This window comes from Rana temporaria, chromosome 4 (genome assembly GCF_905171775.1).
Source record: "Rana temporaria chromosome 4, aRanTem1.1, whole genome shotgun sequence".
Lineage (NCBI taxonomy): Eukaryota > Metazoa > Chordata > Amphibia > Anura > Ranidae > Rana > Rana temporaria.
In genome coordinates this window covers 272982783-273117532 of record NC_053492.1, presented here as the reverse complement: position 1 = coordinate 273117532, position 134750 = coordinate 272982783, and the positions used below count along the sequence as shown (strand labels likewise).

The 134750-nt window shown below is 42.6% G+C and overlaps 1 protein-coding gene across 1 annotated transcript; it reads right to left on the bottom strand.

The window, feature by feature from the left end:
• Positions 1-32405: 32405 nt before the first annotated feature.
• Positions 32406-134131, bottom strand: DCBLD1 (discoidin, CUB and LCCL domain containing 1). The gene is made up of 15 exons (XM_040350300.1): positions 133698-134131; positions 91646-91864; positions 78125-78262; positions 72260-72311; positions 71321-71393; positions 59005-59138; positions 51350-51390; positions 45042-45248; positions 43947-44071; positions 42762-42909; positions 41232-41348; positions 41028-41112; positions 38883-38929; positions 38686-38805; positions 32406-33379 (listed from the first exon to the last, which is right to left on the bottom strand). Exons 1-15 carry the CDS (start codon positions 133786-133788, stop codon positions 32862-32864), a joined length of 2115 nt encoding a protein of 704 aa, XP_040206234.1. The 5' UTR covers positions 133789-134131; the 3' UTR covers positions 32406-32861.
• Positions 134132-134750: the final 619 nt, after the last annotated feature.

The following is a 134750-nucleotide window of genomic DNA, read 5'->3' as shown; positions in this document are numbered from 1 at the left end:
ACTGTATGCAGTAAACATATTTTTTTTTAATTTTTTTTATATGTACCCACATGCTGGTATATTCACCCTGGACATGGTGCTGTAAATAGGAGTTCAAATGGATTCAATCATACTGGTGACTTATCTAAGCACACATCCTCTATAATGAAGTTTAAAGCGGGAGTTCACCCCAAATTTTTCTTTTAAGATTACATCCAGCATACTAATGACATGTAAAGTATGCTGGTATATAGCACCGACTCGCATGTCGGCTATTTACGGAAAACTGGTGACGCGCGGTGTATGCGACATGGGAAGATTTTCACCAGACGTCAATCAGCTAAGCTTTCAATGGGAACGCCCAGTCCCGCAGTATCCAGAACTCGGAAACCCGGCAAAAATAACAATTACACGGTATGTACAGAAGAAAAAAAAAAAAAGCCAGCATACTTTACATGTCATTAGTATGCTGGATGTAATCTTAGACATTTTTTTTGGGTGAACCTCCACTTTAAGGGTTTAACCATCTGGCAAGTCTGCATCCTTATTTCCAAGGCGTACACGTTAGTCTGCATTTATGTGAAAGGTTTGATACAAGTGCTGCACAATTAAGATTCATGATTTGTTTTCCTTGGATGCCATCTGTATCTTTGTGTTGCTACTTAGTGACAGAGACCATGCATATGCTTATCTAGAGTCTTGACCTCTCATAGGAGATTAAAGTGATTGTAAAACCCTGTTTATTTTCTATATAAAATTAACAAACCCGTTTTACTTACCTGTCTGTTGCAGTGGACTTGCACAGAGCAGCCCAGATCCCCATCTTCTCAGGTCCCTCTTCTGTGCTCCTGGCTCCTCCCTCCTATTGTGTACCCGCAGCAAGCTGCTTGCTATGGGGGGAACCCAAGCCGAGATGGAGCTGGGGTTCGGCTTCTCCCCTTATTAGCTAACTGACTTTGACAGCAGCGGGAGCCAATGACGCCGCTGTTGTGTCTCAGCCATCAGGAAGGAGAGTCCCGAAGGGCCGAGAGACTCGTGGACAGCGCTGAATAGAGATGGGGCTCAGTTAAGTATTAGGTGGGCTTCTGCACACAGAAGGGTTTTTATCTTCATGCATAGAATGCATAAAGATAAAGGGGTTGTAAAGTCAGAAGGTTTTTTAACTACTTCCTGACTGTCCACTGTGGATATGTCCGTACCTTGACTTTAAATACTGTTATAACAACAGATGGCTGCCATAACCCCCGGTATTTTTCACCACAGCGAATAGTCTGCTTTAAGATAAAAGTGGTTTCTGCTGCGAATTTGCCGCAAGATTATTTTTATGGACAGCGGAAGAGGTGCCCCCTCCTGCCGATCCGGTGGACTTTCCAACCCTGTGGCTTGATGGGCAGGAAGTCTAGTAAGGGCATGATGGCCCCCACTAGACTCTATGCCCTTGGAGGACCAGAGCAACGTAAAAGGTCACTTCCACTCAACCGCCTTAAAGGGACAATTTTTTATTGCTTTTAAGTGTAAAAGGGAGATCTGAGGTCTTAACCCCAGATCTGACATTAAGAGGTCCTCTCATGCTTTTTTTTATTACAAGGGATGTTTACATTCCTTGTAATAGGAAAAAAAAGTGAAAAAAAAATAGTGTTCAAGCCACACATGTGAGGTATCGCTGCAAACTGTTTGAGTGAGAGCAATCATTCTAGCAAAAGACCTCCTCTAACCCAAAACTGGTAACCTGTAGACATTTTTAACCATCGGCTATTTTTTTAGGTGTGTTGCCATTCCACAAGCGGGCGTAATTTCGAAGCATGACATGTTGGGTGGGTATCAATTTACTCGGTGCAACATTATCTTTCACAATTTATTTCATTTATATATTATATTTTGTTTAGGGGTTCTAAGTAATTTTCTAGGGAAAAAAAATAAAAATATTTTAACTTTTAAACAAGTGTAAAAAATAGGCTTGGGGCCAGATCCAGAAAGAAATACATTGGCGCAGCGTATCAGAGATACACTATGCTGCCGTACCTTACCTGGCGCATTTTCGAATCCTCAGCGAGTTCGCGCCGTAAGTTACGGTGGCGTAGTGTATTTCTGGCGGTGTATTTCAAATTGGGCGGGTTGGGGGCGTGTTTCATTTAAATGAAGCGCGTCCCCGCGCCAAATGAAATGCGCATGCGTCGTTCCTAAATTTCCCGCCGTGCATTGCGCTAAATGACGTCGCAACAACGTAATTTTTTGAACTTAGACGTGAGTTACGTCCATCCCTATTCACGGACGACTTGCTCAAATTTTTTTTTTTAAATTTCGACGCGGGAACGACGGCCATACTTAACATGGCAATTCTATGTATACGCCGCAAAATACCAGCTATAACTATACGCCGGAAAAAGCCGACTACAGACGACGTTAGAAAATGCGGCGGCTGCGCGTACGTTCGTGGATCGTCGGAAATCGCTAATTTGCATACCCGACGCGGAAAACTCCACCCAGCGGACGCCGAAGTATTGCATCTTAGATCCGAAGGCATATACCTGTCGGATCTAACCCAGAAGCCGTTGTATCTTGTTTTGAGGATTCAAAACAAAGATACGACGTGGGAATTTTGAAATTACGCGGCGTATCAATAGATCCGCCGGCGTAATTTCTTTGTGGATCTAGCCCTTGGTCTAAATAAAGAGATGCCACACATCTAATTTGAAGCAAACTTGTAGTGTAAAAGTGATTTATGCATTTGAACGTATATCCTACAGCATAATGGTAACCAACCAAATGGTTGGTGCAATTCTAAGTCAGTTTGTGAAAAAATGTATAATACTCTTTTTCCCGAGGCGTCTTTCAGGACAGCACCTTGAGATATCATGATCCTCCCACTCCATCAGGAAACACCTTCTTTCATCCTTTTAAAAGGAGGCCCCTCCTTGCACTCCTCAGTTTTTGTGTTTCCTCCTCCGGAGGGAGCATCTTCTTGGGAAGGGTCTGATGTCTCAGGTGCTGCCTGAGAAACGGACTCTTTCCTCTTACCTTTTTTTCAGGGACTGTCCGCTCTCCCGTACCACCCGCGCGGCGGTGATGGTAGTCGGGCTCCTCTCTCTCCCGGTGCTCAGTGGAGCCAGCCTTCGGCGATCGTAAGGTGCCTCGTTTTTGCGGGGCGTCGCCATTTTGGCGTAGCCTGGTCGCCGGAGAGGCGCGTCATTTCCGGCGCGCCAGGAGGAGGGGTAGGGCGGACGCTGGAGCCTACTTCCGCTTCCTGGTCCGGCGCAGCGGCGCTATTGGAGTCCGGGAAGCGCCGTGGATGCCACAGAGAAACGCTGATTCCTGCGATGGAGACTGCAGATGCATCAGCGGTGGAGACAGGCACGGGCACCAGCAGGACCTCGGCGGGAAGCAGCAACGTGAGTCTGTTTTTTCCCCAGGGGTGAGGGTTCTCTCCTTTTTGGGATTTCTCTCTCGGTCTCTTCACTTTTTCCCTCCAGTGGCATGGGGGCCTGTCAGGGCACGGGTGGACACCTTTTGTTTCCTAAGTGCACCTAGGTGAGGGGGGGGGTCATGTTGGTTTATTGAGACCGGGTCTCATGCTGGATCCCCCTATATTTTTCTTCTCTCCCTGTTCCTTTTTTTAGGTCAAACCTGAGAAAAAGAGATGCCCTTCTTGTAAGGAGAAAATGGGGGAAAGTTGGAAGAAGCCTTGGTGTAAGGCATGTATAGCAGCCTTAGTACAGAAGGAGTCAGCCTCAGTTAGAGAGGAATTGATGGCTTCTGTCAAAGATGAGCTTTTGGCCACCTTTCAGACTATGAGAGAGTCGCTAGCTCCTGTCACCATTTCTCAGCCCTCCACATCACAGTCTTCTCAGGAGACAGGGTGGGCTCCTAGGCCCTCTGTTAACGAGGGGTCCAGGGATAGTCAGCCTCAGGCCCCCTCTAGTGAGGACTCAGAAAATGAGGAAGAAATAGAGCCTCCCTCAAAATTTAAGTTGTCCCTGGAGGATGTGGATGGCCTCCTCAGGGCTATTTATGCCACTTTAGGTCTCAGTGAGGAAAAGAGGGACTTAAGCCTGCACGATCGCATGTATGCCGGTCTCTGCGAGCCCAAGGGGCGTACATTTCCAGTTCACCCGGTCATCTCCGAAACAATCTTGCGGGAATGGCAGGACCCAGAAAAGAAACCATTTTTTTCTAAATCCCACAAAAGGAGGTTTCCCTTTGGAGAAGATCCATCAGTCGTGTGGAACAAAATTCCTAAACTCGACGCAGCTTTTTCCCAGGTGTCTAGGTCCACAGATTTATCCTTTGAGGATATGGGGATCCTGAAGGACCCGATGGATAAGCGAATGGATCTTCTCCTTAAAAAAGCCTGGCAGTCTATTATGGTTAACCTCAAGCCTGCCATGGCTACCACCTGTGTGGCACGCAACTTAGAGTTCTGGTTAGACAAGCTCAAAGCTCATATTGAGGCAGACTCCCCAAAACAGGACATTTTGGATTCTTTTTCTACCATTTCTGCAGCCGTAGCCTATATGGCAGATGCCTCGGCCGAGGCGATCAAAATGTCCGCTAGATCCGCTGCTTTAGCCAACTCAGCCAGAAGGGCTTTATGGCTCAAGACCTGGCCTGGTGACACAGCCTCCAAAAGCAAGCTGTGTGGAATCCCGTTTTCTGGGGATCTTCTCTTCGGTCCTGAACTGGATAGTATCCTGGACAGGACGGCCGACAAGAAGAAGGCCTTCCCGGTCAAAAATAAGCCCCCCCCGCCCAAGCGTTTTTTTCGGGCCTTTAAGCAGCAGGATAAGGGGAAAAGACCGCAAGGAAAAAGGAACTGGGCAGCGCAGAAGGGCAAAGGAAAGGGAGTCCTTTTCCATCCTCCTGCGCCGGCCAATAAGCCGCAATGACTCGACCCTGAGGGTAGGCGGGAGGTTACAGGGGTTCCTTCCGCAGTGGTCAGCTGTATCAAACAACCAGTACATACTGACCACTCTAGCTCAGGGATACGCTATAGAATTCTCAGAAACCCCGCCAAAGAGATTTCTGGTCACCCAGGCTCCAAGGGATCCAGTGAAGTACATAGCGCTAAAGTCCTCGTTGTTGGAACTTCAACAACAGGGGGTGTTGGTCAGGGTTCCCCTAGTAGAACAGGGCAGAGGGTTCTATTCCCATGTATTCCTAGTAAGGAAACCTACGGGGAAGTTCAGGCTGATATTAAACTTAAAGCCCTTAAACAGATGTGTCCTGTACAGGAGATTCAAAATGGATTCAATATTCTCAATCCGGAATCTACTGACGCCAGATTGCTACATGGCGTCGATAGACCTGAGGGATGCGTACCTTCACTTACCTATCTCCCCTCAGTCCCAGACGTTTCTCAGACTGGCGGTAGAGATGGGGGGTCAGGTTCAGCACTTCCAGTACAGGGCCCTCCCCTTCGGGCTGTCATCATCACCTCGGATTTTTACGAAGGTGCTGGCCGAAGCCATAGCCCCGCTGCGGCTACAAGGAATAGCAGTCATCCCTTACTTGGACGACCTCCTCTTCTTTGCTCCCTCAGAGGAAAAATTGTTGAGGGATCTTTCTCTGGCGCGAACCCATTTGGAATCCCTAGGATGGATTTTAAACCTTCAAAAATCCGCCCTGGTTCCTTCTCAGAAGATTCGTTTTCTGGGATACCAGGTGGATTCGCGGAACCAGAGAATTTTTCTCCCCCCAGAAAAAGCATCCAAGGTCTTGGACACTGTTAGGTTGCTTCAGTCCCATCAGTCTTTGACGGTCAGACAGGTAATGGCATCCCTAGGAATTTTGACCTCCACCATGCCGGCGGTCCAATGGGCGAGGTTACATTTCAGGCCCCTGCAGGCTTTTCTTTTAAAGACATGGGATCGGAAAACCAGTTCTCTGGACACCCGGGTAAAAATACCGGCCCGGGTAGTAAGATCCCTTTACTGGTGGAAAAACCAGCGAGTGCTTGCAGAGGGTCTGGAGTGGTCCTTCCCCGTGGGACTAAGGCTCACCACGGATGCCAGCGCCTGGGGATGGGGAGCGCACCTAGAGGAGAAATTTTCACAGGGGAGGTGGTCAAGGGAGGAAGCCCTGCGTTCCTCAAATTGGAGGGAACTAAAGACGGTGGCCCTGGCTCTAGTGGAGTTTGCTCCATTTCTCAGAGGCCATCATGTTCAGGTCCTATCGGACAACGCTACAACAGTAGCATACTTGAACAGGCAGGGGGGTACAAGAAGCCCTTCGCTTCTGTCCCTTGCCACAGAGATTCTCTCCTGGGTAGAGAGCAATTTGCTCTCCTTGACAGCCCTACACCTAAAGGGGTGTCAAGATTACGGTGGCGGATTTTTTAAGCAGACACCAGATTCGGGAGTCAGAGTGGTCCCTGAATGCGGAGGTCTTCTCAGAGATCACCAGCAGGTGGGGTCTCCCAGAGGTAGACTTATTTGCCTCGAGGGAGAACTCCCAGGTAGGAAGATACTTTTCTCTGAGTCGGTGTGATGGGTCCCTAGGGGTAGACGCTCTGTCGCATCCCTGGGATTTCCGCCTCTGCTTTGCCTTTCCCCCGTTTCAGCTAATTCCCCTAGTTCTGAGGAAAGTTCAGAGAGAAAGTGTGCCGGTCATTCTCATCGCCCCATTCTGGCCCAAGAGGGCATGGTTTGCAACGCTTCTAGCCTTGTCAACCAGGCCTTACTGGCACCTGCCCCTCAGGCAGGACCTCCTAGTTCAGGGTCCAATTTCTCACCCAGATGTGGCACAGCTGTCCTTAACCGCGTGGCTTCTGAAAGGGAAATCCTGAGTGGAAAGGGGTTCTCCGACCGCTTGGTTTCCACCTTACTCAACAGCAGGAAGAAAGTAACCCGAGCCATTTACACCAAGGTTTGGAAAGTTTTTTCCTCTTGGTGTAGCTCTTCGAGTCAGGACCCTAGGGAACTAAAATCTATCCTGGAATTTTTACAGGAGGGGGCTGATAAGGGCTTAGCTGTTAGCACCCTTAAGGTACAGGTATCCGCACTTACAGTTTTTTTGGAAAGATCTGTAGCCACAGAACCATTGGTGGTGAGGTTTTTTAGATCTCTTTTGAGGTCTAGACCACCAAAGTTAAAGGGTTTCCCGAAGTGGGAACTCTCAGTGGTCTTGAGATCTTTGGCAAGCAAGCCTTTTGAACCCTTAGGGGAAGCTTCAGTTAGGAACCTTACCTTTAAAACTTTATTTTTAATCGCTATTACCTCAGCGCGTAGGATCAGCGAGTTGCAGGCCCTGTCAGTGAAGGAGCCTTATTTATGTATATTTTCGGATAGGGTAGTGCTTAAAACTGACCCTAAGTTTTTGCCTAAAGTGGCTTCTAACAGTAATCGTGTACAGGACATTGTACTTCCCACTTTTTGTTCTAACCCTTCGGGTGAAAAAGAATTGTTTTTTCATATGTTGGATGTCAAACGGGTCTTATTATATTATTTAGAAATAACAAACCCGTTTAGGCGCTCGGATTCTTTATTTGTCCTTTTTGGGGGTAACAAAAGGGGTCAGCAGGCATCTAGGGGAACGCTAGCTAGATGGCTGAAGCTGGCTATCAGGGAGGCTTATTTACAGTCAGGCCTGACTCCACCAGAGGGTATCCGTGCCCATTCGACCAGAGCTCTCGCAACTTCCTGGGCAGAAAGAGCTGGTGCCACGCCGGAGCAAATCTGCAGGGCAGCGACGTGGTCAAGTTTCCACACGTTTGTGCGACACTATAGGTTGGACCTCGCCTCAGCTAGTGATCAGGCTTTTGGCAGGAAGGTCCTACAAGCTGTCGTCCCGCCCTAAGGTAGTAAGTCTCTGTTGTCCTCTCAAGGTGCTGTCCTGAAAGACGCCTCGGGAAAATTCAAGTTAGGCTTACCGGTAACTTGTTTTCCAGAAGTCTTTCAGGACAGCAACGACCCGCCCTATTGTTTGTGATGTACTATGCTGTGACTAACATATATGCTTGTGTGTTCCAGCCGGGGCCGGAGGTTTTCTCTATAACAACTGAGGAGTGCAAGGAGGGGCCTCCTTTTAAAAGGATGAAAGAAGGTGTTTCCTGATGGAGTGGGAGGATCATGATATCTCAAGGTGCTGTCCTGAAAGACTTCTGGAAAACAAGTTACCGGTAAGCCTAACTTGAATTTTTAATGGCTCTATTGTAAGTATTAACCAAACGGCCTGTGCTAGACTAGGACTAACTAAATTGGCAAAGAGGAAAAGTTGTACATTGCAATAGTAATAGATGGACACATGTTGGTGAAATTTCGAAATCGCTACAGGATTAAGGCCAAACTCCATGTTCACTTTAAATAGTTTTTTTAGGCCAAACTGGCCTAATTGAACTCTTTACGAAGTGATGGTCAGCACAGTATAAACTGTATGTATCAGCAGTACAAGGACTTCCTGTTTGCTGCTTTTCGACCATTCACAGGAATCCTTGTATTCATTGATAAAATACAAGTCTTCCTTTTGAATGGATAAAACGCATTTAGTATGACTAGTTTTGTTCCAGCAGCAGAAAGGAAATTCCTATATCACTGCTCGAACACAGCCTAGATTCCAAAAACATCTGGACACTGTATAAAATCTACATGCAGAATGCACTGGTTTGGAAATCTCATAAACCCATATTGTATTCACAATGGAAAACAGAAAACCTATCAAATGTTTAAACGGAGAAAATGTACTATTAAAAAATAAAAACTTGAACACAAAAGCTGGCAAAGTAAGTGGTTCTAACAGGGAAGAGCTGAAACAACATTTTGCACCTAAATTGGTTAATTGGCAACAGGTCAGTAACATGCAAGGGTACAACAAAGAGCATCTTTGAGGGTCGGAGTGTCTCAGAAGTACTGTAAAGGTGGGCAGAGGTTCAACAAAAAAATTAGAAATGCTTATCCGCAATTTAAAAATTGCAAAGACTTTATATCGTTACCTACAGTACATAATATTCAGAGAATCTGGAGCAATCTCTGCACATGGAACAAGGTTGAAATTGAATATTAGATACCTCTCATCCTGAGGTCCTCAGACAGCACTACATTAAAAACAGGCATGATTGTGTGATGATTTTCACTGCATGGGCTCAGGAATACTTCCAGAAATCGCTGTCTCTGAACACAGTTTACCGTGCCATCCAAAAATGCAATGTACAGTGCTATAATGCAAAGAAGCATGCCTGATCCATCAAAGCTGCCATCGTCTCTTGGCCTAAGCTCATTAAAAAAATGTTCTGTGGTCAGATGAATTGAAATTTGACATTCTTTTTGGCAACCATGGGCACCACCTCCTTGGGACTAAATAGGAGAGAGGGGGACAGAGACGAACGATGACAGTCTGGCTTTTTTTTATCATAGCTTGGCTCAAAAGCCTGCATCTCTGATGGTATAGGGGGTGCATTAGTGTGTTGGGCTCCATTCACACTAATGCGTTTTTTTGGTGCATTTTGCAGAAAAGCAGGGAATTTTTTTTAACATGGGTTCCTATGGAACATGTTCACATCAATGCTTTTTTGTGCCTCTGCGTTTTTGGAAAGGGTCGGGGACTTTTTTTTCCACAAAAAGCAGCGTTTCGCATGTAATAGAATTCAATGGACCCGCATACAAAATGCATGTACCGCGATTTTGCCGTGTTTTGTGTTTTTTTTTTAACCTGTTTATAGCTGGTTGTTAAAGGAAATGTAAAAAAATTAAAATTGATGGCTAAAAAAAAAAACGCGAAAAGCGGTAAAACGCACGTAAAAAAAAACGCAGCAAGTACTGCAAAAACTCTCAAAAGCAACATGCATAGGTGTGAATCGAGCCTAAGAATAGGCAGCTTGCACATCTGGAAAGACACCATCAATGTTTAATGATAGATCAAGGTTTTAGAGCAGCATATGTCCAGGCAAGAATGGGACAACAGTCCTCTGCCAAAACTCCAGCAACTGGTCTCAGTTACCAGATGTTTAAAGAATGTTGTTAAAAGAAGGGTCTACACCATGGTAAACCTGGCCCTGAACCAGACTGTCTCAACCTTAACACAGAGGAGCCCTTGAAACAGGGGCGGGCTGACAACTCATGCCCCCCTCCGGGCAATAGGAGATTATGGGGCCACACAGTATACACACAGAATACACATACACACACTGGAGGGGCGGGGTGGCTATAGTCTTGGGATTTTTAGACCAAAAGGATGTCGTTAAGGGACATTTCAGGGACAGATGTAAAAAAAAAACAGATTTTTACATACTGTCCCTGGTTTTACTGAGGTTGGTAACCCTTATGGGGCCCCCCTAGTGGCTTGGGGCCCTCGGGCCAGAATAGTCAGTCCGCCCCTGCCTTGAAATAACTTTCCGGTCTTGGGGAACCCTTCCTAAAATTTACTGTATCTACAACTCATGATACATTAGTGTGATGATCAGTGGGAAGAATGGTCCTTCCACCTGTGGTCATTGGGAAGAAGTACCCCCTTACAGATGGCTAAAAGGATCTATGGTGTCGGTGGGAACTTATCTGTGAGGCAAAAATTGCTAATGGAACCCTGGTTTAAACATATGCTATGTTTTCTATGAGAACATTAAAAAAATTCCCTTGTTGACACATTCTCAGAAAGTAGTCCTTTTGGTGGCTGTTATGTCAGTAAAGACGGGTTCTGAGCTGGCAGCCTCGTCATGAAAGGCTCCCTATCTGATATTCCAAAAAAATTATGTGGATTTTACACTATCTCAACTTTTTTTTCTTTAATTAGGGTTGTGCGTACAGTTTTTTTTTTTTTTTTAGTACTGACAGAGTGCCCTCATCAATTAATAAAGCAAAGAGTAACAATTTAAAGTAAAATAAACCTGGAGTTTTTGTCACAATGGCATTAGTTTAAAGCCAGTCTCGACAAAAGCTGCAGCAAAACCATTTGAAGCACAATTTTTCCAAAACAAAGACGTTACCTGGTGTAAGCTCTGCAAAACCCGGAGTCTAGAGTGATGGAAAAAGTGGTTTCAGAGTCATCTGTTGCTGTTTATTCATACATACAAAAAAACAAAACCTAAAGAATAGTTTCAAACCACACTATTTTTTGTGTGTCAACTTTAATTCAGCCAACCAAAGGGGGCCATTACGTTTAGAGTGTTTTTTGTTGTTAATTCTTTTTAACCATACAGTACAATAACAAGGAATGTGAGAGCTTTACAAGACTATGGCCAGCCATACACGATTCAAACTATTATAGGGCAGGCTAAATGTACAAAGTTGATTGATTAACTTGGGTATGACCAGCCTGCCAGATTCTCTTGCAATTATCACTGGCTTCCCCTGCCCACCCCAACTGGTAGCAGACAATTGCTTGGCGGGGGGATTATGTTGTCAGAACTGTATGTTGGTAGGGGAGTTGTGGCAATTTCTTTCCTGCAACTTTTTTTTTCATGGAGCATCTTGAGGCCTTCAAAAGAAAATGAGAGCTTGCTCTGCCATGTAGATAGTGGGTTTATAAGATTAATAGGACCAAAAATACACTTTTTCGGTCTGCAGACCGCTCGGGAGGAGCTGATGTACTAACCGTGCGATGTACTAGGCTTTAGACTATGTAGCCACGGCCCTTTGGATATGGGTTGCCAAGACTATTGTTATGTAGCATCTTTCACAGTTCTTGAAGACACTGGCCCAGATTTAAGTAGAATCGCGCAATATTTGCGTGGGCAAAGAGCAAATTTTTTTCTCTGCGCCCACGCAAATATTGCGCTTTGCCCGCGATTCACGGAGCAGTTGCTCCGTAAATTGCGCGGGCAATATGCTAAGCAGCCGGGCGCAAGGCTGCCTAATGTAAATGATCCCGCCGGGGGCGGGAATCATTTAAATTAGGCGCGCTCCCGCGCCGAGCGAACAGCGCATGCTCCGTCGGGAAACTTTCCCGACGTGCATTGCGGCAAATGACGTCGCAAGGACGTCATTTGCTTGTAAGTGAACGTGAATGGCGTCCAGCGCCATTCACGGTTCACTTACGTAAACGACGTTAAATTTGAACGTCGCGAGCGGGAGGCGCAGCTATACTTTAGCATTGGCTGCGCCTGCTATTAGCAGGAGCAACCTTATGCTAAAGGCGCCGGCCCGCGCAACTTTTGTGAATCGGTGGTAGTATGCAATTTGCATACTACACGCCGATCACAAAGGCCGCGCCCCCTAGCGGCCTACGCAAGAATGCAGCCTGGGATGTGAAGGCATAATGAGGCTTATGTTTGTCACATCCTAGGCTGCATTCGGTGTAACGAGGTTCCTGAATCAGGAGCACTCGTTACACCGGAGCAAGTAAGCACTTGCGCCGCGCAACTATGGTTGCGCGGGCGCAAGTGCTTCTTGAATCTGGGCCAGTAACTGAAAGCTCATCAACAATAAACACACTGCTATGGAATTAGCTTATGCACCTCAGTGTTTGCTCATTTGAAAAGAGAGCATTTTCTATGTGGAATGGCAACATGGGCTAGATAGGTGTTTGCTTTGTAAATATTGTCCGATCTCGTATCTCTGATAAATACTATGTTTTAACTGATACAGTGCAATGTACATTTTGCTCTATGGTGGTGGCACTTGTAGGTTTATATGGTGATAAAGAAAGCACAAGCTTGAGGTTTCCTGCTTATCTAACTGGTTCATCTCAGAATCAATGCTGGGAAAATGGATAGGAGGCAGCAAACAAAGCTGGTCTTCAACTAGCCTAGGAGATATGAGGAAACTAAATCTACTAGAAGGACCTATTTAGTCAGCTGTGTGCCAGCCCTCCATCACAAAGGACTAGAGATTAATCTTGTGGCAGCTCTGTCCATGTTTTCTAAAGCATGTATCTCTTCTTTTTTTTTGGGGGGGGGGGGGGGCATATTAAAGAAATGTGTAGGCTGCCACTGATGACCTAAAGATGTGATCTAATGGGCCATACACACAAGTATATAAAGAAAACCACTTCTCTGTACATTAGGGGTGTTGCATATATTCGGCACATTGCAAATCAGTCAGAGAAATCTCCCCAGTTGGAAGCAGAAGATTTCTTTAAGTACTAGGATACAGTCTTTGGAGCAGTGCGCTGCAGGCTGTCAGGTGTCTGTTGTCGCCTTATGCCACATACACACAATTCGCTTTTTCCGTTGGATAGAAAAACTACAGTTTTCTCAACGTAATTCCTGTCAAGCCTGCCTTGCATACACACAGTCGCACAAAAGTCTGAACTTTTGACTGCCAAGAACACGGTGACGTAAAAGAGTACGTCGAGCCGAGAAAATTAAGTACTATGCTTCTGAGCATGCGTCAATTTGTTTCCGAGCATGTGTTTTTTTTTAACCATACAGATGAACGGTTTTCCCGCCAGGATTTTTTCCTGATGGGGAAAAAATAGGATTTTATACTCACCGTAAAATCTTTTTCTCTGAGTTCATGGACGGACACAGCCTTAATCTTGACAAAGTGGGATGTCCCAAAGCAGGGTCATAAAGGGGGGTGGGAATAGCATAAAATTAAATTTCACCCCAAAACAAAACCGAGCTCCTCAACTGAGGAGTTGTAACTCTAAACAGCCGCCTGCAAAACTTTGCGGCCGAACATGCACTCACATCAACTTGTAAAGTTTAGTGAAAGTGTGACCGGGCGACCAGGTCGCCGCCTTACACACCTGGGAAACGGACGCTTGATGTCAGAAAGCCCAAGAGGCACCTATTGCCCTGGTTGAATGCATCGTGACAGGGAGGCGCCCGACCCTTTATGGCGTAAGCCTGATCATGATCTGTCAGATCAACCTTGAAATGGTGGCCGATAAGACCGCTGGGCCCTTCTTGGGACCAGCCTCCGAAAAAAACAGTGAATCTGAACTCTGGAATGGAGTAGTAACGGACAAGTATACTGTCGGAGCTCGGGCAACGTCCAAGGAATGCCACGTCGTCGCCTTAGGATTTGATGGATGAGGACACAAGGATGGCAGTAAAATGTCTTCCTTGAGATGGAAGGTCGAAATGACCTTAGGAAGAAAAGAAGGCTGCGGACGCAGCACCACCTTATCCTTGTGGAAGATCAGATAGGGAACCTTTCATGACGAGGCTGCCAGCTCAGAACCTGTCTTCACTGACATAACGGCCACCAAAAGGACCACTTTCTGAGAATGTGTCAACAAGGGAATTTCTCTAATGTTCTCAAACGGTGATTTCTGAGTCACCTAGATGCCATTGACTGTAAAGCAGGATGTATGGGACCTTGCGACAGCAGGTACTCTCGTAGCGGTAGACGCCAAGGGACGTCTGCTATTTAAATCCCCACAGAGGTAGTGGAGGAGGGGCCGCAAGCCGAACTAGGTTCTCACTAGAGAGTGAGCCGCCAGGGGTCGTTAAAAAAAGACAGCCAGGGCAGATATCTGCCCCCTAATTGTACTTAAAGCAAATTTTTGGTCCGCCCTACGCTGTAAGAACAGCAGGACTCTGGGAACCAAATAGGCATGCGATGTTACCTCATTTCCTCACAAATGGATATGTAGGTCTTCCAAGTGCGATGGTAAATCTTCCTGGAGGACGATTTCTGAGCACTCCTCATGGTAGAGTTTACCGAGTCTGACAGGCCCCGATCTCTTAGCACCTGGCTCTCAATAGCCCTGCCGTTAACGCCATCGACTGTAAAACAGGATGGCGTATGGGACCTTGAGACAGCAGGTCTGTTCTAACGGTAGACGCCAAGGGACGTCTGCTACTAGACGCACTAGGTCGGCGTACCAAGGACGCCGAGGCCAATCCGGAGCAATTGGGATCATTGGAATCCCCTCTCTCTCCACTCTGCGAAGCAGATGAGGAAGGAGCTTTAGAGGAGGGAAGGCATGGGTTAGCCGGTACTGACTCCACAGTGCCACTAACGCATCTGTTTGACAGGTTATAGACATGCTCACCTCTAATTCTGAGCTTGAAGTGGCCCTCAGAAGAAGATCGTCCAAGTAGCCCACTATAGCGATGCCACGCTGTCTTAGGGCCAGAATTGGGGCAAGCACCTTGGTGCCAATGCCAGGCCAACGGGGAGCGCCGCAAATTGATAGTGGTTTTCCCCGACCACATAAAACCGATATCTCTGAAGCTTGATGCATAGGGGACATGCAAATAGGCGTCCCTGATGTCCAAGAATGCCAGGAAATTCCCCGGCTGGAAGGCAGTGACAGAGCAAAGCGATTCCATCCGGAATCTTTGTTCCTTCACAAAGCAATTGAGGGCCCTGAGGTCCAGGATTGGACGAACTCCCTCCTTCTTTGGTACTATGAACAGATTTGAGTAAAACCCCTGAAACCGTTCCTGTACTGGGACAGGAATAACCACCCCGCATTTTAGCAGGTCTTGAACTGCCATAAGTAGGGCTTCTCGAAGCGTCAGCTGTAGCTGGGGGTTGGAGGGAAAAAATCTGTTTGGTGGGCAAGATAGAAATTCTATCTTGTACCCTGAAGACACTACTTCGCCAACCCACCGGTCAGGGACCTGAGATGTCCACCGGGTCGCCAATTCGCAAAGACGTTCCCCCACCAGAGAGATGGCTGGGGGCAAACCTTCGTGCAGACGTAGCTTTGTTTGCAGGTTTGTTGGGTTTGCGAAACCAGGGACGTCTCTGTTCCTGAGCTTATGCGTGGTGAAGAAGGGCCCTTGCCTACGGCGTGGCTCCTTTCCCCTTTTTGGATTGTAGCATGCTCTTACCTCCTGTGGCATCTTTAATTATGTCATCCAGGGAAGCTCCAAAAAGTCTGTTGCCCTTAAAGGGCAAGTCCATCAGGGCCTTCTTGAAAGATTGGTCCGCAGACCAATTCTTTAACCAAAGTAGATGGCGTAACACCACCGCATGGCTTGAAGCCCTGGCCAGCAGAGGAATCGTGTCCAAGGCTGATTCGCAAACAAATTTTAGGCCCTGTACCAGTTGGTCAGCTAGGGCTACCTAGTCTGGGGAATGCCGACGTGATTCTAACCCATTGTACAGCATCTTTGCCCATTCCGTGAATGTCTGAGACACCAGGGCCCCAACTATGGTTTGGCGTACCGCCGAACCCACTACCGTGTACAGGTTGCGGGTGATCGCCTTGGCCTTCTTATCCGCAGGTTCCTTGAAGGCAGGAGCTCCCTCCACCTGTATAGTGGTCAGCTTGTTTAGTCTGGACACAGGAGGGTCCACTATCGGGGGTGAGGTCCATTATTTCCAGAAACTCTCTTCAGGAGGGTAACGCACTGCTAGATTTCTAGGGACTGAGAAAACCTTCTGTGGTTTGTCCCACCCCTTGTATAAAAGATTGTCTATATAAGTAAGACACACAAGGAAATACCTTAGCAGTGCGGGTCGTCGTATGGAACCCAAAGGGGACCGGCGCTTCAATTGCTTCTGCAGACCCTTTTTTAAAATATCTTGCACTGCGGTGATAAGGTCACTTACCAGAGCCCTATCGTGTGCTGACCCGGATCCAGAGTTATCCTCATTATCCGTCCAGTCTCGGTCTGCATTCTCAGATACCTCAGAACCAGGGTCATGAGCTGTAGCTGGACCCGGCTCTGCATCTGAGTTGTCCCCAGAAGATGGCGGGGGCGCCTTCTAGCCCCCGTTTATCCACGCGCTGCTTCCACCTTGGCAACAAAGGCATCTAAGATTGCCAACATAGCATCCACCGATACATCGGTTGCAGGGGCATCAATTGCAAGCTCAGGTGTTACAGGGGAAAAAGCGTCTGCTTCTGACGCCATGCTGACCCACACACCTGACATAGGGACTTCAAGGCAAGGCACAGTAACCCACCCTCTTAGCTGCAGCAGAGACGAGAGGTTTCCACTCAGAGGACTCACCACCCTGGAACAGTAGTATGCTGCTGTCCGCCACTTAGTAGAGCTGCTTCCTTGTCGGATATGCAGCCTGACCCTTCAGCAGCGTGTGTCTGTCAGTCTGTGGCGTTTAAGTGCTGTCTGATAGATGGCAAAATGGTCGCCGAGTGGCCAGTAGAGGCTAATAATGATAGCGGGCCACAAGAACATGGCTGCCAGGTGGCAGCTAGAAGCCCACACAGTGAGGCCACAAAAACATGGCCGCCGACCATAGCCAGTGCATGGATCTCAGGAAAAAATAGGCTGCCGAGCGGTCGATCGAGACCAACCAATGCCATGGTACACAAGCGCATGACCACTGGTTGTAGATAGAGCCAGGAGCCCAGGACAAAATGCGCTGAGTGCCCGCTAAAAGCAGAACATGGCCGCTGAGCATGAATAGTCAAACACCACCTGGATCACAGCAAAGATGGCCGCCAAGCAGTAGATGGAGGCCAAATACAGCACGGCCACAATAACATGGTCGTCAGTGCAGATAGAGCAATACAGCATGGATCATAGTAAAAATGGTCGCAGACAGAATGGAGCAGGACACACATGTAAACAAAATCTTTTTAAGCAGCTTATAACAATGCTTTAGCGGACATATATGCACAGTTCCCCCCAGGTGAAGCCTTCCCCAGGAGAACCCCCCACCCCAGCAGCTAGCTCAGAGAGCCTAAGGAGGAGGGGAGAAGGGAAGAACCCTTTACTCGCCTCTCCAGGAATGGCCAGCTCTGTCTTCCTGCCGAAGCAGGAGATTATACTTACCCTTCCTGAGAATTGTGCTGGAAGCATCCCAGACAGATCATCTTCCGCATGGTGACGGAGATGACTGTCGGCCAGGATGCTGTGACTTGGCCCTGTAGACCGGTCCCATGCAAGCCCTGGAGCGTATAGCTCACCGGCCACCCATAGAGCGACGGGCATGTCGTGGACGACCCAGTGCGTAACTTTGGTCGGCACACGCTCAATGGCCGAAACTGGGGGGGCTAAAAGGATCTGGGATTCAGCTTGTCACCCAGTCGATCGAAGATCACAGGAACAAAAAATAAAATAATGAAATTTCCATCTGGAATAAAAAACCTCCAGGCCTATGGGCCCGAAGGGAGCCATGTCTTCTCCTTAACTAGGCAGAAAAAACTGAGCTGCTTAGTGCAGGCTGAGGGGATACAGCCAGTAGGACCGTCCCTGGGCGGGGCTGTTCAGCTTTGAAGTTAACACTTTCTGCCTAGTCACTCCTAAAGGAAGGCTAATACCCACTTTGTCAAGATTAAGGCTGTGTCCGTCCATGAACGAAAGAGAAAAAGAGATCCTGCTCTTTTTTTTTGTCAGGCAGTTTTCCCGTCAGAAAAACTGCGATGAGCATACACACAGCCGGGATTCCTGATGAAAAGCTCTCATAGCAGTTTTCCCGTCGGGAAAAAAACGGTCGTGTGTACGAGGCCTCCTTCTCTGCCTGGAGGTTAGCTGTCTAAATTTTAATCCTAGGATGTGGAGGAGTTGGGTGGTGGGCATGTCCCTGTATCAGTAGTAAGTGGCTGCATGGTCTGTAAGCTCACTCTGCTGTGATTGCCTGCTGTGAGGGCCACCGTGCTGGTGGTGGTTATCGGGATCCTGCTGGCTCTGACTCTGATCTGGTGACAATGGCTGAGTGCACACTGCACAGTACACCTTCTCCTGGGAGGAGATTTCCACCCTGGCCCGGGAACATGCAGGTAACCACACCCCTGGCTGGTCACTCTGTAGCAGTGTCACATATTTGTGGTGTCTGAGGAAAGTGGGTGAGGGGCCCCAGGATGATTGGTGGAGGAAGAGAGGAACCCTAGATGGCTGAAGAAGAGGTCCTGTGGGTGGGTGGGGGGAGATAAAGAGGGCCTGTGGGTGTCTGGAGAAGGAGAGGACCCATGGGTGGCTGGGGGAGAAAAAGAGGACCCCTGGTTGGCCGTTTGAAGGAGAAGAGGGCGCTGAGTAGTTGGTTGTATATTCACTGTGTGCTAGCTGCCAACTAATCATACAGCGCCCACTTTATTTTGTTTTTAATGCAGATATCACAGCATGTTCCCCAGCTGGCTGTCAAACTGTCTGATATCCTCCACAACCCATTCCTCCCCCCCTCAGCTCTTATTGTCTCTCAGCCAACCCCCCACCCCTTTGTATGTCTCAAAATGCTTCCGGTCACCAACCCCAGATTACCCAAACTCCACATCAGACGGACATGGCTCCCAGCCCATTCTTCTTCCAACTCTCTACTAAAACCAATAGCCACCATGCTCACCTGTCCCAGCTCTATTCAGTCTCCAACTCCCACCCCATGCAACCCTGAATAAGCAGAGGTCCCATCCATCCTTCAGTTCCTATTACACCCCCCACCCGGCACCTCTATCAAATAATATTCCTGGACTCGTCCAGCCTTCCATTCCTATCCTCTTCTTATTAATTGATTCATCCTTCCCTATCCCCAGACTCTTCCATTCTCTATCCATGTATGTCACCATCTTTCAATTCTTATCCCTTGACCCCTCCATACTTCAGTTCTATCCCCAGACTCTTCCATCCTTTAGTTCCTATTCATGGATTTCTAGACTTTCATCCTTCCTTCCCTATTCATGGATTCCTATGTCTCTATCCCCAGAATCCTCCACCCTGACTACTTGACTTTGTTGATGAAAACCATGAGCAATAATCATGATGCATCGTGAAATCGAATTGTAAGACCACTGAAGATGCGTACCTCTACTGTACATATCTATGCTCTTGTGTGTTGTGTAATGCACACCATCTGTGTCTGATGAGTTGGACACAAGAACACATGTCCATAAAGTTTTGGTTCTTTAAAGAACAGGGAGGCACTTATCTGCCATGTGTATGCACGGTAAATTGTGTCCCCTGTATGTTCACCTTCCTGCACTCACTGATTCATGTCAGAATGATGGACACAGCTCTGATGCCCAGTGTGGCTCTCAGCAGTGGCGTCTCCAGCTTTCATATTTAGGGGGGGCACATGGGGGGACAGGGACAAAAGTAGGGGGGCCAACTATAAAATGCAATTATATATATATATATATATATATATGTCCTGGGGCCCTTTACTACGATCCCACTATGGGCCCTTTCACATGTTCTGCAGTGAGCTCCCTTCCTACTATACTGGGGCCCCCCAGGGTGGCAGAAAACAAGAGATATATGTCACCAGCACACCAAGAAAATATAAGGGTCCAAAGCAGTGGAAGAACTATCAGGGTTGCAAACGTTGTCTTGCCACCGGGCCCTGGTGTTCTGCCACAGTGGGGATCCCCAGTTGTCCTGTCCCTGCTATTTACAGCGCTGGTCTGGCGTCTGTCTCCTTGGCAGCAGTCTATTAGGACCTAGTGCTGGTGACATTATGGGTGCATGCAGGGGAAGGCTGGCACTATTGGTTATAGAGAGCCGAGCCCCCAGCTGGTCACCTAGCAGCAGTAATGCTGTATAACCTTCTCTGTTGACATGCTGATCGGCATGTGATCCAGGTGATGCTCCCAGTCAGATCTAATAAACACAGTATTTATTAGCATCAAGAGTACAACCACATACATATAATCAACCATATGATCAGCAGCCATGTGGGCTCTATGCCTGTAAAGTGTGGGCTTTGATCAATAAAATCTCTGATATTTATGACTAGGATTTGACTAAGAGCATCACCTGGATTGCATCCCGATCAGCTTGTCAGAGAAGGGTCCACTGCTGCTAAGCAACCTGCAGGGAGCTCAACTGTCTACAACCAATAGAGATGGGCTCGGATGTGTTTGAAATCCCACATGCCCGATCCCGCCAGGAAGCCGACACTCCACAGTGCTAATCAATGTATGGGCTGCCTAAGAGCTAAGACCAGCCATAGACAGTTTAAATCTCAGCTGGTTCAGCAGAAACTGGCTGAGATTTGAACCATTAATGAGCAGATTCTCTTATAATTATCACTAGTGGTTGCTGTATAGTCACTGGTGATAATCACTGTTTGTCGGGAGAATACAATTGCTGGGCAGGAGGGATATTCCCGTCAGCAGTGTCTGTGTTGATGGGGGAATCATGCAAGTTTCTTTCCTGCAATCTGTGGAGGCAGGAAAGAAATTTGCACCATATATTACCTGCCTAACTGAAAGTGAAAGTAAATTGTGAATGTTTTGAAAGAACAGGAGAGGGGGAGGGAGACAGATGGGGGGAGAGAAGGGATGGAGATAATGTAGTTCAGTGATTACAGTGTACTGCAGTCTGCAGTGCACACACTTAAACACGGCCCAGGCTAGAATATCTGGTTGTGTGAGCGCTCGCATTATGCAGTGTCGGCGAGCACAGGGAGGGGGAGGAATCCCCCGCAGAGCTGACTGGGGACGCTCTCCCTCTTGGGGAGCAAAATACAAAAATTGCAAAAATGGGGGGCACATGGTGGGGCACAGCATGATGTTGGGGGGGTCAGGGCCCCCTCTGGCCCCCCCCTAGGGACTCCTCTGGCTCTCAGGTCCCAGTAGCAGTATGAAGTGTTCTAATACTCTAATGCCGCGTACACACCATCACTTTATGTGATGAAAAAAAATGACGTTTTTAAAAACGTCACTTTAATTGACTGTGTGTGGGGGAAAACGTTGTTTTATGTCTTGTAAAAAACGACCAAAAAAAATTGAAGCATGCTTCAATTTTATGTGTCGTTTTTCAAAAGTGCACTTTTTACTTCACAGAAATTGACCGTGTGTAGCAAAAAACTTCGTTTTCTAAGACGTTTTTTCATCCACGCATGCCCAGAAGCTACTTCAATGGTAAAACGTGGTGGAACGTAACCTCACTTTGCAAGATCATTGTGAGAAAAACGATGGTGTGTAGGCACCTTCGTCTTTGAAAATTGAAGTTTCAAAAACGTCATTTTTTACTTCACAGAAAGTGTCGTTTTTTTTCATCACATAAAGTGATGGTGTGTACGGGGCATTAGGCTCCATTCACACTAATTCTTTTTTTTATGCATTTTGCAGAAATGCAGGGAAATTTTCAAACATGGTTTCCTATGGAACATGCTCACACCAATGCTTTTTTGTGCCACTGCGTTTTTGGAAAGGGTCGGGGACCTTTTTTCCTGCAAAAAGCAGCGTTTTGCATGCAATAGAATTCAATGGTACTGCAATTTTGCCACGATTTTCGGTTTGCGTTGTTTTTTTTTAACCTGTTTATAGCTGGTTGTTAAAGGAAATGTAAAAAAAAAAAAAAATGGCAGTAAAAAAAAACGCAAATCGTGGTAAAACCGTGTGTGGAAAAATGCAGCAATCACCGCAAAAACGCTCAAAAGCAACATGCATATGTGTGAATCGAGCCTTAGTCATGTGCTTTGATAAAAGCCTTGCTCTAAGTCAGTGGTCTTCAAACTGCAGCCCTTTGCCTGCTTTTATCCAGCCCTTGGGATATTATTCTCTCAGTGGGGGTAGTTCCTGCTACTCTATTCCTCCTAACACAAATGATGGGGCATTAGTTCTCTGACACCAAAGATGGGACACTGTTTTTGCCCACGGCCACCCTAAAGTTTAAAAGACAGTAAACTGGCCCTTTGCCTGGCGAGTTTGGAGACCTCTGCTCTAAGTTAACACACTGAAAGACAGATAAAGTACACTCTGTAGCAACATATGTGCATGACAAGGACTGTTGCATCCTACCACAGTCCCTACATTGTCAGAAGCAGAAACTGGGGCCAGTGCAGGCAACATATGATTGTGCAGACTTTTCCTTGGTAAAGTGTTTAGGTGGATTTTGTATCAGGTCATATAAATGTACAGAGCACAAATGTGGAGCCATTCATCTGTAAAAAGGTTGTATTTAGGGCCGGACTGGCCTACCGTGAAATTTCGCAGTAGGCCAGAAAGGCCACCTGCCCTGGGGCCACTTTGAGGGCAGCGGTTTCCGTACTAAAAAAAAAAAAAAACAGCCCGGGCCGATATGTCAACTGCGCGTGCACAGTTCTAAAGCTAGCCGGGCTCAGACAAGCCCATACACGCTCAGTCATTTTCAGGTAGGTTGGCACATGCGTAGTGACACTCATCTCAAAGGTGGAATGCGCCTCTCCACATCACGACCGGGTAAGACCACACCCCTCTGCAGTCTCTAACCACTTCCTGTTACTCTCTTGTACCATGTGCGCACTGCCTATGACCACCTCATATATCATGTCTGCACAGCCCCTGTGACGTTATGCTTTTGGGCTGATATAATATTGCTGTGGGGCTGGTATAAAATAATTTCCAGGGCTGGTTTTTATTGCCAGTTCAGCCCTGGTTGTAATGATCTCCTTATTCCATTCTCCAATTATCTCCTGCAGAATGGCCACAGTATACAACCATCACTTGTAATATATCCATAGTCTCACATACTATGATATAGTCCAATTTGGTGATGTCATGGGCAGCACTTAAGACCGCCTAAATCTAGTCATCTGACCACCACTTACAGACAGTAAGCTAGCCTTCACCTCTTATGGGAATGTAATATGCATGAACTCTTTATGCAAATGTTTTCTTCGCTAAAAATTTGAGCATTTAGGACAAGTTTAGATATAATAAACCCTTTAGATGGTTGTCTGGTGGTTTTATTGCCACTAAGACTAAAGCCTTTTACACGCGATCCGATTGTTGGCAGGCGATTGTCTGTTGACAGGCTGTTGTCCTAAAATCTTACCATTAGTATGCTCCTTCTGACAATTGTTGGCCAACAAATGTTGGATGGCAGGCTAGTAGATTTTCGGAAACAACGGTCTGCAGTCTGATTTTTGTATTGCCAGTACACAAGTCCGTCACTCAAAAGTACAAACACGCATGCTCGGAATCAATGCTCAAACACATAATTAGCAGAAGGGGCCCAAAAGGTGGTACTCAAGAGCTGTAATTCCTCGTAGTACTGTTAGATTTTGAATTTATTACTATTTTATGTGATAAAGGTTTCTGACCATCTCTATTGAAACATGTTCATTTTGCAGGTTGATGAGGAAAGAGAAAGGTCATCTGTTGTAGATTACATGTATTTTTGAAGTTCTACGTCAAGACAATGGGTGGAGATATGTTACTTAATATACACAAGTGGGTGTTACGTTTATGACAGTAGCATCACCTTTCTTGGAGCTATTCTAAATGTAAATATGCTTAGCTTGGCTTTTAGAACAGTATAATAATCCATGTGGTTTGAGTAGCTAGTAGGAACTTAAGGGTCACCCGACCCTGCGGGAACTCAGGGTCACCGGACCCTACCCAGCAGAAAGCTGATGTACCATCATATCATTCCTCCTTTTGAATTACCATCTTGCCATGTGTTACCAGCTGCCAATATGTAAGCATTGTCTTATTGCTTGTCTATCTTGACGAATAAACTTTGTATTTTTGAAGGAAGCCTAAGTCTTGTATATTGGGAAGGAAACGCCTAAATAAAGAGACTATTGACATAACACATGACACGTGTCAAAAATGTCTCCGCCTCTTCCACATTCTTCAAGTACGTCACTACATTTGTGTTTGTTGGCAGACAATTGTGTACCGTTAGTATGCAAAACAAGTTCCTGGCACACCCTTTGGACAAAAACCAGTTGGCCAACAATCAGATTGTGTGTACAAGGCTTAAGTTTAATCAATGCTTAAATTGATAGAAATGACATACACAGCCTCAGATATTTTTAATCACACAGGCAGCAGAATGGAAATGGTATATGACCCAAGCATCAGTAATCCAAATAATGCCCACAAAGAGACACCACATGAAAACAACTGCAGCAGAAATCATGTTTGCGGCTGCATTTACTAAAGTGTTTTGTTTAACGCACAGAAAATCATGCGTATTTTTAGTAAAAAAAAAAAAAAAGTGCATCGCCTATGCAGTGCCACATATTGTTAATAGCACCCCTAAGGTGGCAAAACAGACACTTGAAGCTCATAAAAGGTGCATCAGCTACTCTCCCAGAGGTAGGGTAGTCCATTGACAGAAATAGGCTGCCCTATGCATGTACTGGAGCACAAAAACACATGTGCAATGCCATTTTGCATCCTTTTACAAAATGCTTTACTGTACATTAAACCTAACAATCAGATTGTTTAAATTTTTAAGCTATCTAGAAAGAAAATACAGTCAATATTAGCCGTTTCCTTTGTGAGAAAGCTTGCAACAGAGTCTGATGGAAAATATATTCATGTATTAGTTACGAACCCAGCAGTGGCAGCTAGAAAGGTACAGTTGAACCTCGAATTACGAGCATAATCCGTTCCAGGAGAATGCTCGCAATCCAAAGAACTCGCATATCAAAGCGAGTTTCCCAATTGAAGTCAATGGAAACTAAAATAATTAGTTTTGCATTGACTTCAATGGGATGCAATACCGGTGGGGGGGGGGGGGGGGCGCCAGAGAGCCTCGGAAATGGCCGAACAGAAACGTCGCTGTTCAGCTCTACTCAGCTCCAGCGCCCCCGCATTTCAGGCCAAATGCGATACTGCAGGCCCTATTAGGTTAAATTCTGCCAATCACAACGCTCGTTAACCATGTTACTCTTAAACCGAGGTTCCACTGTATAAAGATTTTTTTTTATCAAGAGTAACTTAACAGTATATTGAGCATGTGCTTGTAAGTACTACACATGCAAAATACTTTAGGAGGCTGTGGATTTACAAGGGGGACTGTGCTACACTAGAATTCATTGACCTGCATGCCTGTGCGCTATTTTGGAATACTTATTTACTGGGGAAAAAACACAAAGGGGGTTATTTACTAAAGGCAAATCCACTTTGCACTACAAGTGCATTTGGAAGTGCAGTTTCTGTAGATCTGAGGGGGACATGCAAGGAAAATAAAAAACATTTTGGCTTGCACACAATTGGTTGATAAATTTAGCAGAACTTCACCTAATTTCAGATCTACAATGATTGCACTTCCAAGTGCAAAGTGCATTTGCCTTTAGTAAATAACCCTCAATATATTGTAAGCTGTGTGGGTATCACCACTACTGTATCTAGTAGTGTGAACATTTTTTTTTTTTTTTTTTGCAACAGTGCCACCTGCAGGGTAAAAGGTTGCAGTGAAGGCTATTTAAAAAAAAAACAACATGTATACCTGCATGGTATTGCTTCAAACCAAGATTTTTTTTAAACAAAAGTATTGTTAACATTGCAATGCAGACTAGAGAACCATAAATGATAATTCTGCACCAAGGATCAAGTTAGAGTTGATGCCACATCAATTTATTGCTCGGTTGTTGAGGAAAACATTCTTGATTCTGCGAATAGCTATAAAACGTGCTGTTCGGTTTGGTTGTAGAAATCCACCATTTAGAGTAGGTCATGTTACACCTAGATTTAGGGTAGAACATGGTTGCAAGCAGACCCCAGCCGCTCCACATAATCCCCTCTGCAAGCATGCAGGGTTCTTATCCCTCATGGCAACTGACACTTTTGAATTTTGTGTGGCTGCGCCATTCTTTCAGAGATCTGTGAACGAATGGACAACCAAGTTACTTCGTAGTCTATTGATATTTCCTCCAGCTCTAACTTAAAGTGGAGTTTCACCCGGAAATAACATTTTTTAACCTTAGATTCATGCTCATTTTGTCTAGGGGAATCGGCTAGTTTTTTTTAGATCGAAGCTGTACTTACCGTTGTAGAGAGTGATCTTCTCCACCGCTTCCGGGTATGGGCTGCGGGACTGGGCGTTCCTATTTTGATTGACAGGCTTCCGACGGTCGCATCTATTGCGTCACGATTTTCCGAAAGTAGCCGAACGTCAGTGCGCAGGCGCCGTATAGAGCCGCACCGACATTTGGCTTCTTTCAGCTACTCGTGACGCGATGGATGCGACCATCGGAAGCCTGTCGGAAGACTGTCAATCAAAATAGGAACGCCCAGTCACGAAGACCATACCCGGAAGCGGTGGAGAAGATCGCTCTCTACAACGGTAAGTACAGCTTCGATTTTAAAACAACTAGCTGATTCCCCTTGACAAAATGAGCATCAATCTAAGGGTAAAAATGTTTTTATGGGTGAACTCCCGCTTTAAAATCCGATCGCTGTACAGGCAAGGAGCTGGGGGAAGAGTGAGGAGCAGGAGCCTGGGATTGCACTCACAATCCACCGATCGTGGTTGCAATGTTATTTGGAAATTGTATATGTGTATATATATATATATATATATATATATATATATATATATATATATACATACATATACATACACACACACACACACACACACATATGCATTTTTTTGGGGAAAATGGTGGATAGCCAACAACATGCTCTAATCCATTCCCACCCAGCGTCCCTTTAACATGGTGCCTATGCCGGGGGGGTGTCATAAATACTGCCAGATCACATAATCACCGATTTGGTTTCAACAATGAGAGAGAGCGCTCTCACCACAGAAAGTTTGGTCGCCCATGGGTACATATGTGTGGGTGTTAAAGCCCATCCTCTTTGGTGCTGCACATTTACATTTATGTGGGTGAAAAGAACATTAAATGAGTTGTAAAAGGTAAAAAAAAAATTTCTTAAATAGCTTCCTTTACCTTAGTGCAGTCCTCCTTCACTTACCTCATCCTTCCATTTTGCTTTTAAATGTCCTTATTTCTTCTCACTTCCTGTTCTTCTGTCTGTAACTCCACACAGTAATGCGAGGCTTTCTCCCTGGTGTGGAGTGTCGTGCTCGCCCCCTCCCTTGGACTACAGGAGAGTCAGGACACCCACTAACAAACAGCTTTTTTCTCTATCTGCAACGTAGAGAGCGTCCTGACTCTCCAGTAGTCCAAGGGAGGGGGCAAGCACGACACTCCACACCAGGGGAAAAGCCTCACATTACTGTGTGAAGTTACAGACAGAAGAACAGGAAGTGAGGATTTCTCAGAAGAAATAAGGACATTTAAAAGCAAAATGGAAGGATGAGGTAAGTGAAGGAGGACTGCACTAAGGTAAAGAAAGCTATTTAGGAAAAAAAATTACCTTTACAACCCCTTTAAGTAGAACACAATATTCAAATTTGTATTCCATAATAAAACTGACTGAAGCAATGGTAAACTTGAGCTTGTTCATGTAGATGTACTTTTAATAAGAATATACTACTGAGGTATATTGCACAGTTTTATTCTTTTTAGAGACTATACAAAATGTTTCTTATGACGGGAACCATACAATTTGTATCTTTTACAACCTGTCATTTAACCATTATACCAACATGCCTTTCTGTAAATATATGAAGAGAAAATTCTAAGCCATGGAAAGGAGAGCAGCAATGACCACCTTTGGTCCCCTGTATTATAATCATTTTTCTGTCCTAGAGAAAATTTGCAAAAACTAAGAACACAAATGGGTTTGTTTTGGTGGATCCCCTATTCATTTTTATTAAACAGGTGGTGTTTATTTCCACACAGAAAAGTAAATTGGGGCTCCAGCCAGAACAGTATTTAGTATTACATGGATTTCGGATGAGGTAAAACCTCTGAGATCTTTGATGGTGTCTTTTCCACAGGGATGTTGGCGTGAGGGGAAACCTTTCCAGCGGGACACAGACAACAATGAAAACTTTGTGGCAAATAATGCAACCCTCCACTAGGTTTTACGGTTTGCTTGTGCCCTGGAGGAGGTTTACCCTCACTTCTTGGCATGTCACTGAAACTGGAAGACTAAAGCACTTCAACGAAGGCATGCCAATTAAACTATTCATTATTTAAAAACATAATTTTGAAAATGGAGCTCTTTCATTTCCATGGAGTATGAAAACCCAGAGATTCCTGGTGGAGGTATATTCACATTTGTAGAGGGTCTCACTTTAATTGAAAGCTTACCTTGCTAATAAGAAACTACAAGCAGCTCAACAAGCATTTTTAAGACATGGGGGGTTGTTTACGAAAGGCAAATCCACTTTGCACTACAAGTGCACTTGGAAGTGCAGTAGCTTTAAATCTAAGGGGTGGATCTGAAATTGGGGGAAGCTCTGCTGATTATATCATCCAATCATGTGCAAGCTAAAATGCCGTTTTATTTTTCCTTGCATGTCCCCATCGGATCTACAGCAACTTTACTTCCAAGTGCACTTATAGTGCAAATTGGATTTGCCTTTTGTAAATAACCCCCCAGGTGATATAAATTCACTTTGTGTAGAACATAGCTCAAGTGTGTCTATACTGTTGTTATTGGTATGTAAGCTGTCACCAACATGTTAGCGTAGGCATCAGGAAGTGTATGTATAAATCCTCCAGTATTTTTTTTTAAAGTGGCCACTAAATGTTGGGTGGTCTAATAATTAAATATCCACATCAATTAGAACATTGGATATTGGCTCATCCATGAGCTCCACGTTTGCCATCAATGCACTGGGAGGCTTCAGTGAAGAATAGAAAGTCATGTAAAGGGGTGGAGCCAAGTTGATGTCCACATCAGAGGACCCCATGCTTAGGGTCTCCCAGTTTGACCTACAAGGTAAAAGACAATGGGGGTTATTTACTAAAGGCAAATCCACTTTGCACAACAAGTGCAAAGTGCACTTAAATTGCACTTGCTGTAGATCTGAAGGGGACATGCAAGGAAAATAAAAAACAGCATTTTAGCTTGCACATGATTGGATGATAAAATCAGCAGAGCTTCCCCTCATTTCAGATCTTTCCCTCAGATTTACAGCGACTGCACTTGTAGTGCAAAGTGGATTTGCCTTTCGTAAATAATCCCCAATATGTGCCTACACCAACATGCTGGTGCCAATCTCTAGATCACCTATTACTAAAAAAAAAAAAAAAAAAACACATGCTGAAAATGAAGATGATTGATGTCTCCAATGAATGCAAAACCAACCACAGAGGCACTCTATGACCAGCAATAAAGAGACATTGAATCAGGTCAATATACAGAATGTCCTCGCACAATTGATCCAGTGTAGAAAATAGGTAAACTCTACAATGTGTGCTACTGTTTAACTTAACATATTATTTTGTATAAGATTTACATTGACAATTATGTTATGTTCTGTTTTAAAAAAAAAGTGTCTGAAATAAGAACTGTATGTAGTGTTCTGTAGCATGGATTTCAGTGCAGGCTAAAATGGAGAGGAATCTGTTGACTGCTAGTAGCAACATAGGCAGTTCTTAATGCAGATGCATTGTTGAGAGGCCAGATGAGACCATTAACTTGAATTGAAGTTCAAACCTGTGCAAATACAATTATTATTATAATATATAAAATATATATTATAAAATATCTTTTGAAAATGTAACTTTAGTTACATATTAAGGTAAAACCAAACTGTAGTAAAATAACCTTCCTTCCAGACAATGCCCCACTTGAGAGAAGACTTGCATTTGGAAATTAGGAATACCTTTTGCAGGCGTTGTAGGTGTAAACAGATAAATACAAATAATGTTCACTTGTGTGGAGGTCATTTCACCATACAAAACTCCACATGCCTTTTCCACTGATCCCCATATTAAGTTCATCTTAAGGCTACTTTCACACTGAGGTGCGTTGCAGGCGATATACCGCTAAAAATAGCGCCTGCAAAGTGCCCTGAAAGAGCCTCACCTTTCACGCCAGTGTGAAAGCCAGAGGGCTTTCACACTGGAGCGGTGTGCTGACAGGATGCATCTTTGAGGTGCTGTAGGAGCGGCGAATACACCGCTCCTAAATCACCCCTGCCCATTAAAATCAATGGGCATCGCCTTGCGGGCAGTTTTAACCCTTTTTCGGTCGCTAGCAGGGGTTAAAAGTGCCCCACCAGCGGCCAAAAAGCGCCGCAAAAACGATGGTAAAGCGCTGCTAAAAATAGCAGCACTTTACTGCTGACGGTGCAACAACTCGGTATGAAAGTCGCCTAAACCTCTTGGCGCCAGCGCCTCCCATTAAGAGGTTATGATGCCAGGAGGCGGTTTAAGATCACATGACCACCGTGATTAGCTGTCACGTGGTCTGAAAACTCGGTTAGTTGATGGTAACTGTGCTGGGCGCACGCTCTCAGCACAAGTGCATAGGCAGGAATTAACGCAAATATGTGGCCCCTCGGCGCTAAGGACCAGGCACCAAGGGCTATGTACGGCCAGCGCCAAGGGGTTAAACAAAAAAATGAAAAGGGGAAATAACTCCAAAAATCCTGGACACTCTTCTGGATTTCCCCTACACATAGTGGCAGTGATGCCCCATGCTGCCAATGTAGTGGTCTATAGATTAACATACAGCCCTTGAGCATCCATCATATTACACGCAATGGTAAACGCTTATTGGTTAGAACAGCCATGTGACCATGCTGACCAATGAGCAAAGCATCTGAGGCTTCCTCTACCAGTAAAGGTAGTAGTAAGAGTACTTTTCATTGGTGGTCAATGCAGTCACATGGTTGCACTGATTAACCACTTAAGGACCAGCCCATGTACATATACGTCCACAATATGGCACGTACAGGCACATGGGCGTATGGGTACGTCCTCGCCTATTAGCGGGTGGGGGGTCCGATCGGGACCCCCCCCGCTACATGCGGCGGTCGGGTCCGCTCGGGGAGCGATCCGGGACCACGGCGCGGCTATTTGTTTATAGCCGCTCCGTCGCGATCGCTCCCCGGAGCTGAAGAACGAGGAGAGCCGTGTGTAAACACGGCTTCCCCGTCCTTCACTATGGCGGCGCATCGATCGCGTCATTCCCTTTATAGGGAAGACACGATCGATGACGTCATTCCTACAGCCACACCCCCAAACAGTTGTAAACACATACTAGGTGCACCCTAACTCCTACAGCGCCACCTGTGGTTAACTCCCAAACTGCAACTGTCATTTTCACAATAAAGAATGCAATTTAAATGCATTTTTTGCTGTGAAAATGACAATGGTCCCAAAAATGTGTCAAAATTGTCCGAAGTGTCCGCCATAATGTCGCAGTCACGAAAAAAATTGCTGATCGCCGCCATTAGTAGTAAAAAAAAAATAAAAAATAAAAATGCAATAAAACTATCCCCTATTTTGTAAACACTATAAATTTTGCGCAAACCAATCGATAAACGCTTATTGCGATTTTTTTTACTAAAAATAGGTAGAAGAATACGTATTGGCCTAAACTGAGGAAAAAAAATGTTTTTATATATGTTTTTGGGGGATATTTATTACAGCAAAAAGTAAAAAATATTGCTTTTTTTTCAAAATTGTCGCTCTATTTTTGTTTATAGCGCAAAAACTAAAAACCGCAGATGTGATCAAATACCACCAAAAGAAAGCTCTATTTGTGGGGAAAAAAGGACGCCAATTTTGTTTGGGAGCCACGTCGCACGACCGCGCAATTGTCTGTTAAAGCGACGCAGTCCCGAACTGTAAAAACACCTTGGGTCTTTAGGCTGCATATTGGTCCGGGGCTTAAGTGGTTAAGCGATAGCCATTGGCAGCATTAGGCTTGATACTGACTCCAGGCCTGTACACTGGCAGCACAGGGCATCACGACTGCTATGTGCAGTAGAATGCAGAGGGATAACCAGGATATTTGAACTAGTCCATATTTTCATTTACGTGAACGTGCCCTTTAAAATGATCAGCTCTATTGCAGTGTTGTTGATCAAACTGAATGGTAATATTCTAGGCACCGGTCTTGAGTATGCGTTTGTAGTCTAGCCATGCAACTGGCCAAATAACTAGATCCATTTTTTTTATCGTCCCTCCCCTAAAAAGGTACTAGTTAAACGAAAAAGGTACTAATTTGGGTATCAATATACCAATCCTGTTTTACAGGTTATATAAATTAAAGCAAGTTTACATGTTAAACATTCACAGTGTTAATAATAATAATAATCTGAAAAAAATAACGCACCAGCAAAGTCACATTTTTAGCTAAAAGTGACTACATAAAAGTCAATATAATATCAAGTCTGAACAGAAAAGCTGTAAAGCGATTGAGGTCCTCTTAAATATCTTCTGTACACATTGCACAAATCTCACAGTAACGTGGTCCTCTGATACTGTACACAACTCACTCCTTGAGCAACGTCACTAAATAAACCATAGAAAAGTCATGTAAACAACGCAGATGTCCAGCAGCTGGGCAGTAACATTCATAGATGGTGTTTTTCAAGTCTTGTCCTCTAGGGGGAGTCATAAGAGAGCCGTTATAGCAGTCTGGTTTATGGGCTTTAAGCAGTCTCTTGGGGAAGAGTAGCCTTCTGCCGCTAGTGTGCAGTATTGCGGCTTCTGGTAATCGCCACAGTCTGCCGCAGCCCAAGTACTATGGGCTTTAGGCCTGTCGTAGTCACACTCCTCTATGTGTATCCTGTTGGGTGTTTGGTAGTCCCCTCCACTGTCTTCTGCACTGGATGAGATGGAAAAGCTGACACCAGAGAAGGAGTGCTTGCGGTCCAGTGCCACCGCAGGGACGTTGTAACCACACTCTGGTGAGAAGGTATGGTCCCGCATGACATGGCGTTCTATAATTGGGGTGGCATACTCCGGCTCTGGGTACGTCAGCGGCAGTGCGTATTCATTGGTCCTGAGAGGGCAATCATAGTGGTTCTCCCTTTCTAGGCTGCCGTTATTGGCATCTGTGTCCATGGGCTTGAATGTGGATCCTTTCCTCGTCACTGTGCCAGTGCCAATCATGAGGGACTGCTCAAAATCTATGTAAAGAAAGGAGATACAGAATAATACAATTAAATCTGAAAAATCTGTAGGAATATTAACTTTGAAAAGCTTCCATGAAAAGAGATTTTGTAGAGAAGTAAACAATGGGGTAGATTCACGTAGGGGTGCGCAATGATACGGCGGCGCATCGTATTTACGCTACGCCGCCGTAACTTACAGGAGCAAGTGCAGTATTCACAAAGCTCTTGCTCCGTAAGTTGCGGCGGCGTAGCGTAAATGGGGCCGGCGTAAGCGCGCGTAATTCAAATGTGGAAGGGGGGAGTGTTTTATGTAAATGTGGGATGACCTGACGTGATTGACGCATGCGCCATCCGTGTACATATCCCAGTGTGCATTGCTTCCAAGTACGGCGCAGCGACGTATTGGTTTCGACTTGAACGTAAATTACGTCCAGCCCTATTCGCGAACGACTTACGCAAACGACGTAAAAAATTAAAATTTCGAAGCGGGAACGACGTCCATACTTAACATTGGCTGCGCCTCCTAATAGCAGGAACAACCTTACGCAGAAAAAGCCTAACGTAAACGCCGTAAAAATACATTGCGACAGGCGTACGTACGTTTGTGATTTGGTGTATCTAGGTAATTAGCATATTCTACGCCGACAACAACGGAAGCGCCCCTAGCGGCCAGCGTCAGAATGCACCCTAAGATACCATGGCGTATCTTAGGCAAATGTCGGCGTATCTAGCTTTCTGAATACAGAAAGTAGATACGCCGCGTAAATTCAAATCTGCGCCGGCGTATCTATGGATACGCCGGCGTAAATTCTATCTGAATCTACCCCAAAGGTTAGATTGAAGGTAAACATACTAGGAAAAGATGTGCATTTTTTTTTTATCTTTTTATTTTTATTGCTTTTTTCAAGTGTCCACCATTTTGTCCCATTTCCTGTGAACTTTGCTGGGACATTAGACAGTCTATGGTGCTAGTCAGACGTCCATCAATTGTGTACAAACTCCAAGAGAATGCCACAGATTCAGGTTACATGCTGCTTGTTTATTCTGCATTTAATTTTTTTCTAATTTGAGGTCAAAAGCTAGCATCAGTTTTGGTTTTAACACTTTTCAAAACAGGCGATTGTACAAATCCATCCGTTTACCTGGAGATACAATGTGATCAGTTTTACATTCTGTGTGTGCCCCCTGCAATGTGCTTTAGTTTTGTATACCCATTCCCTGTTCTTTTAAGCATGCTGCCACTAGGTGGCACTATAGTAAAGGAAATGCATGTTTCTTTAACTACAAGGAAACCTGTGGGAACGGCAATATGGGAGCTCTTTTTATTTTATATCCAACATTGTATCAGAGTTTAGATACCAAAGCAATTACCGGTACCTATAGTTTGGTTGTTCAAGTGTGGACTAAAACAAAACACAAGAGGCAAGCACTTTCTTATAGGATATTAAAACCCAAGAACAAAATGTAATATATTGCAGCTTGCCAGCCTTCACATATGGTGGGTACATTAGTTGTCTTTTTTTCAAGCCAAGTACATTTTCTGCAAGTACAGGGAAAATCCCTTTGATCCTGCTAGAAATCCAGTGTGCTTTGCCAGGTTCTGTTCACTAAACTGAAATCACAGACAATGTTATCAGCCTTCTTAGCCGTCTTCTGTGAACTACAGAACACCTACACCCTATTTAATGGAAATGAGGAGAGAAGAGAAGGGGTCTGTTGTACTAATCATTAGAGCAGCCAACGCTGCTCCTCTCCTGGACAGGAAGGGTTTTACTGGCAGGATCACTGCATAGAAATAAGAGGAAAAGCCTGAAAAAAGAAAACAAAGGCAGCCACATTTAAGAACTGGCAAGCTGTCACATATTTAGTTTCGCTTAAGCTATGCTTTAACCCTTCTGCAAACAGACAATTCTGTGTGTTATTTTAAACACAAATTTCTTATTTTTTTAATTAAGCCTGGTTCACACTAGCAGACTTCAAAGTCATGCAATTTTCAGTGCGCCTTTAGAGTTAGACTTTTATTTGACCTTTACACACACACTGGCACTAAAGCCGTATCAAAGTAGTGCAGGGACCTTTTCTGAAGTCCCAGCGACTTTAGTCAGCTCAATTTGAACAGCTCTCACAGAGATACATGGCATTTCACATTTCCTGGGATTTTGGGTCTCACAAGTTGGATCCTAAGTCGCAGGAGTGTGAACCGAGCCTTAGGCCTGAAGATTGGTTAAAACCCCCAAACATTATATATTTTTTTCTAACAGCAGACACCCTGGAGAATAAAACAATGGAACTTCCGCTTTAAGCATTTCTGACCCCTGACGGGCCACATTTGGCATGTCTTTCTATGGAAATGGGGGGGGGGGGGGGAGTGGGAACCTAGTTTTGTCAGGTACCCAGCTCCTACTTCTGTTCCAGCCACCTAGGTGACTTGAGTGGAAGTTCTCCTTATCCCTCCCTCTCTGCGATCTGGGATAGGCTGCCTATCCCAGACGACGTCCTTTTGATGACGAGACGCGTAGGTGTGGCCAGCTGATACGACATCACGCCTCTTTACACGGAGTCACACTGACACAGAGCTTAGCAGACAGGAGAAGCCTCGAGGAGACGCCACGTCCCTTCATGCCATATCCACCGCAAATTTGAAACAGCTTCACTGTAAGTGCAATACTTTTGGCAGATTAAATTTTGTTAAGCAGTATTATGCTATGGAGTCTTTGTTTTCCATCTCTTGAGACATTAAGAAACCACCTTGAGCCTACCAACCATCTACAGAGAGTCTTTTGGGAAACTTTAAAACCTTTGTGCCTAGAGAGACCGCTGTGATAGCGGTCATCTATCTTTGGTAAGGAGACTAAAATACCACTGTTTGGGTGTTCTATTGGTGGAAGAAGATCCCTTTCTCACAATATTCAACTTTTTGCACCGTTATGAATTACACTATAAGTTTTTCTTCATGGTTTATTGATTCAATCACCAATGTGGGACTATATATTCATTTTTAAGCATTTTTCTTTTCATCGCCAGTTGCTTTGAATGCATCTTAATACATGTATACACTATACCTATGTTCACTTATTAGGTTTGTCACGGTTCATTTGTTTAGCGCTGTATATTACCCAATTTTTTGTTAAATTATAAAAGGTGAGGTCACACAGACTAGATAGATATCCAACATGTCAAGCTTCACCCCTTCCCGCCGACTGTATGCAAATTTCTTTCTTGGTTGAAGGGGTTATACGGGGGTAATGCCTGCTGCTGAAGTCATCACCCTGGTACTGTTTTTTTTTAGAGCCAGCGGTTGGCTTTTTAGTGATAACAACCAATGCGGCTAAAAAGCAGATCGGCTGTTATCCCAAGGAGTGGGAGGGGATGTCCCCTCTCCCATTCTACAGGGAGGCCCGAGTGACCAACCCATACGTCTGGCGGCTGACCGAAGACCCGACTGAAGCCGGAATCCGCTCTGATCAGGTGTCCTATCTAGTAACCCGGAAGCGATGTCATGACATCACTTCCAGTTTACTCGGCTGCCAATGTCGCCGATTTTTTTAAATCCCTAGTATTCCAAAATGCTGATTTTGGTGTTTTGAATACTTTTAAGTGCAAAGGAGGGATTTGGGGTCATATAAACCCCAGATCCCTCCATAAAAAGGTACCCGTCACTGACTATTGTCGTCACAAGGGATGTTTAAATTATCAGAATTCTTGCCGCACAGAAGCGAACGCATAAGCAAGTCGCACCTGACATGCTAGATATCACTGCGATTGTTAGAGTGAGAGCAATAATTCCAGCACTAGACCTCCTCTAACCCTAAACTGGTAACCAGTAGAAATTTTTAAAGTGCCAACTATGGAGATTTTTAAGTACTGTAGTTTGTCACCATTGCATGAGGGTGCGTAATTTGAAAGCATGACATGTTAGGTATCCATTTACTCGGCGTAACATCATCTTTCACATTATACCAAACAATTGGGCTAACTTTACTGTTTTTTTTTTTTTATTCATGAAAGTGTCCTCAATCCACAAAAATTGCATATGAAAGACCGCTGCGAAAATACTGTGTGACAAAAAAAAATTGCAACGCTCACCATTTTATGCTTTAGGGTCTCTGCTAAAAATAAATACACACACACACACACACACACACACACACACACACACACACATTATATATATATATATATATATATATATATATATATATATATATATATATATATTATATATATAATATGTTTGGGGGTTCCAAGTAAATTGTCTAGCAAAAAAATACTGATTTTAACTTGTGAGGAGCAAACATCAAAAATAGGCATAAAACTGTGCGCGCCTGAAAAACACTGCCAAACTTTAGTACCCTATACAGAATATGCAACGCTTTAAAAGCTCCCATCAGTCATCACTTTAGAGTTAACTGTAAATTTTGATCATAGAATTATTGCTTAAACTCGGTTGTGCACAATGATATGTACCTTGTAGCACAAAACTTTTTGTATGTTTGTGTGTGCACATAAGTGGGGACAATTCTGGGGGTCACAGAAAGCCTACAGTCCATTTGTGGAGTGTGCACACACTCCTGGCCTTCTGTAGCAGCTGGGAGTGTGTAAAACTCCCCCCTGCCTAGGGTGACCACGTGTCCCAGATTTCCCAGAACAGTTCCACATTTTGAAGGTTTGTCCCGAGTCCCGGGCACCTTCATTCCGGGACAATATAGTGTCCTGAAATGAAACTGACACAGAGGACAGCAGATGAGCTGGCAGCAAAGGACAGATGACAACCTCGGACAGATGGAATTTTCTTAGATCTCAGGGGTTCATGCTGGGACTTGTATAGTCCTTCACTTCTGGGGGATGCTTCTTACCCTAGGTGGTTATTGCAAACAATGCAAGATCCTATGCATTACACCATGACACACGGTTTGTGATCGCAATGATGCAAGAGTGTAATAAATGCATTTTTGTTTTTATTAATTCAATGTTGGTGCATGCATTTAATTTTTTTTTAAATGGACTATGCCTTTAAGCCCAGTGGATAATTGGTAATTAAGCCCCTGTTCTTACTATGTAACACAAGTGGAAGCAGAATAAGCTACAGAACAGAAACGCTGTATGTATTAGCATGTAGGGTGTGTACTTCAGCTCACTACACACATTTAAAATACACAGTATACTTGGGCATGAATAAAAAATACACAGTATACTTGGACATGAATAAAAAATACACAGTATACTTGGGCATGAATAAAAAATACACAGTATACTTGGGCATGAATGGGAGGCTAATCAAATCAGTGCCATGTAGGGAGTGTTTGATGTTTGCTTCTTACCTTCTGTGTCACACTTGACAAAGTCAAACTTCTGCATCACGTCTTTGTCATTGCAGTAGCTGATGGTAAACTCTGTTGACTGTTGTCTCATAATGGGCTGTTCGAGTTGTTTCCAGCACCCTGCACCATAGGACATTCGTTATACACTTTTTACACATTTTAATAGAATCCTAGGAAAACAAAAGCCGTCAACTTACCACCTTTTTGTTCCTCAGTTTTGTAAGCTTCTGTTTTCAATCTATTCCTGTAAGACAAATAAATGCAACATTTAAAATACTATTCTAAGAAAACAAACATGCATTTGCAATGAATCCATACTTAATGGTGCTGACAGCTTAGTGGCAGTATCTTTAGGCAGACAGGAGGATTTGGCATTGCTATTTCTGTAGCAGAATGAGGCAAGTATACAAAACAAGGGGTTGGTTTAGTGTTAGGACATAGCTTAAGCTTACATCAGGTTATGTTATGGTTGGAAACCATGGGAATTTTGTTAAAGGGTTAGGCTTAAATTAGAACAAAAAGCAAAACTTTTTTCTTCAATTTGGACGTCAGTTTTTTATTTCCCACAAGGAAGATGTCCCTTTGCTTCCTGTCCCATAGTCGAAAGACATAGTGAGAAGAAATCGCTCCAAAGTAAAGGGAATCCCTGGCTGTCACCAGTACTAGTGTCCCCACTGAAACACACCCCCTCTAGTCCTGTTCTGGAGACAATCCAAAATGTAGGATTTTCTTTCACTTTAGGTGATAATGGTAAACATAACAAATAGTGAGGGTGAATCTCCCCAACGGGGACAAAGACATCAATAAAAACCTGACAGATGTTAAAAATCTCTTTACTTTATCCAAAACCCCAAAAAAAAGGGTTGCCTTTAGTTAGACTTTAAATGTTTTAGTCTTACTTTAGGTTTTAAGGCGAGAAGGTGAAGGTTGAGTGGTAGGGTCAGGAGTTACATTTTGGAATGTCCTGGACGCAACAAACTAGAACATTGCTATGAACAAAGGTACGAAGTATGCAGGTTGTGGTATAAGGCCAAATCCTGCTTTTAAATGCATTTTTGAAGTTATTGACAGTCATGCTGTTTAATCGTACAACAGGATTTAACCTTCATGGCTGTCACAGAAAAGTATTTCAATAGAGAACTCTTAAAGGAGTTCTCTGACCTAAAACTTTTAACCCCCGCTGTGCCCGGGCTGTAAAAATATACAAAATAAACTGTCACTTACCTGCCTACGATCCCCCGTTGTTCCGATATCGCCGTCCCGTTCTCCGGTCCCGGTCTCTTCCGCTTCCTGTGTGTCGGTGACTCATAGTGCGCTCAGCCTATCAGCGGCCGCGACGGGACATTGCTGCGGCCACTGATAGGCTGAGCGCACTATGAGTCACCGACACACAGGAAGCGGAAGGGGCCCGGGACCGGAGAACGGGACGGCGATATCGGAACAACGGGGGATCGTAGGCAGGTAAGTGACAGTTTATTTTGTATATTTTTACAGCCCGGGCACAGCGGGGGTTAAAAGTTTTAGGTCAGAGAACTCCTTTAAATACAAACATTGCCTAAGGGACTTTGGAAGTGTTCATTTTGAATATTATCTGAAGTGGTGAACATTTGCTTCATTTTATTAACAAACAATGTACTGACTTGCTTTTGTTTGGTGCAACTCTTCAAAGTCACTTGGGAAATATTTGTATTTTTTATAGTTCTTATATTTAAGGACTGAGCTGCACCCATATGCATGGCACTGTAACCTTTTGCATTGTGCATATAGTATTTCAATAATCTCTTACCCCCACCTGTGGTACCTTGGCGAGGGTGGCGACTCATTCCTTCCAGTAAGATCCAGAGGAATGCAGAACAGCCCAAATCTCACAGGAAGACATATAACATGGATTGTCTTCTCACAAGATTTGGCCTAGTCTATGCAATGCAAGGTATGCATTAAAAAGGATTTTCATAGACTAATCCGGAGATTGTAGCCTATCCAGTATTTTATTGGTTCTTTGATCAGAAATGATTCCTGTTCAGACTCCCATCTCCATGACAAGATTCAAAACATGGGAGATATGGCAACATACTTATATCATAAAATCTATTTAAAAACATAAGACCAAAATTCTTGCCAACAATAAATAGAGATAGGTGGCTAGGAACTGATGAGACAGAATGCAATTTTATATGTTCCACGATCAACTGTGATAGAACCAGTGACGAGAACAACCACCTACACAAAAAAATCTGCAGAATTAGATAGAACATTGCCCAGTACAGACTATATACCTAATAAAATAAAAGATGTATATGGGTATGAAACTACAGATTCCAACCAGTGTTAGGAGAACCTACCTTCGTGTTATGCATATACAGATCCCAGATACAATTAAACACAGCACCAGCACCACTGCGATGAGGACAACAATGAGTTTCCACCCTAAATTGGAAACAAGGAAAGCATTTATTTTTTTGAATAAATCTTGCTGGATAAATTATGAAGTTCGCTAAAGGTCATATTTCTTATGAAACCATCCCGTTTCAAAAAGAGATGCATACCAAAGTCATTTTCCTCTGAAGGAACTGGCTCGGTGATGTTCTCTTCCTCTTTTACTGGGGTTTTGGCCCTCTTCTCGTTTGGCTTCTTCCACATAGGGTGTGTGGATGAGTTGTGAGCTGTGAAGGAAAAAACATGGATGAGCTGTGAGAACTAATGCATTCCTGCACCTACTGGTCATGGGTAAAGTCCAGTGTCAGGGAAGAATTGTGAGAAGAACTGTCAAATATGTCAATATCCAATACGGCCGCGCTACTTTGCGCACGCGCATTAGCAGACGGCATGCAGTGGCGAATCTTCCTATGCAACGGCGCACCAGCGTGCCAATTGCCAGTGTTCACTGGCCTATATAAGCACACCAGTGGCTCTTAGAAATTGCTGGATTATCGTCAGCCTTGTATCCTGTGTTCCTGTGCCTTGTGCTTTTGCTTGATTACCTGTTACCAACCCAGCTTATCCCTGACCTGCTCCTCTCCTTGCTCTGAGCTCTGCTTGCTTCATGGACCTGCTCCTGCCTATTCCAGATTGACATCTTGTGTTTGACCCTGGGCTTGATCTTGACTACGCTCCTGACTGACTTCCTGTGTTTAACCCCTGGCCTGGCTTCTGACCTTGCTCCTGCTTTACCCATCTGTCAAGATCCACCAGCACCTGCAGTGTTTTCTTGCATCTGGAATCATGAGGCAGCTTCATCTTCAGGCAACCTGTGCATCTTTGGGCATAGTACCCTCTTTCATCACCTTCAGGGGTACTCTGCACTCAGCCGCAAGGGGAGCCCTTTCGTCACCCCAGCCTTCAGTCTTGTACATGATACCTACTTAAAGCGGAGGTCCGGTTTAAAATAAATAAATAAAAAAATTAAAAGTCAGCAGCTACTAACACTATTAGCTGTTGACTTTTAATAAGGACACTTACCTGTCCAGGGTGCCTTCCAAAGATTGGAAGATCTGCAATACCTTTTGTTTGAATGCATCTGGAATGTATTTAGCTGGCTTAAACTGAAAGTTCAGTTGAGCTTTAAGGTGTTACTAGCAAACATAGCCTAAAGCTGGTCATAGATGGCTCGAATCATGTATGGGCAAGCTGATTTTATCCAAGTCTGATGGATCGACTTGGGTACAACCAGCATGCCAAATTTTTAATATGATTATAGCCACTGGCAATAATCACTGTGTTCTCCCAGCAGGGATGGCTCCCAGCATCCCCACTGCTGATAGAACACAGTAGCACCACGGGAGAAATTCCCCCATCAGCGCTGACTGTGTTGATTTTCTTTCCGACAACCACAGGTTGCCCCATCTATGGCCTGCTTAAAATACTTAGGAATAAGACTACAGGGAAGATACCAGTAATGTTTATTTTAAAGATGACTTATTCTGTATTGTATTGCTGCCACTTCTGCTCTACAAAATATGCAGACCTGTCCACCTATTCCTATCTATGAATACTTTTCATTTAAATTGGATGTAGTGGCTTTCTGTATAGTATTCCATACAGAACAATGCAGTTTAAGTGATGTTTCTTGCACTTACACTGTGTAAGAGCGCATCCTATAAGTTCCACTTTCATAGCAATCCTTTGGTTCCAGGTTCGAGGTATTATACGGAGAGCTCGTGCCACAACAGGAGGGATTAAGTTGTTACGAGTCTGATCTTGATAGTCCGAGTTCCCCTCCAATACCTATAGAACAGTACAATACATACACTTTACTTCACTATAGAATAAACTTAGTCACACAAGTCATTACAATATAAAGATTATACAAAGGATGCATTGTGAGTTTAGAGAGCCACTTGAACCATTTTCCCAGATAAAGTGATAGTTCTGTGTGTTTTGTCTTTAGCAAATCTGTCAGATTTTTCTCTTGTATTCAGCAGAGACAAATCTGAGGGGTTGCATCTGACAACATAGTATTTGTGCTTTACACATTCTTATGCGAGACCCAAACTAGGTTTGAAAGCATAAAACAAATTTAGAAATAAATGTAAAGTAGGGATTTTCATGTAACGGCATGCATTTTAAAGTGAATCCAAATCCACTGGTAGTCTGGTACATATTGTGTATTGTCAGTTCTGAAGGACCACGATGCTTGGTGCTGTAGATCAAGGTCTACTGCACTGGGGGGGGGAAGGTCGACAAATGTTAGGATGACCACACACACTCAAATTATTAGTCATCATATGGATACAAATTTTTCCACCATAGTAAGCTCATACAGAAATACATACGTTATACAACTATTAAGGCTCGTTTTCACTGCTGCTCCTTTAAAAATAAATCTGTATTAACTCCCTAAATGACACATTACCAAGCTGCAACCATGTGCACTGCATGTGTTCGCATGTTTACATGTACCTGTGTTTACGTGCGTTTAGACACATTCAGAGTATCTAATCTGCCCCCAAATGCACAAAATGTTATCTTCGCTAAACAATTAAACTGAACAAACGTAAAACGCAGATAAAACACACAGGGCTTATTTGTTTTTTGCAGTCTAGCTGGTAAATGCGCTGAGATTTTAATTTTTTTTCAATAATGCATGCTTTTATTTGCATCTAAAAATGTCCTACAAATGAATATAAATTGATATAATTGCATACAAATCATTGCCCACGTGGATGAGGCTTTACTGATGGCTAGGTAAGGTGCTAAACAATCACTGGGTGCCATATTAATAGTCTTGTAATGCTGTACACAGGCAACATAAGTACAATTACCCTTTCTTCATTGTTTATTGCTCCCTTGTAAGTCCTCCACTTCAATCCATCTCTTGTAAAGCTGATTATATAGGATTTCACATAAAAGTTAAAGTTCGGCAAGGTGGATCCTGTAGTGACAATACCTGAAGCAAACCAATGGAAAGCCATGCGTTTTAGTGAGAAAATACCAAAAGAAAAAAAAAGTCTGGTTTTAATTTCCAATAAGTGGTCTTTTAGAAATGGGCATCTAACAGAATCAAATATATCAATGTCTAATGTTTTCTGTGCTGTGAATTACATCACAGGAGATCCAAAAAACAGCCGAAGAAAAATGTATGTATAGTCAAAGTGATTCATTTAAAAAGAGTAGGGAAGGGTTACAATTACAACCCTTATCAGTTTCTCTTTTTCGCGGTCTGTGTACTATTGGGGAAATTTCCCTTCCCTTACCTCCCAAAGTTGTCCCTTAAACATTTTGGATTTTCTTTTTTTTGTTTAGATGACAATGTGCATCAGTAAAAATAGAAGAATGAATTTCCATAATAAGTGCAGAGACAGCCATATTTACCTCATCCCCACTATCTAAAAATACTAATAATTAAAAAAACATTTTATTTGCCTAAATATACACTTTAAAGTGGTAATAAACTCTGGTATAAAAAAAAAAAAAAAAAAAATCTTGCATACTGAAAAACGTACCTTGAAACAAAGCCCTCACCGCTGACAGAGCTGCCATCTTCACCTGGTCTTTCGTCTGGGCTTGCGACCGCTTGAATAGCCATGGCACAGAGCTCTGAAGGGATGGCATGAGTATGCTGACCCTTCAGAGTGCATGCGTCGGTAACATCAGCTGCAGCAAAAGGGAGTATCTCCTAAACGGTGCACGTTTAGGAGATATTCACTGTACCCACAGGTAAGGCTATTAGCCCTTACCTGTAGGTACAACTAAAAAAGTGTCGTTTACTACCACTTTCATAAAGTGCACTACACAAACGCTAATCCTCACTGAAGCATCCCAAGTTCAGTCAGGAAACAGCAAGGTTCATGTTTATATTTTCCTAATTTTCAGTAGTTCAAAAGAAAGTTACATTTGATAAATTAAAATATTCTTACCAGTTATTTTCCTCTTGTCTCCCAGGTCTATTTCTAGCCATTCACGGTCAGACTGATGACTGGAAGCCCAGGATACCCCCTGTGTATTAGGTAGGGCCTTTCCCGGGGACCAGACTGTTGTCTCTCCATTCTCACTTCTCCATTCCCAGGATGAGGTAGCTGAAAATTTCTCTTCTCCATTCCCTGCAGTCAATGAAGTGCTGCAGTCTAAAAAAAATAATAATAATTATGTATGAATTTGATTAAGAAGATCTATAGACATGTTAAAAACACGTCCATTCCTCTCACTGAATAACAAACCTTACAAAAGTTATCCAAGGAAAGAATGAGCAGTGCTACCTTCAATTTGTATAATGATTAGTGCTTAAGGCAGCAGTTTACATATTGCTCTATCCTAGTAAAAAAGGAGCAACTCCACCTGGATCCTGATGTACTGAATAAGCCACAGGTTTGTTTTAGGTCTTGATATTTAAACAAAGATCTTCCTGTCATAATTCCAGGCTCTCCTCCTTCCCACCTATGAGTTTTAGGATACATAAAATGGGGTGGGGCAAGTAGGATTTTTCCGGTACCGCCATGAGACATTACGACTTTTACAACACAATTACCTTTTATTTCACATAGCGTCAACATTACAGTAAAAAAAATAATTCAAAATACATAAGTTCCTCTTTCCTGTCGGTTAGCTGCACTTAGCCATAGACTCTGATTATATTCTGCGGGTTTGGTGCGCTGAAATTTTCACTTAGGGGTGTACTCACTTTTGTTGCCAGCAGTTTAGACATAAGTGGCTGTGTGTTGAGTTATTTTGAGAGGACAGCAAATTTACACTGTTATACAAGCTGTACACTCACTACTTTACATTGTAGCAAAGTGAAATTTCCTCAGTGTTGTCGTCACATGAAAATAAATAAAATATTTACAAAAATGTGAGGGGTGCACTTATTTTTGTGAGATACTGCAAGTACACCGTTTGCTGACCATGATTCAGTTTTTGAGGTAAAGATCCTTCATACCAATGTCTCTAATAACTATAGGATATGTGAGATAATTGCTATTGATTCTATCATGTTGAGAGTTTGACTATCCACACAATCATGTGATCCCTGGAGGTATCCTTAGCTATAAATGACTCCCAATAGAGGCACCTAAAGGAACTTATGTATTTTAAATGAATTTTTATACTGCAATGTTAAATCTATGTGAAATAAAACGTAATTGTTTTTAAAAGTCGTGTAATGTCCCACGACGGTACAGAAAAAGTCAGTAGGTTGGAAAAAACCTAGCACTACGTTTAAAGCGGTGGTTCACCCTGCTGAACAACATTTCAGCATACAATTCGGCATCGTAGCGCGAGCTACAGTATGCCGGTCTTACATTTTTTATCCCCGTACTCACTGTTTAATCGTACCTAGACGATTCTGTCTGCCGCGGGGAATGGGCGTTCCTAGCAAGAGGGAGGGTGATTGACGGCCGACTCTGGCACGTCACGCTCCCCGAAGACAGCCGGAGTAGGTCTCGGCTCTTCACGGCGCCTGCGCACAGGCTATGCGCAGGCGCCGTGAAGAGCCAAGCCTATTTCGGCTATTTCCGGAGAAGCGTGGCGCGCCAGAGCCGGCCGTCAATCACTTTCCGTCTGGATTGGAACGCCCATTCCCCGTGGGCAGTCGGAATCGTCTTTTTTTTTTTTTTAATAGGGTGAACCCCCGCTTTAAGTGGGACACAGTGAATTATATACATAGCTTGGGTACGGGTAATTGCAATGGACCATGTTCCACCAAGTTGCAAAAAAAGGTCTGCATCACCATCGCAGTTCATCACCATCAGGCTATATCTTAGCCAGGACATGCACTGGACATGGAATGGACAATGAACAAAACTGTACACTGTGAGAACAAAGTTGTGAAAAGCAGACACCTGACAAACAAGCCCTTGTATAATAACAAATCATCAAGAGACAATGCTGAGAGTTTTCACATTTTCCTAACATCCCATTTCATTTGGTCTTCCATCATGTTCAGTGAAAGCAAGCTAATCAGCAATAGAAGTAATTATTTCTCCTTCTGTCTCCCAGTAACAGTATGTATTTATACACTATTGGCAGGGGCTTCCCTGCAGGCAGACTCAACATGTGGAATTTGTACAACCTTCACTCATTGCCTCAACAAGCTAGATATTTACTGAACAGCTGCAGGATCATTCTAACCCCAGGTGACTACTAGCTGGAACGCTGTCAGCGATCCACATAAACATTTTATTCTGCACTGTGTAAATGCTTTGCGGATAGAGCCTGCTAATGAAGCTCACTTTTAGATCTTTTCATCACAAATCTAAAGTAGCCATTTAGACTACATTTTCATATTTGTTAAAAAAACCATGTACTATGGCTGCATATTTACAATGTTCCTTAACGAGGCCCTGTTGGCAGACAATTTATTTAAATCCTTACAGGAGCATAAATGTGTACTTATTGTAATTTATGCATGTTAATTACCTTGTAAAGACTTCTCTTGTGTAGATATTCAAAAGCCCTGAAACTACTGCTGGGCACTGCCATCTTGGATTTGATTTCAGCAGTCCCAGAGCCATCACTCAATTGACACTCGTCAGTGGTGGCCCGTCCATAGGGGGCGCCGCCCCTCTAATCAATGCACCCGGCCCCTAAACTACATGCAGGGTGCCGGACGCATGGATTCCAATGTTTTTTTTTTCTTAAGCATGTGATTAGAGCCTGATGCCGCGTACACACCATCACTTTATGTGATGAAAAAAAAAAAAAAAATTTAAAACGTCAATTTAAATGACCGTGTGTGGGGGGAAAACGTAATTTTATGTCTTGTGAAAAACAAAAAAAAAAAATTGAAGCATGCTTCAATTTTATGTCGTTTTTCAAAACGTCGGGTTTTGTTTCACAGAAATTGACCGTGTGTAGCAAAAAACAACGTTTAAAACAACGTTTTTACCCCCGCGCATGCCCAGAAGCTACTTATGAAGCAAGCTTCAATGGAAAAAAGTGGTGAATGTAACCTCGCTTTGCTAGAGCATTGTGAAAAAACGATGGTGTGTAGGCAACTTCGTCTTTGAAAATTGAAGTTTCAAAAACGTCGTTTTTTACTTCACAGAAAATGTCGTTTTTTTCATCACATAAAGTGATGGTGTGTATGCGGCATGAGGCTCCAATTGGCTACAAAAAAGGGTGGGCTTGGGGCACAGAACACTGCGCCCAGAGCCCACCCAGTTGTGTGACTATAGCATTGTCTTCCTAGTTTTTTCTCCCGGGCCAATCATAAAGCAGGTCCTGAGACCCATCAGGCCACCAAGGAGGGAGGGAGAATGAGACACAGGGGAAGCCGCTGAAGCTGAGGAGGAGGCGATGCAGAGTGAATCCGCCAGAAGCGCTGCCTGCGACCTAAATGGAAAAATATACCACCAGCCCCCACTGCACTCAGTAGTAGTGCCCTTCACTCCTCCCGTGACAAATACATACGATTTGTGCTGACACGGCTCCATCCTTTACCTCCCATTGACAGTAATGAGACACTTTCAGAAGAAAAGGAGGGCCATAACATGCAAGGAGATTGAAAACGGTGCTAAAGATTTAACATTTCCTAAAGAAGTCAAATTTTCTAGCACGTCCGGGGGTATGTTGCAAGTCAATGCCAAATAGTTTATGGGAAAGAAAAAACACTGCAAGTAAGCATTCAAATACTAGATTTGTCTGTGCTACATTTTTTGATTTGGTGACAGGGTCCCTCACTTAAGCCTCATTTTACTGGTTAGCGGGTGGTCATAGGTGTACGGTGGGATTCACCTGCCATCAATGCATCTTCTGCAAAGTGCAATTATGTTTATGTAACATAAAAGATTATTGGTGCTGAAATGTTTAATGTTTAAAGTGGACACTCTCAGTCAACATTGACCATTTTTAATGTTTATGCTGCTAGCATTAGTAAATAGATCGGAAGGTATATTTATTTGTTTTAAACATTTTTTTTTTACATTTCTTCAGTTACTTTGTGGTTTCCAGGCCTAGACAAATGTCATACATCCCTGGAGCCTTCAGGTGGGGAGGAGGGGAGGAGGGGTTTTCTCAACTAAGCAAACCCTCTTGCATGAATGCCTGAGCAAATGGATTACAGAAAGTAAATGCAACATGAATCATTTGCCCTTACTCAAAATGGCCATGGTCGGAAATACTAGTGCAGTGTTTTTCAAAGTGATTTCTCAGCAAAATAAAGCATGGAGACATGGATGGATGGGGGAGTTTGCTTTGAATATAAAAAATGTATTAAAATATAATTTTTGGTTTGTATTGCTTCAAATGCAGTGTAATTCCGCTTTAACCACCCTCTAATGCGTGGCCCTACTGCTAAATGTGTATAGACCCTGCCAACTTATGCTTAGGTACCTTCATGGCAGCGAAGCTAAAATTATTTGCTTCACTGTGTGCAATGGCACTGCCCAGGAAATAGAACAATGCTTGTTAGGATTTTTATGCTTCCCTTTTGGACTCAGAAAACCCTATATACTGTCTTTGTACTCTGGTCACTGTAAAAAATGGTGGAACCATTGTAACACAGTGATCCTCACCAAGATACGCATAGAAACTAGGCTAGCAATGTAAAATTATTTTTATTTTTTGTTTGCCTGGTTAAAAACATACACACGACACTACGATCAGATAAATATTAGATCAGGTGAGTAAGAAACTTTTACACAGTCTCCGATTGCTCTCAACTGTTGATGGATAAGAGTAAGTATCTGTGCGTATTTATTGGAAGATGAAAAAAGACATTACCTTTCAGAAGTGAGCAGCTCACTTCTAAACAACTGACTTACCGTATGTCTCAGGCTATGTATACATTACGTGGATAGTGTCAAATTCCATGACCACGCTCAATTACTGCATGCACATTTTGAGGCGTGTCCAAGGAAGGTGGTACTATCTAGGTTCATTTCACAGATGTGGACTGTGGCAGATCTCAGCATTCTCCACCTGTGACTAAAAGGCAATTTGCAGCTAGAACACAATGGGGTCGATTTACTAAAGGCAAATAGATCTGTCCACTTTGTAAGAGTATTCCCCAGAGCTTGGTGGATGTGGTGAAATTTCACTTTGCAAACAATACCCAATCAAAACAAAATTTTGCTTGCACAAGGTTTGGATGATGAAAGCCAGCAGAGCTTCACCTCATTTACTAACCTCTGGGGAAAATTCCCTTGCAATGTGAACAGTCTATTTTCCCTTTAGTAAATAAACCTTATGAGTGTCTACCTCACCTTTATGCCGTGTACACACAATCGGATTTTCCGTCGGATGGTTTTTCCGAAGGAATTCAGCTCAAGCTTGGCTTGTATACACACGGTCACACAAAAGTTCTCTGAACTTTCGAGCGTCGAGAATGCTGAGACACACAACACTACGATGAGCCGAGAAAATGTAGTTTGATGCTTCAGAGCATGCTTCTTTTTTTTGCACGTCGGAATTACTACAGACGATCGGATTTTCCGATAGGAATTTTTTCAGTCGGAAAATTTGAGAACCAACTGTCAATCTTTTGTTGGCGGAAATTCCAAAAGCAAAAGACTTTTGCTGTCGGAATTTCCGATCGTGTGTACGGGGCATAAGGCTCCATGCACACTGGGCCTAAAAAAACACCTGTTCTCTTGGCAGTAAAAAATGCTTATATACAGTAGAGCAATTTTTGTACAAAGTTTAGATGAGTTTAGGAGAGTTAAAAAAATCACGCCTTTCCTCATTCCTCCGCCAGAACACAATAGCTCCGTGGGAGGGATCCCCCCCATCAACACTGACAGTGTCGATGGTAGAAATTGAGCAATTTCTTTTCCTGCAACCTGTGGTTACAAGAAAGAAAATTGCACACAGTCTATGGCTAGCTTAAGTAGTGAGTGAGACTATATATTTTAGTAGTGATTGGACTATATATTTTAACCTCTGATAGCCATTTTCACCATCAAGTCTCCAGCTAATTTTGACTGGCTGCACCCATTTTGAGAAATTAAAGTTGATCATGTCTACAATTTCTTTAAAAAAAAAAAATCAAAATAAAATCATGCAATGACTGTGTCTCTAGGGTGTTAGCGAGTCCCTTAGAAGTACTACTCGTACTACTCAATGACTGGTAGATATGCTAGTACTGTATTTTTCACACAGACGCTTCATATTGGATCAACAGAGGCACTCTATTCAACAGTATTTGTTTTTCACTTTCTCATTTGCAGAGCTCTGGCCTTGTTCAAACACATAAAAAAAACACATGCAGGAGTTTACAGTGCATTATTCTTACCAAGGCTGTTAAACACAAACCGGCGGTCTGAAAGTGAGCCACTGCAACATAAAACAAAAGGGGAGCTGCGATTAGTACAAACGAGACAAAGCATTCTTTCACAAGGCGGTTAATCTCATTATCTGGGAGAGTTACAAAGCATTGCTCCTATCGGTGTCTCCACTAGAGATGACAGATGATTATTGAACATGACTCCTTTTTACTCCTGAAAGGCCTTTGCCCCACGTCTGTTTGCATAGTGTCCTCTCATTGTCATGGATCATTGTCATGTTTGCCGAGTATTCAGGGGCTGCATTTAAAGTGCCATCTCCTGGTGATTTAACAGCTGCTCTAATGACAGCATCTTGTCAGATGGGAACATGCCAAGGTGACTGTCATATGGTGGGTGGTAGTCTTCGACTGTAAAATACATTCCAGAATAACTCTACTGGCGTCATAAATCTAGATATGAGGGTTTCTGAATGTTCCACCCAGATTCATTGGGAACTCAGATGTGTTTTTAGTCCACTGTGTGCGGTGGGATCATGCTAAAACGGGCAGGTGAGATTGTTTGAATCATATACATTTTCACTTTTTAGAGATAAGTTGTATTAAATTACCATTTGTATAAAGAAAAAATGTCTCCCATTACTTATCTATGGCTAAAGCTGTAATTTACTAATGTATCTGTCAGTATATGCAGTCATCCGTGGATTGCATGAACATTTGGTTCAAGCAGCGAATGTTACATCATTAGGATTTGGCCATCAGTGTCTACGGTCCATTATCCTACTCAAGTATTGCACATTATATGAATTTTCATAAGAAAGCCTATTAATAAAGCTTTCGTCATATTCAAAGTGTAGCCCTGGTCAAAACCTGTTTTTTTTAATAGAGTGGGGGAAGGATTAGACCCTTTGCCATGTTTTTATTGCGGTCGCTTTTCCCAATAGGTAGATTAACCACCTCTATTTGTACTGGTGGCCATTATTACCTATCACAGAGATAGATATTTTGGAGTTGTCCTCAGAGCAAGGGGTGTTGGGAAATCTTCCAGTGGGGACACCTGTTCCATGAACAGCTGTCTAACGGGAATGCTTGTCACTTTGGGAGATTTCCTTACTGTTGCGTCTCTGCCACAGGAAGTGAAGGGAAATTTCCCCTATAAAAAAAAAAGAAGATTTCCCCTCTTGCCTACTCTATCCACACTTTATGCTTGATACAGAAGCATTTAGTGTGATACAAATGAACATGTGACTGCCTCACTAATAATGATAACATATCTATATAATAACTAACAATCAGATTGTGGTTATGCTGTATAGTGCTGGTTAGAAATCAAAATAAAAAAATCAGATGGACTCTGCCTTACTTTCATACACAAAGGCCAGTGCTGGTAAATAACTGTTAAACATGTCAACCAATACATTAGTGTGTACAATATTAACGGCAATGTACTGTGTTTTTTACATTTTTTTTGAAAAATTATCCAACGTACGTTTTACCATACTGTGTTACTTTGTATAATTTGTATACACATTTGTTTCCCGATTAGTAAAGCTGCACAGAGGTTGAGGTTTACTGCTCCTTCTTACAATACAAGTCAGTGTTGCAAATTGAATGTTTTATTTCCCCCTAGTGGCTAATCTACAAATCTATGTGTATAAAGAAAACTTACACTTCATAAAAAATGAAATAAAAAAAAAGTAGTAGTGGGTACTGGATGGGAAATTTTAAGAAAATATTTACCCTTCCTATGTCTTCTATTGGGGCCTCTATATTCTATGGTTGATATCCTGGGGAGAGCCAAGTACTCCAAATCTTATGAGATGACGCAGTGACATCTTCTAGCAAGCTTCGGACTGGCTGGCATTTCCTGAAATGTTGCCTGCAGGTTACAGACATTATCCTCACCATTGGTGGAAGTGGATGTATTAATAGACTTCCCTTCTCCTAACCATATGTGTTGTTTATTTTAGAGTTTTTTTTGGTGGGGCGTTAACTATTAAGTGGACCTTCAACTTTAATAAAATAATAATGTGGAAGAACAAGCCTGTAAAAATATGAACACCCTTAAAAAAACAACTTTATTGTAATTTTTGCAATAATGAAATATGTAATCAGTAAAAATATGTTTTAAAAAGAAAACCCAGCCGAGTGAAGGTGCTGGAACAAGGACTTGCCGTCTGTAAAGCAGAACAGACATACAGCCATGGCCATCTGTACTAGATTTGGAAGGCCCCTTAGCATTTAACCCTTAACAATACCCATTATGTGTCTATGAAAGAGGACACTATTGTGTGCCCACACGGTAGAAAAGGACTGCAAATTACTTCCAAGCCAGCAGAATGCTCAGACTGGAATGGCAAGGTCAGGTCCATACAGTTAGCAAGAAAGCTATTCATGATGTCACATTAGAACTCGTACTTCCAGCCTGGCTACACATTGACATGTCAGGGAGATCATTAGAGAACAAGTGACTAAATGTGAAAGTTTAAGCCAGTAAAACACTGAACATTAAATGTAAGCTGAACTGAAAACTGCGAACACAGGGAAACTACATGGAGTTATCCCCCCAGGCATTTGTAAAGCTCAACTTGTACTGCTCACCAATGTTAAAAAGACCCTGTCAAGTTTTGTCAATACATTTTATGACACGCATGGCACACAGTTATCGTAGCAATGCATACTTTGATCTTTCATCTAAAGTGACACCTGCTTCAACATTTCTGCAAGAATCTTTAAATCTAAGTAGTCAAATATGACTACCCAATCATTGCCTTCAATGTTCACACTGGTAAGGTTTAGACATTAGATGCGAGACTCGGAGTCCCAAATAGGCCGACTGTAAGTAGAGTCACATGTGGCTACCATTAGGAGTAGTAAAAAGCTTAACAGCCAAAATGTATATGCATGTTTTGGATAGACTCAGGCAGAGATAGACTCTCAGGTCTTATTGCTGGGTCCCCTTTTGAAGAAACAAGATTACAGGAAGGGAAAATTATTTATATTATTGTAGCTTCTTAGGGGCCTTTCGCATGGGCAGACTGATCAGGGCTGTCTGTCTGTTTTTTTAGGCAGAGCCAATCGGACCATCCACTGGCCTCTAAGGAGCGGCTGATGTCAACGGACATGTGCGTTGACATCCAATCTGATCCTACCTGATAAAAACAGACAGATGGAGAATCTGTTCCCCATTCGTCTGACGAATTGGATCGGATGTCATTTGGGTGTGAATGGACAGGCAGTACGCTTACATCCGACCACCCACAGAGGAGAGCAAGCTGTGTCTGCTCTGCATAAGCAGACCGGACATAGACCAGCCACCTGCCTGCTCAGCTGAGATTAGCAGACAGCTTCCTACCTGAGCAGGCAGACTACTGGCAGAGCCTGCCCCATGTGAAAGAGGGGCCTTAGATGTGGTGGCTACATTAGTTTTCTTTGTTTTTTTGGGGGGATTTTTTTCACCTGGTGATTCAGCTATTTTTGTCATGTTTTATTGTTCCAACAGTGGCTTGCATGAAAAAAAAAAAAAAAACTGACCCAATTCCCCATTGTCACATTCGAGGTGGATGGGGAAATCCTCCCCGCTGAGTTATTTCATTCAGAATACACCGATTGGCACTGTAGTGTATAGCCTGCAGCACTGATTGACAGGACAGTTGTGGAGAAGTTGATCAGTAGATCTACTTCCATTCAACCAGCGTGCCCATACATGGATTGAAATTAAGCCGGTTCAGCTTGTATGGTCAGCTTAAAGGGGTTGTAAAGGTTCATGTTTTTTTTCACCCCAATGCATCCTATGCATTAAGGTGAAAAAACATCCGATGCTTACTGCCCTCCCAGCCCTCGCGTTTACTCACCTGAGCCCTCGAAAGTCCCGCATCGAGAACAAGTTCGATTTTGTCCCATTCTCCTCGGCTCTTCATTGGATAGATTGCCAACAGCGCAGCCCTTGGACGCAACTGCTGGACTCGAGAGCGCGCCCGTAAGGTAACCCCCTTGGGAGAGTGCTTCCCAGGGAGATTAGCTGATGCGGGGAGGAGCCGAGACAGCCATCGAGGGACCCCAGAAGATGAGGATCGGGGCTACTCTGTGCAAACTGAGCTGCACAGCGGAGGTAAGTATGACTTGTTTGTTATTTATTTTTTAAATTAAATTTTTAGTACCCCTTTAAGTCTTATTTTTCAACTTCCTTTAGCAGACCAAGCTGTCCAGCAAAAGAGGCAGTTAGAGGATTGAGGCAAACTATTTCACAATGACAGTGGTGCTTACAATGGTCGGTTTGTATCCAAAAGAAAAAAAAACTGTTGCTGTAACTGCATAAAAAGTGTTAGCTGGAGTCAGGCCCGGACTGGCCATAGGGCAGACCGGGCATATGCCCGGTGGGCTGCTATGGCTTGGGCCGGGGCCTCCCGCTCTGTGGCTTGTTGATGTCCATGCCGCACAGCAGGAGGTAAGCGGCGACCGCGGCCTGGACAGGGCTAACACAGGCCTGCGGCCGCCGCTCACCTCCTGCTGTGCGGCGGCGATGCCTGTATCTTCTCCGGCACATGGGCTGAGCTGTGTGTCTCTCTCACACACAGATCAGCCTCAGAGCCGACAGGAACAGTTCCGCTCTCTGCTCTCCAGTCTCCACTCAGATGGACTGCTCCTCCTCCTCCCGCCCCTCTGCTTCTGTGTCTGCCACGCCCACCCACTCGGGGAGAAGTGAGAGAAGCAGACAGCATGTGCCTCCTTTCCTGGGGTGAGTAAGATCACCCTCTATCCTGCCTCCTAGTAATTTAATACACCTCCAAGGCATGTTTAAATGTGTGTATTTTGTAATGTTGCCATTTGTGACACGTGAAAAAAAACTGCTCTCTGCTGAGAGAATTTTTTTTGTTAGCTTTCCATTGGTACATCTGCTTCAGTTCAGTGCCCAGCTACCCATGTTTTTTTCCAACAAAATCCTGAAACAGGCCAGAAGAACAGGTATTTTCTCTCCCTTTAGACTTCACTGGGGTTTGGCACTAAGCTCAGGGTTCTGAGTTCCCACCTGGCTCAAAGTGAATCCTTATCTCTAGTGCTCACAAAAATTGTTCAGTGGTTAGATAATGAGACATGTCTCCCAACATGTTAGATTGGGGTCTGTTTACTTTCACATTCTGATATTCTGATATTAATGACATTCATAATAGGTCTCTGTGGGGCACTGTCACACTGTCACAAAAAGAATTAGATGCTTATAGCAGTTGTAGAGTCAGTCTGGAACATGGCTAATAAGGGGTTAATTTGGGAGGGCAGGTACTTCCCCCTAAACCAGACTATTAAAGACAGCAGAGCTCACAAATAGGAGGGAGGCTTTCAGTAGCTGCTAGGAAGTCATGGGGCTTATTGTGGGCAAACATTGAGAGGCATAGAGCTATTTACTTTCTCTAGGAACTTATTGACTGTTTTATATTATTGCTTGATTGCGGAGTGTCATACTACATTAACGAAGCTCGCATATCGCACTGCAAACTGACAGTTCGGACATGAACCGGATCACATAGGTGTGAACACCCATGCGAGCCGATTCCGGTGCGGACCAAAAAAAGTGTCCTGTGCGTGTTTGGTCCAAATGCGATGCAATATCAGCCATATTATCTGTATGGCTGAAATTGCATTGCAAAGACATTGCATGTGATTTGCACTGCAGTGCGAATCACATGCGATAGCGCACTAGTGTGAACCTGGCCCAAATCAGGGTTCTCAGAACACCACTTTACATGAGATCCCCCCTTAAGGCACGGTTCATACTAGTGTGCTGTGCAATATCGCATGTGATTCGCAATGCAAATCACATGCAATGTCCATGCATTGCGATTTCAGCCATACAGATAGTATGGCTGAAATCGCACCGCATTCAGACCAAACACGCACAGGACACTTTTTTGGTCCGCACCAGAATCGGATCGCATGGGTGTTCACACCTATGTGATCCGGTTCATGTCCGAACTGTCAGTTCGCAGTATGATATGCGAGCTGAAATGGAGGCGCCGTTAATGTAGTATGACACTCCCCAGCAGTTCACATATGGCAGTGTGAACTGCCGTGCAAGTCGGGTGCGATGCGGAAACCCGCAGTGGATTAGCAGCTTACAGTAAGTGGAAATTCTGCAGACTCTAAGGGTTGTCTGTGCGGACTCTGATGTAAGGGGGGTGGTGTGTGGACTCTGATGTAAAGGGGGCTCTGTGCAGGCTCTGATGTAAGGGTGGGTCTGTGCGGACTCTGATGTACGGGGGCAGGAGGAGCTGGAGAAGCGCACAGTGAGCAGAGAGTAAAAGGGGGCACTGTGATTACAGAGAAAAGGGGGAATAATTGCAGGGGCATTGTAATATAAAGGGGCCTACCTGTAATCATTACAGTGCCACTTTACAGTGCTGTCCCCATTATATCACAGTTTCCCCGCACATTACAGTGTGGAGGACACCAGAAACCCCCCGCGAATGCCTACCGAAATCAAACCTCCCCCCCCCCCCCCTGTTCCTGGGAAAAATGGGCTGCTCAGTCTTAAATGCCCGGGCCTATTTTTTGTCCCAGTCCGGGCCTGGCTGGAGTTCAGCTTTAAACTGGTTAGTCTAAATCTCCTAGTCCATCCAACACTACCCTCTCCACATGTAGACCGTGCTGCTTTTCAAGGGTGGCTCCATTGTTTCTTTAGCTTATTGGAGACACCCCAAGACAGTAAATGTGTTACTGGATCAACAGGTAAGAATGAAGGAAAAAAAAAAAAATGCACCACCACATTGACAGACTGGTAAGCTGCAATAGATTACATTTTTGTCTTTGGGTTTAAGGGCTCTTTCACACATGCAGACTGTTCAGGTCCACCTGTCAGTTTTTCAGGCGGACCTGAATGGATACTCCATGTACCTCTATGGAGAGATGGATGCCAGCGGTGACACGTCCGCTGACATCCGCTAAATGCAGACGGATGGAAACCCTATTTTCCATCCGTCTGGTGGATTGGATCGGATGAAAACGGACAGGCGATCTGTTTTCATCTGATCCCACATAGGGGAGAGTCTGACTCAGACAGGTCCGTCCCTGCACAGTGAGCAGAGACGGACCCGTCACCTGCCGGCTCAGCGGGGATCAACGCAGCGATCACTGCTGAGCAAGAGGAGTCCGTCAAAGTGGACATATATGTGTATAAGGGGCCCAATACTGCTTTAAGGCTGTTTGTATCCTCCTGCCCCAATGACATAATTCTCCTAGTTTCTGGTCCAGGAATCACTGGGACTGGAAATGAGGAAATCTTCCCAACAGAGTCAAGACAGAAATAAACATTTGCCACTCTTATTAAGAATTCAACTCTTGCAGTGTGGGTTTTCAAAAATAAAGGAGAAAAATGTCACATAACACAAGACTGGTGACCAGAAACACCCAGCAACCTTAACTCTATATATTTCTTCATAAGAGAACACAGGGACCACCCACTTCACCCACAGGGTGCACAGCTTTCTTGTCTGTATGCAAGATTAATTTATTGGTAAAGTAAAAAAATCAAAAAACAATAAGCCATTATTATTCAAGAATCTTCCATATTAAAAAAAGTCTGCAAACCAATAACTCAAAGGCAAATTTTAATATCTGTACTCTTTGCTTAAAAATAAGGAGCTATCTGAAATTTAGGTACAATTATTACTTACGCTTTTGAAACAATTCCATTTGCCAGAACCCCTCGGTATCGACTTGCACCTTTCTGATGCGTTACATGAATCCGACCTCCAAGTTCATCTGCAATAACTCCCGCATGAATCGCAGCTTTGCACAGCAAAGAAGTCTGTAAAGAAAAGAAACATTTTTCGATTGTTAACCATTTATGGCGATCAGTAAAAATATACATTGCATATTATAAAATACAAAAAAACTCAATTTGAGAATTACTGATCTAGTGTCTCAAAACTAGGTAAAGTTGCAATTGCAATCTAAAACAGAATGGCAGGAATCATAAAAAAGAAAAAAAAACGCCATCTTTGGCTTTTGGCATGAGCACCTAAAATAGGAGATAAATTCCAACTCTAGTTATTAAAATATGTTTTTGTTTTGTTATCTCATTGCCAAGATTCTATCCCTGGGATAACCTTATTTATGTACAGACATATGCCAGATCAGATTTGTTTCCTTAAGTTGGCCATAGCCGGTTGGAATCTCAACTGGTTCAGCAGGAACCAGCCAAAATTCAAACAATGTATGATCGTTTCCAAGTAAATCCATTGATCGACTTGAGTACAACCAGCATGTCCAATTTTTGCATGCGATTATTGCTAGCGGCTATCACTACTGTGTTCTCCTGATGGGAATGGTACCCCACGCTGCCGCCCCCCACCCATCCTGGGAGAACACAATAGCTCTGCTGAAGGGATTTAACCATTAACACTGACTGTCGATGAGGAAATCAAGTGATTTTCTTTCCTGCAAAAAAATTATATAACCTATGGTCAGCTTTACTGTAGATCAGCTTTTCTGATCCGTTTTACCATAAAATAACCTTTTTAGCTGTTGGGAAACCCCTGTTAAAAACAATTCATTGGGGTAAGTAGGAAAAATGTCTCTTACTTTGGTGGTCAGTGAGAAGAAAGTACCTACAGATATAAACAGTGGTGATCAGAATGTCAGCTAAAATATATAACGTGGCTGACTCTGCTAAGTGGTGTTAGTCCTGAAATGATGTAGGCGCCATAAAAATGGGAGGTCAATTAGCCACAGCTCAAGGAGCCCCTAGCAACATTTAGGGGATCCCTAGAAGCCTGGTTGATGATAGCTGCTGCAGATTATTATCTGCATGCATGTTAACCAATAATAAGAGACATGCAGGTTTTCTAGGCTAAAACATTGAACATACCAACAGAGCATCAAGCAATACATGAGTTCTGAAGCAAAGGAAAGGCATCACAGTTTAAAGCATATCGATCAATGTGGGGTTGCATTAGTTTACCCTTTTCTGGGTTTATCCCCTTTATTTTCAACTGGTAATCCTGCCGGTAATACATTTCCTGTCCTAGGGTGACAACACTCACTCACTGTATCTACAAGGAACCAGCATGGTCACCCTAGAACAGGAAGCATTAAAACTACACAACACCCCCAACCTCTCCTATTCTCCACAACATAAGGGGGAGGGATTCTGTAACCCACAAAGAAAAGTGCATCAAAGCATGGTGTACCAAAATACGAAATTTTTGGCAGAATCATCTTTTTTTTGCATTTCTCAAACGGCTTTAACAAAATTATTTCAGCTGTATAATAGACCATAAGAGGAGCAAAAGAGCAGCTTATATTGTTAGAGTTTCCACACATGTTAATTCAAGCCAGACAGGAATGGCAGACCAGGTATCCTAGGCCAATTTTTCTTCGCTGATTTCTTTTTTTTTTTCTTCTCCCTTCTCTTTTAATTATGCTCCCCACGCCAGAACATCCGGGCTATTTTGTCACAAAGCCCTTTGGCACCACCGACCGGTGGTATATGCGCGCTTCCCAAATAAATAGTAATAAAATAAGGTAAGCCTTCATATGTTGTTACTGAATATGGAGCACTATTTATCCTCCGAAAACACAGACTATTGGATTTGGAAATGTGAAGATGGGGTGGCCTGTGTCAGGTGCTTCCATCCAGTGACATTTCTTGAGAGTAGAATGCAGTAGATTTACTTCTAGGCACCCTGCCCGTCAGCTGTCCACCGATGTGTAAACTAGAGCACACAATACTAGCTGCAGATGGGCAGCTCTGTGAACTGGAACAACAATGAAGCCCCTCACAGCTGGATGACCTGGACTCATTCATTTGGATCAATGAAGCAACAACGCAGGCAACGTACTCATATGAACTTATTTTCTAGACAAAAGGCAAACTTGATTTTAATAGTTTTCTCACTCAAGTCATTTGATAGGAGTTTCTACAAATTAGGACATGCCTGCCAGTCTATGTCTGCAGGCCGATTCCAATTCTGCTTTACAATGTCTAAGTGCATTTCTTGTCAATAGTCGGTGGCTGTGCACAATGAAGTAGTATATGCCCACCAATATCACAGACCTCCATCAGAGTATAGGTACCCCAGATAAAATACAATGCAAATTGGCATGAAGTTTGTTTGAATGGCAAAATTGTCCTCGCCATAAAATGTTAGAGATTAGATAAAATATTGGAGCTTCGCATTTCATCCAGTTGCCAATCAATGTGTTTTTCTTCCGCAACATGTTCACAGACATGCATGTTCCCATATACAAAATACACTATATTACCAAAAGTATTGTGACACCTGCCTTTACATGCACATGAACTTTAATGGCATACCAGTCTTAGTCCGTAGGGTTCAATATTGAGTTGGCCCACCCTTTGTAGCTATAACAGCTTCAACTCTTCTGGGAAGGCTGTCCACAAGGTTTAGGAGTGTGTCTATGGGAATGTTCTTCCAGAAATGCATTTGTGAGGTTAGGCACTGATGTGGACGAGAAGGCCTGGCTCGCGGTCTCCGCTCTAATTTATCCCAAAGATTGGGATGAGGTCAGGACTTTGTGCAGGCCAGCCAAGTTTCTCCTCCCCAAACTCACTCATCCATGTCTATATGGACCTTGCTTTGTTCACTGGTGTGCAGTGATGTTGGCCAGAACTCCAGTTCATTGTTGGATGCACTTTACAAAATGGACTATATCATTGTTTACCATCTATATGGTTTATAGATTCAAGATTGTTATTTTTATAATATCTTTTTATGAATTACCAGTTTACTTTGGATGCACCTTATATACAGACTTTAGCACTGTCACACTGCACTTGTTACACTGCGATTCATCTATATATTTTTTTATTGTTATATTTATGAGTTTATTTTCCTAGATTTTTGCTCATTAGCACTTTAATAGTTATTGTGCACCGTTTGTGTCACATTATTTAGTAGGTTTACTATATTAGGCTTACTGTACTACATGTACAACGCACATATTGAGCAATTAGCGCTACTTCATTATCTTACACAATTTATGGGTATTGGCAATACTACGGTTTCACTTTAGCACTGTAGAACTTTATGTATTATTAATTACTGTTGAACACGTTGGTAGCACATTAGTATTTACTGTTTATTCGGAAGGAGCCATCCCCAAATTGTTCCAACAAGGTTGGGCGCATGAAATTGTCCAAAATGTCATGGTATGCCGACGCCTTAATGCTGCGTACAGACGATCAGATATTCTGACAACAAAAACGTGGATTTTTTCCCGATGGATGTTGGCTCAAACTTTCCTTGCATACACGCGGTCACATAAATGTCGGAAATTGTGCAAGTGGAAAACGCGGTGACGTACAACACCTATGATGAGCTGAGAAAAATGAAGTTCAATAGCCAGTGTGGCTCTTCTGCTCGATTCCGAGCGTGCATGGAATTTTGTGCATCGGAATTGTGTACACACGCTTGCAATTTCCGACAACAAGTTTTGTTGTTGGAAAATTTGAGAACCAGCTCTCAAATATTTGTTGTCGGAAATTCCGACCGCAAATGTCCCATGGAGCCTACACACGGTCGGAATTTCCGACAAAAATCTCCCATTGAACATTTGTTGTCGGAAATTCCGACAGTTTGTATGCGGCATTAGAGTTCTCTTCACTGGAACAAAGGGGCCAAGCCCAACCCCTGAAAAACAAGGACTATGGACTAAGACTGGGATGACAACAATAATGTTCATATGCGTGTAAAGGCAGGTGTCCCAATACTTTTGATAATATAGTGCATCTCTGTGCCACTGGGTCTCTGCAGTTCCTTTAAGAACAATAAATCGATTTTTCCAGAAAAAAGTCCATTGCAAAGGTCAGTGGCTTCTCATAGTGCGCACATTTGCCATCAGAACCTGGTCATATATGGTATAAATGGGAAAAACGTGAAAAACTAATAGCATCCATTCACTGCCCACAAATTGGTCAGTAAAAAGCATGCAAAGAATCTGTAGCAGACAACAAACAAGGCACCTCTCAGCAGCAACAACTTAGATCTCGAAGACACAAGATATCCCTGCAAGAGTTCTGCTTACTGGACTCCTCATTAGGAACAAAACTCCATTGTCTCCAAACAGAGCTAAACTGGCCACACCAACTTCTGATTGTATAGTCCTTCAGATTCATTTTCAAAATGTAAAGTGAAAATCTAGCCGACTGGGTATAAAATCGTTACGGTTTAGGTAGGTCTTCTTAATAAGTTATTTTTAAAGGATTACTATGGTTATGGTTGGGAATCAGAGATTCAAACTCAAGTCCAAAGCTTTCACCAAAGTAGTTCTTAAAACAAAAAACTATTTTTATTATAAGTTGCCTGCACATTAAACACAGATATGCTCCTTAGCCCACATATTTTCCTGAAAACATGTAGAAAAGTAAAACCGTGTTAGTGACTCGTGGTATGTTAACCTTGAGAGTAAAAGATATATAAAATAAACAAAGAATGGTGTAGTGCAGTCAAATCTTTCTACATAGGTTAAAAGGAAGGCAAACCTGTTAGAGATGGAATTTATGCCTGAGGTCAAAGTACTAATCATAGACAAGACATGACAGAAACTATGCAAAAGCTTAATGTTTAAAATAACACATAGAAATACAAAGCAAAATCCTTCTGTGGGAAATTAAGCTTTACTTCCCCAAACTGAAATAATACACGATAAAAAGAAAATGATGGCTTTACTTTGAGAAAGTGTAATGAGACTATGAGGTGATGGTGAGTTTGGGCTGAAAGGAGCCAACAAGTCCTCCTCTAAACCTTAACTTAATGTTAAGTATTAATAGAAGCAACTGCAACATTTTATCCTAGCCAAGCACATTAAAACATTTAGCTTGAGCCTCGGTTCACACTAGATGCGGTGCAAATTAACAGCAAAGTCACTGCAGATTCCGCACCACATCAAAATCGCAACCTGCGAATGAAAATCGAATGGGGAGTGTATGTTACGTTGAGGACACCTCGCAATTGGTTTGCAAAAACACAGTGCGATTTGCAGAATCGGATCGCATGGGTGTGAACACCCATGCGATCCGATTCTTGTGCGGACAAAAAAAGGGTCCTGCACGAGTTTGGAAAAAATGCAGTGCGATTTGAGCCACACAAATCACACCAGAGACACCACATGCAAGTCGCACAGGAATGTGGTTTCCTGCACCGCATGAGTGTGAACCCGGGCTAAAAATTATAGTACAGCAAGCTATTCTAAAGATGCAGAGATAATGTAACAGATGACAAACATTACCAATTACTCCCTTACTCATTACCTATTCATGCGTGTTTTTTTTTTTTTTTTTACCAAGATCTTAAAGGGGAGTTCCAGGCTTTTTTAATGTTTATTAAAAGTCAGCAGCTACAAAAAGTGTAGCTGCTGGCTTTTAACAAACAGACACTCACCTGCTCCACGGTCCAGCGACGCGCCGACCGGAGCTCCGCTCCTCTCCTCTCCAGCGTCTTCATTCTTAGTGTGGGCACCCGGCCGTGACAGCTTTCAGCTTCACGGCCGGGCACTAGCTGCGCACTGTGATTGGTCAGGCAATCGCCCGGGACCTGTCACGTGTCCCAGGCGATCGCCTACAGGGAGGGGCCGCTGTAGGCGATATGACGTATCGCCTAAGCAGTCCCTGGGCGGAAGGAGGAAGTGGGACAAAGTTACATGCCAAATGTGGCATGTAAGGAGGCAAGGAGTGGATTAAGCGATTATTATGCCAATATACAATACAGAAACGGTTAGATTATACATTTTCTTTATTGTTGTTTCTGTACTACTATTTGCGATTTTGGGCCACGATTTACATTGACATCTGTGCCGAAACCTGCTCAGATGTCTCTAATCGCAGCCGAAATCGGGACTGACAAGCAGGAGTGAAATCGTGCGAGTTCAGCTGTGCGCGCAGAGCTACATTCCCGCATCACCTCATTTGTGTGGATGGAGGATTACGTTTTTTTTGTTTAACCACTGTCAACCTCTGCTGTCTCTTCAGCTAACCTATTAAGCTTTGGACATCCTTTGTCATAAATTAAATGTGTATTTATATGCAAAAAAAATAAAAGTTGTATCCATATAGTAAAACATACTAAACCATTCGATTCCCTTTAACCCCCAGTGCTAATGTGTAAGACGGCTTTTAAAGCGACATTAGTTGCTTAGAGCATGCCAGGTAAGATGCCTACAAGTGCACACTGTCAGAGGGTCTCAAATCTGCAAAATCAGCATGTAAAAACAAAGATGCAAATAAGGTTGTCCAACCTTCTGAATTTATGTTCGTTAATTAAGTCTGTGAATGCCATATAGTATATTTAGTGATAACTGCTGTGTCCTTTAATTTTGTAGATTAGAGCCACAGCTCAGTCATCCAGAATTTATAAAAGTGTGGAATTCTGAAGAGTCTTGCAGAAGCTTCAGTGTTCGAACAGATAGGAGGTAGGTATGAGACACAAGGCTTTGGATAAGAGGGTATAAGAGCCCTTCTACTGTTGAAGATTCCCATTAGAATTTTTTCAGGGTCGCTTTAGACCTGGGTTCACAGCCGCATTGCTGTGCCGATCACATGCGATGTCTGTGCAATGTGAATTCAGCCACACAGTTGTATGGCTGAAAACGCATTGGATTTGCACAAAAAAAAAGTGCAGGAACCTTTTTTTTCCCTGCACTGGAATCGGATTGCATGGGTGTGAACACCCATGCGAGTCGATACCTGTCCAAATTCACAGTTCCCACTGTGAACCGATTTGGGGGGTTTCATTAACTCTACATTGACACCCGCAGCGGTTCGCAGAGGGCAGAGTTAACTGCCTGCGGAAGACATGCGATGAGGGAACCAGGCTAAGGGAGAGTTCTTATTTCATTAAAAATGAAAGTACTACAGCATTAAAAGATAGTTCACAAGCAAGTTAAAGAGGAAGTAAACCCTGGTGGGTTTTTCTTCCTTTCCAATTACCTGCAAAGTAAAGGCATAATGTGCTATTATGGACCACATACTAGCACATTATGTGACACTTACCTGCAAACAAATCCTGCATCGTCTCTGAAGGCAGCGCCCATCTTCCTTCCGGGGCCGCAGACTTCGGCTCTAACTGTCCGGAGCCAAGCGGGAGCATGCACGCCACCGATCGCAGGACACTTGCCTGAAGAAACGGCCCAGGCGGGTCGTTCCTTCCTTTAGGAGATATTTACAGTACCTATAGGCACAACTTTCAAAGGGAGGTTTAGAACCTCTTTAACAGTGGCAGAATAGTTATAGAATAGCTATACACATCTGAACTGTAGCAACAAACAAACTGCACCCGTAGTTACACAAACACCAGAATACTACACCAGTCTGAATAGAGGTTAACATTGTGGTCAAAAGTGTATGATTCAATCATTCTTGACTGTTAACTCATCCTGCCAGGACAACTATACATTCATTTTAAAGTCCTGTTTAATGTATGTTCCTATTTGACAGTGTCAATATGTTAAAGTGACACTAAACAATAGCCTTAGTCCCCAAAAATAATCCATAAACATGCACTACTTAATGGTCCTGTAATCTATTTTCCATTAAATCATTCCATTACAGTATTTTTCTGCCTCCTTGTAATTACCTCCATTAACCTCCAAACATCTGCTTTTTCCCACGCATCTTCATTTGCTTGGAACAAGCAGTGCGATAGTTTGCAATCACCTGCACTACTCTATTCACACTACAAATCCCATAGTTCCTAGTCCATAGTCAATCTCAGGATTGAGCCAGAGTGGGTGGCTCCGTTCCTACATACAGTGGGACTATGAAGACAACCACCCTCTAACTGGAAGTCAGATTGAGGCAAAAAAAAATAAAAAATTTGGAGGCTGAAAACAATAGAGGTGCTTTTTAAAATTAGGAATACATACCTAAATAGATTTTAATTTTTAAACAGTTTGGGGTCACTTATACAATTCATTGTCTTTGTCACAATGCTGATGGATGGATCAAAGATTTGTCCGGCTCTGCACAGACCGGCTGAATTCCAATCCATCTATGGTTGCTCATGATTGACTTTAAAGGAGACTGTGGGAAAACCGGTCGATCAGTAGCCATAGCCACTGATCGGTTTATTCTGGCATCGGAGAAGTTCTTGCAATGGCACGGGGGAGGATTCCACCATCCACCTGTCCACCGATTCCCCCAATCCTTGTGTAGATGAGGGAATCTGTTTTTTTTTTGTTTTTTTTCAATCAGTCCTCTAGCTGATCGCAAAAAAATAAATAAAAAATATTACATGTTATAATACAATTAGTCATATGGACTTATTTAATTAAGCCCTTAAAACATTGGTAACCCATATCCATCAATCAGATTTAAAACAAAATCTCAATTGGTTGGCACGTGTTATTGAATTTTACATATGTGGGAACCCACTCCTTATAAAAGATGTCTTGCAGCAGTTTCTGTGATGCTTTGTAACTACGACTTCAGAGGTGTCCATAAAATGACTGAAACTAGACTGTATTGGTCATCAGTTGCTGAGAAAGCAGGCAGATCAATTAATGTACAAAGAGGGGAGGGCATCTAACACCCTTGTGTTATTCTTAGAAGAATCATATATAATTGTCAGGTGTGGCTTCTCTCTTTGTTTCCTGAGTCAGCTAAAGGCTCTTCAAAAGAGTACGGGACACACCAAGCAATCTGTGTAGGAAATACAGCCAAGATCTTAGAGGTCACTAATCTCAGCTGCCTTTATGTGGTTGGGGTTGGCCGCATCAACATTAGGTGTGGACCTTACAGCATTCGGAGAAATGAGCATCTAGAGGCCTGGGTTTCACCCCGCTCATGATCTGTGCCTGACCTTGACAGAACTCTATAATTTAAAGCAATGTCTGCCCATCAAATCACTAGCTAAATACACAACTAAATTGCAATGTCTAGATCGCTTTAAATAGTCTGAACTATATAGGTGGTTTAAGTTATAAAGTATCATAAAACTATAGTAAGTATACAGGGAGAGCTATTATTACATAAGGATATTCTGCAATCTTTCACATACATATATCAAAATACAATTAGAACAAAGATCATCAGCTTTAGCTTAACTGTATTTAAAAAATATTTGACCAGTTTCACACTGTTCTCTGGCTGGATATAGTCAGACCAGTATCATTTCTTTACAAACAATGTGTTAATAATAAACAATGGATGCCAATGTCAGACGGTTCTGATTATTCACAAAAAACAATTACCGTATTTATCGGCGTATAACACGCGCCGTCGTACAACACGCTCCCCAATTTAAGAGGGAAGTTTCAGGAAAAAAATGTTTTTTTTAATAAACCACTTTGAAGCAACATGATGGTATCTGAGCATCAATGCAGCCTGATCTGTGCCCATCTGCAGCCTAAATGCAGCCAGATCTGTGTCCATCTGCAGCTTTAGTGCAGCCTGATCTGTGCCCATCTGCAACATTGCTCCTCACTGCAGCCTGATTAGTGCCCATCTGCAGCCTATACGTTTACCAAAATGCCCTGCCTGTTCAGTGCCCATCTGCAGTCTTGCCTTTCATCAGATCATCCCTGCTGTCTCCGAGGGAAGAGGGGGAGCGAGCGCCACTGAATTACATAGAGACGTGATCTCCTCCTTGTGTACCCGGCGCTCCGTCACTCACAGCCACGCCTCCTGCCCCTGCTCATATGATAGACAGTACAGTGGTCCAATGCGGGGCCAGGAGGCGTGGCTGTGCGCGACAGAGTCCTGGATACACAGGAAGGAGATCACGGCTCTATGTAATTCAGTGGCACTCGCTCCTCTTCACTCAGACAGCATGGATCGGCGTATAACATGCACACGCGATTTTCCCCTGATTTTAAGGGGAAAAAAAAGTGTGTGTTATACGCCGATAAATATGGATAGCTTGTATAGCAGTTTACAAACAGTTTATCTCCAGCTATAATTCTAGGGCAGTGGTTCTCAACCTCTCTAGTGCCAAGACCCCTTGATAAAATTTCCCAAGTTGTGGGGACCCTTAAAAGTAAAATTTACTTTCGTAGGCACCCAAGGCAAGACAATTTGCGCCCCTAACCCATGGACATTTAGCATTTCCTGAGTGCATTCCACTTATACAGTATTAAAACCCCCTTATGGTACATTTTAGGATGTACCACTCTCTTTGTGCCACACTTTTTTTGTTCTCCATTCTTTCCCTTTTCCCTCTCTTTATCCCAATTTCTTGTCGTCGGCCCCCCCCCATCTTATTAGCTGTTTTTTTCTTGTTCTTTCTCTGCCTTTTTCCTTTGTTCCTCCCTCTTTTCCTCTCCCTTCCATGTATCCCCAGCCATGCCATACACTGAGTGGGTGGCCGCGGGCTCCAGGTACAGCCCAGCTTACACATGCATTTGCAAATGTGTGCAACTAAACCTCTGTTTTTAACGCACACAGTTAGACAGGTGAATTTGGTTGGTTGCTGATTGGTCGGTAAGTTTGAGCCTGGTTATTCTATGTTTTTGTATGTATATGCACCCATTCCAGCGCTCCTTATTGTATAGACCAGTCATAGGTAGGGGCAGTGACTTTTGTTTGTTGTAATACAGCCCAGCTGCTCCAGGGACAGCACTGCTGGTGGGCCACACAAAGGCTGGAAGAGCGTTGCGGGCTTCAGGAACAGACCCCTGGCAAATCATGAGTTGACCCCCGAGGGGGTCCAGACCCCCAGGTTGAGAACCACTGTGCTAGGGTCATGATTATTGAAAGTGGAAGTAAAAGAAAATCCCAAACTTTGGGTTTGTCCACAGAAAAATAAGAGGGAAAATCTTCCAATGGGGGACACTAGTTCTGGGGACCTAGGGGTCCCCAAACATCCCCTTATTTTGCAAAGATTTCCTCTCATTTCCTGTTTTGCTAGAAGACAGGAAGTGAAGGGAAATCTCCCCACTGAGACACAGATAACGAAAAAAAATATGATGGGTTATATTCTTGCTCTATCCAAAATGAAAAAAAAAACAATGTTTTGCCTATAGTTCTACTTTAAGGCATGGGGAAAAAAAGGATATCCTGAATCTATCATTACACGCAAGAACCACAATTTTATCAGAAGACAGCATGTTTATAATAGTGTTTCTCCATTTATGAAAGTGATGGTTTAAAAATTGCTTCCCAATAGATAGAAATGCACAGAATCTAACAGATCCCTGTGTAAGACATGGTGGCTTAAACATTAACCATGCATGACTGGGCCAGACGCTGAATGACTACATCTAACCACATGCTTGTTTGTCAACCTATAAAATGACATGCTCAGTCCAAGTATTAAAAGCTCCTATAGAGAACCAGTCTGGACAGAAATAAGAGAGCTGCCACTACTAACCAAAATTTTAAAGGTAGAAGATCCAGTGCCATCATCCTTGCTTTACTACTTAGCTGACCTGAATAAGGATGCAATCATTCAAGTGTCAGGACCCCTTTAAGGCACATACTTGTTCACAGCTTCTAAACCTCATCCTGAGAGGTTCTTTTTAGGGTAATCACTGAATTTAGAGTGACTTTATCATGTGCGAACAACGAATGGATTCACTATAGGGCAATGTAGACTTTAGCAGACATTTATCTCAAATGAAGGTGCCAGTTTGGAAAACATTCCTCTACATGTTTGCAACTCACCTCTTAATAAAGCTGCACTTTAATAAATGAAGTCTGATTTCCTTTGATGGCAATGCGGTTTGCAAGTTTTCTACTTAATCTGTATATCTGTTCCATGTCAGCAACATGTAAATTTACCAAAGAAACCAGATTAGTGCAACAGACCGGCAACTAGGATTTTTATAAAGGGATGCATGCAATAGCAGTGTTCATATTCTTTCAGTAGAGGTCTCCCTTTTAGATTGGCAAGACCCCTTTTCTGTATCCTCCACATCAGATATTTGTAGAGGATACCCAAAAATGAAGTACCATAGCTGAGACTTGTGCATCCCTAGGCCACCTAATCTTGAATGTGATTTGATAAGATGAATTAACAAAGTCTCAATACTTACATCCCGATATCCTTCCTCTATATCCCCAGATATATCCCCTGCAAGGTCTCTGCAGCCAGCTGGACAGTACCTGCTGCAAGCACAAAGAAACAAACAGTACAGTCACATGCATTTTTTAAATGAAAGGCAATACAACAGGATGAAAACATTACAGGTTGCTTAGGTTGACAACAGTGGTCTCCAAACTGCAGCCCTTTGCTTGCCTTTATCATGCCATTGGGACACTATTCCTCCCCTTGATACAAGGCGCCATTCATTCTACGCCAACAATGGGACACAATTCCTGTCCCCAATATCAACAATAGGGCAATATTCATACCACTGACCCCAACAATGGGGCACCATTTTTCCCATCGACACCAACGGCAGGGCCCTATTCTTCCCACTGATACCAATGATGTGGCACTATTCCTTGTCCCGATACCAACAATGCTGCACTATTCCTTCCAATGACATCAATGATGGGGCACTATTTCTTCCCCTAATACCAATAATAGGGGAATATTCCACCCACTAATACCAATGATGGGGCATGGTTTACTCCCAAAAGATGCCAGGGAATGTTCTCCTCACACTGGCCACAATCCAGCCCCCTCAAATCTGAAGGACAGTAAACTAGCTCTTTGTTCTTGTGGGGGGAAAAAACTAGCTCTTTGTTTATGAAGTTTGGAGACCCCTGTTCTACAATCCTCAATGAAAAACCATTCTGGACATCAAATAAGGGGCTACATAAAACAGTATCCATATGAAATGTTGATAAACATTCCTGTTCATACAACATTAATACTGGTTAGTAATTCATAAAGCCTAAATATATGAAAATAGCACACACAAGTTACATATGGAAACAGTTGCTTTACTGATTATTGCTAAAACAATGTGTATATGGTATGCAAATCTTTCTGAACCGTAGAACAGAACACAGAACATAATTCTTACCTGAACTCTGTCTCTAGGTAATGGTTGGAACGAGCCAGGCAGGTGATCAAATCTGTTGAAATGTTCATAAAATAACAACATTATAATATAACAAGAATTAAAAAAACAAAAAAATTTTACATCATATTTAGTTTCATGTCAGAATGAATAAACCAAAACTGCACACTGATGACATCACCAATATTAAAAAACTACTTTATTACAACATCAAGGTTCACATATGATCCCGCCTGTCCTCATCCCACTCACCCAAAGAAGTGCTTAGTCAGAGGATCAAAGTGAGATGAGTGTTTGGAGCATTGTGTTTTAATTGCTGTAGCCATCATATTTTATATGAATACAGTTGTGCTCATAAGTTTACATACCCTGGCAGAATTTATGATTTCTTGGACATTTTTCAGAGACTATGAATGCCAACACAAAAACTGAAGCCATTTATTATCAATTAACTGTTTACTCTTTTAAATCATAATGGCAAAATAAACGGCCCAAATGTCCCTGATCAAAAGTTTACATACCCTAGTTCTTAATACCATGTGTTGCCCCCTTTAACATCAATGACAGCTTGAAGTCTTTTGTGGCATTTGTGGATGAGGCTCTTTATCTCCTCAGATGGTAAAGCTGCCTATTCCTCTTGGCAAAAAGCCTCCAGTTCCTGGAAATTCTTGGGCTGTCTTGCATGAACTGCACGTTTGAGATTTTTTTGAGAGTGGCTCAATGATATTGAGGTCAGGAGACTGAGATGGCCACTCCAGAACCTTCACTTTATTCTGCTGTAGCCAATGACAGGTCGACTTGGCCTTGTGTTTTGGATCATTGTCATGTTGGAATGTCCAAGTACGTCCCATGCGCAGCTTCCTGGCTGATGAATGCAAATGTTCCTCCAGTATTTTTTGATAACATATTGAATTCATCTTGCCATTCATTTTGACCAAAATGTCCTGTGCCTTTGTAGCTCTCAAATCCCCAAAACATCAGCGATTCGCCTCCGTGTTTCACAGTAGGAATGGTGTACCTTTCATCATAGGCCTTGTTGACTCCTCTCCAAATGTAGCTTTATAGTTGTGCCAAAAAAGCAACATTTTGGTCTCATCACTCCAAATGACTGTGCCAGAAGGTTTGGGGCACGTTTCTGTGCTGTTTGGCGTACTGTAAGCAGGACACTTTGTGACATTTGCGTAGTAATGACTCTTCTGGCGACTCGACCATGCAGCCCATCTTTCTTCAAGTGCCTCCTTATTGTACGTCTTGAAACAGCCACACCATATGTTTTCAGAGAGTCCAGTTTTTCACCTGAAGTTATTTTGGGGGTTTTCTGCACAGATGTCAATGGAAATTGCAAGCTGAAATCGCAAAAAGTAGTACAGAAACTACAGGGCTATTGCCGGCAATTGCCGCCAATTTGAAGTGTCAAATTTCACTGGTGTGAACCAGGGCTTAACAGCCATTCAAACCCCTTTGTGTCAACTTGTGTGCATGTTATCAGGCCAAAATCACCAGGGTGTGTAAACTTTTGAGCAAGGTCATTTGGGTAGTTTCTGTTGCCATTATGATTTTAAAAGACTAAATACAGTTGATTGATAATAAATGGCTTCAGCTAAACACTAACCATGAGTGAAACGTTTGTGTTATCATTCATATTCTCTGAAAAATGGCCAACAAATCAAATTCTGCCAGGGTATGTAAACTTATGAGCACAGCTGTATATATTTCTATATGAAATGGTCAGCCCAACCAAAACGGTTATTTCAGTTATGAGATGGTTATTTGGAGGTCAGTGGGTTGATTCATCCGTTGGATGCTTATTTTTTTCTTTGGGTAGCCCTGTAACGAGATCTCCAATAGACTTCCTGACTCCAAAGAGCTTTATTCTTCCTACTGCAGCAAAAAGGAAGAATCTCTCACTCTAAACCATTTCCTGTCATTTAAGTTTAAACCTCGTTGCAGACAATAGATGATGGTCTGACAACAGGCAGGTTTCCTACAAAATATTCTGCCATAAATAGTCACGATTGGACCTCCCTGGCTTACGTGTTAATGCTGAGAGGGAGGACAAGGGAGAGTTTTTCAGGTACTTCCAGCAACAGTTTACCTTGGGAGAAAATTATAGGCCAGGAAAATTCAACCTATATACAGTATCTCACATAAGTGAGTACACCCCTCACATTTTTTGTAAATATTTGATTTAGGGCTGTGAAAATTAAAGATTAATTCCTCGATTAATCGTAAATTCTTTTGATCAGTACTAGTGGTGCAACGGATCGTAAATGATCCGTGATCCAAACAGGTCACCATATGCAGACCAGTACACTACGTGATCCGCGGAGCTCCGCTGCTGCCTTGGCCATAGGAAAGGCCGCGGCTTCGGCCTAGCTCCCGGAGCGGCAGCGGTCTAGGTGAGCCTAGAGCGGCGCGCTGAAGTCATCACCCGGCCTCAACTGCTCGTGTTCAGTCAGCTTCTCTGATAAGACTAAGCAAGCACTAATCTTCCTATACAGTGGGACCATATTACAGTGGGGGGTGATGTCTGTGGACCATATTACAGTGGGGGGTGATGTCTGGACCATATTACAGTGGGGGGTGTTGTCTGTGGACCATATTACAGTGGGGGGTGTTGTCTGTGGACCATATTACAGTGGGGGGGGGGGGGTGGTGATGTATGTGGATATTACAGTGGGGGGGGGGGGTATGTGGATATTACAGTGGGGGGGGGGGGGGGGGGGAGTATGGATATTCCAATGGGGGGGGTGGAGTATGTGGATATTCCAGTGGGGGGGGTGATGTCTGTGGATATTACAGTGGGGGGGGGGGTGATGTCTGTGGATATTACAGTGGAGGGGTGATGTCTGTGGATATTACAGTGGGGGGGGGGGATGTCTGTAGATAATACAGTGGGGGGGATGTCTGTAGATATTACAGTGGGGGGGGGGGATGTCTGTAGATATTACAGTGGGGGGGGGGGTGTCTGTAGATATTACAGTGGGGGGGATGTCTGTAGATATTACAGTGGGGGGATGTCTGTAGATATTACAGTGGGGGGGGATGTCTGTAGATATTACAGTGGGGGGGGATGTCTGTAGATATTACAGTGGGGGGGATGTCTGTAGATATTACAGTGGGGGGGATGTCTGTAGATATTACAGTGGGGGGGGATGTCTGTAGATATTACAGTGGGGGGGGGGTGTCTGTAGATATTACAGTGGGAACTATATATGGCGGTAATGCGAAAAATGTATGTGCGCTATAATTAATCGGAATTAGTCGATCAAACACGAACATTTTAATCAGTAACAGCCCTAATTTTATTATATCTTTTAATATGACAACACTGAAGAAATTACACTTTGCTACAATGTAAAGTAGTGAATGTACAGCTTGTAAAACAGTGTAAAAATGCTGTCCCCTCAAAATAACTCAACACACAGCCATTAATGTCTAAACCGCTGGCAACAAAAATGAGTACACCCTTAAGTGAAAATGTCCAAATTAGCCATTTTTCCTCCCTGGTGTCATGTGACTCAGTGTTACAATGTCTCAGGTGTGAATAGGGAGCAGGTGTCACTGGTCACTGGAAGTTCAACATGACACCTCATGGCAAAGAACTCTGAGGATCTGAAAAAAAGAATTGTTGCTCTAAATAAAGATGGCCTAGGCTATAAGAAGATTGGCAAGACCCTGAATCTGAGCTGCAGCAGGGTGGCCAAGACCATACAGCTGTTTAACACAGGACAGTTTCCACTCAGAACAGGCCTCGCCATGGTCGACCAAAGAAGTTTATTGCAGGTGCTCAGCGTCATATGCAGAGGTTGTGTTTGGTAAATAGCTATATGAGTGCTGTCAGCATTGCTGCAGATGGTAAGGGGGGGGGTCAGCCTGTCAGTGCTCAGACCATACATTGCACACTGCATCAAATTGCTCTGCATGGCTGTCGTCCAAGAAGGAAGCCGGCAAATCAAGGACATGGAACCATGTTCTGATCAGACCAAGATAAACTAATTTGGTTCAGATGCTGTCAAGCGTGTTTGGTGGCAACCAGGTAATGAGTACAAAGACAAGTGTGTCTTGCCTACAGTTAAGCATGGTGGTGGGAGTGTCATGGTCTGGGGCTGCATGAGTGCTGCCAGCACTGGGGAGCTACAGTTCATTTAGAAAACTATGAATGCCAACATGTACTGTGACATACTGAAGCAGAGCATGATCCCCCTCCCTTTGGAGACTAAAGGGATAACAACCCCAAACACACCTCAAAGACGACCACTGCCTTGTTGAAGAAGCTGAGGGTAAAAGGTGATGGACTGGCCAAGCATGTCTCCAGACCCAAACCCTACTGAGCATCTGTGTGGCATCCTCAAACGGAAGGTGAAAGAGCGCAAGGTCTCCAACATCCACCAGCTCTGTGATGTCATCATGGAGGAGTGGAAGAGGACTCCAGTGCCAACCTGTGAAGCTCTGGTGAACTCAATGCCCAAGAGTGTTAAGGCAGTGCTGGAAAATAATGGTGGCCACAAAAAATATTGACACTTTGTGCCCAATTTGGACATTTTTACTTAGGGGTGTACTCACTTTTGTTGCCAGCGGTTTAGACATTAATGGCTGTGTGTTGAGTTATTTTGAGAGGACAGCATTTTTACACTGTTATACAAGCTGTACATTCACTACTTTACATTGTAGCAAAGCATCCTTTCGTCAGTGTTGTCACATGAAAAGATATAATAAAATATTTACAAAAATGTGAGGGGTGTACTCACTTTTGCAAGCTACTGTATGTCTTTCCTGCAGAATATTCTACTATATCCGGTGAAGGGCTCCAACAGACCTGCAAGAGCAGTCAGATGTGCATGCAGTCCACATCATGCATCAGGAGAGAAATCATGTTCTATTGGAAAAGCTTTCCTGTTTATGGAGGATAGGACGAGATGACAACACCAGTGCTGCTTATTTCCAAGGAAAACAACAGCAGTGGGCAAATATGTCTGAAAACTGTCACCACGTGTCTATGGGTACCTCTACACATACAATCAGTTCACAATTCTACTGCAAGTAGCCAGATCAGGTGAACTTTATGCACAGCCTGTGGGCAACTTTACAGCTGCACCCATTAAGGGATCATGCCCAATAAAAGGCAGCATTTCACCATGCAGGATAGCGTTCAGCACTGAGCAGTGATGCGTATTTCAGTGCATCTGACGTTTTTTTCTTTGACCTTTTATTGAAGTGTCGTGTCATATAGCGCCATCCAAAACATTGCACAAAAATGTAGCATGTGTGCATTTTTCCCCATACATCACACCAGCATTGTTGTGCGAATGGGGCACAAAGAAAACAAGCAGGCATCTGCATTTTTCTCGAGCATACCCTTATGGCTCCCACACACGATCCGAATATCGTACGACAGATCGTATGACTTTTTTTCGCTTAATAGTCGCAAGTAGAGATAGAATAGGTTACTAAAGTCACGGAAATTCTGGTACGTTAGAAAAATAAAAATCGGAAGTGATGTCATGTGTTGTAATGTATTTGTATTGTATTTTCGGACAGCAACTTTACTGACTAAAACGAAAATCGTACGATCTGGTATCGTTCAAAAAAAAAATTGTGATTGTCCGATCGAATAGTATCGGATGAACTGTCGTGATTGGCTCTCGAAAGTAGTGTACACTCGATCCGAAAATCGTCCGATTCTTCCTCGGACGATCGTTTTCGTTCGATATTCAGATTGAGTGTACGGGCCATTAAACTACATGCACTTTCCAATTCAGGTGTACAGATTTAGCATAATGGTCCGTTCCCTCAATCATCACTACACAATCATTACATATTACGTGTCAGCTGCTATAGTTTAGGAATCCAGAGACAGGTTTTTACCTGGATGATCACTGCTGGCAAAATTGATTAGGAATCCCCTTCCAGATATGTGGATCCTGCTTTCGAAACGTATGATGGCTTCATTGCTGTCCAGATAGAGATCTTTAGCAACATTATTCTGATTACCACAATAGCTAGCTGCAATCAAAAATACATATTTCATTAGTATATAAAGCCATTAGAAAGTAAAGTAAAAACATAATCTTTCTTGTAAAAAAAAAAAACACACACACACACACACACACACACACACACACACACACACATACACACAATCACATTTTTATGTCCCAATAAGTTGCACAAGAGCAAGGACAAAATGAGTCAAATGTGGCTCAGTTCCGTCCCACCCCATGTACGTGACAGTAACTTTAAAGGCTTTTTTTTTTTAACGCCAAAGTGCCTGAAAAACGTTTGAATAACGCCCGAAAAATGCCCCAGTGTGAAACGGGCTTTAGGCTTGTCCTATTCTAGACAGGGAGGTTACTGTCACGTTAAATCCACTAGGGAAGCTTGTGAGTTGGAAAAGTCAAACTAGTGGAGATCAACTTTTCTGATTCACTTTGTGATTTCTGCGTTCGGATGCATTTCTCCATGTGCCTCTTCATCTAAATTAAGGACATATACGTTCTGGTGCATTTTTGATGCGTTTCGCCAAGTTCCAGATGCTATCTATACAGGAAAAAAAAGCAACATGTTCTACTTTTGCTGACTGCACTGGTGTAAACTGGGGCCATTGAAATCCATGTTAAACACTTCCATGCGTTTCTGATGCAGAACAAAAATGCACTGGACTGCATCTGGTATGAACTAGGTTTTTTATTCAGCTGCCCAAATTTCTGGAATCGACATGACTTTGACATGCAGGTTCAGTGAAGGTCAACAAATGGATTTATTAACTACTACACACTTACACACGGACACTCTAAGCACTTAAACACACAACTTTCCCACCAGGCTCAGATGGCAATTTTTTAAAATGTTTTATAAAGCATTGCACTGAAAGCACTGAAGGACTGTTCCTAACTGAATATGTATCAAACTGCCATTTAAAAACAATATGTGTCATGTTATGTAGCCACTTCTAGCCTGTCTATACGCATACACTCTACTTATGGCTGCATGTCATTTTCTCAGGTTGGGCTTCCTGATGGTGACAATAGTGGACCATGTCTGCCTAATGTGAGTTGAAAGGTCCATCAGAAGTCTTCGTGATCGGGTGAAAACACAGGAGCACAACAGAGACAGGAACAGATCACTGTCACCCTTAGACCCCTTTCACACTGGGGCATTTTTCAGGTGCTTTAGCGTTAACAAAAGCCCCTGTAAAGCGCCTAAAAAGAAGATGCATCTGCAATCCCAATGTGAAAGCCTGAGTGCTTTCACACTAAGGCGCCTGAAAAACGCCCCAGTGTGAAAGGGGTCTTAGCGTTAAAAAAAGCGCATGAAAGAAGCTGCATCTGTAATCCCAATGTGAAAGCCCTAGTGCTTTCACACTGAGGCGCTGCGCTGGCAGGGCGTCAAAAAAAGTCCTGCAAGCAGCTTCTTTGCAGTGCTTTAGAAGCATTGAATACACCGCTCCTAAAGCCCCCTTTCCGTTGAGGTGCTTTTTTTTTTTTTTTTTAACACAAAGCACCTGAAAACCGCCCCAGTGTGAAATGGTCTTAGCGGTGCTTTACCAGCGTTTTTAGGGCGCTGGCAGTGTGAAAGGGCTCTGAAAGCACTCGGGCTTTCACATTGGGATTGCAGATGAAGCTTCTTTCAGGCACTTTACAAACTTTTTTTTTTAACGCCAAAGCGACTGAAACATTTTTGAATAACGCCCGATAAACGCCCCAGTGTGAAAGGGGCCTTAGGCTTCATGTAAGGAAGTTTGAAAACTAAAAATACTATAAAGTGTACATGTACACATAAGATAACAGAAGAGAGTTCAGGGGCTGCTAAAAAAAATGCCCACATGCTCCTAAACGTCCACAGCTGCAGTGTACACGAGGCCTTAATCAGGAAGGGTCTAAATAAGAACCTCCATGGCAGGTTTACCAGGTATATTAAAGAAAAAACAGTAGATTAACATGATAAAACTTACATGAGATTTTAACTACTTGCTACCCAGGCCAATTCTGACACTTCGCTCCTACATTAAAAAAAATCATGTTTTTTGCTAGATATTTACTCAGAACCCCCAATTAGAATATATGTTTTTTTTTTTTTTTTTGCAGAGACCCTATGGAATAAAATGGTGGTCGTTGCAACTTTTTATGTGGATCATTTTAACAGACTGTTTCTATACATCACACACACACGTGAATGTTATTGTTTGAATTCAGTGATCAATTCACTCGCGGTGAATGTTTAGTAGGGCTGCAACTAACGATTATTTTCATAATCGATTAATTGAAACAATAATAGGCCAACTAATCGATGTACAATTTAGTTAATATATATAAAAAAAAAAAAGCAATTTATTCTTAAATATCCATATGCAGTGGTAAATATAAATAACCAACTACAGTAAATGTAATGCCTTCTATTACCTTCACTTTCTCTGGGTTCAGATGCTGATCTTCCCTGCACAGAGTCTTTAAAGTGATATATTTTTTTTTTTAAAACAAACTTGTTATACTTACCTGCTCTGTGTAATGGTTTGGCACAGAGCAGCCCAGATCCTCCACTTCTGGGGTCCCTCACCGATGCTTCTGGCTCCTCCTGCCTTCAGAGTGCCTCAATAGCAAAAGTATAGTATAGAGCGCCCGCTATAGCAAGGTAAAAAAACGTCTGCCTTTAGAACCACTCACTTCCTGCCCAGGACTACATGTCCCATGAGGCATTGCTCCTCACACTTTCACATTCACAAATTCTCAGGCACTTAGTGACATGTATGGATGGTGTACTGAGCTGTACTGTATTTCCTGATATGTAAACACATAATGCATACTATATGCAGGCCAACTAATCAGCTGGCCGATTAATCAATTATGAAAATAGTTGACAACTAATTTTCATAATCGATTAATCGATTAGTTGCTTCGGCCATAATGTTTAGTAAATGTTACATACATTGCTTTACAAATATGACCCAAAAATTTGGAAATAAAGCCAATTAAAATAATTAAAAAAAAGACAAAAACAGGGCTGTAAATTTGTAGATTTTCTTTGAATGTGCTGAAAGCATTTGAATTGTAGAATAGAAGCAAAACATGCAAGAATACAGCTTTACTTCTCATTAAACACAAACTATGACTACAAAACTAGAGGCAACAATGCACCTTCCTTTTTTCTATTTCAGTAGACAAAGATGACACATGGGTGTTAATGAGTGTGCGTTCACATATTTCATAATGTCATAAATCCACAATGCAAATAAATAAGAGCGGGATTAAGCTCATGAAAATAATGCCATCCCACATTCCCCTGTTTATAACCAAAGCTCGTTTGTCTATATGAAAATCTACAGTCACAGTCCTCTGTGGCTCCACTGAAATTTCACCGTGGACACACAACAAACAATGTCAAATAACTTTCCATTGAGGTATTTACAGAACATGGAAGTACACTGCAGACTGACAAACACAGGAAGCAAGTCTTTTCATATGTACTATTTACAGTAAGTGGCCTAAACGTCAACCAAAAAAAAAAAGAAAAATCTGAATACAAAGGATTGAGAAAACACTGAGATCATTTGTATGTGCACATAAATCTGCAACACTGTCTCAGATATATATAAAACTGCTGAACCACACCTGAATTTCATAAAGAAACAAATAACACATGTTGGCCCCTTTTAAGGTGAATTCCTTGGCTGATATTCGTAAACGGCATTTTATTTTTAACTTGGTTGCCGGCCCATTGATCTATTGGCTGGCTTTTCCACGTCAATAATGAGATATGCTCAACAGAACCTGTAGGGTTGCCCAACTGTCACTATATGGTATCACAATCTCAATAGGAGTTATAACTGGAAAGAGTCTCTATGAAGGATAGAAAAAATAGCAGACGGTTCAACCTAACCATGTCCACTCAAATTCAAAGCATCAATTCTGGATAGGGTTTTTTGTTCCCTGGCCACTTCAATAGTGAGATATTTCAAACAGAACTTGTAGGGCTGCCCAACTGTCACTATATGGCAGGGATATGCAATTAGCGGACCTCCAGCTGTTGCAAAACTACAAGTCCCATCATGCCTCTGCCTCTGGGTGTCATGCTTGTGGCTGTCAGAGTCTTGCTATGCCTTATGGGAATTGTACTTCTGCAACAGCTGGAGGTCCGCTAATTGCATATCCCCGCTATATGGTATCACAATCTCAATATGAGTTCTCACTAGATGGAGTCTCTATGAAGAATAGAAAAAGCTAACCATGCCCACCCAAAATCAAAGCATCAGTTCTGGCTAGGGTCTGCCTTGGAATATAACCATGCATTGTTAGTTGTTATAATCCTCCAACAGTACAAGGTACATAAGTGAACAGTGACCTATGGCCCTAAGCAGGAATGGTGGATCGGCCAGTGCAAGATAAGCAGGAATCAACACAAACTAGAATACAGCAATCACACTATAATGAAAAAAAATAAAAAAAATCTGTAGGAGAATATACTGTCCCATTTTCTCCACTATGCTGCCATAGAGCTCGAAGTTAGAACAAGGAGTAATATATTTCCTTATAGATTTTTGTTCATTATTATTGACAAAGAATAAAAATAAAGGGGGCAGGTGAGAGGCCACGAGTTTTACAAGATTACTAACAAGCCATGGGTAATATATATGACAAATGATATATACACACACACACACACACAGTGCCACCGATGGAGGTCTCCCCCAGAGGAACTCTATATCAACATTCTATCAGAGACAAGTAATAGATGTGTCAGTAGCAGTCTTCGCATTAAGCCACACCGGCTCAGTGGATTAGCGCGCACGCAGTCTGTGACAGATAAGAGGCCAGGGATAATGACACAAGGTGGATTGATCATATGCTGGCACAGGCAAGATTTCTCATCCATGAAGGGTACTGCTGCCTTTATCTTTTCTCTCACTCACCAGACAAATCTTAATAATTCACTGGCTGCTGATTACATGACATGACTTATGGACCTTTCAGTCAAAGGAAGGAAAATGCAGTTCTGTCCTTCATTAGAGATCATGAGCTGGAGCAGAGGGATGTATTACTGCAGACCGCTAAGGGCAGTCACTGCTTTATTCCATCAGGCGGGTAAAAAAGATGTATGTGAAAGCTCTACAAAGTCACTTTCAATAGAAAAGGAGAGACTATTTTCTGGCACATAAGGTACAGATCAATATAAATTCTAACACAATTTATATAAAAAAAATTTAAGATGACAAGGAAATAAAGGATCTAAGCTATCTCGTAGTGACCAGTCACCAGTACAGAACACAAACATACGCAACTCATTTTTGTAAACTGCTGGTCACCATTACAAGGAAATTTCCAAGGCGAGAACAGTAGACGTTTTCATTGTGAATCTCCTTCTGAACATGCTACTTGCTTGATTGTATCTGGCTTTATAATTTTCTAAAACATTGACCAGAACAAGCATGCAGCAAATGATTTCTTTTTTTTGTTTATTTATTTATTTTTTTAAGTGTATTTTGTGCATGTACTCGAGAGAGGAGCCGTACTGCAGGAGTTGGGAGTAGGCAGGCCTCCCCCAGAGGCAATTTGCCACCTTTCTCCATGCCCCGGGTGGCAATGGTGGGTGTGTGAGGGGGTCCTCCCACACAGCCCACCCTACCTGCTCCACTTTGAAGCCCAACGGGGCAGAGGGACTACCTATAAAGGGAGTGAGAGGATCTAGCCCGCTCAACCAGCCCCGTTAGTCCTTCGCCTCTTTTTAGAGACCGCGTGGTCAAAGTGCATGCATGGTAACCCAATTTCGAGTGCGTGTAAGTGTGGTGGTTTTTGTGGGAGGGGGGGTGGGCGTACTAAGCGCAAGCTTACCTCGCATAGCACACCCACCGGGAGCCGGGCTGAGACCACCAAACTCAATTCACATGTAGCAAATGATTTCTAAGTGAGGTCAGAAAACTAGGCAGAAGCTCAAAGAACTGAACCCAACAAAATCAGACAGCCAGGCAACCAGCATTTTCAGAAGGAGAGGGCTGCAAAGGCAGCATACATATTCAGCGAAAGAAAAGTGGCTGAATAAAAAATAAAAAAATAAATGAACAAAACAAAAAACAAACAAATGCCTCCATCCACACAAAGTAGATGCAAGATTCCCTTCACTGGGACACTATATTTTGACAGCAGCACACTCTGCTGACAGAATACACTGATCAGCTTCTGATTGAGGAAAATGTACCAACATGTCCATTTGACAGAAGTTGATCATACAATCGACTTCTATTGAGCGGGGACAGTGAAATTCAGCCAGTCCCCACTGAACCGGCCAAATTTCGACCAGCGTTTTTCCAGCTTATCTTGTTTTGTTTCAGCAGGATAGTCACTAGAGGGAGGATCTAGAAAACTGTTCATGAAATATCAAGAAAATATGGTGCAACATTCGAGTAAACCTTACAAAACCTGAAAAGGTGTTCTCAATTAAAATAGACTGCTTCTTTATAAGCAAAAGCACATATAGGCATACTCCTTAAAGCGCTCCAAAATTAATCAGGACCGGTCAAAAGAAAAAACTAATTATTTCATCTCTCAGGAACTTGCCAGTGACACCAATTATCTTTTTTAGAAGTGTGTAAAAGAGGCATTCCTTGATTACCAGTATAAAAGGAAGTTCCTCTTCCACTGACCACCACTATAAGGGTACCCTCCTCCCACTGACCATCAATGTAACAGGCCCCTCCCAACTGACCAAAGTGAGAACTGCTTGGACCAACAATTAAAAGGGATACTATGCCAATAACCACACTACATTATTTAATCATCACATACTGTTAGCTGCGACTTACTGATCATAATAGTGTACCATGACTGTGGATATAATAAGGGTACCCCAAGACCTTACATTTACTTCAAGAGTCTCTGCACTGATAAAATGATTGAGAAAGACTTCTGTACAGGCTTTTAAAAGTTTTAGTCTTCAGGATATAGCAATATAAATTATTTGGATATGTAATCAATTTAGAGATTTTACAATCCAGTGCATTAGATACACAGCCAAAAGCTTGAATAAAATAGTTCACATGATAATTATTATTATTTATATATCTGTTTGTAACAAAGACCACTTTATATTAATCAGCCAACATCATATTCACATGATGGACTGACACGAACAGCAAACAGTAAATTGGCTAAAGCAACACACCTACCAAACTGTACATGCGAGACTTTATCAAGCTGCAGAATCACTATACATGCACTTTCCCCCCCATATACTTTAATTCCCGAATCGAGGCACATAAAAAGTTCTCTTGCTGCGTGTGGGGCCATGCTTGCACTGGTCATTTGTGTGTAAGGGGGACACTAAAAAGGAGACACACACACACACACAAATATATGATAGATAGAAAGTTCTTTTACTCAAAGCATCTGCACCCCTGCGTTCCATCAGTCTAGGCAGTCCAGCTGGCATCAAAACCAGAGCAGATTACACACCCCTGCTTTGGACATGAAGATGCCAAGGGACAGTCCATTCCCACATCGTGGGGGAGCGTCATCTGCTCAGGGAGTAGAGGATCAGGTAAGTAAGCCTGTTTCTTTTCTCCCCTGGAAAAACGAGGCATTAACCTTAGCGGTGTGGGCACAACCCCGGTGCAAGGGGTAACTATTTATTTGCTCATAGATGGGTTTATGTACTAAGTAAAATATCCTCTAATCCATTGTTATGACTTGTCATTTTAGCATGCCTTAAGCACTAATTAGCACTTAAGTGATATTGCAGCTTGGGTCATTATCACTTTCAGTCTGTACAATATAATAGAACATATGTTTCATGGGGGCCTACCAGATTAGCGTCAGACAAATTCAAAATGAATGCCATTAGATTAGACTTCTAGCCAGTCTAAAGATGTGTCAGCAAAGCCAGACTAGCAAAACCTGACATAGCAGAACCCAATTGTTTCACCATGTGACGCTGTCAATTAATCCATATTTGATATTTCTATATTCCTGATTCCATATATTTCCATACAAAAACCAGTAATGACCAGATCTACGCTGTACAACATGCACGTTTGCAGTCAACCGATATTAATAACACATGTGTATGACAAATTCAGCTTCCTGAGACAAAAGACAACTGAGACAGTAACATCCGCTATAAATATCTGCCATGGACACACACAATGCACGGTAGACCTCTAATATGACCATACTTTTGTTCTGGTTCCTTACATCACACATAGAAAAAACAGGAAACCATCCTTTGTCCAAGAATAACCTTACCCAAACATTAACATCTCTTAAAGCAGAACTCCAGACAAACATACAGTTATATAAATTGCATACCGCTTTATCTGCCAAAAGATTAGTACTTGTTCAGTCAGTCATATGATTTACACACCTTCTACACCGAATAGCCGTCATATGATTTACACACCTCTTCTACACCGAATAGCCGTCATATGATTTACACACCTCTTCTACACCGAATAGCCGTCATATGATTTACAAACCTCTTCTACACCGAATAGCCGTCATATGATTTACACACCTCTTCTACACCGAATAGCCATCATATGATTTACACACCTCTTCTACACCGAATAGCCGTCATATGATTTACACACGTCTTCTACACCGAATAGCCGTCATATGATTTACGCACCTCTTCTACACCGAATAGCCGTCATATGATTTACACACCTCTTCTACACCGAATAGCCATCATATGATTTACACACCTCTTCTACACCGAATAGCCGTCATATGATTTACACACGTCTTCTACACCGAATAGCCATCATATGATTTACACACCTTCTCTACACCGAATAGCCGGTCATACGATTTACACACCTCTTCTACACCGAATAGCTGTCATATGATTTACACACGTCTTCTACACCGAATAGCCGTCATATGATTTACACACCTCTTCTACGCCAAATAGCCGTCATATGATTTACACACTTCTACACTGAACAGCCAAGCAGGTAACAGACTTCATTCCATATTCAGCAATGCAGCCTCCATTCCCCTTACTGTACAATTGAATCAATTTTTACCAAATTAGGACCACACTGAACTAGGATGTAGAAGAGTGATCTTTCTGGCTGTGCAGAGGGGTAGATTTGGGCAAGTCATAAGACTGAAAATAAAGAATTACAAAGCTATACCCATTTCCTAGAATTCCACTTTCTAGATAATGCATCTGGCAATTCTAATACATTTTAAATGTTTGTTTAAAAGGTGTATACCAACAGTTTAACGGTCACGTATCAAATTCATGTAAAAACAAATTCTCATCTGTGCAGATTATTGTCCTTAACCAATATAATGCGGCAGCAGCTGTTATGGAAGGCTCAGACGGACAAAGACCTGCAGACCAGAGTATGCAGAAATGAAAATTAAGGTCACATAAGGGCAAAATGACATATGTTAGGACTCCTTAAGCTCAGTGCACAACCTGTTAAGTGTTAATTCATTGTTAGGGATATAATGCGTAGTTGGCCTCTAATCACATTTACTGGATTTAGGGAAAGAGGTTTGCCACACATGACAATATGATAGGCTGGGAGACAATCTCTTGTCAAACCTTACAGGACCTAATACAAACTTCTATAGGAATCAGATAATATGCAATATGGCCCACTTAGTTACCTTTACTTCTTATCATATATCTAAACCCAAAAACAAATGTCATGTTTTAGTTTACCAGCCCTTAGATGTGGTGTCTGCATTCATTTGTAAAATCTTTACAAGCATAGATGATATCCGTTAATCCTACCTGTGTCTTTGTATCTTCTGTGCATTAAGCTGAAAGCTTAACAATGTCATTGGCCTTCTCAGGTATTTTCAGAGTGCTACAGAACATATCCCATATATGTAATAAAGAGTAGAGCATTTGTAGTTCAATCAGTAGAGCAACCTAGTGTAACAACGCTGCTCCTCCGTGGTGAGTGAGCATTGCCAGCCCAGAACAGCAAGTGTGTTTCTGGATCACCAGGTGAAAATAATGGTCAGCCTAGGACAGCAAGTGTGTTTCTGGATCACCAGGTGAAAAAAATGGTCAGCCTAAGACATGAAGTGTGTTTCTGGATCACCAGGTGAAAATAAAAAAGGAAAATAAAACAAATAGTCACCACAACCAAGTTTCAATAATAATATTTTTTTTTGGTTTTGTATATGCTTAACAAGCAAAAACCCTTCTGGAAAAGCTTGCTGCCCACTAAACAAACCAGGGCCAGACTGGGTTTTTTATTACCATTCTACCAACTGGAAAGCCAGAGTGTGAGAATAGAATTTTTTCCCCCCTATGATAGAATTATACTGTGATTAGCAATACTAAAAGTACATTTTGTCCTTTGTGTCACCTCAATAATATTTAAAGTCCCAAAAAAAACAACAAAAGAACAACTATTATAGGCAGTGGCGGGCGGTCGATAAGGGGTTTTGACCAATAGGAAAGCTAAATCATAGAACAATTTATTTTTAAATAAATGATAACATTACTAAAAAAATTTAACATCTTAAAGCAAAAATTTTTTAGTCATATTATCATTTATTTAAAAATAAACCCTTCTATGTGTATGCAGTGCATTGTGCGGGGCGCCGGACTAATAGAAGTCTATTAGGTCCATCAATTTTTAACAAGCATGCGATTAGAGCCAGAGGCTCCAATTGGCTTGTTTTACACTGTCCTCAGGGCACTGCGCCCCGAATGTCCCTCACGTTTGTTTATAGCAAATTCAAATTTGCCATCACGTCACTTCCAGTTTCTCATTATGGCCAATTAGGATGCTGAAGATTTGGAACACGGAAGCCGCTGGGTATATGGGGAGGTGTGACAGCCCAGGCTGGAGGCTCCGTTTGAAGGTAAAGACCTGGAGGGGGTTGTTTGCTTCCACCCCCAATTTTTTTTTATCACCAGCCGCCACTGGTTTCAGGAAGTTTGTTTTTTTCAGAAAAATAGTAGAATATTTGAATAACTAGAATTTTTGTTTTGTTTTGCAGACAGCGCATATCTGATAAAAACAACTTAAGCTTGCCGTTAAAGGGCAGCTATAGCTGATAGCAGTGATAAGAGCCCCCCCTCAAAAAACAAACAGGCTGGTTGCACTAAAGTTGATCAATGGATCAACTTCAGTACAACCAACCTGCCCATAGACGGATCAAATCTCGGCTGGTTCCTGCTTAACCGGACAAAATGTCAACCCATCTATGGGCCGCCTAAGAGTTTAAAGAAAGTGTAGTTTAGTTAAAAGGACAGGCATACGTAAAGAGCGCAGACGCAAGGGAGGAGATGGTCAAGTGTCACACAATTCACTCAGAAGACTGAAATTTCTCTCTGTTTTAAAAGCACCTTCCAGGGAAGTGATAAGAAAAAGCCAAATTGACAAAATGTATCATTTTTATTTTTGAAACAAAATATTTTGTAAATAATCCAATATTGCACGGGGTAAAAACTGAACAGAGACCTCCAATTAAGAAACGATTATCCATTGTGTGGGGCAATACCTATACAATGGTAGCTGGGGATCCTTATCCAATTACATATTCCTCTTACTTCGCAGCATGTTGCATGTAAGGGGGAAGGAACGTGCCATCTTTCTATACAGTTTTACATTTAGGGCTGTTTCCCACCAGTGAAAGTCCAGTCCGTTTTATTCGGCATCAAAAATGCATGGACAGTATTTAACATGGATTCCAATGGCCCTAGTTCACACCACTGCAGTACATTCCAGCGCAAGAAAAGTAGAACATCTTCCTGTATTGAACGTGGCAAAACACATCAACAACACACTGAAATGCACATGTCCTCAACTGAAATAAAAAGGTTAAAAAAAAAAAAAAAAAAAAAAAAAATGCACTGGAATGCATCAAACATGTCCAGAACACATGTGTGAAGTAACCCTAAAGCAAGAGAAATTCCTTCATAAGAACTAAGCATCAAAGGATAATGATTTCTGTTTATTATAGGTACTTGTATAGCACCGTCAATTAATGCAGCGCTTTACATACAGTACCTTAAAGTATTCATACCTCCCTTAAATTTTCCACTTTGTCATGTTACAACCAAAAATTTAAATGTAATTTTATTGACATTTTATGTGATGGACCAACACAACGCGACACATAATTGTGAAGTGGAAGGAAAAAAATTGGTTTTACATTTTTTTCCCAAATAAATATGTGAAAAGTGTGGAGTGCATTTGGATTCAGCCCCCGAGTCAATACTTTGTAGAACCACCTTTCACTGCAATTACACCTGCAAGTCTTTTTGGGTATGCCCATTCTTCTGTGAAAAATAGCTCAAGCTCTGTCAGATTGGGTGGAGAACATCTGTGAATAGCAATTTCCAAGTCTTGCCACAGAGTCTCAATTGGATTTAGGTCTGGACTATGACAGGGCCATTCTAACACATGCATATGCTTTGATCTAAACCATTCCATTGTAGCTCTGGTTTGCGGCGTGCACAACATTTGTCCTGTGGACAGATTCTCCCATCAGAGCTGTGGATGTCTGTAGCTCCTCCAAAGGTACCATGGGCCTCTTGGCTGCTTCTTTGATTAATGCTCTCCTTGACTTGCCTGCCCTGTCAGTTTAGGTGGAAGGCCATATCTTTGTAGGTTTGCAGTTGTGCCATATTCTTTCCATTCTTGGATGATGGATTGAACAGTGCTCTGTGAGATGTTCAAAGCTGGGATTTTTTTTTTTATAACCTAACCCTGCTTTAAAACTTCTCCACAACATTATTCCTAAATATAAAAAATATCGTTTGCCTGAGCGCTGTTAGTGTTTCCATATAGAGACACCTTTCCTTAACATTATTCCTGACCTGACTGGTGTGTTCCTTGGCCTTCATAATGCGGTTTACAAAAGGTTTTCTAACAAACCTCAGAGGGCTTCACAGAACAGCTGTATTTATACTGAGATTAAATCACACACTGGTGGACTATTTACTAATCAGGTGACTTCTGAAGGCAATTGGTTCCACTAGATTTTAGTTAGGGGTATCAGATTAAAGGGGGCTGAATACAAATGCACACCACAATTTTCAGATATTTGTAAAAAAAAATCAAATAAAAATGAACCAATTATTTTCCTTTCACTACACAACTATGTACCACTTTGTGTTGGTCTATCACATAAAATTCCAATAAAAACATTTACGTTTTTGGTTGTAACATGACAAAATGTGGAAAATTTCAAGAGGAATGAATACTTTTTCAAGGCACTGCCCCCAAGGAGTCTACAATTTGTTGCCATCAGACATTATCCTTGTGTATTTTTCTCCCATTAATACAGTACCAGACTGCAGATCTTGCCTGTGCATTGTAAAATAAAAAAACAGAACATTATAAAAAAAAAAAAAAAAAAAAAAAAAGGAAGCTGCCCAGTTTGAGAGCATGTCAGCAATGCGGAAATGCCAGAGACTCACCAATTTCTTCACTGGATGATCCTTTGTATATTTTGAGATAAGCAGATTCACAGTCTTGAGATTCGATATCCAGATCTGCCAGCTTTAGGTATAGGCTTTTACCAGCAGGCACTTTGATTTTTATTAAGCACAGGGTGTAGTTGGGGTAAGTGCCAGGATAGTTCTTCGATGTCAATGTGCCACTCTCTTCATTAGTAACCATGTGTCCACATCCGTCCACTGCAACAAAGGAAGGAAAGAACATCAGAAAACGGGCTGCAGCATGCTAAACAGCTAGGAATACAATATGAAGTAATGACAATTATATATTATCAGTGATCGGATTTGACTTTAAAAAAAAAAAAAAGATCAAAGCTTATAAAGGTAGCCAACGACAGCAGCATGTTAGGAAAAATGACTCCTGAAAAATGCCTGTTTCTTGGCTAATAACAATTCTGAAAGAAACAGTAGGGCCTTACAAGAAAAACTCAGTCCATTTGAACGATAAAATTTTAATAGGTACAACTGCTCAGAGCATGGCATTTAATGAGCCGTAGATAATCACTGGCACAACAAACAGAAGAGCACAAGAGTTACAAAGTTTCAAGTTACTATGCTCTAGGTTTGTATATCACTCAGTACACAATTCTACTGTAACCTGAAATGTGGCATCTATGTGTTGTCTAAAATTAACTAATAGCACTATATAAAAAGGTAATCTCTGAATCGAAAGCTAGGTCTACACTTACAGCGGAGCTAAACACTCTCAATCAGCATTAGCCAATTTTAAACCTTAAGGACCAGTTCACACTGATGCAAATTCTGATGTGATTTTGACCCGTTTAGAATGCATAGATTTGCATGTCATTTGAAAGAACATTGTTTTTAATTAAGGCTGCTCACATCAATGTGGTGCAATTCTAAGGTGGCTAAAAAAAAGAGTCATGTGCGAGTTTGATCCGGTGCAGTGTGAATTCAGCTCCAAAGACTTCAATCCGCATCAGGTTCACATTAGAATTGCACTTGATACACAATAATTGTGTGTATATATATATATATATATATATATATATATATATATATATATATATATATATATATATATATATATATATATATATATATATACATATACACACATATACACACACACACACACACACACACATACATACATACATACATACATACACACACACATACACACATACATACACACATATACATATATACACACACACACACACACACACACACACACGTACGTATATTATTTATATATACACATACACACACTGTAGCACTACCCCCGAAGGAGCTGCTGGATATTTTCGGGCAGGATGTTACCCCTCTCTCATCTATTACCCTGGACGGCGAGGAGAGACACTTTTTTTCTTAGATTTATTTTGAAGAACTTGGTAATAAAGAAGAACTGGTTGAAGGGGTGGAAGGGTACACAGGTAAATAGGTTCAGGTGCATAATTTCAATCCGGAAACACTCCTGCTTCCAGCAACACAGCTTTTGTCGCCACTCTAGCCAGAGTGTGTTTTGCGCACCCGGATAGGTCCCTCTCACTGGCCTAGCAGCCGGAGTGGCTCACGAAACAAAGTACAGTCTCTGCCACAGACCTTCCTTTGAATGGAGACACTTTTGGTCCAGAATCCCCTGACACAGGATTCAGCACCCGGATCTCTCCAGATTAACTTCTGTAGAACTCAAGTCTGATAGGCGATCACCATCAAGCCTCTCAGTGTATGGTGTATCCTTCGATGAAGTTTCCAGGCCTCTCCCGAGATACCAGCCTCTTGCTTGGTCCTCTCCAAGATAGGTCCTTCATCAAGCGGGCTTCCTCCCTCCAGGACGGACAGCACAGGATCACCTTGACAGCGTAGACTCAGTCTGACTACTGAGCCTACTTAACCAATCACAACCCCGGACCAACGTGGTCCCGGAGCCAGGATTGCAGGAGCATGCACCCCCGGCCAGGAGGGCCACGAGGTGGTGGGACGACAGACCAATGACCGACGACCTCAATCCAGTGGCGTCTGTTCCTTAAGTACCCCTCCCCAGCATGCACAGCGGGACGATCAACCCCCACTGATTGGCTGCCGAGGGGGGACACCCAATATTACCCTGACTGAGCTGCTGCCACCCTTTGGCCTGGGGCGGTAACAACACCCCCAGGCGAACAACAGTGGTCACTCCCAGCTCAGCCACAGCTGAAACAGAGGCCCAATTTAGCCAAAATGATATGAGTCTGAGTCAACTAACATTCAGACTCCTCTCTAAATTTAAAGCAGTGCCTCCCCAACAGGAGTAGTCCGCTACATAACAAAGAAGGACAAACAGTGGAGAAAAATCTATGCCCCTCCTGCATTGTACTGGTCACCCAATGTGATGGGCAGCCTCACTGACCAATAGTAAGATGCATGAGGCCACTTTATGGCACTATTTATTGTGATGAAGTGGGGTGTTTGCATAACCATTTTCATCTGGGATTGAAGCTCCTTGAAAGATAAAGTTCTGACATAAGTTTAGTTACTTTTAATTCAGTACAGATATTCTTTAAAGGGGGTGTAAAGGTTTTTTTTTTTTTTTTTTTAAATGCCAAACATGTCATACTTACCATCTCTGTGCAAGGGTTTGACACAGCGTGGCCCTGATCCACCTCTTTTGGGGTCCCTCAGCAGCGCTCCTGGCTCCTCCTCTTCTCAACTGCCCCCTCGGAGAGCCGCATTCCATGGTGCATGCTCCTGAGTCTTGCTGCTGCGTCTATTAAAATAGACAGCAGGATTTGGCCCCGTGACACTGGATTTGATTGACAGCAGTGGGAGCCAATGGCTCCTGCTATTATTCTATCCCATGAGAACTTGAGACAGTGGCTGGAGCTGCTGTTCTTGTGCCCATTGCTTAAACGATCGGGTTCAGGCAAGTAAAAGGGGGACTCTGGGGGGCTGCTGCACTAAAGAAGTATTTTTAACCTTAATGCATAGAATGCATTAAGGTGAAAACCCTTGAAGTTTACAACCCCTTTAACACCTGACTTCAGGCAAGAATGAAATGGAGTGTGAGTAAATGCCCATGCATGAATTTTACCTATAGGTAAGCCTAGAATAAGGCTTACCTATAGGTACGCTAAATATCTCCTAAACGTGTGCTGTTTAGGAGATATTTACTGTAGATGCAGCCGCTGAAGTCACCAACGCATGCGCTCTGAAGGAACGGCATACCCGTACCGTAAACAACAAGCTCCCAATCCGCATGCGGGAGTGAAGTCATCGCAGCTTCGGTCGCTCACACAACTGGAGTCCTGGAACCCGGAAGGAAAACTGGGTAAAGATGGACGCGTCTTCAGCAGTGACAGCGCGCCGCTGGAGGGCTTCGTTCGAAGGCAAGTTTCACATAATGTGCTAGTATGCAATGTATAATGATTCAAAGTCACAATGAATCAAAGCCAATTTCATGTCCTGGGGACCAGGCATTTTTTCTGCTCATTATCTTCTCTGGCACTGGTCCCTTCACCGCCCCCTCCTGCCTTAGGAGCCTATATGACATACCCTGGCAGCATGAAGCGTCATTTACACCTATCACATCACGCATGTGGACACCCTTCAGGTAAATAAAATAGACTTTTTTTTTTTTAATACCAGTAGTTAGAGAGGGATGGGTGGGGGTTGCTAATGATCTGAAGTTGGCACTTAAACAACAGGGTGGCCTAAAAGCTATTCACTGTCAATCTATAGTCTCAAATATCTCATGGTAAATGATGTAGTCCTAACAGTATATATATTGTACAGAGAGTAGACGTATAACAGAGTAGGCTGCAATAAAGGAAAAACACAGCCTCTTTAGTATTAGGAAATTATAGGGATGTATCAGGAATGTGACAAATAAAAGGAGGCTGTGAAGTATCATGTATTCTATGCATTCTTCCAGAAAAAAACAACTCCCATTACAAACCTCACCCATCAGGGATCAGGCAAAGCAGATAAACAGGAACAAACCGCAGGCTATTGTTTGGACTTTGGACAGCAAATACCGAATGCAAATCACTAAAAGCATTAAAATGATCCAACTGCTTCATGAAAATGAATGGCTACAAATAAATATTTCTTTACTCAACCGGTTTCAAAACTCTTGTTTTAAAACAGGAAACTTTTTAAATAATAAAAAAAAAAACACTACAATACAAATTTAAAGCAAACCTGTGCTTTGCCTATTCAGGGTGACAAACCAGGATTGCTGAAGGACTCAATCACAAAATGGGACACAAAGCATTTTTCTAACACCTTGCACGGAAAGTAAATTGGTCTGGGTGCATTGTCTGCTATTGTAACACTGTGCTTCTGTGCCATTTAAAAGAATTCGAGCAAAAAGAAAGAACCGAGCCAAAAAACTCTGAAGTATGTGAGTCTCAATGGTGTGAGTACTGGGAAGACACAGCCCTGTGTACACTGACTCTACTGACTTCTACTTGCCTTCACTTCGAATAGCTGAATACAGTGGAAGGCCAACAAGAGAAAGGCAAGTATATGCTACCATGATAGAGTACAGGGGTGTCAAACTCAATGTTATCGCAGGCCGCATCATCATTATGATTGCCCTCAAAAGGGCCGGTTGTATCTGTAAGATTAGATGTCCAGCACATCCCCTCCCCTTACATTAGATGTCAAGAGCCACCCCAACATCAGAAGTTTAGTCCCCCCACTCTCCCTTACATCACAGTGCACCCACTTTCCTTATGCTGCTGCTGGGAAGAAGCTGGATGCATTGCTGGAAAGCAGAAAGTAAGGGTCTGGAGGAGGACCAGAGGAGGGCTGGAGCGGTGCGAGGACCTCATGAAATGGGCTGGATTCAGCCCATGGGCCTTGTGTTTGACACCAGTGGACAATATTAAAGAACACAACACCAGTAGCTTTTGCCTGTGTGGGCAAAGCAAAGGTTCACAGCTATGCAGCTTGCTCGGGCACAGCAGTCCATTCCATTTGAATGAAGTGGACTGTACCCACTGAAAACACAGGTAAAGGGTCCCTGTACCTTCTCATGCGTCCACAGGGAACCTGCACAGTGTAGTGTGGTTTCCAGTGAGTGGGGGTGCCATTAGAATATGATCCCCTCACATCTCCCAAACTGCATCTTTTTCTGTGGGTGCGGGAAGGTGTGAGATTACAAACCTACCTACAGCCTGCACTAATGTGAACCTAGCTTAAAACTGAACTCCTGGCTGGAGCACATAAACACCTTGTAGTGCCCCCCTCGTCTCAAGGGTTAAATGCTCATCATGTCTAGGGGTGCCTGACAGAAGACCTCACTCTGTAGAGTGGCTAAAGTTGGCTATAACTAAGAATTCATTTCAGGTATTCATATATTTTTACATAGTTACATTGGTCCAGCTTGGACCAATGTAACTATGTATATACCACATGTGTGGGAGGCTCCTGAAAGCTGGAAATCACTGTAGTACCCTTTGCTACTACAGTGATCTCCACTAGCTTCTGCGTCCCTTGCCGAGCAGCAGTCCTGCTGCATTTCAAATACAAGAGGTTGCTCATTCAGAAAACGCCTTTCAATTTTTCAATGAATGCAAGCAAAGTATACTATGATTGAATGAGGTGGAGAGGCAGGGTGACGACGACATGATCTCCACCTTGTCCAATCAGAGAACACTTTGCATTCATTGAGAAAATGCATAGCGTTCTCTGAATGCCGTCTGTGCTGAGCAAGCAAACCCGTGTTCACAATGCAGCTGCTCAGCACAGGACCCAAAAGCTAGTGGAGCTCACTCAAGTAGCAATGCCTACTTCACCGATTTCCAACTAGGGAGATTGGCCAGGTATGGTATACACATAGTTGTATTGGTCTAAGCTGGATCAATGTAACTATGTAAAAATATCCACAGCTTTTTTCTCTCAGAGGATATGTGCAAGAACTCCCCCCTGAGCACTGTCTCTTGGCTCCACACCCTACCCACCTCCCAGTTCCACCCCTTTTAGAAAATACAGAACCAAGTATCATTTTGTACTACCAAGTAATTTGTCTGGCATTTGATAATTCCCGCCCCCCCCCGCCGCCGAGAAACAACAGACCTCAACCCAGCAACAATAGACCCTTCAACGACAAAAGATCCCCACACACAAAAGACCCCCCTTGGCAACAAAATATCATCCCAGCAACAATAGACCCCAGCAGCAACAACAGGTCTCACAGCAGCCGGCAACAATACACCTCTCTTTCAACAGTAGATCCTTCCCAACAACTGACCCTCCCAACAGCAACAAGAGACACCCACACAAAAATAGATCCCCACCAGCAACAATGGATCCCCCAGCAGCCAGCATCAATAGACCCTCCAGCACACCACAGCACTCCTTGCCATAAAATACATTCAGTGCTGGGAACTGTGTTCCCAGCATTCCCGCTGAAAAAAAGCAGGGAAAATATGCATACCTGGCGTTATTTTTTAATACAGTCAACTTCAAGGGTAAGTCTGTAATGTACCCCTCGACAAGATACGTATTTTAACCTTTGAAATGAGGGGGTTAAAAATATCCATACATGGAATTTAACAAATCAGATGAATTAATCTATATGATTAAAGGGTTACTAAAGGATTTTTTTTTCTTTAAAATAACAAACATGTTATACTTGCCTCCGCTGTGCAGTTCGTTTTGCACGGATCCACGTCTTCTGGGGTCCCTCGGCGGCTGTCTCTGGTCCTCCCCGCAATTACTTACCACAGTCATGCGGGAGCGCTCCCGTGATACAGCGAGCGGCCATACCTGCTCACTGCATCACTCTGCCCCGCCCCTCGGCACGCCACGTCACTGGATGTGATTGACAGCAGCGCCAGCAAATGGCTGCGCTGCTCTCAATCCATCCGCTCTAGCCAATCAGCAGGCAGGCTGAGCGGCGAAGAGGATCTCGGGACCACACGTGGGACTTTCGAGGGGTCAGGCAAGTATAAGGGGGGCTCGGGGCTGGCAGCATCAGATGTTTTTTCACCTTAATGCATAGATTGCATTAAGGTGAAAAAACATTTTCCTTTACAACTCCTTTAATGCATACTTACTGGGCATAGTAGACTATGCAAAACGTGACCAACGAGAGTGTTTTTCAATTGTATACCTGTTTAGCAAGCATGTAGCCACATAGTAGTTGCAGTACTATATGCATAAACAGGCGAGTACCTATATACACTTCTGAGTAAACCTGAAAATCTAAAAAAAAAAAAAAAAAATCCCCCTGTATTTCCAAGTTTAAAAAAGTGGCAAATATCTGACAAATGCTATAAAGAAGTTGTCATTTGGTTACCTGCTCATTGTGAAAGGTGATGACTGAAAAAACACGTAATTAATCTGAAAGTCCCTGAGAAACTATTTTATGAATGTGACAGCAAAACACTCATAATTCATGGCACGCCACTCCCAGTGCATGACCTTCACTACATTTCTTCTATTTTCTCGTTTTGTGAAATTAAGCAAACCTTTTCTTTAGGGGTTAATCCAATGTCATGGATTTTTCTCTGTTAATCCCATAGGATTTTCTAGGGTTCATACAGATTTGTGTAATCTGGAGTGGACACGTGTTTTCTGCAATGCACATAATCAGGCAATGTAATGTGTTTAATCGGACTGTCAGACTTGCCTGTAAAATTCTACTTTCAAAACTGTATTTTTAAAAAAAATGACAGTTGGAGTTTAGATGGTAAAGGCAACAAAGACAACACCACCACATGCCAGAGCAGAAGAATGTCACCTGCCTTTGGCTAGCATTACTTGACACGTATCCTGACTCTTTCCGAGAAGCCCTCCACCCAGTTAAATAACTACTAGTTATTAAAGTTATACTTCCTTTCAAAAATATTATATAAAATATATAATTTTATATAGTATAAAAATGCTCACGTGTACCTTACTAAAGCCTGGTACACACGGGTCCATGTGTACACCTGCCTATGCCACAGAAGCTGGATGAATGGCTTGCTTCTGTCAAACGGACAAGCTGGAAAACCAGCATCTAATCAGTGCAGGAACCCAATGGCTGCGAGTGCTAATCGGTGTGTTCTGGCGGGGGGACAGTGCCCCTATCAGAACACAATACCTCAGCGGGGAGATCAGTGTACCAACATCAAACAGCTAGTGCAGCGAGCACCTCCATTTTTTCCGTTCAGTCTGCTGGGTTGAACGAAAAAAATAAAAAAACTGATGTGTACCAGGCTTAGGTATCATATACCTGTATACAGATGCTACAGAAGTATAAGTAGAGCCGAAAATCCAAAGAGTGCTCCCAAACACTAGAATGAGATGAAAGGAGCCAAATTGGTTTATTAGTTCTTGGGAATGGATACATGGTAACTTTTGGATGCAAAATTGTTGGCAATGTGTGGGTCTGCTCATGACTAGTTAACCGTTTTTCCTTGGAGTTCAGCTTTAACCTTTTCCCAGCCAACACATCATGTTAAGCTTACATTATGTCATGAGTAGGGATGGGCTCAGGCGTGTTCGGAGCAATCCCGCCAAGAAGCCCTCACCACACAACCCCAATCATAGGCAGTGAGGCATTTCCCAGCTTGCAGCTGCACATACACGCTGCCTATGACCGGCAGTGTGCTGTAAGGGCTTCCTGGCGGGATTGCTCAGGTGGGTTGGGACTATGATCCAAACACACCAGAGCCCATCCCTACTCATGACAAAGTAAGCTAAAGATGTGTTGGTTGGGAAAAGGTTAAAGCTGAATTCCAAGGAAAAACAAATAACCACACACATAAAATACTGTACATATCTGGTAGCCATTTTACCTGTCAACTACAACAAGCCATAGGATTTACACAGCCAAAGCTGGCCCATACACTAGAACAAAAACGGATTTGTATGAACTTTCTCATCAGTACATTTGATGACTGATATTGGAAAGTACTTTAAATTAGGTTTGCTCTTAGATTTAACAGCAAGAGTTTTTTTTCATTTGGAAAATTCTAAGAAATAATTTCCATCCTGCTCCTCCGAATATTCTGGTTACTGCAATTGAAAAGTCGATTTGTTCCCATTAACAATTAGAAATCTTTCTAACAATATTCTACTAATGTAGGACCATCTCAAATTAGACTCTACTTTTTGCTCCTCCAGTTTAAGGCATAGATGGTTCGAATCAACCAGCCTGTTGGATTTCTGATGAGATTATAGCCGCTAGCAATAAATTAATCACCGATCTGGCTCCCCCCACTGGGAGAACAAAATAGCCGAGAGATTCATGGTTGCAGGAAAGAAAATGTGCTTATGCCTGGCTAAAACATTACACCTTTGGCACCCTCTTGCCTCCAGCCAGTGACTGAACAATGAGAGAGTGGTAGCAGACTTCTGAGGTTATCGCTCACACCTCAAGCAGGAAAATATGTTAACACAACACAAAGCTAATTTGCTCTCTCCTGGGGAGACACACATGCCATATACAGTCACCAATACAAGTGAATGGCTGTAAGCAGTATTGCTCAAGTAAAATTGCAGACTGCTTCAGCATCATTATTTACCGGCATATGGCATTTCTCTCCGAACACGTTTTTGGGGAGAACCACCATAGGCGCATGAGTGAGTAAATGCAGATGCAAAAGAAATCAGCGTTTTACTCCTGCATTGCCATTAGGGGTGCAACGGATCAAAAAACTCACGGATCGGATCGATCCTCGGATCAGGAGTCACGGATCGGATCATTTTCGGATCAGTAAAAAAATAAATAAAAAAAACACAAGACAAACAAAAGTTTTTTTTTTTTTACATTTTTATTAATTTTTTTTTTTTTACTAATGGCGGCGATCAGCGATTTTTTTTTCGTGACCGTTACATTATGGCGGACACATCGGACAATTTTTGGGACCATTACATTGGGAAAATGGCAATTACAGTGTTACTGTTTTACTAGTGTGGGGGCAATGTTGGCTATGGCTATTAATAGCAATAGCCAACATTGCCCCCACACTAGTAAAACAGCAACACTGTAATTGCCATTTTTGCCACTGTAATAATAGTCATAGCCAACATTGCCCCCACACTAGTAAACAGTAACACTGTGTGTATAGCCATTTTCCCACTGATTACAGTGGGAAAAATGGCTATACACACAGTGTTACTGTTTACTAGTGTGGGGGCAATGTTGGCTATGACTATTATTACAGTGGCAAAAATGGCAATTACAGTGTTACTGTTTTACTAGACGGAGTACATCAGTACAGTGAGTTGGCTAATGGCTATTAAGCCATTAGCCAACTCACTGTACTGATGTACTCGGTCCGTCTCGCTGTACTCCGGTTGCATGCAGAGTCAGCGCGCTCTTGCAGAATAAAAAAATCCACGAGCAGAGGGAGGGGTGATGACGTCAGCGCGCACCGCCGCCAAGTGTACCAAGATGGCCGACCGCTCCGGAGCTAGGCCGAAGCCGCGGTCTTTCCTAAGGCCGCGGCGGCGGTGCGTTCCGCGGATCGCTTACTGTGCCGATCCGAACAGGTCGACCCGTTCGGATCGCGGATCGGGCACGATCAGTTGCACCCCTAATTGCCATGTACAGCTTTCATTTAGTGCACACTAAAGCCCCATACACACGGTCAGACTTTTGGCCAACCAACTTCAAAATCTGCAACTTTTCCAATTTGTCTGACCGCGTGTACGCTCCATCGGACCAACTTTTTCGGGTTTCATCCGACAAAAAGTTGGGTCTGCAAACGGACCAACTTTTCGGCAACAAAAGTCTGATGGTGCCTTGTCTGACCGTGTGTACAGCAATCCAACCAACTTTTGGACAAAGTGCAAATACGCATGCTCAGAACCAATGTTAAAAGCAACAAACAATAGCAGAAGTTAACCAAAGGGTGGCGGTAAAGAGCAGAAAAGAGCAAAAAAAAAAAAAAAAAAACACGTGATGTTAGGAAAGTTTTAGAAAAGTTTGCAGAAAAGTCTGACTGTGTGTATGCTATGGGTGTGGCCGGACAAATCAATTAGGACAAAAATCCAAGGGAAATTTTGTTTGATGTCTGACCGTGTGTATGAGCCTTAACTGTGAAACATAAGCAAGGCAGTATACACTCCTACAGAGGCTGGAAATGCAGCCAAGCCCCAAGGACAATGCAAATCCTGTGCACATATACAGGTGTTGCATCAGTGGCTGCCCAATGGCAGACACTGAAGACATCGGACCTGAAGTAAAAACTGAAGATTTCCGAAGTGGCGACGGACCAATGAGAGGAAGCATGGACGTGGCAGCATTGGAGGAGGGCACTCTGGGACTCAAGTATACCATATTGTGCAACCTGGAGCGGGTTACTCCAGGAAGTACTTGCACATTATAGCAAATGCCCACCCATTCTAGAAGATCAGCTTTAAGACTGTGTTGAAAACTACCAGTGTCAGTGTGCTAGCACTGAGGACTAACATACTAGTGATACCAGTTCTCATGTATCTCAGTTGGTCCTTGCATATCCAGAGATAAAAAATAAATAAAAAAGTAACACAGGTATCCAAGTAATAATTAGCAATCACATAAAGTTTTATAATCTCTCCAGTTACTATTCCCTAAATCCATCCAGTGGCAGCCAAGTACCTTAAGACACAAGGGAGTTGTAGACTGTGACTGTGCACTTTTTGTAAGTGTAGTTGCGCCAGAGCTTAGTAAATAAGGGAAAGCTCAACTGATTTCCATCATCCAATCATGTGCAAGCAAACAATTGCTCTTTTTTTATTTTCCTTTGATGTGATTGGATGCCGTTTGCAAAGTATCGGTTCACCTCTAGGCTTGCAAAGAGCACAGCCAGTTATTAAAGTGGAGGTTCATCCGGAAATTAACATTTTTAACATTAGATTGATGCTCATTTTGTCAGGGGGAATCGGGTAGTATTTTTAAAATCGAAGCAGTACTTACTGTTTTAGAGATACATCTTCTCCGCCGCTTCCGGGTATGGGCTGCGGGACTGGGCGTTCCTATTTGATTGACAGTCTTCCGACAGGCTTCCGACGGTCGCATCTATCGCGTCACGATTTTCCGAAAGTAGCCGAACGTCGGTGCGCAGGCGCCGTATAGAGCCGCCGACGTTCGGCTACTCGTGACGCGATAGATGCGAACGTCGGAAGCCTGTCGGAAGACTGTCAATCAAATAGGAACGCCCAGTCCCGCAGCCCATACCCGGAAGCGGCGGAGAAGATGTATCTCTAAAACATCTGAAGACTGAAGACTGTCAAATAGATGTATCTCTAAAACATCTGAAGACTGAAGACTGTCAAATAGGAACGCCCAGTCCCGAAGACCATACCCAGAAGCGGCGGAGAAGATCGCTCTCTAAAACGGCAAGTACTGCTTTGTTTTAAAAAAAAACTACCCGATTCCCCTTGACAAAATGAGCATGTTAAAAAAATTTTTTTAGGGTGAACTCCCGCTTTAAGTATGTTTTTTTTTATTTTTATAGATGGACATTACAATTGGTTTGTTCAATCAAGTTTTGTATTTTTTTTAAAGTACCCCATGGAATGAATGTTACCCTACAATTGCATTATTACAAGGATGCTGGGGTTGTAAGGAAGAAGGTGGAAGGAACCGTTTTATACAGATATCTTCAAAATATAAGAAAAACAATTATGTAATTATATGCATTCAGCATCAGATCTATTACCATCTTACACACAATAAGACTTTTTACGCCAACCCACACAATGTTGATAAGCAATGTACCCTAGTTCCTGTATAATTTGCACATGGATACCAAGAATTGTCCATAACAAAACTATGCCCACTTGTTAGTTACACTAGTCCTGTTAAATGTTGCATAGCGCTGCTAACATAATTATGCTCAAGCTGGAGATGATCTTTGTGTGTGGGAAGGTAAAGTGATGATTGATGTTACTATCCAAAGAGCCTGAATAGACAATGTACTGACAATACAGAACACTAGTGCAAACTGTCACTTAGGGCTCTTTCACACGTCAGCTCAGTTTTTTAGATTATTTTTTTTTTCATCAGTTGATCCGTTTTTTTTTGGGGGCTTTTTACATATTTTGATGAAAAACGGATGTTAGCGGATCGGATGGTAAACGGATCATCCGCTAACGTCCGTTTTTCGTCCGTTCCGTTTTTTTGGCAGAAGAAAAATAGGGTTTTCTTCCGTCCAAAAAAACGGAACTTAACGCAGACGGATGCTAACGGACGCTCATCTGCTAACGGACGTTAACCCATAGGGAAGCATTGCGGTCTGTTAACGGACGTCCAAAAAACGGACGAACGGAACAGACGTGTGAAAGAGCCCTAAGACTGGGACTGTAGATGCTGAAAACTCCAGTTTTATAGGGTAGAAGTAGATACTAGATTTCAAGGTCACATTTGAGTCTGTCAACTACCCGTCAGACTGTACGGAGTAAAGAAAGTTGTTTAAAATTGTTACTGCATTGTTACACCATATCTTGGTGCTTCCTGTAAATTAAACCTTTAAATATTCCGATATCAGACTTTTTACACCTATGAACAACACAGTAGGACTTCTGCCATAGTTTTAAACCCAGACACATCCAGGATATAGCAAAAAACACCTATCATTAGGGGTAAAGACTTCCTTTTGGGTGAACATTAGCTTAAAAGTGGGCAAGTCTTTTCAAGGTGGGTATGGCACCAAAGATGAATCAACTGGGCATTTCTGACTGCATCTGTGACCATCAATTATTTTTGGGTGACATACATCATTTCAAGAAATATACACAAAGCAATACATTGTTAGGGATTACCAAGTGTTGCTTTAGGTCCGATTCACACCTATGCATTTTTAAGTGCATTTTCAGTTTTGCAGAAACACACTACAGTCCAATTAACATGGTTTCCTATGAATGTTGTTCACATCTGTGCATTTTATGGAAAGGGCCAGGGACTTTTATCTGGTTTTTGGTTTCATAGACTTTAATGGATGAAAAGCATGTATTGAAAAATGCAATATGCAAACTGCAACCCGCATAGGTGTAAATCAGCCCTTAGAAAGGTAGGTGGAGAAAGGAGCGCCCGGCATCCAATAATATGCAAGTTGAAGGGGGAGTTAAAAGGCATTTATTTAAAAATTAAACAAGTACATTAAGCCAACGTGTTTCAGAGGAACAATAGATCCTTTATCAGGGCTGTTGCTGCATGCTTAAAGATTGAGAAGGTTCCCAATTGGGTTTTGTTAATAGCAAAGAATCTTAATGATCACTGTCAGGATGGCTTTGGTTGTTGAGGCAACATGCCTCCATCTGTTAGCGTGCAGCAACAGCCCTGAAGAAGGGGGGGGGAGGGCTTGTTCCCTCGAAAACACATTGGCTCAATGTACTTGTTTCTAGTGTCAATAAATGCCTTCTAACTAATTTCAGCCTGCATATTATTGGACACGGGGCGCTCCTTTCTCTACATATGTCTACATGCGGAAACAACCTTAAGGCCATACTAAAAGGCAGCAGCCCAAGCCCCACTGGAAGAGACTTCTTAAAGCTTGCCCACAACCAGTGACTGATCGAGTCAGCCCTAAGAGTCACCTTGTAATCCTTTGACCCCATTAAAAGCGATAATTAGGTGATTTCATGCATTTTTATGGCCTGATCTTATGTCCTTTTATTTACAGTAGGAGATCCACTTGCATTAAATATTCTGATATTTACCTCAAAACGCACATAAATATTGGTATGAGTCTACATTCACACCAAGGACCGGTTTAAAAATCGCGTTCAGCTGAACTCGCACAATTTTAAACCGGCATTTTAGTCCGACTTTGGGGGTGATTTTACAGACATCAGTGCGGGTTCATGCACATATTGTCTATTCAAATCACCCCCGAAGTAGCCAAAAGTAGTACTTTTGGGAAAGGCAGTACCATTGCTGGCAATAGGATCTGATTTGACATGTCAAATCGCATGCCAAATCCTCCCAATGTGAACATGGGCTTAAAGGGTTTATTTAAAAAAAAAAAAAAATATAGGACAACCAACACTCATGCCTCAAGAGAACAATAATCTGTTGGTTAAGTTTTTCATCATGAACAAATGCCCCCTTGCCCTGCTGGATGGCAATGGCTAGTAAGTTGATCACAATTCTGAAAATTGACAGATCATAATGGGGATCAGGTTATTTCATGTTAATAACCAATTAAAAGATTTTCTAACAAACGGAAAATTGTTCTTGCAGGCCATTATTAAAGTGCATACAGCCCATAGTTTTTTGGTTTTGAATGGTGTGAAGAAGGGTTAACAACCAAGTTTTTATTGCAAAAACAAAAATTCAACAAACTAAAAACAGATACAATTTGGGTTAAAAAAAAAAAAAAGTATATCTTAAATGCAAGCATTGTGAATGATTGGTGATATTAAATAAATCCTGCAGCATTCTACATCAACTTTGAACAATTCAAGGAAGTGCAGAAATCCAAGTTGGAAATGAGGCACTGGATACAAATTTTTAGCTGGTAGTGAACACTCATCTACTGTATCTAGTGCCCTGCGTTCACCTCCACCTGGATGTTTTTATTGTGGTCTGTGTCCCTACATGGAAATTCTTATCTGACGTAGGTACCATTGTCACAGGAGTCAAAAGTGAGCTGTCACCAGAACAGTTATAGCCATCCAACATTTTTTTTTTGCATAGAAACTTCTTAACAGTAAGGTCTATAAATCTGGGTTCAAATTTCCTGTCCAATCACTACCATTTACCCCCAGCACTGGGAATGTCTAATAAGCCCTCCACCTCTTCTCCCAATAGGCAAATGTACTTCATCAATGCCAAGATTCCGGTTTATTTCACAATAATTTCTTAGAAAGATTATTCAACGACTAGATCTTGCATGGTACAACAGCCAAATCGTTCATGCCCATTAGGTACCTAATTTCCTCCTGGTCACAATGATAAAAAAAAAAAAAAAAAATCAGAGGTTAACGGTGACATGCCATAGAAATACTGTGCAGGTCTCTTGAAAAACACACTGTTGGTACCATATTTTCAACTAATAAAAACACAACAAATGTTGCAAGCTATTAAAACTTGTGACTATGTTACATCATTAAAACAGTAAATGTTGATAAAAATATCCATCTTGTTGACTTGTGATCAGTGTTATCAATGTCTGCCATATACCACATTCTTGTGGCTGGAGCCTACGCATACAAGAACCTCAGGAAATCCTTTCTGGATTAGAATATAAAAGGAAAACAAGCAGAGCAGCACATGAATACCACTCCCCCACAGATGTTACTGCCTCTCCGGGACACACCATTTACTCCCAATTTAATTATCTCCACCATGGTTGACAGGAGCTATTGCTGCAGGCCAAACTGCCTGGCCTCTCTCTGTGATCGAGTCCCACACACTAGTGCAGCTGCGTTTATGTATTCAGCATAGGACTGAATGCAGAAAGGAGCTTAGATCTTCCAAAAAAAAAAATATATATTATATATATATATATATATATATATATATATATATATATATATATATATATATATATATATATATATATATATATATAAAAATGTTTTAATGTATACACACACACACACACTGTATAAAATACTTGTGTTATCTTTAAAACTGCCATATACTATACTTTCTAGAACAAAACAAAAAAAAAGATACAGAAGTAGAATAAAATATTAACAGCATTTAGAAAAATTCCTTGGAAGTGTTCATGTACACAAAATGGAATAAAACAAACCTCAGGTTATAGTAATTTGATATACCTGCATTTATGTGTCACCTACCATCATCCTGCACTACACCGAGAACATTTCCATTAATGCTATCCCTAAGGATGCTCGCAATTTGGCATCCTGTTCACACATATGCCAAGCGGGAAATGCAGCGATCCCTGCGTGTTTGTGATCTCATGCAGATTTCAATACAAAAGTTAATGACACCCCAAACGCATCGCAAATGCAGAACGCATTGCAAACTGCACCAGATCGCATGGTACAGAACAAAACATACAATCCGGTTATGGTATGGCTCCACAAGAGGCGTCACTAGGTCACGCACCAACGTCACCTCCGGCTCACCGCCTTCACAGGTGGAACGCACGCTAGGACATCTCCACTTGGGACATCGTATGTACCCACGATATCGCCATCTAGCCTCAGTGCCGGCTCTGTGGCACCCCAGAATGTAAGCAGCCATTTTGCTTTATACTTGTATATTGTATTTAGTTAATTAAACGGGATTACACTATTGCCGTTTACTTTTTCATTTCCATATGCTGATCCGAGCCTATTAGTGAGGCAGGGGGTTTGACTCCATCCGCACCATCTCCATCCATCCATGTCAGCAACATACTTTGCTACAAGCGCAATTGACTTATATTTTAATTAAAAAGGGTCATTGCTCTCTGGTAAGCTGCCATCCTTACTTTGAGCACATTTGGGTGTCTTTTGCCTGCAGTTTTGGTGAAGGTGAACATTGCAAGTTATAACTTCTGGATTTGGTTCTCAAAAGGACATTTTCAGAACACATCACTAAGATTGTTATTTTGCACTATTTTCATCTTATCTAAAGACTGCTATTAGGACTGTCATAGCCCTTTAATGGGTGGAATTTGGTGTGACCATGTGTACGCAAGACAGCTTGAACGGAATTCCGTCGGAAAAACCTGTCGGAGTTTATTCCGACGAAAACTCTGATCGTGTGTACAGGGCATAAGGGTTTTATTCATCCTACGAACTACCAATGTAAGAGGCATTTTCCCATTGCCCCAGTAAGGCCCCTTGCACATTGAGGCGTTTTTCATGCGGTATAGCGCTAAAAATAGCGCTGCTATACCGCATGAAAAAATCATGCCCTGCAGGCTTTAATGTGAAAGCCCGAAGGCTTCCACACTGAAGCGGTGCGGTAGCAGGACCGCCCCAAAAGTCCTGCTAGCCGCATCTTTGGTGCGGTATAGGAGCGGTGTGTTTACCGCGCCTTCCCATTGAAATCAATGGGAAACCGCGGTAATACCGCAGTAATACCGCCCGCAACGCAGGCGGTATTAACCCTTTTTGGCCGCTAGCGGGGGTAAAACCTCACCGCTAGCGCCCGAATATCGTGGTAAATACGATGGTATAGCGGCGCTACAAACGGCTCCACCGCCCAATGTGAAAGCAGCCTATGGGTTCCTAGAAAATGCTTTTAGGGCTGTTTTTTAGTACAAAAAAAGTTGAAATGCAGATTTAGAGCTTTTGTACCCGCTGTAAAGTGAATTTCTTTAAAAAAAAACATTTTTAATATATAAACAAAAAAATCAAACTAGAAAGTTTTCACCAAGCAACTGGCTTTGTAACCTGAATAGACAGAGGTCAAATGTGGACCATGCAGGTGTAAATCTATTCAGTATAAAAGACTGGCATGGAAATTCCCCTCTTTATTACGGAGCCAGGAAACCTTTGCTGAACCAAAAGGGACGTTTGGGACTTCCACGCTTTGTGAGATCACCAAGCTTTAGTGTTTGTGTCACCTGTAAGGAACAGACATCAGGATGCTGGAAGGTTGGATTACACAAGTCTACTAATTCTAGAAACAGATGCAAAATAAGGCCACGGGAAGTGGAGAGAAAGGGATGATCAAACTGGATTAATTGGATCCCCAATATTCAGCCACGTGCGTTTACTGATTAAATCTAAACTTCTGGGAGATCCAGATCTTCCTCTGCTTTGGGCATTATACACACAGGCTTCACATTGTATGACTGCAGCTCCAGGGTCAGGCTCATAATGAGAGTGCTGATTGTCTGCAAGGCTTTATATGCATTCAGTACATTTCAGCACTGTTAGCTGAAGCCTGCTAGCAGCTTGTGAAAGAATTATTAGTTTTTTTTAAATAACAAACATGTTATACTTACCTCCACTGTGCAGCTCGTTTTGCAGTGTCCCCGAACTGCATCTTCTGGGGTCCCTCTGCAGCGGTCTCAGCTCCTCCAGACAAGCAAGGGACTTGCGAGGGCTCAGGTAAGTATAACAGGGGGCTCGGTGTGGGGGGGGGGGGTTATTGTCAGAAGTTTTACCTTTACAACCCCTTTAACTATTGCAACGTACCTTTTTCTGCAGGACTAGTCATGTAATCAGTTGTTTACATCAGTAATGCAGTAAATCATTATTGATATACTCACTGTGTAACTTAAAGTGGAGGTTCACCCAAAAACTTAAATTTTTAACATTAGATTGAGGCTCATTTTGTCAAGGGGAATCGGGTGTTTTTTTTTTAAATTGAAGCAGTACTTACCGTTTTAGAGAGCGATCTTCTCCGCCGCTTCCGAGTATGGGCTGCGGGACTGGGCGTTCCTATTTGATCGACAGGCTTCCGACAGGCTTCCGACGGTCGCATACATCGCATCACGATTTTCCGAAAGTAGTCGAACGTCGGTGCGCAGGCGCCGTATAGAGCCGCACCAACGTTCGGCTACTCGTGACGCGATGTATGCGACCGTCGGAAGCCTGTCAATCAAATAGGAACGCCCAGTCCCGAAGACCATACCCGGAAGCGGCGGAGAAGATCTATCTATAAAACGATAAGTGCTGCTTCGATTTAAAAAAAAAACCACCCGATTCCCCTTGACAAAATGAGCCTCAATCTAATGTTAAAAATTGATTTTCGGGTGAACTCCTGCTTTAAGGGGGGGTTAGTCCTCTGCATTGTGAAAAAAAGGGCTGTTTGAGCTTATCTTCTCTGATCATCCCCTTATTCCACAGTCCCCAAACCATCTCCTGATAGAACAGATCCCTGGGGACAAGCTGCACATGCTCAGTTTGGTGTATACTGAGTGTTTTTTTTATTTTCTTGGGAAAGTGCATGTGATCAGCACAGAGCCAATCAGCACTGTCCAGACAGAGGGTCAGGGGTCCTGCAGCCTTTTAGAAACGTTAGAGAATGAAAACTCCTACAAGATTTAACCAGACAACTGCTGATGAGAAAAGGTATTTAGCAGTTTATATTTACTAAAACGTTTGCATTTCTATGTTCTGTGTATTGTGGGAGACCAGATATAAAGAATGCAGGGTCCTGGGTTAAGGAACACTTTAAGGCTGGTACACACAGGTCGAATATCAGCTGGTTCAACAGAAATCAGCCAACATTAGGCCCGTTTGTACAGCAGTCTGTCTAAAGAAAGCTGATCTAATAACTAGCTTTAATCTAATATCATACTGGAAAACCACCATTCGATCAGTCGGGGGTGCAGTTCCCGGCATAACAGAATAGCACAGCGGGGGAGATTGATGTACTAACATTGCTTGTGTTAGTACAGCGATCTGTCAGGGTGTGTTTTTTTTTTCAGTCAGCCCACTGGACTAAACTCCCCTTGTGTATCAGGCATTATTTGAGCACACATCACCACAGTACAATGTAAAACATTTAATCCGCTACTCTCTATTATGAAGTTGGTGCACAAAGTTGGCAATGGTGCAAAGCTTAATATGACAGCTTTTTTCTTTAACCAAAAAGATCACACATTTTGGTAGGACCTTTCCGGGGTCTACTCCCTTCTTTTGGATCAGAGCAGCGATTGGCCATGATAAAAGGAAGTACCCCCCAAAAGTGTGTCCTGAAAAATGAACTCAACCTTCATTAACCTGCAAATTAAGTTTAAAGTTCTCTAAAACTTGAAGCACATCATTTTTTCAGGTCAAGGGATCTGCATTCATAGTGCGATTTATAAGACCCTTGCCTTGTCCCCAGAAAACACACCTTTGAAACAAGGGATCTAACGCTAAGAGTAAAGCGCATAATACGGCAAATAAAAAACAACAAGTAACAACACACCAACACTATTACAACGTATACCATGAGGTAGCATGGGGTGACAGCTTGGTACCTCGCGGGTTACCATCTGAGAGTACTAGGGGTTGATTTACTGAAACTGGAGAGTGCAAAATCTAGCCAATTAGCTTCTAATTTCAGCTTGTTCAATAAAGCTTTGACAAAAATCTGGAAGCCGATTGGTTTCTATGCAGCGCTGCACCAGATTTCGCACTCGTTTAGTAAATCAACCCCTATGCTTCATAAGATATTAGTTCACAGGCGTAAAGGACCAACTGTTGGGCTGCCATTATTCTACATCAGGGGTGCCCAACTTTTTGAAGAGTGAGGGCCACTTAAGCAACTTGGTAACCAGTCGCGTTCCACAATGAGCAGAGGGTGCGGATGACAGGTTACGGCTACTCTATAGGCCCTCCGATCCGCCCAGGTGAAAGGGGACGAATTCCCTTCTGTTTTTCGGATTGGAGGTAGGCGGGCATAAACGGACATCTTGTCGCTCTATATTGGTGGATTGAGGGTCCCATTTGGTCGGGCTGATTGTGTAAAAAGAGCCTAAGACTGCTTTCACACTGATGTGCTGCGGTTTACCCATTTCGCGGGTGCAGTGTAGTACACCTGTGTCTATCCTGCGGGTTAGCTGAACTTTGCCAAAAACTTTGCCTGTGGCAAAAGCCAGCGCTGTAGAGGAAGCATCGGCTTATGGGGCTCTGCCCCACAGCCGCTTTCTTCCTCCACCACCAGCTTCATTCACAACACTGATGCAGCGGTACGGCGGGCCAGCAACCTGCGATATGGGCTTGCCAACCCACCATTCCAGAGCAGGAGGTCGCGGGCCACATAGGAGGGCTCTGCGGGCCACATGTGGCCCCCGGGCCACTGGTTGGCCACCACTGTTCTACATGAACTGCATACAAGTGGACATTTGACTCGCTCTCTGCTAAACATAAACATGCATTTTAAAAAGCACTGCTCAAGAAACCAAAAAAACTCTCCAATAATGATCAATTACCTCATCACTGGGCATTTACATAAGGCATAAAACACAACATGCCCTGCTGCTTATAGATGGTCTTCTTTCACCCAGATCAGCATACTAAAGTGCCATTCAAAGTCTACAAAATGCTGAACTCGGCTCTGACTCATCCAGCTTGTGCGTCTCCAAGTCTGTTTTCATAGAAATCAGCAAAGTTTTCTGTGGAAATGTCGAGCTCCAGGTGTTGGCATAACCTGTTGGCCATGTACACAATGTAAGAATATTTGTACACAGAAAAATGGTCAGCTATGATCGTTTATAGCAGGGGTCTCCAAACATTCTAAACAAAGGGACGGTTTATTGTCCTTCAGACTCTTGGAGGGCCGGACTTTGGACAGGGGGGGGTTGAAATTTTCCTGGCATCAGTGGGACTAAACATCTGGTATTAGGGGGGGGAAGAATAGTGCCCCATCGTTGGTATCATGGGGAGGAATAATGCCCCATTAGTGGTGTTAGTGGGAGAAATGGTGCTCCACTGTCAGTGTCAGATGGCAGAATAGTGTCTCGTATCAGTGGGAGAGATAGTGCCCCAAGGGCCGGATAAAAATAAAGGCAAGCAAAGGGCCGCAGTTTGGAGACCACTGGTTTATAGTACTAGGTATGAGCCCTGGTTCCCACTGGGCTGCGGGAGTGAAGCCGTGCGAGTTCAGCTCAACTCGCACGATTTCACTCCCGCTGGCAGTCCTGATTTCGGCCGCGATTTAAGAGACATCTGTGCAGGTTTCTGCACAGATGTTTATGTAAATCGCGTCCCTAAATCGCAAAAAGTAGTACAGGAACTACTTTTTGAAATCGGTGCAGCGCCGCAGATGCGGCGTCGCACCGATTAGGACGGTGTCATTGCCGACAAATGCCGCCGATTTGAGATGCGATTTCACAAGTGAAATCGCATCTCAAATCGAACCAAATCGTACCCAGTGTGAACCTGGGCTGAATGTGTGTTCGGGAACTTAGATTCAGCCTAGGTTCACACTGCTGCGAATTCAAAATTGCAGTAAAATGCGCGTCGCACTGATTAGGACAGTGCCATTGCCGACAATTGCCGCCGATTTGAGATGCAATTTGACATGTCAAATCGCATCTCAAATCGTTCCAAATCGTACCCAGTGTGAACCAGGGCTCAAAGCTGAGGGTAGAGACTGATGTGAACGTACAATGTATATGTAAAGCAGTGCCTAAATTGATGGCGCTTTACAAGTACCTGAAATACATAAAGGAGGAATAAAAAAACAAAAACAAAAAACACACGTGTCCTCTCTCTAAACCAAAATAAAAAGGAGGCAGAGACTTTGTTCTAAAAACTGTCCAGAGGAGAAATGGTACATGTTTTTATGGTCCTGGCACTATATTGGTGATGCCGCTAAAGATTTCTATAGCCCATTAAATGATGCGACAGGATCAGGCAGTGTCTTGCTTGTTATGCTTTCAAAGACATGGGAAGGCTTTTGTTGAGCACACTTATAAATCTGAGCATCTTTGGCAGGACCCAAGTGAAAAAATGCCCATTCACAAGCTTTCACTAATGTCAAGAACAACGCATAAATGTAAATCATTTGGTGCCTTATGCAAATGCCACAAAATATGTCAGCAATATGCAAAATATTTGCATACACTTTTAGGATGAAAGCATCTCCCTTATGCACTCAGCATTATGTAGGAGTATGAATTGGGCTTCTTAAAGACCGTATGTCAGTAAAGATAGCTTGGTGCGGAGTCTTGACAATGATCCAATTTTTTCTATCCAGGACAGAGACCCCGTGACATCATTCTCTGTGTCCAGGCCTCGAGTGGCTTTCAAGAAGAATGCTTCTCAGTCTTTGGGGCTTGCTCAAATATTGCAGCAGGACCGCTGTGCTCACGCAATCAGCTGGAGTTAAAAATTATTTTTCATGGCTACTTTGCTGTCCTGACAGTTTGATATATAATGCCAGTACTATAAAAAAAGTGTTTAGATCCTGATAAATGTAATTATATAAAAAAAACAATAAAAAGGTAGAACTCACAAGTCCTTAGAAAGGAGTGTACTTAGAACATCTGGCTTATAATGATGACATTATAACATTTAAAATGGCAATGCAACCTACACTAATGTTTTGGTCAGAATTTCCCCAACTTAAAGTGATTGTAAAGCTTCACTTTTTTTTTTTTTTTAAATAACAAACATGTCATACTTGCCTCCACTGTGCAGCACGTTTTACACAGAGTGGCCCCGGTCCATGTCTTCTGGGGTCACTCAGCGGCTGTCTCGGCTCCTCCCCGCATCAGCTAATCCCCCTGGGAAGCGCTCTCCCAAGGGGGTTACCTTGCGGGAGCGCTCCCGAGTCCTGTATCCGGCGTTCATAGGCGCCAACTATAGGACTTGACCCTGCCCCCTGGCCCTCGCGTCACTGGAGTTGATTGAAAGCAGCGCAAGCTAATGGCTGCACGGTTATCAGTCTATCCAACGAATAACCGAGAAGAGCAGGCCAACATCATGCGCGTTCGACACAGGACTTTCGAGGGCTCAGGTAAGTAAACCGGGGGGCTGGGGGCCTGCAATCACTGAATGTTTTTTCACCTTAAGGATGAACCTTTACAACTCCTTTAAAGCCTACACTTTCCCGACAGATCACACTTCCAGGACTGTGTTAATCTTGCAAAAGCCATCTCTTACACGAAGGGCGTTTGCCCAGCTCTCCTAAACACCTTTCCTCCTGCCTGCAGCATTTTGGCAGAAAAATGCATGACATGTATAAATGTGTCAAGCGCTTAGGTGTGAATTCATTTCATTGGCCAGAATACTTGAGGCCTAGCAATAACGCACGTTTAGACGCATCAAGCTTTTTTTCTACCAACCGCCACTTCTCCTGGACACACTGGCAGTGGGGGGGGGTTTTCTGCCCCTAAATGCCTATGTGTGCATGGACACATAGGCCAACATGGAGGGGTGTTTAGAGGTAGAAAAAATAAATAAAAATAAAAACCACACAGGAGACGCCACCAAAAGCAGCATTTTAAATACTCAGTGTGCACAAGGCCTTAGGTATGACTGGAATATTATGCATAAGCATTTTCCAGCCTGGTGGAAATATTTATAAACAGACCTTGCGATAATCATTTTGCTGCATCTGTTTCATCTTCATCTGAAAAGAAAAGATGCCGTATGGTGCAGTGATCGTTTCATGGACAGAAAAACCTCATAGGTACCATGAGAGCTGCTAGCCCAGGTTAATGTAGATCAGGGGTCTCAAACTCAAATTACCTGAGGGCCACAAGACAAGTTTTCATATGCCATGGGGGGCCGCATGCAAACTTTCAAACTTCAAAAACAACAGTACTGGTGTCAGCGAACACATTATTAACCCCCAGCACTGGTGTCAGCAAGCGCATTATTACCACCAGCACTGGTGTAACCCAGGGTTTGACAAATTTGCTTGGAATCTAGGAGCCAGCTAAAAAAATTAGGAGCCAGAAAACGCACCCCGTCCCGACGAGCTTGCGCGCAGAAGCGAACACATACGCGAGCAGCGCCCGCATATGTAAACGGTGTTCAAACCACACATGTGAGGTATCGCCGCGATTGGTAGAGCGAGAGCAATAATTCTAGCACTAGACCTCCTCTGTAACTTAAAACATGCAACCTGTAGATTTTTTTAAACGTCGCCTATGAAGATTTTAAAGGGTAAAAAAGTTTGTCGGCATTCCACAAGCGGACGCAATTTTGAAGCGTGACATGTTGGGTATGAATTTACTCGGCGTAACATTATCTTTCATAATATTAAAAAAAATGGGGATAACTTTACTGTTGTCTTATTTTTTAATTAAAAAAAGTGTAATTTTTTCCCAAAAAAGTGCGCTTGTAAGACCGCTGCGCAAATACGGGGGAACAGAAAGTATTGCAATGATCGCCATTTTATTCTCTAGGGTGTTGGGATAAAAAATATATATAATGTTTGGGGGTTCTAATTAGAGGGAAGAAGATGGCAGTGAAAATAGTGAAAAATGACATTAGAATTTCTGTTTAACTTGTAATGCTTAACTTGTAATACCAACGGCCACCACCAGATGGCGCCAGCTCTTTGCTCCCCCCACTTCCGCCCTGCCTGCGGGCCATTTATAACTGGTCTGCGGGCCGCAAATGGCCGGTACTTTGAGACCACTGATGTAGATGTAAATTCTAAAGCTGATTTCACACTGCTCAGTAGCAAAATATTTTTGTTTGCTGCATTTCTGGTTGCTTGACATCAGTATGTACCTGTAAAAAAAATACGCACCAAAAAAGCAACAGCATTTTTCATGCATTTCAATAAGGAAGTGCGTTGTTGGTATGGTTTTAAACACAAACCAAAATATGCATTAAAAATGCATTCTTCTGCTTTTTGTAACGCAAAAACGAAAGAAAAAAAAACAGATTTGTGTAAAAACAGCATAAGACCCCTTTCACACTGGGGCACTTTGCAGGTGCTAGAACGTTAAATAGCGCCTGCAAACCAACCTGAAACAGCCAGTGCTGTCTCTCAACTGTGAAACCCCCGAGGGCTTTCACACTGGAGCGGTGCGCTAGTAGGACGGTAAAAAAAGTCCTGCTAGAAGCATCTTTGGAGCGGCGAAGAAGCGGTGTGTATACCGCTCCTGCCCATTGAAATCAATGGGGCACCACGGCTATACTGCCGGCAAAGCGCCTCTACAGAGGCACTTTGCAGTGGTTTTTAACCCTCTCGATAAACCCCCCCCCCCCCCGCTAGCGGCCGAATAGCGTTGTAAAATTGACAGTAAAACACCGCTAAAAATAGCAGCGCTTTACCACCAATGTCGCCCCCGTGCACACAGGGCGTTTTTACGCATCTGCCTCTAAACGTCCCTGCATGTTAGCCTAGGTGTCCACGCACACAAACTTTCAGAGGCATAAGTGCTTGGTGGCAGTAGTAGTAGCGCTTAGGCATTTTTACATTATATGGAGCGGTTTTACAAAAAAATAAAAAAATGCCCAAAAAAACGCCCATCAACGCTATTCAAAAAACACAGCTAACAGCGCGTTTTTAACGCTGCTAATATTTCTTGCCAGCAGCGCTGACATTTTTAAAATGTCCCGTGTGCATGAGGCCTAATTGAACAAGCTAAAATTAGAAGCCGATTGGCTACCATGCACAGCTGTACCAGATTTTGCACTCTTCATTTTTCAAACAAACTACTTTGCCATAAAATACTAGTTTTCAATTTTTGTTTTATTATTTGTGAATTCCAGTGCTGTCCCTCTCCTCTGGTAATTTTAGCTAATAATTGATACACAAATGTCATCTAAATAATTGCCCTCAACCAGCTTCCTGATAGTGACAACAGTGGATCATACCTGCACAACCTGTGTCAGCAAGGCTACTTTAGTCTCTACCAGGGTGTTTGCGACAGGGTGAGAAGACAGGAGCACAACTAGCACACAAGGATGGCGCGTTCAGAGCGTTGTCACCCTATTACAGGAAGTGCCTATATAGGGACTTACAAAACAGGATCATTGGGTAGTAAAAAAAAAAAAAAAAAAAAAAAAAAAACCTGGTTCAATTACATTAAAATTTCAAGATTTTATTGAATAAGTTTAGATGTACTCTAAGCTCTCTGCAAAGCACAACAGATCAAACTACTGTAAAATCCTAGTAATAATAATAATACTACTGGATCAGAGAAGCTACCCGTCACAAATTATTGATGAAAAAAAAAAAGATGTTTGGCTATAACGAGAAGCCCTTGAACTAGCGATTTAATAAGCTTTGTAGTATGGAGTGGTAGAACAAAAGAGAAAAGCAGGAAATCCTATGGACACCGTTAGCAGACAGTGTGCTGTGACCACGCTGAGTGGGATGTTATCTCTCAGACAGTAATCAGTGAAAACAAAGCATTCCCCTGACAATTTGTGCTGAAACAGTGCAAACAGATAAAATAAAGTCTGTGTGCACAATTCTGCACTTCATATGCATAGTCAACAGTCATGACAAAAGAAGAGATTTCCAATCAGCAGATGCTCAATTTCTTATTAAATCATTTTATTGGCCATTAACTCCAAACAATTGATAATTTATTTAAATGAGAAAAGACTGATAAGATCCACCATTAATAAATTACAATTAAGCTGTGCATATGGTTACTCTGTGTGTCACTCTCATTATCTGCCTAAGTGCAGGCTATACCGAAGGCTGGCCATGTTTTCTCTGATAGAAGGAAAGGTGGCCATAGAAGGTTCGATGATAGTCTCTTGACCCGGTATCAAGCGGCGGGCCATTGTCTAGGGGTCAACGTACAAGCCTTCTCAGTGGTTGGGCAGTTTAGAAAACTATGCCTGATTTGCTATTGTTTTTATCAGTGTTGGCATTGTCTACACATGGCTTTCACTCTATATAGGTTTGTGCCACGAGGAAACACTGACCCAGAACACATCATGGAGATGTTAAATTTCTAATGCAAATCCAAACAAACATTCACCAATGTCTATCAATGCCCAGCTTAATGTAAACGTGTCATGAAAGAAATATGGAGGCTATATGGCTGACCACCTGAAAATTCTAGTTGCCTAGCAGTCATGCAAAACTGCTGGCCAAATAACTTTCTGAACCACTGACCTGTGACAAGAATGCAGATCGGGAAAGTTAGATCGGCCATAGACTGTGTGAATTTCTTTCCTGCAACCAGGGCCGGCCCTACCATGGGACCCGATGGTACCATTGTACCAGGCGGCACTTTCAGGGGGGCGGCAAAATGCCGCCCGCCATCCTATTCCGCCAGTTCCGCTCTCCGCTCCACTGTGGGGCTAATTGCATTAATAGAGCCGTAACAGGTCCTTTTTTTACTCGTATACATGTAAACAGCCATAACAGGTCCTCTTTATACTCCTATATACATGTATAGAGCCATGATAGGTCCACTTTAGTTATCATGATATAAAATAATGGATGTGGGGGCATTTTGGTGGGCGTAATTTTTTTGGGGGGGCAGCATTTCATTCTTGGTACCAGGCAGCACAATGTCTTGGGCCGGCACTGCCTGCAACCACTGGTTGCAGAAGAGAAATATACACGATTCCCCCATCAACACAGACAGTGTTGACAGAGGAATCCCTCCTGCCAAGCATTTGTCTTCTGGCGGGGGAAGCCCATGATTATTGCTAACGGCTATAGCAGCAGAATCCGGCAGGCTGAAATTCAGCTTGCACAAAAACAGTTTGAATCTCAGCTGGTTCTTGCTGAATTTGCCGAGATTCGAACCATGTGTGGCTGGCCTTAAGGGTCCTTTCACACGTGCGGACCGTTTTTTAGATCAGTTTTTTATCATCAGTTGATCCGTTTTTGTCATCCGTTTTTCATCAGTTGTCATCCGTTTTTCATCAGTTGTCATCCGTTTTTCATCAGTTGTCATCCGTTTTTCATCAGTTGTCATCCGTTTTTCATCAGTTGTCATCCGTTTTTCTTTTGTTAGAACTTTATTTTTATTACATATTTTGATGAAAAACGGATGTTAGCGGATCGGATGTTAAACGGATCGTCCGCTAACATCCGTTTTTCGTCCGTTCTGTTATTTTGACGGAAGAAAAATAGGGTTTTCTTCCGTTCAAAAAAAATGGAGCTTAACGGAGACGGATGTTAACGGATGCTCATCCGCTAACGTACGCTATCCCATTGGAAAGCATTGCAGTCCGTAAACGGATGAATGAAAAAACGGACGAACGGTCCGCACGTCTAAAAGGACCCTAAGCCTATATTGAAATCTGACTGTACAAACTTCTTTAGATATACCAACAACTACACAACGCAAGGGACTGCCTAACTAAATTCAAATTGGACAGCTTGGGTAGGTCCCCGTCTTACAAAGATTTTCTCTTCGAACAGGTTTTCTTTAAACTATAGGACCAATCTTTTTAATTGAATGGTCTCCTAATATGTGAGAATCATTTTACAGGTAATGGAAGATTGTTCCCTATTTCTAAATAAAACAGAACATTGCTTTCATTGAGAGTGCCCCGCACCCATCCACCAGCTGAATTGCAGAGAAGATCATGCAGTTCCAGGGGGCTCCCCATTCAAGGGCAGTCCACTTTTTTTTTGTTATACATTGTATTGTATATTTTCTAGTGAAATTAATAAAAATGTATAAAACAAAAAACAATTGCCAGTACGTGAATGAAGTGGTTTCACAGGAACAACAACTAAAGTACACTTATGGCAAAAATAAAAAATAAAATGCAACAGTAGAACAGCCATAATAGGCCAATGAAAATGCTATAGGCACAACAGCACCAAAAGGGTCAGTCAACATATAATACCTGTTCATGGCCACCCTAAAGTCATCCATTTACATGAGAGTGCAGTTGCAGTTTCAGGAAAATAATACGGTAGTCATAAAATTTGAAATCTAAACTATGGTGAACACTTGAGAATGAAGTAGCCAAATGATTTGCTGCTACAACATACTGACACAATAATCTTACTACATGTGACCAGTATAGGAGTAACAATGTGACAGAGGCAGTAACTGACTAGACAGGTGTATACAGGCAGCAATACATGAGACACAGCATACTAAATGCTAATTAGATGAGGTGGAGGATGTTCTGCTAAATTTCCCACGTATGGATAACAATAGGACTCATTAAGCGCTAGACACATGAGCTATGGAAAGGGAGATGGGGAGGTAAGAATAAATCATCACTATGCTATATTTGTATAGTCTCCTCCTCAATGTACTCACTATTTTAATCTTGGTTCCTAATCATACATTGGGGGTTATTTACTAAAGGCAAATCCACTTTGCACTACAAGTTCACTTTCATGTGCAGTCACTGTAGATCTGAGGGGGACTTGCCAGGAGAATAACAAAAAACAACATTTTGGCTTGCACATGATTGGATGATAAAATCAGCAGAGCTTCCCCTTATTTCAGATATTCCCCTCAGATCTACAGCGACTGCACTTCCAAATGCACTTGTAGTGCAAAGTGGATTTGCTTTTGGTAAATCAACCCCAAAGTCTGCTGCTTCACAAACTCTACCAAGTGAACCACTACATGACCTGTGCTTAGTAAAACTCCTTTATAGCCAATATACAAAAATTTATAAGAGTCACTATAGGGTGAGAGAACAGAGAGACTCATCTAGTTAACACAACATGGGAACACCACATCCTATATTATATGGCAGGGATATGCAATTAGCGGGCCTCCAGCTGTTGCAGAACTACAAGTCCCATGAGGCATAGCAAGACTCCGACAGCCACAAGCATGACACCCAGAGGCAGAGGCATGATGGGACTTGTAGTTTTGCAATGGCTGGAGGTTCGCCAATTGCATATCCCTGTTATATGCGGTCCCAAGCATGAAATATCAGGCTAATCGTTGCTAAATAAAAAACTAAAATCTAGGTCCAGAGTAAAATAAAAGATGACACTGCTGACACCCCTTCTGAAGTTCAAGTGTCTGACTAGCATACTGATCTATATTGGGTTTAATACCTTCTGAAGTACTGAACAATATGCAGGATCAGGCTTTAAACTTGGCACATTTGTCCCACCCAGGTCAGTATTGAAGTCAGAGGATCATCATGGTGGCCAGGCAACTGACATTTTCTCTTGACAAGGTTTAATGTAACAGATATGAAGTGCCACAGCTGTGATGTGAAAGTGTGGGGCAAGATGATGGTTGAGGCTTTGAGTCAGCCGATATAGTCTTCAAGATACTTCACTTGCTTACAGTGCCTTAAAGTATTCATACCCCTTGGAAATGTTTCACATTTTGTCATGTTACAACCAAAAACGTAAATGTATGTTATGTGATAGACCAACACAAAGTGGCACATAATTGTGAAGTGGAAGGAAAATGATAAAATGGTTTTCATGTGAAAAGTGTGGCATGTAACCAGCTCCCCCAGAGTCAAAAATTTGTAGAACCACCGTTCTCTGCAATTACAGTTGCAAGTCTTTTTGGGGGATGTCTCTACCAGCTGCCTGGCACATCTAAACATTTTTGCTTATTCTTCTTTGCAAAGTACCTGTATTTCAAATTTATAATTTTCCTTCCACGTCACAATTACGGTATGTGGCACTTTGTGTTGGTCCATCACATAAAATCCCAATAAAATACATTTATGTTTTTGGTTGTAACATGACAAAATATGGAATATGTCAAAGGGTATGAATACTTTTTCAAAGCACTGCATATTTTAGTTGACCCAACCTTTTATAATCAGGAGTACAGGATAATCCACTACCTCAGCGTTATCTTATTCTGCCCAGAGCCAGGAAAGAAGAAACCAAATAGTAAGACAGGAGTAGTAGTGGGATAAGTGACTGTCATTGTCCCTTGAGGGGGACACAAAAATGGTATGCAACCATGACACTGGTAGTACCGGAAAAACTTGTAAATTGGTAAATCTGGTCTGTGCATTAGTAACCAATCAACTTCTAAATTCAGCTTGTTCTACTCGATCCACATATTCTTAGCACAACTAGGGCGGCGTGGCCCGCTCGCTTCTCGGTTCTTCCTTCCCTCCTCCACCACCCATCTTCCTCCTCCTTTTCCTCTCTTCTTTCTTAATTTTTCTCCTTCTCTCTTTTACATTAATCAGTTGTGTTTCTATTACTTTGTTTTCTCAATCTTCATTGTTTCTCCATACCACACACTATTAACAACCCGACATAGGAGACAAACTCATTGGACTCACATTGAGTTCCCATTGTGCTGAATTTCAGATAGTATATACTAACATGTTCCATCCTATACTCAGTGGCGTCACTAGGGTTGGTGTCACCTGGTGCGGTAAAACATGGTGTCACCCCCCTCTGTCTAGGCTGCCCAGCACCAAGCAGGCAGCGCACGTGGCGCACCCCAAACCAGCCCCTGTAAATGATAGTATAGGGCAGTATAGTGACAGGTTAGGTTAGTATGGAGTGGTATAGTGGCAGGTTGGTGTAGTGGGGTGGTATAGGGCATGTTGGGGTGGTACAGGGCAGGTTGGTGTGGCACTGGGCAAGTTAGGGTGGCACTGGGCAAGTTAGGGTGGCACTGGGCAAGTTAGGGTGGCACTGGGCAAGTTAGGGTGGCACTGGGCAAGTTAGGGTGGCACTGGGCAAGTTAGGGTGGCACTGGGCAGGCTGGGCATGTCAGCTAAAAATAAATAAATGGGATGGTGTCACCCCTCTAGTGGGTGTCACCCGGTGCGGACCGCACCCCCCTAGCAACGCCTCTGCCTATACTGTAAACACCTGATGATTACATGTGTTGTATTTATATACTGAAAAAAAAATTAAGACATATTTACCGCTAAATTCAGCTTGTTCAATAAATCTCTCAAAAAAAAAAAAAAAAAAAAGCCGATTGGTTACTAGGCCCGATTCCTCCCTTAAATGGAGAACAGGGACGCACCTGACTTCTGATGTGAGGCGTATCCATATTAGGTGTGAAATCCTAGCCTTGCACCAAATTGTGAGGTCAATGTATATACTCCAATGCCAAATTACAGCTTTAAAAATAGCACACATCTAGGAGAAAATAAAAATAAAATATACTTACCTTGGAGGAGCATCTTTTAAGATCTGAGATACTCAACATTCCTAGGATCTCGCCTGGTAAGGGTATTTTTTCTCCCCCTACATTTCTATATTAAAAGATGCGACATGAGTGTGGGCCACTGGTGAATAAGCGAACCTTATATTTTGATGGTCAAGTATGATTCCGCAGTCTCTCAGTTAGACCGAAGGGTTTTTTTTTTTTAAACTGCACCAAAAATTGACAAGCATTTAGCATGGTGAAAAGGTCCCAAAATAGCCCTCCGGCCCCATTATCTTTGAATTGTCAACATACTTTACTTCCATTTCAGTGTACACAATACTCTGAAACCTCAGAATGAATCTACTGTCTTGAGTAACAATGACCACAGATGGGTTCATCAAGTATGATGAAAGCGAAGATATCCAACTCATTACAGAGACAATATACGGTCACCAATGTATTCTAGAAAACTAAAATACTGTATTTATTGGCATATAACACTCACTTTTTTACCCTGAAAATAGAGGGCAAACTGTGCCTGCGTGTTATACGCAAGGGCTGGGGAACGTTTTTTCCCTGAAACTTCCCTCTTAAAAAGTTTTACGCCGCCCCCTCCCATGGGCTACAGGAGAGTCAAGGCGCCCACTAACACACAGCTCCTTTCTCTATCTGCAACGTAGAGAGCATCCTGACTCTCCCGTAGTCCAAGGGAGGGGGGTGAGCACGGCACTCCACACCAGGGAGAAAGCCTTGCATTACTGTGTGAAGTTACAGACAGAAGAACAGGAAGTGAGGATTTCTCAGAAGAAATAAAGGACATTTAAAAGCAAAATCGAAGGATGAGGTAAGTGAAGGAGGACTGCACTAAGGTAAAGGAAGCTATTTAGGAAAAAAAAAAAATCCCCACCAATTCTTAACCTACCTTTTGGAGCCAAGCCAACCCCCTCCTCCTTCCCTATGCTCTCTTTCACCCCCCCCCCCACTTCTACCCCCTTTATTAGTTTGTGTCTTTCTCTGTACCTTCATACTCCAACCACTACAAGCTATCAAGTTCCTTACATCCACCACTTTCTCCTCCATCTAAAGCTATTTTCAGCCCTATAACAAGTTATCCCAAGAACACCATCGCCAATGCGCAACTTTGCTTTTTTAATATCTCCTTTATTGGGGACTCCCAAGTATTTTTATATTACCACAAAATTAGAACTCTGTCTTTCTTTAGGGTCTTAAGCCAAAAGTTGTGGATTTTACACACAAACCTGTTATGTTTCTATATCCCCCCCCCCCCCCCAAAAAAAAAAAAAAAAAAACACATTCTCAGGCAATAACAATTCTGTTTCATCTTAAAACTGGCAAGGCATAATAGCCACGTAATGTGGGTATGACTATAAAATGACTGCATATATAAATGCATGAAGTCCTCATGCATCCTTATCTATTGCCATGGTTATGGTCTCCCAGCTTCAATAAGGCATTTTAAACCAGCCAGACAATGACCCATGTTGTCGGTCTGATGTCCTACATCAGGGTTTGACAAATTTGCTTGGAATCTAGGAGCCAGCTAAAAAAGTTAGGAGCCAGAAAACGCACCGCGTCCCGACGAGCTTGCGCGCAGAAGCGAACACATACGTGAGCAGCGCCCGCATATGTAAACGGTGTTCAAACCACACATGTGAGGTATCGCCGCGATTAGTAGAGCGAGAACAATAATTCTAGCCCTAGACCTCTTCTGTAACTCAAAACATGCAACCTGTAGATTTTTTTAAACATCGCCTATGAAGATTTTAAAGGGTAAAAGTCTGTCGGCATTCCACGAGCGGACGCAATTTTGAAGCGTGACATGTTGGGTATGAATTTACTCGGCGTAACATTATCTTTCATAATATAAAAAAAATGGGGATAACTTTACTGTTGTCTTATTTTTTAATTAAAAAAAGTGTAATTTTTTCCCAAAAAAAGTGCGCATTTTATTCTCTAGGGTGTTAGGATAAAAAATATATATAATGTTTGGGGGTTCTAATTAGAGGGAAGAAGATGGCAGTGAAAATAGTGAAAAATGACATTAGAATTGCTGTTTAAAGCGGTGGTTCACCCTAAAAACGACTTTCCCCTATTACACTGCCCCCCCCCACATTACAATACGATTATGCCTATAATTTTTTTTTTGCTGCTGTACATACCTGGGTACAGCTATTCACCCGTGTCCTCCGGGTTGCGAGTCCCGCGGGAGTGGGCGTTCCTAACATGGCGGCGATTGACGTTTTGACAAAAAAAAAAAAGCTCCCCCCGTCGCGTAAGCCGCGTCACGACTGGCGAAAGGAGCCGAACGGCGATGCGCAGGCGCAGTACAGCGCCGACTCGCCGTTCGGCCCCTTTCGCCAATCGTGACGCGGCTTACGCGACGGGGGGAGCTTGTTTTTTTGTCAAAACGTCAATCGCCGCCATGTTAGGAACGCCCACTCCCGCGGGACTCGCAACCCGGAGGACACGGGTGAATAGCTGTACCCAGGTATGTACAGCAGCAAAAAAAAAAAATTATAGGCATAATCGTATTGTAATGTGGGGGGCAGTGTAATAGGGGAAAGTCGTTTTTAGGGTGAACCACCGCTTTAACTTGTAATGCTTAACTTGTAATACCAACGGCCACCACCAGATGGCGCCAGCTCACACAAGGAAGAGCTGGGGACTTCCAAGCCAAGTCGCCAGGAGGCTATTTCTAGTCGCCATGGCGACTGGGATTTGTCGAGCCCTGTCCTACATGACTTGTTCTGGTATGCTTCCATGTACTCTACCTATTCCATTTTATCACTCTCCCTTTCCAAAGCTAAGCAATACGTTTTACAAATGCTTCTATCCTAAATATATACAGTACAGGGTTACCAAATATGAATTACTCCAACATTTACCAATTAAGAGGGAATCAATATCTGTCTCCCACACTCAATAGGCTAGTCATTGTTTTATGCATTTTCCTCCAAACTTACATGATACTATTTAGAAATATTTTCCCACGCTAATTATGTATTTCATAATGGATTTTCCTGTGATCTGGAGGAACGTGTCATTAAAGTTATACACAAAACCTGTCTGAAAAGCTAGTCAGACAACAGCTAATAAGCTTGTAATCTACAACTATGACAGAGCAGTTACTAATTCATCAATGAAACCTATAGAACTGTACCTGGATGAACATGAACAATACTTTGACACAGACAACACCATCACCTGACGAATATGCTAGGGTATACGTCATATGGCCGAAACCCAGAAATCAACTAATGAATACCTGTTGAGAGAAATGTGGGGCTGCCACTGCATTCCTCCTGAAGATGCTAATATACTGGCTATCTTCAATACATTGGAGTAACAAACCTGGAACAAACCCTGAGCAAAAGAACGTCAGAATTTGTTACATATTTTCTTGGTACACATTAAGCTGGTCACATACAGCAAAGCTTTTTTCATTTAGCCGGCGGCCTAAACAAAAACAACTGAACCGATCCCCACATTCACATTTTCAAGGTAGATCTGAGAATCCTCCCCACTTTGTCATTGTATTCAGACAGCGGAGTAGTCAGCTGGACTCCTCCGCTGTCCAAATACACTGATCAGTGCTGCAGCCTATTGGCTGCAGTGTTGATCAAACTAAAGTTTTCCAGCCAGGCCACTTATGAACAGTTGATCAGTAGATCTAATGCTCTCAAACAAGACCAGCCATAGATGGATCAAAATTTGTCCGGTCCCTGCTGAATTTTGGTACAATCTTCGGTCAGTTTAAGCGCACTGAAACCAAAGCAGTGGCCAATTATGCACATTATTTTCCAATTCTATCCTGATCCATAACATCTTACATTTGTCTTGGGACACCATCCAGTAAAATGGCCTAACACTTCAATATTATTATCCAATTAATGTGCAACATAAAATGACTAAATCAGCACACAATAGAATAGACATAACCTACTTTCTGATCGATTTAGGCTTGATTTAGATCCGAGTCGATCAGCCAGGGCATACATTTTTCAATTGTGTTGCAGTGATCAGCAGCACTAAAATGCAATTGTATTTTGATCGATCAGTGACTGCATGTTGAAAATAGAGATGGTAACAATAACTTATCATCATAATTTACAATCAGATTTTTCAACCATTGATCAAAATCCACATCCAGGTTTGTGGCATATCAATCAACTATGGATCAATATTCCTATCAGGAGAGATTAATTGGAAAATAAATCGACCATGCGCCAGAGCATACAAGGCCACTATAGGACTAGAGCTCCAGGGGGTTTTCAGTCGTTTATTCATAGCCCAGAGCAGATATGATGGAACATTTGGCTCCATATGGGGTAAACCAGGGGCCCCCCACCCCTGGGCCACAGACACAGGCCGATAACTGCCTTTGCCTGCTGAAGGTAGGACTACACAGGGAAGGCAGAGATTGAAAGGGGGCACTCTGATGTAAGAGAGGAAAGGGAGGAGGTGGATATGACTGCAAGGGGCACTGTAATGTAAAGAGGCACTGTGATATAAAGGGGATTGCACTCTAAAGGACAGGGCTGGACTGGGACAAAAATGTGGCCCTGGACATCATCCAGACCGGCCCAGGGCACAGCACCAAGGTACAGTGCACATTAGGGCACAGCACATCGGGGTACAGGGCACAGCACATTGGGGTACAGGGCACAGCACGTACAGGACATCCTTCCTGCGCTACTCTGTATGCTTGCTAAATCTCGATCTACCCGTAAGGAGCCAGCTGTCAGCGATTGATGGGTAGATCGCCGTAGACCTCCGACCAGCCCACTGAGCCATCGGCCCACCGGGAATCTCCCTGTAGTCCCGATGGCCAGTCCATCCCTGCTAACGGACACTGTAATCATTAGAGTGCTCCTTTACAGGGCACGCTCCTTTGAATATTTGTAATGGGGAGTGCCATGTAAAGGGGACTGCGATATAAAGGGGCACTGTGATTTGTGATGTGAAGGTACATAGTATAGTAGATATAAAAAGGAGGACTGTGCTGAAAAGTGGGGATGTGAAGGGGGGGCTAAGGCCCAACTCTGAACACCCTGCCCCCCTTCCCCGGTGCCAAAAAGGTTGGTGACTGCTGGTGTAAAACTACAGAAGCAGCAATATATTTTGCGCTGTGCTTCAATTGCATGTAAATGATTGCTACTGCATGCTACTTGTGTAGCTTACACCATAGGGAGCCATTTGTTCAAGCTGTGAAGTTATCTATTGATACCCCCTAATGATTTAGTAACATTACTAAAGTACTTTAAAAATCGCTCTTGAAATTCTAACTAAATTAAAACTAAGTAATGGCCTTTAGATCACATTTGACTATGGACTGCTGTGATCAATTGCACAAACCTCCTCCCGTCTGATTATACACAATCCCCACAACCCACAAACAACAGCAATTGCAGGACAAGTCAATGGCAAGTTGGTTTGTGTGACTGATTGCAGCAATCTGTTACTAGTCTGGCCTGTGTAGTTAAGGCCGCAGTGACAGCTAAAGATAACCCAAAAAGATATGATGAACATACATGCCTTTACTCAGCAATCTGACCATGCCAGAGGTACAAACATTCACAAAAAGGTATCCAAGGACTGCAGCACTGCAAGACTAATAAAAAGGGGATGGAAGTTTTCATCGAATGCCTTTATTCATAGTAGAGATAACCTGGCACCACAGTTTACAGCTATGGGTGCATACTATGGTAGATTTCTGTTCACAGAAAATCACGTCAGTACATTCCATAACGCCATCAGAGATTTGACGAATGTCATTCAAAAAGTATTTCAAAGTCTAGTTTCCTTTTGGAATAAAATGGAATTCCACACACACTGTTAGAATTTCGTTTGATGAAAATTCTCTATCCTGATCCTTCAATCTTTAAAACAATTAATCGATCAACCCCATATACTATTAGAAAATCAAACAAACGTTCCAAAATGGAAACAAAAAAACAAAACAAAAACAAAAAAAGTTCCAAATTTTCCCAGACAAAAATTATACCTTTGTATGGCTATAAAAAAAAATAAAAAAAAACTTTAATGTAAAAATGATCCTGCAGGTAGTTTATCTGTGTATGATGTGTGCAGTCCCGGTCCAGTGAGGAGATTTTGTCCATCATTTAGGTGCATTGTTCCCAGTCATATGGTGACAGCACTTAGCATTGCAGGCTGTTCATGTATAGTCAGCACTTGCACTTTTACCAATTGGATGAGTACCTAAACACACTGCACTCCTTACAATGTGATTGTAAAGTTTACCTGATCCATGTTAAATGCTACAAAACCAGAACACAATACAACACTAAACAAAATCAGATACCATATGTAAAGCATTCACACCTCGAAAAATGTGTTCATTCATTGTATAGTACAATACTAAAAGTTAACAAGATGGGAGGTTCCCTATAAAAGTGGATATACACACACACATAATTATATATATATATATATATATATATATATATATATATATATATATATATATATATATATATACATATACACACACACATATATACATATATATATACACACACACACACACATATATATATATATCAAATCTGTAATGAACAAATGATTTACTATAATAGGATTAACCCATTCAAATACATTTTGTATCATACAGAAAGCACTATAATATGTCTTGGTAACAATCATGTTGGTTAATATGGTACCTGCACCTTATGAATTGTGCTGCACCATGCAATCTATTGGCTTTCCCCCCCCAAAAAATAAATAACTACAGTAAAACCTTGGTTTGCGAGCATAATTCCTTCCAGAAACATGCTTGTAATCCAAAGCACTTGTATATCAAAGCATTTTTTTTACAAGGTATAAAAAGAGAAGAGAGGCGCCTCTAAGTGTAGCAATAAGTTGCTAAATATTGTGCCTTCATTAAATGTAACCATATTGCTACACTTAGTATAAAAAAGAAGAAGAGAGGAGCCTCTAAGTGTAGAAATATGGTTACATTTAATGAAGGTACAACAATTAGCAACTTATTGCTACACTTAGAGGCTCCTCTTATTTTTTATACTCAGTTGTGACACAACGCTACTCTTATATCAAGACATCGCTTGTATATCAAGGCAAAATTTATTAAAACATTTTGCTTGTCTTGCAAAACGCTCTCAAACCAAGGTTTTACTGTAATAGACAGTTCAAACACAATGTTTCTGACTACAATAAATGATTACACAACACGTTCTATATTTGAAAACATTGAAGTCTACAATTTCTTTAAAATCCATAACAAAAAACATGGGTAGATTGTGACTTGTACGTTGCCCATAATACAAACATGCTAAAGCTGGAGGAGAACCAACACTTTACTATGACAGACAAGTGTAACGACATCTAGCTAGAGGTCTATTCATCAATGTTTTCTCCATAAGATTCTATTAGGAAATAAGGGGTAATAGTTGGGTGAATCTTGAGTAAGGGCTGGGTAAAAGCAGGCTTCATTCACCCTTGTGTGACTTGACACGTGACATTAAACAACAAAGTCGCACATCGTGTTTTTCAATGACAATCGTTCATATATGTGCAACTTAAAGTCACTGGGACTTTAAACAAGTTCCTGCACTACTTTGGGCTGACTTTCATGTGACTTGAGTACTACAGAATGTAAACGTTACATGAAAGCCGCACCTGAATGTTATGCATGCGACAGTTATCCATTATCATTGGTCAAAGCCAAAGTCGCATCCAAAGTTGCACTGCAAAGTCGCACAACCTAAGGGTTGGGTAAAAGTCAGGTGAATCTTGGATGAAGGTTGCATTAAACAGTTGGGTCAATCTTGGGTATAATATAGGTTGCATTAAAAAGTTGGGTCAATCTTGGGTATAGGTTGCATTAAAAAGTTGGGTAATTCTTGGGTTTGGGTTGCATTATAAAGTTGGGTAAATCTTGGGTTTGGGTTGCATTATAAAGTTGGGTAAATCTTGGGTTTGGGTTGCATTATAAAGTTGGGTAAATCTTGGGTTTGGGTTGCATTATAAAGTTGGGTAAATCTTGGGTTTAGGTTGCAATTAAAAAGTTGGGTAAATCTTGGGTATAGGTTGCATTAAAAAGTTGGGTAAATCTTGGGTTTGGGTTGCATTATAAAGTTGGGTAAATCTTGGGTTTAAGTTGCAATTAAAAAGTTGGGTAAATCTTGGGTTTGGGTTGCAATTAAAAAGTTGGGTAAATCTTGGGTATAGGTTGTATAAAAGTTGAGTGACTCTTCAATAAAGGTTCCAAGAAAAATTGGCTAATTCCTCAGTATAGGTTACATAAAAATTGGGAAAATCTTGGGAGTATAAGTTGCAAAAAGATTGGGTAAATCTTGGGCAGAGGCTGCAAAAAAAGTTGGGTAAATCCTGCCTAAAAGATAGGTAAATCTTGGGTGAAGATAAAGGAACCTTGAGGCTGGACATACATATATACAATTTTCCTTTAGATTTACCAAACACCATACAGTACAATATGAGGTCAAACCTAAACAACACTTTCAATTTGTATCCAATCAGGTGGGCCCTTGCACTGCATAGTTGAAGGCAAATCTTTAGAAAAATGGTACAGAAAATTGTAAAATGTATAGCCAGCTTTATTAGTGATGGTGCCCACTGAGAAATAAATGTGTAGACAGGGCACATTCACATAATCTTGGGTGAAATGTTGCATTAAAGTTGAGTGCCACCTGGGTGAATCGTGGGTAAACACATAGATGTAGTGCCCCGTAGCTGGCTGTGAGTATGGGGTGCCCACTTACCCAGAGTCTCAGCCCGTAGTGGTGCCGGTGCGGTGAGTGCAGCGAGCAGTGCGGTAAGTAGTAGAGCTCCGGGTCCTGTGATCCCAGCCATGTCTCTGAGAAGTGGCCACTCTCCGGGAAAGTTGTTAGCGGGTTGTCACTAGACGTAGGATATCCTCTCCAGACAGGGAGCCCCCGACTCTCCATACAGAGACACGACGAATAGGAGCCGAGCTGGATAAGAGAGGCGCACATAGACATAGAACGGTCCTCCTCCGGTGTGGACGATCCTCTCCTGCCCCGGTTCACTCACACACACTCCACTACTCCTCCTGATCCCGGGGAGGGGACGAGGGAGGCTTCAACACTGGCCGCAGCAGCGACTCCTGCTGGTGGCTCAGGGGAATGGCATTCAGGTAAGAGAACACGAGGATACGGGGAAAGAGAGTGAAAAGGGGAAGAGAGATCGTTCGCGTGTCTTCTAATTATAGTCATAGACCAATACTGTACTCAGGTGTAAGTGAAGCCAGAACGTTTGAAGTAAAACCAAAGGCAACACTTTTTTTTTTGAATATATTAAGGGAGGGTTGTAATTTTTTTTGCTACATGTGTTCCATTGGGGAAATTTTCCTTCACTTCCTGTCCCTAAGCCAAAACAGGAAGTGAGAGGAAATCTCTACAAAGTGAAGAAATCCCAGAGTGTCGCCACTGGAGGATTTCACCTCTTTTTTTGTTCTGGTGACAAATCAAAATGTGGGTGATAACAGTAAAAAAGACAAATATAGAGAGTGAATCTCCCTAATGAGGACACAGCTCTATCCAAAACGAAAAAAAAAAAAAAGTTTGCCTTCCATTATATTTTAAGTGATACCGTTTTTTGGCTAGAAAAGCAAAAATAAACCTAAAAAAAAAAATGAACAAAGAGCCCCCAAGAGCTTTAAATCACAATGTACCACATAGGTATACACAGCCTATTCTATTAGCATGTGCAACCCAAAGCTCAAACACGCATGCATGTGCATGCCTATGAATATGGCACTAGCACATTGATGTCCCTGCCCGCTAGGAATGCCA

Coding starts and splice junctions, on each gene's coding strand:
- DCBLD1 (XM_040350300.1), bottom strand. CDS start 133,788: ATGGCTGGGATCACAGGACCCGGAGCTCTACTACTTACCGCACTGCTC. Junction 42,910..43,946: donor CAATAAACAATGAAGAAAGG/GTAATTGTACTT, acceptor ACTGTTCTATAG/GTATTGGAGGGGAACTCGGA. Junction 41,113..41,231: donor TTCAGAGGAAAATGACTTTG/GTATGCATCTCT, acceptor TTTCCAATTTAG/GGTGGAAACTCATTGTTGTC.